Below are 107,500 nucleotides of genomic sequence, written 5' to 3'. Positions count from 1 at the left end.
AACCCTAACCCTAACCCTAACCCTAACCCTAACCCTAACCCTAACCCTAACCCTAACCCTAACCCTAACCCTAACCCTAACCCTAACCCTAACCCTAACCCTAACCCTAACCCTAACCCTAACCCTAACCCTAACCCTAACCCTAACCCTAACCCTAACCCTAACCCTAACCCTAACCCTAACCCTAACCCTAACCCTAACCCTAACCCTAACCCTAACCCTAACCCTAACCCTAACCCTAACCCTAACCCTAACCCTAACCCTAACCCTAACCCTAACCCTAACCCTAACCCTAACCCTAACCCTAACCCTAACCCTAACCCTAACCCTAACCCTAACCCTAACCCTAACCCTAACCCTAACCCTAACCCTAACCCTAACCCTAACCCTAACCCTAACCCTAACCCTAACCCTAACCCTAACCCTAACCCTAACCCTAACCCTAACCCTAACCCTAACCCTAACCCTAACCCTAACCCTAACCCTAACCCTAACCCTAACCCTAACCCTAACCCTAACCCTAACCCTAACCCTAACCCTAACCCTAACCCTAACCCTAACCCTAACCCTAACCCTAACCCTAACCCTAACCCTAACCCTAACCCTAACCCTAACCCTAACCCTAACCCTAACCCTAACCCTAACCCTAACCCTAACCCTAACCCTAACCCTAACCCTAACCCTAACCCTAACCCTAACCCTAACCCTAACCCTAACCCTAACCCTAACCCTAACCCTAACCCTAACCCTAACCCTAACCCTAACCCTAACCCTAACCCTAACCCTAACCCTAACCCTAACCCTAACCCTAACCCTAACCCTAACCCTAACCCTAACCCTAACCCTAACCCTAACCCTAACCCTAACCCTAACCCTAACCCTAACCCTAACCCTAACCCTAACCCTAACCCTAACCCTAACCCTAACCCTAACCCTAACCCTAACCCTAACCCTAACCCTAACCCTAACCCTAACCCTAACCCTAACCCTAACCCTAACCCTAACCCTAACCCTAACCCTAACCCTAACCCTAACCCTAACCCTAACCCTAACCCTAACCCTAACCCTAACCCTAACCCTAACCCTAACCCTAACCCTAACCCTAACCCTAACCCTAACCCTAACCCTAACCCTAACCCTAACCCTAACCCTAACCCTAACCCTAACCCTAACCCTAACCCTAACCCTAACCCTAACCCTAACCCTAACCCTAACCCTAACCCTAACCCTAACCCTAACCCTAACCCTAACCCTAACCCTAACCCTAACCCTAACCCTAACCCTAACCCTAACCCTAACCCTAACCCTAACCCTAACCCTAACCCTAACCCTAACCCTAACCCTAACCCTAACCCTAACCCTAACCCTAACCCTAACCCTAACCCTAACCCTAACCCTAACCCTAACCCTAACCCTAACCCTAACCCTAACCCTAACCCTAACCCTAACCCTAACCCTAACCCTAACCCTAACCCTAACCCTAACCCTAACCCTAACCCTAACCCTAACCCTAACCCTAACCCTAACCCTAACCCTAACCCTAACCCTAACCCTAACCCTAACCCTAACCCTAACCCTAACCCTAACCCTAACCCTAACCCTAACCCTAACCCTAACCCTAACCCTAACCCTAACCCTAACCCTAACCCTAACCCTAACCCTAACCCTAACCCTAACCCTAACCCTAACCCTAACCCTAACCCTAACCCTAACCCTAACCCTAACCCTAACCCTAACCCTAACCCTAACCCTAACCCTAACCCTAACCCTAACCCTAACCCTAACCCTAACCCTAACCCTAACCCTAACCCTAACCCTAACCCTAACCCTAACCCTAACCCTAACCCTAACCCTAACCCTAACCCTAACCCTAACCCTAACCCTAACCCTAACCCTAACCCTAACCCTAACCCTAACCCTAACCCTAACCCTAACCCTAACCCTAACCCTAACCCTAACCCTAACCCTAACCCTAACCCTAACCCTAACCCTAACCCTAACCCTAACCCTAACCCTAACCCTAACCCTAACCCTAACCCTAACCCTAACCCTAACCCTAACCCTAACCCTAACCCTAACCCTAACCCTAACCCTAACCCTAACCCTAACCCTAACCCTAACCCTAACCCTAACCCTAACCCTAACCCTAACCCTAACCCTAACCCTAACCCTAACCCTAACCCTAACCCTAACCCTAACCCTAACCCTAACCCTAACCCTAACCCTAACCCTAACCCTAACCCTAACCCTAACCCTAACCCTAACCCTAACCCTAACCCTAACCCTAACCCTAACCCTAACCCTAACCCTAACCCTAACCCTAACCCTAACCCTAACCCTAACCCTAACCCTAACCCTAACCCTAACCCTAACCCTAACCCTAACCCTAACCCTAACCCTAACCCTAACCCTAACCCTAACCCTAACCCTAACCCTAACCCTAACCCTAACCCTAACCCTAACCCTAACCCTAACCCTAACCCTAACCCTAACCCTAACCCTAACCCTAACCCTAACCCTAACCCTAACCCTAACCTAACCCTAACCCTAACCCTAACCCTAACCCTAACCCTAACCCTAACCCTAACCCTAACCTAACCCTAACCCTAACCCTAACCCTAACCCTAACCCTAACCTAACCCTAACCCTAACCCTAACCCTAACCCTAACCCTAACCCTAACCCTAACCCTAACCCTAACCTAACCCTAACCCTAACCCTAACCCTAACCCTAACCCTAACCCTAACCCTAACCCTAACCCTAACCCTAACCCTAACCCTAACCCTAACCCTAACCCTAACCCTAACCCTAACCCTAACCCTAACCCTAACCCTAACCCTAACCCTAACCCTAACCCTAACCCTAACCCTAACCCTAACCCTAACCCTAACCCTAACCCTAACCCTAACCCTAACCCTAACCCTAACCCTAACCCTAACCCTAACCCTAACCCTAACCCTAACCCTAACCCTAACCCTAACCCTAACCCTAACCCTAACCCTAACCCTAACCCTAACCCTAACCCTAACCCTAACCCTAACCCTAACCCTAACCCTAACCCTAACCCTAACCCTAACCCTAACCCTAACCCTAACCCTAACCCTAACCCTAACCCTAACCCTAACCCTAACCCTAACCCTAACCTAAACCTAACCCTAACCTAACCCTAACCCTAACCCTAACCCTAACCCTAAACCTAACCCTAAACCCTAACCCTAACCCTAACCCTAACCCTAACCCTAACCCTAACCCTAACCCTAACCCTAACCCTAACCCTAACCCTAACCCTAACCCTAACCCTAACCCTAACCCTAACCCTAACCCTAACCCTAACCCTAACCCTAACCCTAACCCTAACCCTAACCCTAACCCTAACCCTAACCCTAACCCTAACCCTAACCCTAACCCTAACCCTAACCCTAACCCTAACCCTAACCCTAACCCTAACCCTAACCCTAACCCTAACCCTAACCCTAACCCTAACCCTAACCCTAACCCTAACCCTAACCCTAACCCTAACCCTAACCCTAACCCTAACCCTAACCCTAACCCTAACCCTAACCCTAACCCTAACCCTAACCCTAACCCTAACCTAACCCTAACCCTAACCCTAACCCTAACCCTAACCCTAACCCTAACCCTAACCCTAACCCTAACCCTAACCCTAACCCTAACCCTAACCCTAACCCTAACCCTAACCCTAACCTAACCCTAACCCTAACCCTAACCTAACCCTAACCCTAACCCTAACCCTAACCCTAACCCTAACCCTAACCCTAACCCTAACCCTAACCCTAACCCTAACCCTAACCCTAACCCTAACCCTAACCCTAACCCTAACCCTAACCCTAACCCTAACCCTAACCCTAACCCTAACCCTAACCCTAACCCTAACCCTAACCCTAACCCTAAACCTACCCATCACTGACCTGATGAATCAGTGGCTTATACCTAAACCTACCCGTCACTGACCTGATGAATCAGTGGCTTATACCTAAACCTACCCATCACTGACCTGATGAATCAGTGGCTTATACCTAAACCTACCCGTCACAGGGGTAATGAGCAGTGACTTGGTTTTTGAGGATCTATCCCCATACCGATCCCTGCCTAAACCTACCCGTCACAGACCTGTGGTATTAGTGGGGGCTGATACCTAACCCTACCCATCACAGACCTGGGGTATGAGTTTAATAATCTACCTAACCCTACCCATCACAGACCGGGGGCATGGTTTGAACCCTAGCCGGTACAGCCCGGATGGATCGAATGGGGCTAGAGCATAACCCTACTGGTCACAGCCCTAAGGATGGGTTGATTTTGGAGGAGGTCTATCCCCATATCGATCCGTGTTTCACCGCTCTATGGAGTATTGTCAGGTTTATATTTCTCAGGATTCTTGATACCCTTGCCGGGTAGCCCTACTCATTGCAGCCCCGAGGGGGGGATGTTTGGGTTATCGTAAAGCTTACCCAGTAGCTTAACTGTTTAGTTCGGAGCGGTCTATGAAGCCGTGTCGTGGGGTTTTGTGTTTGGGGTGGGTGCGTGCGGTGGGTGGGGATTCGTTGGGGGGTTAGGTTTAGAGTTTGGGGAGATGCGTGGCCTAGCCCGGTCTAGCGTTTCCCCCGGGGGGGAGGTTTTTTTGTTCGTGGGTACCCAATGCCAAGTCGGCAGTCCCAAGAAAACAGGGACGACAGCAGAGTCTAACAAGCGTCGGCCAGTGCACTTCCTCAGTCTCCCTTCCGGCCTGGCCGAAGGCTAGGTTCGGGAGGGAGCTGTTGTAATTTCATAAACCTAACCCAGCCAGAGCCATCGGACCTGACCTGCTGTACAGACCCAATTAGGGGTCGGAAATGGGTTATGGGGATTAGCTTAGCTCGTCTAGCATCGGTAAGCCTTGATAATGAGTTAAGGGGTTGTGATTGTTAATTACTCGCTGGTGGAATGTGATGCCGGGCCAGGATTATCCGACCTTGGCCTTCGGGTCGGGGTTTGGGTTCGCTGGTCCGGAGCTCGTCCAGTCGGGACCTCGCATCTCCACCCGCAAATAGGGGTCTTGAGGATCTCGATGAGGAGGATAGGGTGGATTGTTTTAATTAAATAGGTAAATGTGCACCGGGGATGGCGGGTGGCTGGGGGGGTCAGAGGCTCCCTCCCGCGTCTCTTTCGGCCTTTGGCCGGGGGAGACGCGGGAAGGGAGTGCGAACTAGGCCCAGACAGGCCCTTGTGAAGTGTGTGGCCCATACAGGTCTAGCACTTCTTAGTTCGTCTCTGAATGGGGGGGTGTTGGGGGTTAGTAATAGGATTCAGTTAGTTTGGGGGTGGGTACTAATTTTATGTTTCTGTCTTGGACAGAGCGGATTGGGAAGCAAGTCCAATGGCGGAGGAAGTGAATTTTAGGCTGGCAGTCAGGACCTTGTACAGGTTCCTAAAGGCATTCCACCACTCAAGGGTGATGCGGGGCCCGGAGGAAGCAGGGACCCAGCCGGCAAGAATGAGCCGCTTGGCCAAACGCATGGCCGGGATTGCCAGACCGGCATTCCCTACGGCCAAAGCAGAGTGGCTGGGCTTTGGTAACGCAAAGAATTGGTTGTATACAGGGACAGTGATCCTGGAGAACCACTATGAGGAAGCGTTAAGGGAGGCGAGAGAGTTAGTGAGAGTGTTACCCAGAGACCGGTGGGAGGAAGCATGGGAGGTGGCATGCAAGTGGGCAAGAAAAAACCTTAAGACTATTGGGCCACTCACAATGAGACTGGCCAAACAAGAGGCCAGGCAACTGCTATCAGGAGCAGGGGGCACAGAACAGGGGATGGAAGTACAGGAGGGGAGGACGAGCCCTCGTCCAGGCCCGACTGCTCCAGGTGTCGGTGCGCAACAGGGGCAGCCACCGGTTGGGGAAACCCCTCAGCTGGCTCCTTTACCCCAAAGGGAGAAGAGGGTTAGGAGTAGGCCAACAGCAGGAAGGGATGAACAGGTCCAAGGGACCTTGGCACGTGCTTCATTTGGGTTGGGGGCCGAAGGACCACAACAGGAACCACAGGCTGGTGCGGAACAAGACGAAGGGTCTTGGTCAGACCTGGGGAGTAGCCCATTATGGTTTTTGGAAGTGGAAGAAGGAGGGGAGGGGGGACAATTAGAACAGGGGGTGGTTAAAGGAGGAGTGGAAAAACTGGCTGGGATTCAACCAGTGGAACAGGAGGGAACTACCTCAGCAGGGGCTACAGGGGGACAGGAGGTGCTCCCGCCTGCTCCCTCGAGAGACTTGAATCAGAGTATTCATATCCGCCACGACAGCAAGGGGGACAAGTGTAAGAACTGGGTGCTGGCCCCCACCAGAAGGGTATTGATCATGGGGGACTCCAACATGTCCAGGCTCCCCACAGTGGACCGAGGGGACGTGGAGGTCGATACGTTCCCGGGAGCCAACTTGGCACAGGCCCGGTATGTTTTAAAACATAAAACTAAGGTCTGCAATGTGGTCAGGCAAGTTGTTCTGTCATTTGGCCTTAATGACCGCCATCAGAGAGACATAGAACTGGTCAGAAGGAATTTAGAGGGCCTTAGGGAGGTGGCAATTCGGACCTTCCCAAGGGCGGAGGTCTATGTCCCGATGATTAACGCCAGCCGGGAATTGCCCAAGACAGAGTTGGACAATTTGGGAGCCATGAATAGAGTAATTCGGGGCTTCAGCCGTTGCATTCCCTTATTGCCGGACGAAAAATTTAGGACTGTTAAGGACAAGATCCATTGGACCCTGCCAACTGGGGTGGCCATGTTCACCCACTGGTTGGGATACCTAAAAGCGTAAAGGTCCGTAATAAAGAAGTGTCCTTGGTTTGTTTTTCAAGAGGGGACTAAGTTGGGTGGGCTTTAATGGAATATTTTGGTTTAAATAAAATGTTAAACAAAATTACTGTAGAGATTCATTAATTAATGGGGGGGGAAAAAAGAAGGAAAAAAAAGGAAAAAAAGCAAAAAAAAGCAAAAAAAGTACAAAATCCCTTAAAAAAAACAAAAAAATTACAAAAAAATAACAAAAATTACAAAAAAATCAAATAATATATAAAAAAAAAAAAAAAAAAAAAATACAAAAAAAGTCATTTGTTCCTTTAATAAAATAAAAAAATTAAAATAAATAAAAAATATTATCCAAAATTGGACTTGGAAAAAGAATGGCGGTGATGACTTGAGGAAAGGAGGGGACAGCTGTCCCAAACTATTGCCTCGATCTGAGCTATTCTGGACCCAGTTATGGGATCCATTGAAATCAGTGGTAGGCGACCGTGAGAATCCGAATAATAAAGGGAAAAGATCCCTACATAATACAGATCGGGTTAGGAAGCGATCGCCTGATTTCAAAGGAAACCGGGGAGCAATTAGCACATCTGAAACCTTTAGTTAGAGGTGAGTACTGAATGTAGGGATTGCCAGTGAGATCTTTAAGCTACTGCTGGATAACATACACCGTCAAGAAATAGTTTGATGATATTTAGCCAGTTTGGGAGGCTAGAATGGAATATTGGATTAATATCGGACAGAATTTCGATATATTCAGTTAATTGGGGACGGCCAGCTGCTTAACAGCATCGGGGGGCTTTTTGATCAATTAAGGCAAAAGTGGGGTTTTGGCTTCAGAGTTAACTAGGACATATACCGAAATTGCTTCGGTAATGGTCTAAACTTAGGGATGGATGATCAATTGGCTTTAATAGGGGAGTTAATGAACTTGAGGAATGGATAACCCAATTTTGGGGCTAAGACGGTTTTTATTTTACCAAAATATTCAACCGGGAAAGGTTTTTTGCCTTAAAATTGTGTTATATTGGTATAAACTGGGATTTTTTCAGTAAGACAGCGAATTTGAAAACGTTGAGAAAAGTCACCACGACTGAGGTATGCAGCCCCATATTAGGGGCATTTTGGTCTTGGCGGGTGGGTTTAGGGATTTCGAGCGCCCGACAATTGTTCAGGTAAGAACAATTTTTGTTGGGTGTGATTGAATCCCGCTAGGGAAAACGACTGGTAGAAGCTTGATGTACAGCAATGTGCATCCGCCAGTCTGGGTAGTAACCTGGATACCTTGCGGTGTTAACGAAGGGTTGCTGGTTGGTCGGTTCGGTATGGGAATTCCCAGGAGGAAAGGGCTGGTAGAAGCTTGGTGTGCAGCAATGTGCATCCGCCAGTCTGGAACTCCAGCCTTGGTGGGTCTTTTCGGGCAGCCTGGATACCTTGCGGTGTTAACGAGGGCTTGCTTGGGGGACTTTTCAGGGTGGTGTATTTCCCAGAGGGAAAAGGCTGGTAGAAGCTTGATGTACAGCAATGTGCATCCGCCAGTCTGGAACCTCGACCCAATATTTTTGGGTTTTTGGGAGGTCTGCCTCTGTCCCGGGGCAGTTTCTTCCATGTCAAGTCGGCAGAAAACTTTCTCCGACATGGGGCCCAGATGGCAGACGTTTCCCTCTAGCTCTTTTCGGGCAACCTGGGATACCTTGCGGTGTTAACGAAGGGTTGTTTGGGGGAGCGGTAAGTATCCAGCCGCCCTGGGTCCACTTGGACAGCACGCAGGAACGGTGGTCTGGGGCTAACAGGCCTTAATTGGAGCCCAGTCTTCTATGGGTGATTAGCACCCCCCATGCAACGGCACATTTTTTGCACCAACATGCAACGCACTGATCGTAGTATTTTTAATTTAAGAGTAATTTTGTAAACCAGTAACTTTTAGGTTTTAGTTTTAGTCATTAAATTCCACCAGACGCAACGCATGGCTTTGCAGAGCTGGGTTAGTGGTAGCTTAGGTTAGCAATTGGCTATAGGACACTGGTCTTGGTCTGATCATCCAAGGCGGGCCGCCAGAGAGGAGGGTGTCTAGTGTGTAAGAGCCGAAACACCCGATGAGACTCTGGTACACTACTGATGACAGTGTCTGAAAATCATTTTCCTCACCAAACTGTTGGGGAATTAAGGATGTTAATGGGGTCTTGATGTTCAAGCCTCTTATTTCATTTCTAAATAATTTACCCTCTCGTAGTTTTGGTAAATCTTGGCAAATTGTCCAAAACCTTATGGCCTAGCAATTTTTATAATATTGGCAGTTCATTTACCTGTATTAACTGGTGTAGGGAAGTAACCTTACATTACCCATCTTAACCTCCCTCTCACAACCTTGATGGTCTTGTGAAGGGTTTGCGTCGTAATAATGTACACTATCGTAGTTTGATAAATCTTGGCAAATTGTCCTAAAGTCTTTTTCGACCTAACCGGTTGATAATATTGGCAGTCCATTTACCTTAATTAATTGTCACAGTCCTAACGGATTGATGATTGGTATGGGGAACTAACCTTGTATTACCCGTCTTCATTTCCCTCTCACAACCTTAGGGGTCTTGTGGGGTATCTTGTGATCGATTTTACGCCGTAATTAACTATCACGGTCCTAACGGACTGATGATTAGGGTTGGGAATACCCGCACAGTATCTATTTTAACCTCACTCACAACCGTAGTAGATTTGTGGGTTTTTTACACCTTAATTAATCATCACGGTCCTAATGGACGGATGATTGGTGTTGGGATTAACCCTTACATACCCGCCATAACTTCCCTCTCACAACCTTAATGGCCTTGTGGGATATCTGGTGATCGGTTTATGCCTTAATTAACTATCACAGTCCTAACAGACTGATGATGGGTCTTGGGATTTACCCTTATATTACCCGTTTTAACTTCCCTCTCACAACCTTAATGGTCTTGTGGGATATAGGCTGATCGATTTACGCCGTAATTAACTATCACGGTCCTAACGGACTGATGATTAGGGTTGGGAATACCCACACAGTATCCGTTTTAAACTCACTCACAACCGTAGTAGATTTGTGGGTTTTTACACCTTAATTAATCATCACAGTCCTAATGGACGGTTGATTGATGTTGGGATTGACCCTTACATACCCGCCATAACTTCCCTCTCATAACCTTAGTGGTCTTGGGGGGTATCTTGTGATCAATTTACGCCGTAATTAACTATCACGGTCCTAACGGACTGATGATTAGTGTTGGGAACACCCACACAGTAACTGTTTTAAACTCACTCATAACCGTAGTAGATTTGGGGTTTTTTTACACCTTAATTAATCATCACAGTCCTAATGGACTGATGATTGGTGTTGGGATTGACCCTTACATACCCGCCATAACTTCCCTCTCACAACCTTAGTGGTCTTTTGGGATATCGGGTGATCGGTTTATGCCTTAATTAACTATCACAGTCCTAACAGACGGATGATGGGTCTTGGGATTTACCCTTACATTACCCGTTTAACTTCCCTCTCACAACCTTAATGGTCTTGTGGGATATAGGCTGATCGATTTACGCCGTAATTAACTATCACGTTCCTAACGGACTGATGATTAGTGTTGGGAACACCCACACAGTATTGGTCACAGTTCTAACAGACTGAGGATTGGTCTGGGGATTACCCGCACACTATCCGTCTTAACTTCACTCTCACAACCTTAGTGGACGTGTGGGTTTCTTGTGATTGGCGGATGTCGGAATCATACCTAAGCCTACCCGTCATTGACGAATGAGTGCCTTATACCTAAACCTACCCGTCACTGACCGGAGGAATCAGGGGTTTATACCTAAACCTACCCGTCACTGACCGGACGAATCAGTGGCTTATACCTAAACCTACCCATCACTGACCTGATGAATCAGTGGCTTATACCTAAACCTACCCGTCACTGACCTGATGAATCAGTGGCTTATACCTAAACCTACCCATCACTGACCTGATGAATCAGTGGCTTATACCTAAACCTACCCGTCACAGGGGTAATGAGCAGTGACTTGGTTTTTGAGGATCTATCCCCATACCGATCCCTGCCTAAACCTACCCGTCACAGACCTGTGGTATTAGTGGGGGCTGATACCTAACCCTACCCATCACAGACCTGGGGTATGAGTTTAATAATCTACCTAACCCTACCCATCACAGACCGGGGGCATGGTTTGAACCCTAGCCGGTACAGCCCGGATGGATCGAATGGGGCTAGAGCATAACCCTACTGGTCACAGCCCTAAGGATGGGTTGATTTTGGAGGAGGTCTATCCCCATATCGATCCGTGTTTCACCGCTCTATGGAGTATTGTCAGGTTTATATTTCTCAGGATTCTTGATACCCTTGCCGGGTAGCCCTACTCATTGCAGCCCCGAGGGGGGGATGTTTGGGTTATCGTAAAGCTTACCCAGTAGCTTAACTGTTTAGTTCGGAGCGGTCTATGAAGCCGTGTCGTGGGGTTTTGTGTTTGGGGTGGGTGCGTGCGGTGGGTGGGGATTCGTTGGGGGGTTAGGTTTAGAGTTTGGGGAGATGCGTGGCCTAGCCCGGTCTAGCGTTTCCCCCGGGGGGGAGGTTTTTTTGTTCGTGGGTACCCAATGCCAAGTCGGCAGTCCCAAGAAAACAGGGACGACAGCAGAGTCTAACAAGCGTCGGCCAGTGCACTTCCTCAGTCTCCCTTCCGGCCTGGCCGAAGGCTAGGTTCGGGAGGGAGCTGTTGTAATTTCATAAACCTAACCCAGCCAGAGCCATCGGACCTGACCTGCTGTACAGACCCAATTAGGGGTCGGAAATGGGTTATGGGGATTAGCTTAGCTCGTCTAGCATCGGTAAGCCTTGATAATGAGTTAAGGGGTTGTGATTGTTAATTACTCGCTGGTGGAATGTGATGCCGGGCCAGGATTATCCGACCTTGGCCTTCGGGTCGGGGTTTGGGTTCGCTGGTCCGGAGCTCGTCCAGTCGGGACCTCGCATCTCCACCCGCAAATAGGGGTCTTGAGGATCTCGATGAGGAGGATAGGGTGGATTGTTTTAATTAAATAGGTAAATGTGCACCGGGGATGGCGGGTGGCTGGGGGGGTCAGAGGCTCCCTCCCGCGTCTCTTTCGGCCTTTGGCCGGGGGAGACGCGGGAAGGGAGTGCGAACTAGGCCCAGACAGGCCCTTGTGAAGTGTGTGGCCCATACAGGTCTAGCACTTCTTAGTTCGTCTCTGAATGGGGGGGTGTTGGGGGTTAGTAATAGGATTCAGTTAGTTTGGGGGTGGGTACTAATTTTATGTTTCTGTCTTGGACAGAGCGGATTGGGAAGCAAGTCCAATGGCGGAGGAAGTGAATTTTAGGCTGGCAGTCAGGACCTTGTACAGGTTCCTAAAGGCATTCCACCACTCAAGGGTGATGCGGGGCCCGGAGGAAGCAGGGACCCAGCCGGCAAGAATGAGCCGCTTGGCCAAACGCATGGCCGGGATTGCCAGACCGGCATTCCCTACGGCCAAAGCAGAGTGGCTGGGCTTTGGTAACGCAAAGAATTGGTTGTATACAGGGACAGTGATCCTGGAGAACCACTATGAGGAAGCGTTAAGGGAGGCGAGAGAGTTAGTGAGAGTGTTACCCAGAGACCGGTGGGAGGAAGCATGGGAGGTGGCATGCAAGTGGGCAAGAAAAAACCTTAAGACTATTGGGCCACTCACAATGAGACTGGCCAAACAAGAGGCCAGGCAACTGCTATCAGGAGCAGGGGGCACAGAACAGGGGATGGAAGTACAGGAGGGGAGGACGAGCCCTCGTCCAGGCCCGACTGCTCCAGGTGTCGGTGCGCAACAGGGGCAGCCACCGGTTGGGGAAACCCCTCAGCTGGCTCCTTTACCCCAAAGGGAGAAGAGGGTTAGGAGTAGGCCAACAGCAGGAAGGGATGAACAGGTCCAAGGGACCTTGGCACGTGCTTCATTTGGGTTGGGGGCCGAAGGACCACAACAGGAACCACAGGCTGGTGCGGAACAAGACGAAGGGTCTTGGTCAGACCTGGGGAGTAGCCCATTATGGTTTTTGGAAGTGGAAGAAGGAGGGGAGGGGGGACAATTAGAACAGGGGGTGGTTAAAGGAGGAGTGGAAAAACTGGCTGGGATTCAACCAGTGGAACAGGAGGGAACTACCTCCGCAGGGGCTACAGGGGGACAGGAGGTGCTCCCGCCTGCTCCCTCGAGAGACTTGAATCAGAGTATTCATATCCGCCACGACAGCAAGGGGGACAAGTGTAAGAACTGGGTGCTGGCCCCCACCAGAAGGGTATTGATCATGGGGGACTCCAACATGTCCAGGCTCCCCACAGTGGACCGAGGGGACGTGGAGGTCGATACGTTCCCGGGAGCCAACTTGGCACAGGCCCGGTATGTTTTAAAACATAAAACTAAGGTCTGCAATGTGGTCAGGCAAGTTGTTCTGTCATTTGGCCTTAATGACCGCCATCAGAGAGACATAGAACTGGTCAGAAGGAATTTAGAGGGCCTTAGGGAGGTGGCAATTCGGACCTTCCCAAGGGCGGAGGTCTATGTCCCGATGATTAACGCCAGCCGGGAATTGCCCAAGACAGAGTTGGACAATTTGGGAGCCATGAATAGAGTAATTCGGGGCTTCAGCCGTTGCATTCCCTTATTGCCGGACGAAAAATTTAGGACTGTTAAGGACAAGATCCATTGGACCCTGCCAACTGGGGTGGCCATGTTCACCCACTGGTTGGGATACCTAAAAGCGTAAAGGTCCGTAATAAAGAAGTGTCCTTGGTTTGTTTTTCAAGAGGGGACTAAGTTGGGTGGGCTTTAATGGAATATTTTGGTTTAAATAAAATGTTAAACAAAATTACTGTAGAGATTCATTAATTAATGGGGGGGGAAAAAAGAAAGAAAAAAAAGGAAAAAAAGCAAAAAAAAGCAAAAAAAGTACAAAATCCCTTAAAAAAAACAAAAAAATTACAAAAAAATAACAAAAATTACAAAAAAATCAAATAATATATAAAAAAAATACAAAAAAAGTCATTTGTTCCTTTAATAAAATAAAAAAATTAAAATAAATAAAAAATATTATCCAAAATTGGACTTGGAAAAAGAATGGCGGTGATGACTTGAGGAAAGGAGGGGACAGCTGTCCCAAACTATTGCCTCGATCTGAGCTATTCTGGACCCAGTTATGGGATCCATTGAAATCAGTGGTAGGCGACCGTGAGAATCCGAATAATAAAGGGAAAAGATCCCTACATAATACAGATCGGGTTAGGAAGCGATCGCCTGATTTCAAAGGAAACCGGGGAGCAATTAGCACATCTGAAACCTTTAGTTAGAGGTGAGTACTGAATGTAGGGATTGCCAGTGAGATCTTTAAGCTACTGCTGGATAACATACACCGTCAAGAAATAGTTTGATGATATTTAGCCAGTTTGGGAGGCTAGAATGGAATATTGGATTAATATCGGACAGAATTTCGATATATTCAGTTAATTGGGGACGGCCAGCTGCTTAACAGCATCGGGGGGCTTTTTGATCAATTAAGGCAAAAGTGGGGTTTTGGCTTCAGAGTTAACTAGGACATATACCGAAATTGCTTCGGTAATGGTCTAAACTTAGGGATGGATGATCAATTGGCTTTAATAGGTGAGTTAATGAACTTGAGGAATGGATAACCCAATTTTGGGGCTAAGACGGTTTTTATTTTACCAAAATATTCAACCGGGAAAGGTTTTTTGCCTTAAAATTGTGTTATATTGGTATAAACTGGGATTTTTTCAGTAAGACAGCGAATTTGAAAACGTTGAGAAAAGTCACCACGACTGAGGTATGCAGCCCCATATTAGGGGCATTTTGGTCTTGGCGGGTGGGTTTAGGGATTTCGAGCGCCCGACAATTGTTCAGGTAAGAACAATTTTTGTTGGGTGTGATTGAATCCCGCTAGGGAAAACGACTGGTAGAAGCTTGATGTACAGCAATGTGCATCCGCCAGTCTGGGTAGTAACCTGGATACCTTGCGGTGTTAACGAAGGGTTGCTGGTTGGTCGGTTCGGTATGGGAATTCCCAGGAGGAAAGGGCTGGTAGAAGCTTGGTGTGCAGCAATGTGCATCCGCCAGTCTGGAACTCCAGCCTTGGTGGGTCTTTTCGGGCAGCCTGGATACCTTGCGGTGTTAACGAGGGCTTGCTTGGGGGACTTTTCAGGGTGGTGTATTTCCCAGAGGGAAAAGGCTGGTAGAAGCTTGATGTACAGCAATGTGCATCCGCCAGTCTGGAACCTCGACCCAATATTTTTGGGTTTTTGGGAGGTCTGCCTCTGTCCCGGGGCAGTTTCTTCCATGTCAAGTCGGCAGAAAACTTTCTCCGACATGGGGCCCAGATGGCAGACGTTTCCCTCTAGCTCTTTTCGGGCAACCTGGGATACCTTGCGGTGTTAACGAAGGGTTGTTTGGGGGAGCGGTAAGTATCCAGCCGCCCTGGGTCCACTTGGACAGCACGCAGGAACGGTGGTCTGGGGCTAACAGGCCTTAATTGGAGCCCAGTCTTCTATGGGTGATTAGCACCCCCCATGCAACGGCACATTTTTTGCACCAACATGCAACGCACTGATCGTAGTATTTTTAATTTAAGAGTAATTTTGTAAACCAGTAACTTTTAGGTTTTAGTTTTAGTCATTAAATTCCACCAGACGCAACGCATGGCTTTGCAGAGCTGGGTTAGTGGTAGCTTAGGTTAGCAATTGGCTATAGGACACTGGTCTTGGTCTGATCATCCAAGGCGGGCCGCCAGAGAGGAGGGTGTCTAGTGTGTAAGAGCCGAAACACCCGATGAGACTCTGGTACACTACTGATGACAGTGTCTGAAAATCATTTTCCTCACCAAACTGTTGGGGAATTAAGGATGTTAATGGGGTCTTGATGTTCAAGCCTCTTATTTCATTTCTAAATAATTTACCCTCTCGTAGTTTTGGTAAATCTTGGCAAATTGTCCAAAACCTTATGGCCTAGCAATTTTTATAATATTGGCAGTTCATTTACCTGTATTAACTGGTGTAGGGAAGTAACCTTACATTACCCATCTTAACCTCCCTCTCACAACCTTGATGGTCTTGTGAAGGGTTTGCGTCGTAATAATGTACACTATCGTAGTTTGATAAATCTTGGCGAATTGTCCTAAAGTCTTTTTCGACCTAACCGGTTGATAATATTGGCAGTCCATTTACCTTAATTAATTGTCACAGTCCTAACGGATTGATGATTGGTATGGGGAACTAACCTTGTATTACCCGTCTTCATTTCCCTCTCACAACCTTAGGGGTCTTGTGGGGTATCTTGTGATCGATTTTACGCCGTAATTAACTATCACGGTCCTAACGGACTGATGATTAGGGTTGGGAATACCCGCACAGTATCTATTTTAACCTCACTCACAACCGTAGTAGATTTGTGGGTTTTTTACACCTTAATTAATCATCACGGTCCTAATGGACGGATGATTGGTGTTGGGATTAACCCTTACATACCCGCCATAACTTCCCTCTCACAACCTTAATGGCCTTGTGGGATATCTGGTGATCGGTTTATGCCTTAATTAACTATCACAGTCCTAACAGACTGATGATGGGTCTTGGGATTTACCCTTATATTACCCGTTTTAACTTCCCTCTCACAACCTTAATGGTCTTGTGGGATATAGGCTGATCGATTTACGCCGTAATTAACTATCACGGTCCTAACGGACTGATGATTAGGGTTGGGAATACCCACACAGTATCCGTTTTAAACTCACTCACAACCGTAGTAGATTTGTGGGTTTTTACACCTTAATTAATCATCACAGTCCTAATGGACGGTTGATTGATGTTGGGATTGACCCTTACATACCCGCCATAACTTCCCTCTCATAACCTTAGTGGTCTTGGGGGGTATCTTGTGATCAATTTACGCCGTAATTAACTATCACGGTCCTAACGGACTGATGATTAGTGTTGGGAACACCCACACAGTAACTGTTTTAAACTCACTCATAACCGTAGTAGATTTGGGGTTTTTTTACACCTTAATTAATCATCACAGTCCTAATGGACTGATGATTGGTGTTGGGATTGACCCTTACATACCCGCCATAACTTCCCTCTCACAACCTTAGTGGTCTTTTGGGATATCGGGTGATCGGTTTATGCCTTAATTAACTATCACAGTCCTAACAGACGGATGATGGGTCTTGGGATTTACCCTTACATTACCCGTTTAACTTCCCTCTCACAACCTTAATGGTCTTGTGGGATATAGGCTGATCGATTTACGCCGTAATTAACTATCACGTTCCTAACGGACTGATGATTAGTGTTGGGAACACCCACACAGTATTGGTCACAGTTCTAACAGACTGAGGATTGGTCTGGGGATTACCCGCACACTATCCGTCTTAACTTCACTCTCACAACCTTAGTGGACGTGTGGGTTTCTTGTGATTGGCGGATGTCGGAATCATACCTAAGCCTACCCGTCATTGACGAATGAGTGCCTTATACCTAAACCTACCCGTCACTGACCGGAGGAATCAGGGGTTTATACCTAAACCTACCCGTCACTGACCGGACGAATCAGTGGCTTATACCTAAACCTACCCATCACTGACCTGATGAATCAGTGGCTTATACCTAAACCTACCCGTCACTGACCTGATGAATCAGTGGCTTATACCTAAACCTACCCATCACTGACCTGATGAATCAGTGGCTTATACCTAAACCTACCCGTCACAGGGGTAATGAGCAGTGACTTGGTTTTTGAGGATCTATCCCCATACCGATCCCTGCCTAAACCTACCCGTCACAGACCTGTGGTATTAGTGGGGGCTGATACCTAACCCTACCCATCACAGACCTGGGGTATGAGTTTAATAATCTACCTAACCCTACCCATCACAGACCGGGGGCATGGTTTGAACCCTAGCCGGTACAGCCCGGATGGATCGAATGGGGCTAGAGCATAACCCTACTGGTCACAGCCCTAAGGATGGGTTGATTTTGGAGGAGGTCTATCCCCATATCGATCCGTGTTTCACCGCTCTATGGAGTATTGTCAGGTTTATATTTCTCAGGATTCTTGATACCCTTGCCGGGTAGCCCTACTCATTGCAGCCCCGAGGGGGGGATGTTTGGGTTATCGTAAAGCTTACCCAGTAGCTTAACTGTTTAGTTCGGAGCGGTCTATGAAGCCGTGTCGTGGGGTTTTGTGTTTGGGGTGGGTGCGTGCGGTGGGTGGGGATTCGTTGGGGGGTTAGGTTTAGAGTTTGGGGAGATGCGTGGCCTAGCCCGGTCTAGCGTTTCCCCCGGGGGGGAGGTTTTTTTGTTCGTGGGTACCCAATGCCAAGTCGGCAGTCCCAAGAAAACAGGGACGACAGCAGAGTCTAACAAGCGTCGGCCAGTGCACTTCCTCAGTCTCCCTTCCGGCCTGGCCGAAGGCTAGGTTCGGGAGGGAGCTGTTGTAATTTCATAAACCTAACCCTAACCCTAACCCTAACCCTAACCCTAACCCTAACCCTAACCCTAACCCTAACCCTAACCCAAACCCTAACCCTAACCCTAACCCTAACCCTAACCCTAACCTAACCCTAACCCTAACCCTAACCCTAACCCTAACCCTAACCCTAACCCTAACCTAACCCTAACCCTAACCCTAACCCTAACCTAACCCTAACCCTAACCCTAACCCTAACCAAAAAAATCCCAAAAGCAAACTCCTAATTCAACCCATACAACTAATATTATCTAGGACAGGGTGACTAACAAACCACACACAAACTCCACCCACAAACCCAATTCTTGACCAAGATTTTAACCCTTAAAGCCAGACAGGAAGTTGTCGTATTTCATTAACGAAAGATATTACCGTATCGGGACAAAGACCAAAAGTACCGTCCTAATCACCACTCCTGACCACCCCAAACCCAATCAACTCGGACCTTTCCTTCAAAGTATGCGTCCGTTTTTATAAAAGCACTTTTTCTATTAAAACGCCTATATCTCGGAAAAGAAAGCACGCACCAAGGCCAAACTCAACCTCATAACATCTCTCTGTAATACCTGTCACACCATAAAACCCTGAACTTCAGGGACCTTTCCTTACTAAATGCACCATTTCCTATCAAGCCACACATCGCGGCCTAAGGGGGCGCTAGAGTCTCACACGGGGGCACGTTCAATAGGCGCTATCCTCACCCTTCTTTGACACGAATATCAACACTATAGCCCAACTCAACACAGAGATATAGTCCATCTAAGTTGACACCTCGATAATCACCCTTTCAATCATTTAATCACCTTTTACGTAGACTTCAAATTCCCTGACCTGTTACATAGACTTCAAATTCCCTGACCTTTTACCACATACCAAAATACTCCACCTATGGGAGGATTGCAATGCTGGATCAGGATTATCAGGCTTCGGCTTGGTTCGCTGGTCCAGAGCAAGTTCAGATTGGAAACTTTGCAATTCCTAAAAACCAGGAAAGGAAACAAGAACAATCACTTTCATCAGTAAAACTTACCCATCAGACTAACCAAACCGAAAAGAACGGATTATAACAAACTTTACCCCAGTGTTCATAATTGATGGAAACATAAAGACAGAAGTTTCTTAAAACAACAAAACCAAAAGATAAAATAAGCTACTCACCTTGCCCATAAGCCAAAAAAGGCATTGCTCCTAGACGGGAGCCAATCACAGGCGACACAGTATAGTCTGACAGGCGTCGGCCAGTGCCCCTCCTCATTCTCCCTACTTCAAACCTTTCCAGACGAGTTCTGGCTTGGGGGGAGATGTTGTAATTTTCCCTAACCTAACCCAATATCATATCTCGGCACCTGGTGGCGCTAGAGGAACGGGACCAAGCCCAATCGACTGGGCGTGGCCCAATTAGTATATACACCAATTTTGTTCCACCTAGCACAAAAGGAAGCAAAATGGACCGGGGGTGCAATACCATATCTCGGCACCTGGTGGCGCTAGAGGTATGGGACCAAGCCCAATCGACTGGGCGTGGCCCAATTAGTATATACACCAATTTTGTTCCACCTAGCACAAAAGGAAGCAAAATGCACCGGGGGGTGCAAGATCACAAAAGGTGCAATACCATATATCGGCACCTGGTGGCGCTAGAGGCATGGGACCAAGCCCAATCGACTGGGCGTGGCCTAATTAGTAAATGGGCGAAGGTTGCTCCCCCTAGAACCAAAGGGGGTGGAGTTAAAGTGGGGGTGCACTTATGGGGGTGCAAAACCATATCTCGAAAAGGGGAGGAGCTAGAGGGATGGGACCACGCCCAATCGACAGGGCGTGGCCTAATTAGTATAAGGGCGAAGTTTCTGCCCCCTAGGACCAAAGGGGGCGGAGTTAAGGGGGGGTGCACTTCAAGGGGGTGCACTTTTCGTTTTTATCCCTATAACCTAACCCTAACCCTAACCCTAACCCTAACCCTAACCCTAACCCTAACCCTAACCCTAACCCTAACCCTAACCCTAACCCTAACCCTAACCCTAACCCTAACCCTAACCCTAACCCTAACCCTAACCCTAACCCTAACCCTAACCCTAACCCAAACCCTAACCCTAACCCTAACCCTAACCCTAACCCTAACCTAACCCTAACCCTAACCCTAACCCTAACCCTAACCCTAACCCTAACCCTAACCTAACCCTAACCCTAACCCTAACCCTAACCTAACCCTAACCCTAACCCTAACCCTAACCAAAAAAATCCCAAAAGCAAACTCCTAATTCAACCCATACAACTAATATTATCTAGGACAGGGTGACTAACAAACCACACACAAACTCCACCCACAAACCCAATTCTTGACCAAGATTTTAACCCTTAAAGCCAGACAGGAAGTTGTCGTATTTCATTAACGAAAGATATTACCGTATCGGGACAAAGACCAAAAGTACCGTCCTAATCACCACTCCTGACCACCCCAAACCCAATCAACTCGGACCTTTCCTTCAAAGTATGCGTCCGTTTTTATAAAAGCACTTTTTCTATTAAAACGCCTATATCTCGGAAAAGAAAGCACGCACCAAGGCCAAACTCAACCTCATAACATCTCTCTGTAATACCTGTCACACCATAAAACCCTGAACTTCAGGGACCTTTCCTTACTAAATGCACCATTTCCTATCAAGCCACACATCGCGGCCTAAGGGGGCGCTAGAGTCTCACACGGGGGCACGTTCAATAGGCGCTATCCTCACCCTTCTTTGACACGAATATCAACACTATAGCCCAACTCAACACAGAGATATAGTCCATCTAAGTTGACACCTCGATAATCACCCTTTCAATCATTTAATCACCTTTTACGTAGACTTCAAATTCCCTGACCTGTTACATAGACTTCAAATTCCCTGACCTTTTACCACATACCAAAATACTCCACCTATGGGAGGATTGCAATGCTGGATCAGGATTATCAGGCTTCGGCTTGGTTCGCTGGTCCAGAGCAAGTTCAGATTGGAAACTTTGCAATTCCTAAAAACCAGGAAAGGAAACAAGAACAATCACTTTCATCAGTAAAACTTACCCATCAGACTAACCAAACCGAAAAGAACGGATTATAACAAACTTTACCCCAGTGTTCATAATTGATGGAAACATAAAGACAGAAGTTTCTTAAAACAACAAAACCAAAAGATAAAATAAGCTACTCACCTTGCCCATAAGCCAAAAAAGGCATTGCTCCTAGACGGGAGCCAATCACAGGCGACACAGTATAGTCTGACAGGCGTCGGCCAGTGCCCCTCCTCATTCTCCCTACTTCAAACCTTTCCAGACGAGTTCTGGCTTGGGGGGAGATGTTGTAATTTTCCCTAACCTAACCCAATATCATATCTCGGCACCTGGTGGCGCTAGAGGAACGGGACCAAGCCCAATCGACTGGGCGTGGCCCAATTAGTATATACACCAATTTTGTTCCACCTAGCACAAAAGGAAGCAAAATGGACCGGGGGTGCAATACCATATCTCGGCACCTGGTGGCGCTAGAGGTATGGGACCAAGCCCAATCGACTGGGCGTGGCCCAATTAGTATATACACCAATTTTGTTCCACCTAGCACAAAAGGAAGCAAAATGCACCGGGGGGTGCAAGATCACAAAAGGTGCAATACCATATATCGGCACCTGGTGGCGCTAGAGGCATGGGACCAAGCCCAATCGACTGGGCGTGGCCTAATTAGTAAATGGGCGAAGGTTGCTCCCCCTAGAACCAAAGGGGGTGGAGTTAAAGTGGGGGTGCACTTATGGGGGTGCAAAACCATATCTCGAAAAGGGGAGGAGCTAGAGGGATGGGACCACGCCCAATCGACAGGGCGTGGCCTAATTAGTATAAGGGCGAAGTTTCTGCCCCCTAGGACCAAAGGGGGCGGAGTTAAGGGGGGGTGCACTTCAAGGGGGTGCACTTTTCGTTTTTATCCCTATAACCTAACCCTAACCCTAACCCTAACCCTAACCCTAACCCTAACCCTAACCCTAACCCTAACCCTAACCCTAACCCTAACCCTAACCCTAACCCTAACCCTAACCCTAACCTAACCCTAACCCTAACCCTAACCCTAACCCTAACCCTAACCCTAACCCTAACCCTAACCCTAACCCTAACCCTAACCTAACCCTAACCCTAACCCTAACCCTAACCCTAACCCTAACCCTAACCCTAACCCTAACCCTAACCCTAACCCTAACCCTAACCCTAACCCTAACCCTAACCCTAACCCTAACCCTAACCCTAACCCTAACCCCTAACCCTAACCCTAACCCTAACCCTAACCTAACCCTAACCCTAACCCTAACCTAACCCTAACCCTAACCCTAACCCTAACCCTAACCTAACCCTAACCCTAACCCTAACCCTAACCCTAACCTACCCCTCGTACCCCTCGTACCCCTCGTACCCCTCGTACCCCTCGTACCCCTCGTACCCCTCGTACCCCTCGTACCCCTCGTACCCTCGTACCCTCGTACCCTCGTACCCCTCGTACCCCTCGTACCCCTCGTACCCCTCGTACCCCTCGTACCCCTCGTACCCCTCGTACCCCTCGTACCCCTCGTACCCCTCGTACCCCTCGTACCCCTCGTACCCCTCGTACCCCTCGTACCCCTCGTACCCCTCGTACCCCTCGTACCCCTCGTACCCCTCGTACCCCTCGTACCCCTCGTACCCCTCGTACCCCTCGTACCCCTCGTACCCCTCGTACCCCTCGTACCCCTCGTACCCCTCGTACCCCTCGTACCCCTCGTACCCCTCGTACCCCTCGTACCCCTCGTACCCCTCGTACCCCTCGTACCCCTCGTACCCCTCGTACCCCTCGTACCCCTCGTACCCCTCGTACCCCTCGTACCCCTCGTACCCCTCGTACCCCTCGTACCCCTCGTACCCCTCGTACCCCTCGGCCTTCAAAAAAAAATAATAATAATTTTAAATAAACCATTTACAAATTTATATTTTTATTTATTTCCAGAACAAATGCTTAGATACAATCACACATGCATAAATTAACAGCATAAAAACAAAAATGCAGTGAAGACTTGGTTGGTAGACATGTGGGAGAACCGACTGCATTGGAGCCAGAGTGCAGGAAACAAGAAATCAGAGGTAGAACTGGCATGACAGGCAAATCACATGCCTATGAAGGACTGACTGTCTTTGGCAAAGGGAGTGGGTGAGGGAAGCTGTGTAGAAACCACTGATGACCTAAAGCTGGGCATAAACCAGTGGGAATGCAGGAGATTAGGAGCTGGGCAGAACAAGTGGTGATTCAGTCACTGAGCCATTAGTTTGACAGTCATAAATGCAGAGTATAAAAGGAAATAGAAAAAATGTAAATACACAAAGTAAAATAAGTCCACAGATGAAAACAAAGGGTACATAGGAAATTTGAAAGGGTTATAAGTTTAGGTTTAATCAGTCACAGTAAAGGAAACAAATGTAAAAGTAGAATAACTAAAAGGGACAAGGCACAAATATTAAGTTTGCTGACAGGTTTAACAGCATATTTTAAAGCATATACTCACAAGAGTCTAGCCACAGGAGGTCACACACCAGTGTACCTTTTGTGCCAGTCCTAAGCCCGGATAAATAGAGAGGATTGTGTCAGGAAGAGTATCTGACGTAAAAATTTTGCCAAATTCATTATACGAATCACGAATATGACTTCCATACCGGATCGGTTGGCTCCGGAGTTAACAACAAACGCCAGTGTCGTTGACCTACAGGGCACTGGTGGAACTTGGGCTACTGTTAATCAAAGAAGGAAAGAAGGAACGTGTGTTAGAGGAGGAAGGTGTATCAGTAGGCAGAGAGAGAAGAGGAAAGGCAGCTGTTTAGGACTGAAAGTAAGGACATTGAATGTTGGTACAATGACAGGTAAAGACAGAGAACTGGTAGATATGATGCAAAGGAGGAAAGTTGACATTCTGTGTGTCCAGGAGACCAGGTGGAAAAGGAGCAAGGCTAGAAGCATTGGAGCAGTGTTAAAACTGTTTTATAATGGTGTGGACAGGCAGAAAAATGGAGTTGGAGTGATCTTGAAGGAGGAGTTTGTGAAGAATGATCTAGAGGTAAAGAGAGTGTCAGATAGGTAGAATGAGTCTGAAGCTGGATATTGAAGGTGTGATGTTGAATGTTGTTAGTGCCTATGCTCCACAAGTAAGTTGTTAGCAAGATGAGAGAGACAGATTCTGGAGTGACTTGGAGGAAGTGATGCAGACTGTTCCCAGAGATAAGAGGGTAGTGATAGGGGCAGATTTGAATAGACATGTGGGGGAAGGGAATAGTGGGGATGAGGAAGAGATGGGCAGGTTTGGTCTTTAGGAAAGGAACCCAGAATGACAGAGGTTGGTAGACTTTGCTAAAACTATGGAGATGGCTGTGGTGAATACTTACTTTCAAAAGAGGCAGGAACACAGGGTGACATATAGTCCACTTGTGTGCATCATGCCACCACTCTATTTTATATAGATGCTGTAATTTGATGAAAATTAGCGATTGTAAAGTAGTGGTAGGTGAGAGCGTAGCTAGACAGCATAGGATGGTGGTGTGTAAGATGACTCTGGTGGTGAGGAAGATGAAGAGAGTAAAGGCAGAGCAGAAGACAAAGTGGTGGAAGTTGGAAAAGGAAGAGTGCTGTCTGGTTTTCAGGGAGGAATTGCGACAAGCTTTAGTTGGTCACGAAAGGTTTCCAGAGGACTGGACCTCTGCAGCCACAGTGATCAGGGAGACTGGTAGAAAGGTGCCAGGTGTGTCATCTGGATGGAGGAAAGAAAACAAGGAGACTTGGTGTTGGAATGAGAAAGTCCAGGAATCCAGAGGAAGAGGTTGGCTAGGAAGAAGTGGGAAAGTGACAGGACGGAGGAAAGTAGACAGGGTGATGCAGCATGAGGTTAAGCTAGAGGTGGCAAAGGCCAAACAGAAAGCTTAAGAGGACATGTATGCGAGGTTAGACAGTAAAGAAGGTGATAGGGATGTGTATCATTTGGTGAGGCAGAAGGATAGAGATGGAAAGAATGTGCAGCAGGTTAGAGTGATTAAAGATTGAGATGGAAATGTGTTGACAGGGGACAGGAGGATGGGGGAAAGATGGAAGGAGTACTTTGAGGAACTGATGCATGAGGAAAATGACAGAGAGAAGAGTTGTAAAGGCAAATATTGTTGACCAGGAAATATAAAGTATTAGCAAGGGTGAAGTTAGGAGAGCTTTGAAGAGGATGAAGAGAGCAATGCTAAGGGGAGAAGTGGACATTTGCGACCAGCAGTATGGTTTCATGCCAAGAAAGAGCACTACAGATGCATTATTTGCTATGAGAATGTTAATGGCAGTAATGTAAGTACAGAGAGCGTCAGAAAGAGCTCCATTGTGTCTTTGTAGATTTAGAGAAAGCATATGAAAGAGTGCCAAGAGAGGAGCTGTGATATTGTATGAGGAGATCTGGAGTGGCAGAGAAGTATGTTAGAGTGGTCCAGGATATGTATGAGAGCAGTAGGACAGGGGTAAGGTGTGCCGTAGGGGAGACAGAGGACTTCACGGTGAAGGTGCGATTGCATTAAGGATCGGCTCTGAGCCCCTTCTTGTTTGCGGAGGTGACGGACAGGCTGACAGAAGAGGACAGACAGGAATCTCCATGGACTATGATGTTTGTGGATGTCATTGTGATCTGTAGTGGGAGCAGGGAGCATGTGGAGGAAAGTCTAGAGAGGTGGAGGTTTGCTCTGGAGAGAAGAGGAACGAAGGTTAGTCACAGCAAGACAGAATATATGTGTGTGAATGAGAGAGAGCCAAGTGGAACAGTGAGGTTTCAGAGAGAAGAGGTAAAGAAGGTGCAGGATTTTAAGTACTTAGAGTCAACAGTCCAGAGCAATGGAGAATGTGGGGGGAAAAAAGGTGAAGAAGCGTGTGCAGGCAGGTTGGAATGGGTGGAGAAAAGTGTCAGGTCTGTTGTGTGATAAAAGAGTACCAGCAAGAATGAAAGGAAAGGTGTACAGGACAGTAGTGAGACCAGCGATGTTGTATGGTTTGGAGACTGTTGCACTGAGGAAAAGGCAGGAGGAAGAGCTAGAGGTAGCAGAGCTGAAGATGCTGAGGTTCTCTTTGGGAGTGACGAGGATGGATAGGATCAGGAATGAGTACATCAGAGGGACAGCACATGTGAGATGTTTTGGAGAAAAAGTTAGAGAGGCCAGGTTGAGATGGTTTGGACATGTTCAGATGAGGGAGAGTGAATATATTGGTAAAAGGATGCTGAGGTTAGAGCTGCCAGGCAGAAGATCGAGAGGAAGACCAAAGAGGAGGTTTATGGATACAGTGAAGGAGGACATGAAGGTAGTCGGTCTCAGAGAAGAGGATACAGAGGCAGATTATTCGCTGTGGTGACCCCTGAAGGGAACAGCCGAAAGAAGAAGAAAGCATATCCTCACTAACTAAAACAGAAAGTCTCAGACACAAGAAAGCACAGCTGGAAGGCAGAAAGCATTTGTAAACCCTGAAAAATGCTTGGGTGAACCATCATAATCATCAACCACAACCATGTTCAACCATCATAAACCTGCAAAAACATAAAGGGCAACAAACAAACAAAACACCTAGAACATTAGCCCCTTTAACACAGACAACCTTTACTGGTAAATTACTGGAAACAGATCATGTGTCAACAGGACCTTTTCAAAAATACAGGTAAACTGGCTCTGACTATTTACCAGTAAGAGAAGTTGTAAAATTACTAGTAAATTTCTGGTATGTGCTCTTTGTGAACATGGAATGAAGATTATGGGTATTGGAAGAATTCTGCCTTGGACCAATCATAAGTTATGGAAATTATGCCGCACTGTTTACAGTAACCTTTTTAATTTGTAAAGCTGTGAGTGAGGGGCATAATGGAGGAAGACAACAGTGTGGCGTTTAAAGATCATGTCTGATGAATGATATCACAAACATTACCAGTATTTTGCTGCTGTTGTGTAAATGGTATCTTACGGTAAAAAGCCAGAAAGCTGTTGTTTGTGGTAACAACATAAGTATATTTACTGGTAAAGTCATTCTAGTAATGTAATGCTGAGTGAAAATGCCTCTTTTTATATTTTGTACATTTAATAACCAATGTAAATACAATAAGTAGTAAGAAACTCAAGAGTAAAAAGGTAAACTCTAATAGAAAGGACCATGAAAAGACAGCCATCATAAAGTGTTCATAAATCAAATGAGTATAAAAGGCATAATAAAAAGTCTAAATTGCAAAATATACAATATACATAAAGACTAAGGGCACAAGAGTATAAATAAATTAAACAAACCATTTAAAAAAAGTTGCAATGAAAAAAGCAAGGCAAAAATCATGACAAGCTTTAAAAAAAAAGTCTAATGGTGCATACAAGAGGACACAAGGGCATAAAAACAAAAAAAGGGGCACAGGAGCACAAAAACAAGTAGATAATAGTTGCAGAAATGTATAGAAAAGAGCCTCATTACAAAGGTAAATTAACCCACTTTGAAACCATTTTGAGAAGTACCATGCAACCATCCCTAAAGCTTCAGTACACACATTGATAAATACATCTCTGCTCCCCAATTCTCCCCGAGTGCGGGATACCCCTATATATTGGAGCTGAAGTGGCGTTGGATATGCACCGGCAGATGAATGACTACACCCGGTTCTGCTGTTATAGTAGAATAACTCACATTGGGTTAACCAGAGGCGGCATTGAAGGATGGCCAAACTCTCCACCATAAAGCTGTTGCTGAACATTGCTCAACAAGTAAAGAAACAATTTGCACAAATGAGTTAAATCGGTTGACTTCACATTTCCAGAAGGTCAAAGCAAATAAATTAAGTTCCCAATTAACACAACTGGCCAAGTAAAACATCAGATACAAATAAAAAAATGGGCAAAAAGCCATAGAAAATGAAGCAGAAACAAAAGAGCACACAATACAAGTCATTACAAACAAAAATACAAAAGGCAGTCAGAGAGAAAGAAAAGTGCATAAAAAGGGAATTACAGCATAAGGACAGAAATAGTTCATAAAAATAATAATAATAATAATAATATATACAGCCAAGACCAGTAAGTTCATACAGTACTTTAAAGCAAATGCTTAACAGTAAAAATAGGAAGGGGCTAAAATAGTAAAGTCAATGAAGACAGGATCAAGAAAAAATAAAATAAAATAGCGTATTTGCTCAAATGCAAGGAGCATAAGTAAAGGACATCAAATCAAATTACAAATGGGGTAAAAAAAAAAAGAAAGTCTTGGGGAAAAATATATATATATTGGCAGACAAATAAAATGCAAAAAAAGAAAAAAAAAATCAGAAAATACAACAACAACGTAAACCAAGTCTTAATGGATACCAGAGATGAAGACAAATACAGAAAGCAACCCTTTCATAGGGACGGTGTTAAGACTAATTAATGAATACAGTCAAAGATATGTTTTTAAAGCTGTATGGGAAGGAACATCGCCATGTTTGTACAGACTCCCTCTCAACAGTTACGCTGGAACAAGTGTGTTGAGGTGGAGATACGGTTCTGAACGCCAGTGTCAAGGCATTCATTCATTCTGCTAATAACTGACCCAGTCAAATAACATCAGGTGTGATAAAGAGGTGAGATTTTGGCAGATTGAAGAAGACACTTCTATGTTCAAGAATCATCTTCAGTGTTTTAGTGGCACTAGCTAGAAGGCCAGCCATTAAGACATTTAAACTTCAGATGTAATGCACAGGGGAATAAGGGCACAAAGAGGGATAATAACGAGAAAGGACATAAAAGCCAAATACATGTGGGATAAAAGCATAAAATGGTGTAAACGCAAAAAAGACATAAGCACAATACATAAATACAAAAATGGACAAAGCCTGAAACACAATGACAAAGGGAATCCACAAGGCAACAAAAAACACATTTACACAGAGACTTAGAAAGAGATTTTACACAAATTGCCAAAATGGCTTCCAATTGACCTTTTTGGGGGTGACCTAACTCTGTCATTAATTCCTCTCCCTCATGTCATTCCAAACCCACATTCTAAATTAAACCTCAGGTAAAAAACAGCTCAAAGCATAACGGATATCCACTGGAGGAGAGTTGCAGAACCCAAGTGCAGTCTAATTTTAAATATGAACTCATACAAAACAAAGGAAAACTTGAACCATGAAGAGACACTCACCTACAGCAGATCACATCTAACAACACTAGACCAGGGCTTAAAGAGGGCTTAAATACACAAGGACTAATGACTAAACCAGACACACCTGTGAACAATGAACAAAACAATCAACCAATGAGAACGCAGAGCACAAGAGATAGGGAAGCACATGACATGATCACATGAGGCCATGGGAACCATAGACATAACATACGTAGACGCCTTATTATTATTTAAAGGCCTAAAGTAAACGTCATAACTCCAGCATCTTACATTACCCTGTCAGGCTTGCACCTGGGACTGGGGAGCTAAAATCCTTTCAAAAGAACAGTTTTGCACAGCTTCTTGCGTATGCTTGCACTCTGTAACTCCAGGGTAGTTAATTTTGCTTGATCTTATCTTTGGTTCATCATTTTATTATTTTTACTTCTCTTTACAACTGTATATTTATATTTCTTATACATCTGTTGATTATAACTTTTGGTTAGGGCTGTCTGACTGGAAGAGATTGGAAAAGGAGAGCAGTGTGCTTCGCTTCTTTCTGCCTGTGGTAGCAGAGAGAGTAAAGAAGCGGACTCAAGAAAGGGGAGGCCCTGCGGGGCATCGGTAACGTCCCCTACAGGAGCCCGTCTTGGACCGATTTGTAAGGTCCAGGAGCAGTGTTGTGCAAGTTACTTCCAAACTGTAATATATTATAGATTACTTATTACTGCAGTTTAAAAGTAATTCTTTACATTACAATATTACTGTCTCAGAATTGTAATGGGTTAGGGTTAGGGTACTTGCATTACATTACATTACTCCTGTATTACTTTTGAGTTACTTTCACCAAAATAACTACAGAAGTAGCTCTTAACATTCTAAGATGTAGGCTACCAGAGAGCATTTTACATCCAGTAGAAGGAAATATGATGAACCATAATGACTGTGGGGTATCAGGCTAACAATAGAGAATTGGCAAAGTGAATGCTGAATGTGAATTCTCCCTTTTTTTTAAACAACATAGAACACAAATGCAAACAAAGAGAAAAATCCAACTTTTCATTTAAGTACATTACTTTGGTGGTAAAAAAATCACACATTTAGGAGAAAAAAAAAACTTGAAAAATGGTTCAGCAGTCACAAGCTCAAGGTCCTCCCATGGATCTTAAACAGGGGTGCCAATAACTGTGGAGGGCACTGTAAGTATTGTAGAAGTAAAGTGATTATCTGGCAATAGCTTAGGTCTGTTCATAGACGCAACTGAACTGTGGAAACTCTAAGTTATGACAATATGCGCATTTGTTCTTTTCTTATTGTTGCGACATTGATTTTCATTCGTTAATGTGCCGCTGTTTTTTTTTCCTTTTCCGTTTTCTTTTGTGTGTGTGTGGGGCGGGGGGGGGGGGGGGGGGGGTACCCAAGCTGAAAATGTTTTACTGAAAATGTGCCGAGTAAAATATTACTCAAAATTCATTAGTAATGACTTACACTACTGCGTTACAGCAAAAAGTAATAAGTTACTGTAATGTATTACTTTTGTAATGCGTTGATCCCAACACTGTCCAGGAGACGTTGTGAACCTGCTCCATCTTTTCCATCTCAGATAGGAGTACCTGAAGTTAGAATCAGGCAGAGAGGGATCGACTGGAACCGACTGGAGCCCGTGTTTCTTTTCTTTTTCTCCCTCCCTATTGCAGACTGTTGCAGCCATAAAAACAGCTCAGCTTTGTTTTTAATGTCAGATTACTAATATTACGTTTAGTTTCTTTAATAAGTTAACTTAGAAAAAAGTTTAGAGCAATTTTTGTTTGTTAAATTGAAGTTTTTGTTTTTTAAAGTGTCCAAGCGTCCAGCAGCCAACAGTGAGTTCACCTCATCTTTGATCAGTTTAGTCTCTCAAATCAACACTTGACTCGTCTTGCCTATAATAAAATCAGTAGATATAAAACACTTCAAGTATATCTTAATGTTAGTTTAAATGTTTACTATCACCACCACAGTAAAAGGGCATTTCTGACCAGCTGAGGCAGACTCGCAACGGCGCTCGCAAACAAAACGGGCGATACAATCTACTAATAAACAAAATAAAAATAAAAACCACGCAGGTTGTCTTACTGTACACCTCTCCGCAAAATGAATATAAATCCCATCTCTTTAGGTCAGAGTTCATGTGACGTGTGCCTAGTGTACTTCAGTGTACTTCACTATCTAGTGTTCTTCAGTGTACTTCATTATCTAGTGTACTTCAGTATACTTCAATGTCTAGTTAACTTCATTAGTGTACTTTAATGTCTAGTGTACATTACATTCAAGTGTACACCATCCAGTGTAGTGTTCACTACCTAGTGTACTTCACCTAGTGTGCACTACCTAGTGTGCACTACCTAGTGTACTTCACCTAGTGTACATCACCTAGTGTACTACACTTAGTGTACTTCACATAGTGTACACTACCTAGTGTGCACTACCTAGTGTACTTCACCTAGTGTGTACTTCACCTAGTGTGCACTACCCAGTGTGCACTACCTAGTGTACTTCACCTAGTGTGCACTACCTAGTGTACTTCACCTAGTGTACTTCACCCAGTGTGCACTACCTAGTGTACTTCACCTAGTGTACTACACCTAGTGTACTACACCTAGTGTGCACTACCTAGTGTACTTCACCTAGTGTACTTCACCTAGTGTACTACACCTAGTGTACTACACCTAGTGTACACTACCTAGTGTGCACTACCTAGTGTTCTTCACCTAGTGTGCACTACCTAGTGTGTACTTCACCCAGTGTGCACTACCTAGTGTGCACTACCTAGTGTACTACACCTAGTGTACTTCACATAGTGTACACTACCTAGTGTGCACTACCTAGTGTACTTCACCAAGTGTACACTACCTAGTTAGCACTATCTAGTGTACTTCACCTAGTGTACACTACCTAGTGTGCACTACCTAGTGTACACTACCTAGTGTGCACTACCTAGTGTACTTCACATAGTGTACACTACCTAGTGTGCACTACCTAGTGTACTTCACATAGTGTACACTACCTAGTGTGCTCTACCTAGTTAGCACTATCTAGTGTACTTCACCTAGTGTACACTACCTAGTGTACACTACCTAGTGTGCACTACCTAGTGTACACTACCTAGTGTGCACTACCTAGTGTACTTCACCTAGTGTGCACAGCCTAGTGTACTTCATCTAGTGTACACTACCTAGTGTGCTCTACCTAGTTAGCACTATCTAGTGTACTTCACCTAGTGTACACTACCTAGTGTGCACTACCTAGTGTACACTACCTAGTGTGCACTACCTAGTGTACTTCACATAGTGTACACTACCTAGTGTGCTCTACCTAGTTAGCACTATCTAGTGTACTTCACCTAGTGTACACTACCTAGTGTGCACTACCTAGTGTACACTACCTAGTGTGCACTACCTAGTGTACACTACCTAGTGTGCACTACCTAGTGTACTTCACCTAGTGTGCACAGCCTAGTGTACTTCATCTAGTGTACACTACCTAGTGTGCTCTACCTAGTTAGCACTACCTAGTGTACACTACCTAGTGTGCACTACCTAGTGTACTTCACCTAGTGTGCACTACCTAGTGTACTTCATCTAGTGTGCACTGCCTAGTGTACTTCATCTAGTGTGCACTGCCTAGTGTACTTCACCTAGTGTGCACTGCATAGTGTGCACTACCTAGTATGCACTACTAGTGTACACTACCTAGTATACTTCACCATCTAGTGTAATCTAATATCTGTGCAAGAGTAAAAGCTACTCGGGATGTCGATATATACCGGTATTGACGATAACCGTGATATTCAAAACACGAAATATCGACATTGTGTTAATTTAGGGTGTGGCGATATACCAGTATGGGCATTAACCACAATATTTAAATGTCCCATTCTTCGCGATTCCATCTTTCAGACTTTAGTTAGTGTGTAATGTTGCTGTTAGAGCATAAATAATACCTGTAAAATTATAAAGCTCAAAGTTCCCTTTCAGGGAACAGAGGGAACAGAAGTTCCCTTTCAAAGCCGACAGCGAGCGGCCGGTTTGGACTACAGCAGGAAGTGCAGGTAATGACGTCACTACAGCTGTTTGTTGACTAACCCTCCGCCCACAAGAACACGCAAAATAGGGGGCGTGGTCTCGTTGCTCTCCCACGTGGAGAAGAGCGCACATTCGGTGCTTGCATCTCCCCGTTATGGTAAGAGGCGGGACCTTTCCGGGCAAAGTGCGCTAAAGTGTGTTTCTGAAGGAGGGACTTCATAGAACAAGGAAATCATCAGGCCGTTTTTAGGACAGAGGAAACAGCGCTGTACAGATCAGTCAACTGTGTGGAAAATACTGTGTTTTTTACACGCAAAACATGAACTCATCTTAATTTGCACACTGTAAACATAATCAAAGCTTCAAAAACACGCGAAGGACGGGACCTTTAAAATGATTAGGACTCTTATGATAACATGACACGTCAATACTGCAGTGGCCCGAGTCCGACTGGAGCCCGTGTTTCTTTTCTTTTTCTATAAATAAATAAATAAATAAATAAATAAATAAATAAATAAATAAATAAATAAATAAATAAATATAGATCCGATCTCTTTAGGTCAGAGTTCATGTGACGTGCGCCTAGTGTACTTCAGTGTACTTCACTATCTAGTCTACTTCAGTATACTTCAATGTCTAGTTTACTTCACTATCTAGTGTACTTTAATGTCTAGTGTAAATTACTTTCAAGTGCACTCCATCCAGTGTACTTCACTATCTAGTGTACTTCAGTATTCTTCAATGTCTAGCTAACTTCATTAGCTAGTGTGCACTACCACTATTGTACTTTACTCTCTTGTGCACTTTAATGTCTAGTGTACATTACTTTCAAGTGCACTCCATCCAGTGTACTTCACTTTCTAGTGTGCACTACCTAGTGTACTTCATCATCTAGTGTGCAATACCTAGTTTACTTCACCTAGTGTACACTACCTTGTGTACTTCATCTTGTGTGCACTACCTAGTGTGCACTACCTAGTGTACTTCACCTAGTGTACACTACCTAATGTAATTCACCATCTAGTGTACACTACCTAGTGTACGTCACCCAATGTGCACTACCTAGTGTACTTCACCCTATAGTGTGCACTACCTAGTGTACTTCACCCTATAGTGTGCACTACCTAGTGTACTTCACCTAGTGTGCACTACCAGTGTACATCACCCAGTGTGCACTACCTAATGTATTCACCTAGTGTAGACTGCCTAGTGTACTTCACTATCTAGAGATAGTATCTAGAGATACTATCTGGTGTACTTTGATATCTTGTGTACTTCACTATGTAGAGAACTTCACTACAAGTGTACTTCCCTATCTGGTGTACTTCACTATCTAGAGAACTTCACTACTAGTGTACTTCCCTATCTGGTGTACTTCACTATCTAGAGAACTTCACTACTAGTGTACTTCCCTATCTGGTGTACTTCACTATCTAGTGTACTTCACTACTAGTGTACTTCCCTATCTGGAGTACTTCACTATCTAGAGAACTTCACTACTTTATTTACTTCCCTATCTGGTGTACTTAGCTATCTAGAGAACTTCATTACCTAGTGGACTTCACTGTCTGGTGTAATTCAATATCGGGTGTATTTCACTCTCTACAGAACTTCATAATCTAATGTACTTCATTACCTAGAATACTTCACTATCTAGTGTACATCGGTGTACTTCTCTATCTTGTGTACTTCAATGTACTTCACTATCTAGTGTACTTCACTATCTGGTGTACTTCACTATCTAGAGAACTTCATTACCTAGTGTACTTCACTTTATACAGCACTTCATTACCTAGAGTACTTCACTATCTAGTGTACATCAGTATACTTCACTACCTAGTGTACTTCAGTGTACTTTACTATCTAATGTACTTCACTATCTAGTGTACTTCCCTATCTAGTATACACTACCTAGTGTACTTCCCTATCTAGTGTACACTATCTAGTGTGCGTCAATCTAATGTTCTTCAATCTAGTGTGGGGTTAGGGTTAGTTAGGGTTCCATGTCTATCGGTGTGTTGTGGTGTGTGTTGTTTCCATGTCTATCGGTGTGTTGTGGTGTGTGTTGTTTCCATGTCTATCGGTGTGTTGTGGTGTGTGTCGTTTCCATGTCTATCGGTGTTGTGGTGTGTGTTGTTTCCATGTCTATCTGTGTTGTGGTGTGTGTTGTTTCCATGTCTATCGGTGTGTTTTGGTGTGTGTTGTTTCCATGTCTATCGGTGTTGTGGTGTGTGTTGTTTCCATGTCTATCGGTGTGTTGTGGTGTGTGTTGTTTCCATGTCTATCGGTGTTGTGGTGTGTGTTGTTTCCATGTCTATCGGTGTGTTGTGGTGTGTGTTGTTTTCATGTCTATCATGTTGTGGTGTGTGTTGTTTTCATGTCTATCGGTGTTGTGGTGTGTGTTGTTTCCATGTCTATCGGTGTTGTGGTGTGTGTTGTTTTCATGTCTATCGGTGTGTTGTGGTGTGTGTTGTTTTCATGTCTATCATGTTGTGGTGTGTGTTGTTTTCATGTCTATCGGTGTGTTGTGGTGTGTGTTGTTTTCATGTCTATCATGTTGTGGTGTGTGTTGTTTTCATGTCTATCGGTGTGTTGTGGTGTGTGTTGTTTTCATGTCTATCGGTGTGTTGTGGTGTGTGTTGTTTTCATGTCTATCGGTGTGTTGTGGTGTGTGTTGTTTTCATGTCTATCGGTGTGTTGTGGTGTGTGTTGTTTCCATGTCTATCGGTGTGTTGTGGTGTGTGTTGTTTCCATGTCTATCGGTGTTGTGGTGTGTGTTGTTTCCATGTCTATCGGTGTGTTGTGGTGTGTGTTGTTTCCATGTCTATCGGTGTGTTGTGGTGTATGTTGTTTCCATGTCTATCGGTGTGTTGTGGTGTGTGTTGTTTCCATGTCTATCGGTGTGTTGTGGTGTGTGTTGTTTTCATGTCTATCGGTGTGTTGTGGTGTGTGTTGTTTTCATGTCTATCGGTATTGTGGTGTGTGTTGTTTCCATGTCTATCGGTGTGTTGTGGTGTGTGTTGTTTCCATGTCTATCGGTGTTTTGGTGTGTGTTGTTTCCATGTCTATCTGTGTGTTGTGGTGTGTGTTGTTTCCATGTCTATCGGTGTGTTGTGGTGTGTGTTGTTTCCATGTCTATCGGTGTGTTGTGGTGTGTGTTGTTTCCATGTCTATCGGTGTGTTGTGGTGTGTGTCGTTTCCATGTCTATTGGTGTATTGTGGTGTGTGTTGTTTCCATGTCTATCGGTGTATTGTGGTGTGTGTTGTTTCCATGTCTATCGGTGTATTGTGGTGTGTGTTGTTTCCATGTCTATCGGTGTGTTGTGGTGTGTGTTGTTTTCATGTCTATCGGTGTGTTGTGGTGTGTGTTGTTTCCATGTCTGTCGGTGTGTTGTGGTGTGTGTTGTTTCCATGTCTATCAGTGTTGTGGTGTGTGTTGTTTCCATGTCTATCGGTGTGTTGTGGTGTGTGTTGTTTCCATGTCTATCGGTGTTGTGGTGTGTGTTGTTTCCATGTCTATCAGTGTTGTGGTGTGTGTTGTTTCCATGTCTATCGGTGTGTTGTGGTGTGTGTTGTTTCCATGTCTATCGGTGTGTTGTGGTGTGTGTTGTTTCCATGTCGATCGGTGTGTTATGGTGTGTGTTGTTTCCATGTCTATCGGTGTGTTGTGGTGTGTGTCGTTTCCATGTCTATTGGTTTGTTGTGGTGTGTGTTGTTTCCATGTCTATCTGTGTGTTGTGGTGTGTGTTGTTTCCATGTCGATCGGTGTGTTATGGTGTGTGTTGTTTCCATGTCGATCGGTGTGTTGTGGTGTGTGTTGTTTCCATGTCGATCGGTGTGTTGTGGTGTGTGTTGTTTCCATGTCGATCGGTGTGTTGTGGTGTGTCGATCGGTGTGTTGTGGTGTGTGTTGTTTCCATGTCGATCGGTGTGTTGTGGTGTGTGTTGTTTCCATGTCGATCGGTGTGTTGTGGTGTGTGTTGTTTCCATGTCGATCGGTGTGTTGTGGTGTGTGTTGTTTCCATGTCGATCGGTGTGTTGTGGTGTGTGTTGTTTCCATGTCGATCGGTGTGTTGTGGTGTGTGTTGTTTCCATGTCGATCGGTGTGTTGTGGTGTGTGTTGTTTCCATGTCGATCGGTGTGTTGTGGTGTGTGTTGTTTCCATGTCGATCGGTGTGTTGTGGTGTGTGTTGTTTCCATGTCTATTGGTTTTGTGGTGTGTTGTTGTATGAAATTTGTTTCCACCGCTGAATAAAAATGAAAAAGGTAATAGAAAAGAAAAAAAAATTTAAATGAGGTTTTAATTTCTCTGAATGGCGTGATGTATAAAGTTTATAAAACGTTCATATTGAAAATATTTCTTCTAAAAAGAAAAGGTTCGGTGAGCGTTGTGTTATCCAGTGCCATAGGCGGAACCATCAGCGGGTGTTGGCTCGGCGTCGGAAGGAATTGGAGGTTGCGCTCTACACATACATGGAAACGGAGACGAGGTGAGAGTGAATTATGCTCGTGTTCGCGTTCATTAATATTTTTTATCTTTGTGTTCTGAGCGGCTTTTAATGTAATTTGTGTATGCGTGCCGGTTTTGTTCGGCTTTAATAAACTGAACAATAAAAAGCCGTTTAACGGACCGCGAGTCCTTAGTTTGATGTCGAGTTCACATTAACTGAGATATTAATAATCATAAACTGTAAAATATACCGTTTCTACAGTCTACGGTCTGATTCTGCTAATGAAGTAAAGACTTATGTGTTGATTTCTGTCAGACATTGACTCTGTGTTGATCTTCAGCTGATTTGCAGGATGTCATCAGTGATTTGTCATGGATTTCAGAGCAGTAAACAGGACTTCCGGTTCGGCCCCTGGACGGTCAGCGCGGTCAAGACCCACATCATGAAGTCCAAAGACATAGAGAGGTGAGGATGGAGAAACCCTTAACGGGTTAGGGTTAGCCTAACATTTACCACTCCTAACCCTTTACTGCGCTTAACCTGCACGAGTTTCTTTCTTCCGATGAACACAGTGGAAGGGGTTAGAAGAAGGAGCACCATTCCCTTACGAAAGGAAAATATATTTACCAATATATTTTCTTGAAATATATTTTAATATATGGAATAATATATTGATGGTATTATAAAATATATTATCTATTCATGCAATATATTGCAAAATATACAAATGATTGCCGCTTTCAATATATTGCAATATATTGGAAAATATAGACATTAAATCCCATATATGTGAAAATATTGCATGATATTTTCAAATATATTGCAATATATTTTTGTTTCGTAAAGGTTGATTAACCATAGTAGGAACAAATACTGTTTGGTTACAAATATTCTTCAAAATATCATCTTTTGTGTTCAGCAGAACAAGGCCAAATATAAATTGATTTGTATTAAATCTACTAAAGTTATTGAGTGAGTGATTTTGTTTTAGTTGAACATTAATGACAGACAGCTGCAGGTTGTGCTTTATTAGATCGAATGCATGGATTTAAATAATGACACGCGTCCGATTTCTTTCCCAACCGTTTATTCTCTTTAGACGGATTGTCTTTATACTAGCATGATGGACGTTTTGACACATTTTTGTGTATATTCGAGTGTTTAGGTATGAAACCCCGAGCATCCATTGCTCGTCCGCGCCGTCTCACACACAGAAAGCGTGTGGGATCAGAGTCTGTCACAGTTTAATGTGCTTTAATAACTCTTTTTTTAAATAAAGCATGTCTCGCAGTAACACAGTCATGTCACATGATTTGGATGTTAAGTTTTGGCTTTAAAGGAAAGGAACGGCATCCATCACAATTATAATTTTATCTTGATTATCATGTTTTCATAATTATTAGCCGTAGCTTATGTTTGTTTCATCACACAGCCCTACTGCTGTTGGATAGTTGAAGACACATGATATAATCTGGCCAATCACAGCCATGAACCCTTATAATCCGATCATAACCGGACTTTAGCACAACCAGAAAAACAGTCAGTCGGAATGAATTGGCCAGATCTGATTAATTTCATTGGGAGTGTAAGGGGTGGTTTATTCCTTTTGCAATCCGGATTGAAAACTGAAACTGGAGACGATTGCACACATGCAATGACGTAGAAATAGTGTAATGACTTATGACCCGCGGAACGAGCCGTTCTTCCTGTTGGATGAAGTGCCATAAGGGAGTGTCCTGTCGTTCTGAAACTCTCCACCCACCCATCGTCTGTGAGGTTAGGGTAAGGGTTAACCGGGGTTAGGGTTAGGAGGTCCAGCTCAGATCTTATGTTGGGGTTAAGTTTGAACATAACCCACGAGCACTGGTGCCAGACTCCCATCCACTGACGACGGGTGCGGGAATGCTTTTATCAGCATAAGCAGCACAGCATCACTGTTCATGTGCTCGTCGTCTCCTAATTAAGACCCGGAATAGAAAAATATTAAGTCTGCTTCTTAAAACAAAGTAAAGGAGGATGGTTAGAATGCATCAGCAGCGGGAGCCTACATTCATGAAGTGTGTGCATGCCAACAGATTAAATCCCATCAGAAGCTTGTGATATAAACATGCACACCAAGCCCATCACGTTTAACCTTCCTGTAAGTACACTGCGGTCGGATTCATCAATCGGAATGAATTAATTCAGACTGAAGCAAAAAGTGTCCATGTAAACGTAACTATTGGTGTATTTTTAACAATATTATGAGGACATAAAAGATTACGACCTCTACACTTGAAAAAGTAGATTGTGATCACAATATTAATGTCCAGATCGCATTGATCTGAACTGGCCTGATCTGAGCGGTTGGGTCTGATTCTGTCGCAGGTTGGCAGAGACGATGCACATGCCGGCTCTGCCAGAGATGCTGTTTGGTGATAATGTGTTGCGCATTCAGCACACCGACGGTTTTGGAATTGAATTCAATGCAATCGACGCTCTCAAACGTGTCAACAACATGCAGGACTCTGTGAAAGTGGCTTGTGCCCAGGAGTGGCAGGAAAGCAGGTATAGTTTTGTGTTCTTCAGTATAGTCTGGAAAGATGCTTTGACTCAGGAGGAATCTGTGCTGTATCTGCAGGGCCGAGGCGGAGCATGCAAAGGACGTGGTGAAGCGCTACGATTGGACTTACACTACCGATTACAGAGGGACTTTACTGGGAGAGCACATGCAGATCAAGGTATTCTGTGCTTCAACTCTTAAACTAGCTGAATGTGGAGTCTTACTCACACAGAGCTTGTGAACAGGTGACGCCGACCACCGATCGGATAGACATGGAGAAGCTGAAAGCGCGAGAACAGATCAAGTTTTTCGAGGACGTGCTGCTGTTCGAGGACGAGCTGCATGATCACGGCGTGTCTATGATCAGTGCGAAAATTGTGAGTTCCACCGGCTTCATCTACAGATTTGCAGCATTAATGGTCGGCATATGAAAGCTGATGTCTGGTTTCAGAGAGTGATGCCCACCAGCTTCTTTCTTCTGCTGCGGTTCTTCTTGCGAGTGGACGGAGTGCTGATCCGGATAAACGACACGCGTCTTTATCACGAGGCAAGTCAGCTTATCAACAACACAGAATACCAAAGGCTTAGTTTTCGAATATGATTTAGTGTTTTTTTTAAACTTCATTGTTCTGCAGGCTGGAAAAAACCACATGCTTCGAGAATTCAGCACGCGTGAAAGTCAAATGTCAGACCTCCAGGTCAGTACTGCTTATTCAACAAATCATTTACCCAAAGATTACCTAAAAATTCACTCTGGGCCAATAAATAATGTCTGTCATTAGCCACTGTGTGTGTTAGAGGCTAGGTATAAGTTTAGCATGGCTATATTTCCACTGGCAGAACACCTAAAGCTTGAGAGTTTCGCTCTCCGTCAAGTGATCCGTCTATTTCAGCTCATCTAAGTTAGGGCACAGTTTTATTTACTTTATTTATTTCTTTGTTTGTTTTTTTATTCAGCTGCAACTAAATATTTAGCAAAAAGACAGAATAAATGTTTGATATCTAAATGTTTGACTTTTTTTTTTTTTTTTTTTTTTTACACATTAAAATTTTAACTGTGAATAGATCAGAATCAGAATCGATACGCGGAATCTATAAAATTCTAACGATACCGAGCCAGCGTTACCTCAACATCAAAGGTTTGTATTTACAGTGTTTTCACTGTAGCCAATCAGAATCACATCTGCTGAGTGTGTGATCGCAGTGGCCAATCAGAGAAGCGCATCAGTCAGTCTGCTTAACATAGCTGGAAATGCACAAGATTTGGTTTTGTTCAACACAAGCCATTATTATAACCACCAATGTGTAACTATTACTTTGTTCACACTTTGTTGTTATAATAAACACTGGAAGAGGTCACATGGCAAAAGCAGCAAGAACCACCCCATCGTTTACAGGTGTGCAGAAGGAGCTTTGCTGTATATTAGTATTTGTGTTTATTGTAATTGTTTTCTCCATAACCTTAATTTCACTTGAATGGCCTGGGGGTGAGTAATCTAGGAAACGTTCATTTTTTTGGGTGAGTTATTATTTTAACCCTCGATCTGTCCTAACCCTGTCTGTGTGCCACGTGAGAGCTTGGTCAGCGGTTCAGGTGTGTTTGATTGGGTTAGAGCTGGACAAAGGGAAGGCCATGAAGTGATTAAGCTGCTCATGTGTGTGATTTGGAGAGCCGGTGCTTCATGATCTTGGGTAAATGTGGACTCTGACGTGTTTGTATCTCTGTGCTTGACTTTGCAGCATGTTCCTCCAGCGATTTACACAGACCCCAATGAGATCGCACAGTATTTACCACTGAAACTCACCGAGTGTGAGAAACTAGAGCTTCCAGAGCGAGAGACGGCACAGGAAACCTCACAGTCTCCACAGTGGCGGGAATGAACATCGGAGAGAAGCTAAAGACTCTAAACCTGAGCTGACACACGTCCATCACCACATCTGATACTGTTGTGTAACGTCTTGTGTAATTTTTGTCAAGCTGCAGAATGTCTGCTTTGTAAAGTAATGCTTGTTTGATCTGTATGTGCATTGAAGAATATTTTATTAAATGCTTTAAATGATTTCACTGGATTGAGAAAATATGTTTAGATATTATGAAAATGAATCCTGAAATGAAAAATGACTTAAAGCTTGTATTAATGAGGAACTCCTAATGCTGTTCTGAAACCTGTTGCTTGATATCAATAATCAATCACTTTAAGAAGTCCTGATTACTGTCAGAAACAAGTACACCAGGTTTACTCTTGCCTATTTCTTGGAAAATCTTAAGGCTAACTGTATTGTAGATATTTAATTTTGAATAAAATGTAGCGTCCCATTTACTGACAACTATATAAACATTCACCACACAATATATTTCAGATGATTCTCGCTATCAAAATGATGAGTTCCAGTAGTAAATATGAATTGAGAGGCTGTTTGTTCCGACTAGGACATTCCTTCCATCAATCTGATAGTGAAAATAGCTGATCTAGATCGTGTGGTGAATGTTTATATGGTTGTCAGTGAATGGACGCTACATTTTATTCAAAAATATCTACAATATGTTTTGGCTTTACAGTTTTTTAGAAGGGTTACACGCTAAAGTGGGACTTGATACACAGTAGGCAGACCAAATCTGCACATTATCTACTTTACACTCAGTTTGCATGTAAAATGCACTTTTTGCTAAATATACATACAGTGTGTGAGTGCTATAACAAACTCGTGCTCTGAACGAGCAAAAGACACGACCTGTTACAGTTAAGGTTTTATATGTCGTGTGTATGGCTTATCTCGTCCTCCATGATTCCTGGTCTTTAAGACAAAACACGAACGCGACAAGCTCGTAATAACGACTTGTTATTGAAGTGAAGTGTGACATTTCTGTTAGCGCTTGAAATCAGCGTGATAAAAACACATGTTACTATGATTGTGGTTGCTACGTCAAAATCCAGGGGCCTGTACCATGATGGCAGTTTAACAAACTCAGGGTTAAAGGATTAGTTTCGAGTTGACAAAACCAAACCATTGTATTAAGGCTTTGTTGGTCCCATGATGCTGATCATCAGCTTTCTTTGTCAACTCAGGCTTTGATCCTGACTTCAGGAGTTTAGCTGTGACATCAGCAGTGAACAGCCAATCACACGCTGTGGAACTGAGATTCACTTCTCGCGAGACAATCAGTGAGATTAATTTCTCTCTTCTGCAGAATATTGCATGATTGAAAAATATTAAGAATAAAAAATAAAAAAAAATACACAGCAAGAAGAAAAGCTGTCTATGAAAGAGGACAACTTTAAGAAAAAATTGTATACGTCAATGCAAGTAAACGTTATGAAGTTAGTTTAGTTGATATAGAGAAAATTAAACATTTAAGCTCAGTGAGCATCTTTTTTTTTTATAGGCTATTTTTATTTATTGATTTTAAAACTTTGTCCATATGACTTTATGCAGGTGATGTTATTTATATGACTTATGTATTAACTTAAAGTGCCTATTAATGATTGATTAACTAAAATGATAAATGTGTAATTGATTTAATATAATAATTACATAAATTATAACTAAATCATTCAAAATTAATATTATTATAAATAAGCATTGTTAAAAGCAAGACGCTTTAGTCTTTAAAAACCATTTGCTATGTAATGACCTTTAATTTGGAGCAGAAACAGGGGGAGTGGCTTTACTGCATCAGAGGTGTGTCACTTTACTCACAGCTGATTGGCCCAATTTCAGTTTGAGATCTTTAATCCAGAACATAACCTGCCCTGGAGCAGGTTAGCCGTGGAGCATAAGTTACTATGGCGATGAACACAGCTAAAAGCCAAACCACTTTAATGGTACCTAAAACCCAGGATTGGCACAAACTAAGCTTAAACAAATCAGGCTAGCCAGCTAAACCAGCTTCATGGTACAGGCCCCAGGTCAGGGACGGTTTTGTTTCCACCCGGAGCGTTTGGGATGTGACACGCGAGTCTGTGCACGTGCGCCAGAACGCCGCTGTCAGTGAGTAACTTTAGACTCAATGTCTCTGTGTGTTTGATCTAATGTTTGTCTGTGTGTGTTTGATCTAATGTTTGTCTGTGTGTTTGATCTAATGTTTGTCTGTGTGTTTGATCTAATGTTTGTCTGTGTGTGTTTGATCTAATGTTTGTCTGTGTGTCTGATCTAACGTTAATGTTTGTCTGTGTGTCTGATCTAATGTTTGTCTGTGTGTTTGATCTAATGTTTGTCTGTGTGTTTGATCTAATGTTTGTCTGTGTGTTTGATCTAATGTTTGTCTGTGTGTCTGATCTAATGTGTGTCTGTGTTTGATCTAATGTTTGTCTGTGTGTTTGATCTAATGTTTGTCTGTGTGTGTTTGATCTAATGTTTGTCTGTGTGTTTGATCTAATGTTTGTCTGTGTGTTTGATCTAATGTTTGTCTGTGTGTGTTTGATCTAATGTTTGTCTGTGTGTCTGATCTAACGTTAATGTTTGTCTGTGTGTCTGATCTAATGTTTGTCTGTGTGTTTGATCTAATGTTTGTCTGTGTGTTTGATCTAATGTTTGTCTGTGTGTTTGATCTAATGTTTGTCTGTGTGTCTGATCTAATGTGTGTCTGTGTTTGATCTAATGTTTGTCTGTGTGTTTGATCTAATGTTTGTCTGTGTGTTTGATCTAATGTTTGTCTGTGTGTCTGATCTAATGTTTGTCTGTGTCTGATCTAATGTTTGTCTGTGTGTCTGATCTAATGTTTGTCTGTGTGTGTGTGTCTGATCTAATGTTTGTCTGTGTGTGTGTCTGATCTAATGTTTGTCTGTGTGTCTGATCTAATGTTTGTCTGTGTGTGTTTGATCTAATGTTTGTCTGTGTGTCTGATCTAATGTTTGTCTGTGTGTTTGATCTAATGTTTGTCTGTGTGTGTTTGATCTAATGTTTGTCTGTGTGTTTGATCTAATGTTTGTCTGTGTGTCTGATCTAATGTTTGTCTGTGTGTCTGATCTAATGTTTGTCTGTGTGTCTGATCTAATGTTTGTCTGTGTGTCTGATCTAATGTTTGTCTGTGTGTCTGATCTAATGTTTGTCTGTGTGTGTTTGATCTAATGTTTGTCTGTGTGTGTTTGATCTAATGTTTGTCTGTGTGTGTTTGATCTAATGTTTGTCTGTGTGTTTGATCTAATGTTTGTCTGTGTGTGTTTGATCTAATGTTTGTCTGTGTGTTTGATCTAATGTTTGTCTGTGTGTCTGATCTAATGTTTGTCTGTGTGTCTGATCTAATGTTTGTCTGTGTGTTTGATCTAATGTTTGTCTGTGTGTTTGATCTAATGTTTGTCTGTGTGTCTGATCTAATGTTTGTCTGTGTGTTTGATCTAATGTTTGTCTGTGTGTTTGATCTAATGTTTGTCTGTGTGTGTCTGATCTAATGTTTGTCTGTGTGTCTGATCTAATGTTTGTCTGTGTGTTTGATCTAATGTTTGTCTGTGTGTGTTTGATCTAATGTTTGTCTGTGTGTCTGATCTAATGTTTGTCTGTGTGTCTGATCTAATGTTTGTCTGTGTGTTTGATCTAATGTTTGTTTGTCTTTGTGTGTTTGATCTAATGTTTGTCTGTGTGTGTTTGATCTAATGTTTGTCTGTGTGTCTGATCTAATGTTTGTCTGTGTGTCTGATCTAATGTTTGTCTGTGTGTCTGATCTAATGTTTGTCTGTGTGTGTCTGATCTAATGTTTGTCTGTGTGTGTTTGATCTAATGTTTGTCTGTGTGTGTTTGATCTAATGTTTGTCTGTGTGTTTGATCTAATGTTTGTCTGTGTGTTTGATCTAATGTTTGTCTGTGTGTGTTTGATCTAATGTTTGTCTGTGTGTTTGATCTAATGTTTGTCTGTGTGTCTGATCTAATGTTTGTCTGTGTGTCTGATCTAATGTTTGTCTGTGTGTTTGATCTAATGTTTGTCTGTGTGTTTGATCTAATGTTTGTCTGTGTGTCTGATCTAATGTTTGTCTGTGTGTTTGATCTAATGTTTGTCTGTGTGTTTGATCTAATGTTTGTCTGTGTGTGTCTGATCTAATGTTTGTCTGTGTGTCTGATCTAATGTTTGTCTGTGTGTTTGATCTAATGTTTGTCTGTGTGTGTTTGATCTAATGTTTGTCTGTGTGTCTGATCTAATGTTTGTCTGTGTGTCTGATCTAATGTTTGTCTGTGTGTTTGATCTAATGTTTGTTTGTCTGTGTGTGTTTGATCTAATGTTTGTCTGTGTGTGTTTGATCTAATGTTTGTCTGTGTGTCTGATCTAATGTTTGTCTGTGTGTCTGATCTAATGTTTGTCTGTGTGTCTGATCTAATGTTTGTCTGTGTGTGTTTGATCTAATGTTTGTCTGTGTGTGTTTGATCTAATGTTTGTCTGTGTGTGTTTGATCTAATGTTTGTCTGTGTGTCTGATCTAATGTTTGTCTGTGTGTTTGATCTAATGTTTGTCTGTGTGTGTTTGATCTAATGTTTGTCTGTGTGTGTTTGATCTAATGTTTGTCTGTGTGTCTGATCTAATGTTTGCCTGTGTGTTTGATCTAATGTTTGTCTGTGTGTCTGATCTAATGTTTGTCTGTGTGTCTGATCTAATGTTTGTCTGTGTGTTTGATCTAATGTTTGTCTGTGTGTCTGATCTAATGTTTGTCTGTGTGTCTGATCTAATGTTTGTCTGTGTGTCTGATCTAATGTTTGTCTGTGTGTCTGATCTAATGTTTGCCTGTGTGTCTGATCTAATGTTTGCCTGTGTGTCTGATCTAATGTTTGTCTGTGTGTCTGATCTAATGTTTGTCTGTGTGTCTGATCTAATGTTTGTCTGTGTGTCTGATCTAATGTTTGTCTGTGTGTTTGATCTAATGTTTGTCTGTGTGTCTGATCTAATCTTTGTCTGTGTGTTTGATCTAATGTTTGTCTGTGTGTCTGATCTAATGTTTGTCTGTGTATGTTTGTCTGTGTGTTTGATCTAATGTTTGTGTGTGTCTGATCTAATGTTTGTCTGTGTGTTTGATCTAATGTTTGTCTGTGTGTCTGATCTAATGTTTGTCTGTGTGTCTGATCTAATGTTTGTCTGTGTGTGTTTGATCTAATGTTTGTCTGTGTGTGTTTGATCTAATGTTTGTCTGTGTGTCTGATCTAATGTTTGTCTGTGTATGTTTGTCTGTGTGTTTGATCTAATGTTTGTGTGTGTCTGATCTAATGTTTGTCTGTGTGTTTGATCTAATGTTTGTCTGTGTGTCTGATCTAATGTTTGTCTGTGTGTCTGATCTAATGTTTGTCTGTGTGTGTTTGATCTAATGTTTGTCTGTGTGTGTTTGATCTAATGTTTGTCTGTGTGTCTGATCTAATGTTTGTCTGTGTGTCTGATCTAATGTTTGTCTGTGTGTTTGATCTAATGTTTGTCTGTGTGTCTGATCTAATGTTTGTCTGTGTGTCTGATCTAATGTTTGTCTGTGTGTTTGATCTAATGTTTGTCTGTGTGTCTGATCTAATGTTTGTCTGTGTGTCTGATCTAATGTTTGTCTGTGCGTCTGATCTAATGTTTGTCTGTGCGTTTGATCTAATGTTTGTCTGTGCGTCTGATCTAATGTTTGTCTGTGTGTGTTTGATCTAATGTTTGTCTGTGTGTTTGATCTAATGTTTGTCTGTGTGTCTGATCTAATGTTTGTCTGTGTGTCTGATCTAATGTTTGTCTGTGTGTCTGATCTAATGTTTGTCTGTGTGTTTGATCTAATGTTTGTCTGTGTGTTTGATCTAATGTTTGTCTGTGTGTTTGATCTAATGTTTGTCTGTGTGTCTGATCTAATGTTTGTCTGTGTGTCTGATCTAATGTTTGTCTGTGTGTCTGATCTAATGTTTGTCTGTGTGTCTGATCTAATGTTTGTCTGTGTGTCTGATCTAATGTTTGTCTGTGTGTCTGATCTAATGTTTGTCTGTGTGTCTGATCTAATGTTTGTCTGTGTGTTTGATCTAATGTTTGTCTGTGTGTTTGATCTAATGTTTGTCTGTGTGTTTGATCTAATGTTTGTCTGTGTGTCTGATCTAATGTTTGTCTGTGTGTCTGATCTAATGTTTGTCTGTGTGTCTGATCTAATGTTTGTCTGTGTGTCTGATCTAATGTTTGTCTGTGTGTCTGATCTAATGTTTGTCTGTGTGTCTGATCTAATGTTTGTCTGTGTGTCTGATCTAATGTTTGTCTGTGTGTCTGATCTAATGTTTGTCTGTGTGTCTGATCTAATGTTTGTGTGTGTCTGATCTAATATTTGTCTGTGTGTTTGATCTAATGTTTGTCTGTGTGTCTGATCTAATGTTTGTCTGTGTGTCTGATCTAATGTTTGTCTGTGTGTGTTTGATCTAATGTTTGTCTGTGTGTGTTTGATCTAATGTTTGTCTGTGTGTCTGATCTAATGTTTGTCTGTGTATGTTTGATCTAATGTTTGTGTGTGTCTGATCTAATGTTTGTCTGTGTGTTTGATCTAATGTTTGTCTGTGTGTCTGATCTAATGTTTGTCTGTGTGTCTGATCTAATGTTTGTCTGTGTGTGTTTGATCTAATGTTTGTCTGTGTGTGTTTGATCTAATGTTTGTCTGTGTGTCTGATCTAATGTGTGTCTGTGTGTCTGATCTAATGTTTGTCTGTGTGTTTGATCTAATGTTTGTCTGTGTGTCTGATCTAATGTTTGTCTGTGTGTCTGATCTAATGTTTGTCTGTGTGTTTGATCTAATGTTTGTCTGTGTGTCTGATCTAATGTTTGTCTGTGTGTCTGATCTAATGTTTGTCTGTGCGTCTGATCTAATGTTTGTCTGTGCGTTTGATCTAATGTTTGTCTGTGCGTCTGATCTAATGTTTGTCTGTGTGTGTTTGATCTAATGTTTGTCTGTGTGTTTGATCTAATGTTTGTCTGTGTGTCTGATCTAATGTTTGTCTGTGTGTCTGATCTAATGTTTGTCTGTGTGTTTGATCTAATGTTTGTCTGTGTGTCTGATCTAATGTTTGTCTGTGTGTCTGATCTAATGTTTGTCTGTGTGTCTGATCTAATGTTTGTCTGTGTGTCTGATCTAATGTTTGTCTGTGTGTCTGATCTAATGTTTGTCTGTGTGTCTGATCTAATGTTTGTCTGTGTGTCTGATCTAATGTTTGTCTGTGTGTCTGATCTAATGTTTGTCTGTGTGTCTGATCTAATGTTTGTCTGTGTGTTTGATCTAATGTTTGTCTGTGTGTCTGATCTAATGTTTGTCTGTGTGTTTGATCTAATGTTTGTCTGTGTGTCTGATCTAATGTTTGTCTGTGTGTCTGATCTAATGTTTGTCTGTGTGTCTGATCTAATGTTTGTCTGTGTGTCTGATCTAATGTTTGTCTGTGTGTCTGATCTAATGTTTGTCTGTGTGTCTGATCTAATGTTTGTCTGTGTGTTTGATCTAATGTGTGTCTGATCTAATGTTTGTCTGTGTGTCTGATCTAATGTTTGTCTGTGTGTCTGATCTAATGTTTGTCTGTGTGTCTGATCTAATGTTTGTCTGTGTGTTTGATCTAATGTTTGTCTGTGTGTCTGATCTAATGTTTGTCTGTGTGTTTGATCTAATGTTTGTCTGTGTGTCTGATCTAATGTTTGTCTGTGTGTTTGATCTAATGTTTGTCTGTGTGTTTGATCTAATGTTTGTCTGTGTGTTTGATCTAATGTTTGTCTGTGTGTCTAATCTAATGTTTGTCTGTGTGTGTTTGATCTAATGTTTGTCTGTGTGTCTGATCTAATGTTTGTCTGTGTGTTTGATCTAATGTTTGTCTGTGTGTCTGATCTAATGTTTGTCTGTGTGTCTGATCTAATGTTTGTCTGTGTGTTTGATCTAATGTTTGTCTGTGTGTCTGATCTAATGTTTGTCTGTGTGTCTGATCTAATGTTTGTCTGTGTGTTTGATCTAATGTTTGTCTGTGTGTCTGATCTAATGTTTGTCTGTGTGTTTGATCTAATGTTTGTCTGTGTGTCTGATCTAATGTTTGTCTGTGTGTCTGATCTAATGTTTGTCTGTGTGTCTGATCTAATGTTTGTCTGTGTGTTTGATCTAATGTTTGTCTGTGTGTCTGATCTAATGTTTGTCTGTGTGTTTGATCTAATGTTTTCTGTGTGTTTGATCTAATGTTTGTCTGTGTGTCTGATCTAATGTTTGTCTGTGTGTCTGATCTAATGTTTGTCTGTGTGTTTGATCTAATGTTTGTCTGTGTGTCTGATCTAATGTTTGTCTGTGTGTCTGATCTAATGTTTGTCTGTGTGTCTAATCTAATGTTTGTCTGTGTGTGTTTGATCTAATGTTTGTCTGTGTGTTTGATCTAATGTTTGTCTGTGTGTCTAATCTAATGTTTGTCTGTGTGTGTTTGATCTAATGTTTGTCTGTGTGTTTGATCTAATGTTTGTCTGTGTGTCTAATCTAATGTTTGTCTGTGTGTTTGATCTAATGTTTGTCTGTGTGTCTGATCTAATGTTTGTCTGTGTCTGATCTAATGTTTGTCTGTGTGTCTGATCTAATGTTTGTCTGTGTGTCGACTGTTAAACGAGTTATTTTCTGATAGTATGACTCAATTGGATATGCTTAAATAACTTGCTCCACTTTTATTTAGGAAATTGTGGAAATGTTAAACATGTCTGGTTGTCGTCTTAGGTTTTGAAAGTGAACAAAATATATTTAAAAAAAAATATGAAAATAAAACAATAATTGTAAGCTTGTCACTATTATTGCATTAGCTATTTATTTGAATTGCATTTGGCTCTTAATGAGATTGCAGATCAGGTTTAGGGTCAAATCACCAACTGCACTTTGTAATTTAAAGGGGTCAAATAATGCTATAAGTTTATTTGATTTTTTTAGTGTCTAAGTGAAAACTTTGTAATATACTTTAATTAAAAATTCTCATTAGTATTGTAAAAAAAAACACTAATTTTACCTGGTCAAAAACAGCTCTGTTTTCACCAAGCTATTTCAGGCCCCGTCCACACGAAGCCAGAGCTTTCCCAATCCGATCATTTTTTTCTCCTCATTTCAAGAAATATCTGCGTCCACACGAGAGCAAAGAAACCAACTCAAAACGATGTAGTATGTATGCCAGCCCAGTGTGTGGCGCTGTAATTCTGCCATAGAAATACACTAAAGACGGAGAAGAAGAGTTGTGGCTAGAAGGAGGTACAGGGTGCTTCCCAATTCTTATTTGTGCATCCTCGTTTCCTTTCCTTCCTTTCCGCATGCCCTAGCTCCAGCTCTTCAGGATGCGAGGGAATGAAGTGAAATGATCAAGTGAAATGATATATCCTCACTCGCTTTAACGTCAATTAATGATTACTCTGCACCGCTGGATTTAGTCAGATTCTTGAACATTAGAGATAACTTTTTATATTGTGAGCTTCAGCCTCCACAAAATAACACATTTGTCCATATTTTAATTAATAATACCAGTTATTATTAACAACGAATTCCAGTGATTTAACTGCGTTTTATTCCTTGTATAGTATTAGTTTCTGTTTCTTTCATTTTCTTGTGCTTTTATATATTTCTGCAACTGTCAGGTGTTGTTATTTGACAAACATTTGTGTCTTGTACATATAAACATATTAATAATAATTAAAAACTGGCATGATGTGAAGTGGGAGGAGAATTAATGTGTGTGTCACGTTTAGTCGATAAAACACTTCCTCAAAGGATCCACCTGTGTATCCTCACTCACGACACCTCAGGAAGCTCCTCACTCCTCCATCCTCGCCTCCTTGCGGTGCAATTAGAGAATTGAGATCTCCTACGAGATGGCTGAGCTCCATCAGTGTCCGGGTCATAGGATGGAGGAGTGAGGAAACGAGGAGGGATATTGAGAAGCACCCATAGCAGTGGTAGGAGGGGAGGCAAAATCTCACAATAAAATAACAATAAATACTTCTGCTACATAAGATATGTTTTATTAACGCCTACACCTACCCTTATAATAATGTACATACGGTAATTAAATGAGGCGATATTGATGTGCGCATGCCCAGTGCCCGTAGTTGTATCCCTTCACTCTTTCACCGTGCTGGACGTAGTGTGATGACATCACCGTTTCGCAAAATATACGGATTGGCTGTTCACATGAAAACGTACGATTGTCGTGTTCAGATTTATCCGCCCAGTTTCTATGGAAGCAAAAAAGACTCATGAAAAATTCACGTAAAAAACACAATGCACACGTGTAAAAAATTTCACATTCATTAAACCAAATCATGCACAAAAAAACTATTCACGTGCGAAAGATAAAATGATATATTCATAAAATACATTTCACAAATGCAAAACACAATTCGTAGATTTACAACTGCGCATATAAACTTTTGAATGTTTAAAATTTGTCCTTGAATGTGAACGTGTAAATCGTCTTGGATTTGTGTGTGTGTGTGTGTGTTTTTGAGACTCCTGGCACCGCTCTCCTCCCACCCGGAGCGGTCGTATTCTTTAGCCAATCAGATTTAGGCTTATCAATCGGCCAATCATAATCAAACTTCATAGTTTCACTAAACAGAAATTAACAGATCAAATTGTGCATACCTCTGCTTAGCCATAATGATGAACTGTGGGCAAAGGCTGATGACGTAACACCAGGTGGGCCCGCCCTCACGCGATAATGATTGGCCAATCGATAAGCCTAAATCTGATTGGCTAAAGAATATGACTGCTCCGGGTGGGAGGTGAGCGCTGCCAGGAGAGTCTCAAAAATACACACACAAATCCAAGACGATTCACAGTCGTTGCCTTTGACAACAGTAGAGGCGAAAGAATGGCAACAGGAGTCTCTGAGGACAGATCTGTGCAACTTCATCAATTTGAACCGGAGTCGGACCGGGACAAGATGACGGCACCAACGAAATTCGACAATTAAGGCTAAACAGGACGTTTCTGACTGGTTGGCTAATGTAATGTCACTTTGATCATGGGCGTCGGAACCGTTGTGTGTGTGTGGGACAAGACCCACCCAGTTTTTAAGACCAATGATATTGAACCCACTCACTTTTATCGTCTCTAATTCAGCACGTCTGCTTACATTGACTACCGCTTAACCGAGAAACTTATTAAGAAACTTATTATTAAACACAGGTTAAACGCTTTATTTCCCCTTTTCTAATATTTTCAATTTTTTTTGTTGAAAATAAATACCTTTCCGATCTGATATGTGATGGGGAAAGGGAGTAGAGCGAGTGTGGCAAAAGGCGGATTCGAACCTCTGCTCGCGATATGCGTCAACTTGATGCCATGCGTCTCTAACCCTACTCTATAGCCACGGTAACTCTTACTCTACAGCCACGGTCAATAATTCAGTGATTTCTGTAATTTTGTCTGGCCCAATCAATTCTGTCTGGACACGGAGCATAAAAAACATGCAACTTGTTTATTTTTAATTATCATTATCATTCATTATCATTTCTTTTTTGGTATAGGCAAGGGAAATGGCCTAAAACGCACCATAATGCAGGAAATCACATCTATGAAATCATTTTTTCTAGGGGAGAACCCCCAGACCATCCACAAAACAATTTCCCCACCTATCATATTTTGTCCTAGCCGCTACTGATCCCCACACTTTTTATTTGCTTCCGACGCCCATGACTTTGATCTATCTTTATGTACTGGCAGGGTAATGTTAGCGTAGTGAGACACAAATGCTCTGTGTTTACTTATGTATATGTTAGTTCATTGACAGACTGATGTTACACCTAATGCCAATAAAAACTTATTTTTTCTGGCCTGATTAGCCAGAGCCACATCAAGATGTTTGGTCTGGAAACTCTCCATTGACGGCTCAATCCGAGGGGCGGATAAACGGTTGTCTTTTAAACTCCCTCTGCACGCGATAGGATAGCGCTACAACCAACCAGAGCAATGTGAAGCAGAGCTAGTAGATAAAACTTTCGCCGTATCCGGTCGGCTAAACCCCGAACACATCTTCCCTTTTTAAAAATGACTTCAGTGCCGTTCTTTTCTCAGAGAAAAGCTTAACTCCAGTCTTCCAGAGTCGCAGTCAAAGCTGATTCGACAGACTGCCGTTCGCCAGCCGTGTTTACTAGTAGCACGCAATCGCAAATCGGTCATCATTATGTTAAGCCCCGCCCACCGACTCTATACACGATGTGATTGGCCTGACCAGAGTTTGGTTTTTAAAGCTCAGACGTGTACTGAGAGTTGCAAGACGACACTCACGGCAGATTAGATTTGCTGCTGCTAGGGTGCGTCTAGATTTCTAGGCTAGGTTTGTCAGTGATGCGTAACGTTATCTATGCAGTGTAATAACTGTTACAACTAGGGCTGTCAAACTATTAAAGTATTTAATCATGATTAATCGCATGATTGCCATGCGTTAACTCGTGATTAATCGCAATTTAATTGCATATTTTTATATGTTGTAAATGTATCTTAAATTAAGCTTGAATTAAGTTTTTAATACTCTAATCAACATGGGTATATGGACAAATATGCAAGTGTACGTTTATTATTAGTGAAAGCATACTTATTCAATAATAATCAATAATACAGCATTAAGACTAGATATATATCAAAGGTCACAGAGGTTTATCAAAGAACTTGTTCATGTCTCATAAGCCTAAGCTTAAAAATTCAGAATAAGCAGGGATTTCTCTCATTTTAAGAATATAAAAAAAGGGAGTATTACTGGCAGTTTAGTTCAGAGCAGGGCACAGTTTGTATGAAAAACTGGTAAGGTCCATATTCCACCAGTACCACACCATACTGGAGGAGGTCCATATTCCACCAGTACCACACCATACTGGAGGAGGTCCATATTCCACCAGTACCACACCATACTGGAGGAGGTCCATATTCCACCAGTACCACACCATACTGGAGGAGGTCCTTATTCCACCAGTACCACACCATACTGGAGGAGGTCCATATTCCACCAGTACCACACCATACTGGAGGAGGTCCATATTCCACCAGTACCACACCATACTGGAGGAGGTCCATATTCCACCAGTACCACACCATACTGGAGGAGGTCCATATTCCACCAGTACCACACCATACTGGAGGAGGTCCATATTCCACGAGTAGGAATATAGTGCGGCCCCTTTAAGAGATGCGCGCTCCCTGTTGAACTGCCAGTATTTTGCGTGTGCGTGCCGAACTGTTCCACAATTCACGTAAACAGTGCAAGATTCGGGAGTGCTCCTGTTCAGAAAAGTAACCTGTGCATTCGTTTTTGACGATTGTAATGCATGTAGTTCAATTTAACACATGTACTGTAAGTGGTGATGTGTACACGATTTACCTCAGACATTAGCGAGAGTGAGCTTCAGTGTATTCACGCATCGCGCTCCGACTGCAGAGAATGTGCTCAGTGTAAACAGACTTTTCTTTCGACCTGGTGTCTAATATGGCTAAACAGAAAATGTGCGCTGCGTTAACGCACGTTAATACATTTAGTGCCGTTAAAATGAATTTGCGTTAACACGTTATTAACGCATTAACTTTGACAGCTCTAGTTACAAGACAAATTTTTTTACAGTAAAAGACACCGTTATAAACCATCTATTTGAATAAGCTTATTGTTTCCATGTTAACTTTAAAAGCAGCGTACACAGTTTGTAATAACACAATAACGATAACGCGTTGTTCATTATAGACGTGGGATTATGAATTATATTAAGAACATCATACATAGAAAGTATGCCGTAATTTAACCTACCCACTTTAGCCGCATTCATCGTGAAGCATTTTAAACTACAGTCAGCTCTTCAGGAGGGGCAGCTGGAACAAGAAGAGCTGGTACAGATCCTTTATTCAGGAGCAGCTTCTCAGCAAAACCTGCTTTATACTGACCATCAGTTATAAAGCAGTCTGGTGAGAAATTCTTCGCGGTTTGTGCAAACATAAAAACATTGACAAAAACAACTCAGTCTTCAGCGGTTCAGATTTAGGAGCATCAGAAGGACTGCTGTGTTCATTATTACACCCAAGAACAGAACACCACAATCGCTGAGACGCCATTCTGCTCCAGCGTATCAACAATGGCGGACTGTGAGCGCACTCAGGGCGGGTCTGAGGTGAATACCTGAGGACATAAGGAGATTTTTTTTTAAACAGTTGATGGATTTTCATTACAGGATGGTTGTGTACAGGCACTGCCAAAGCACTTTTCCATACAATCAGCTTGTAAAAGTACATGTACCATTATATGACCCCTTTAATTTGACGATATTTATATTTTAATTAAAATAAAAAGCAAAACACTCAAATATATTTTTCGTTTTTGCACATTAATTCTCCCTCATACTTTCACGTGTTGACACTGACTAAATGATTGGTCATTTCCTTATGACGGTGATTAACACGTGAACTGAAAGAATGATTAAATGGACTCATCTTAGCAATTATGATAGGCTGGACGTTCATTATGAACATTAATTCACACTCCAGCTTCTCCACAGAGGCAAGAATAAATTGACATTAATGCTGCCATCGCATGCTGTTGGAATTACGAGTTTCCCAGTCGGAAGTTGGACATGAATGCCCTTTCGAATCGTGTTTAGTACTGGGAAACTCAGAGATAATTTTGATGGCCGAGTTTGGCGTGTCATAAACTTAAATCATGTCGAAGGGGAGAGACCTTGACTTGATGTATATTTACATTTATGATAATCCTTTGAAACATATTGTATGTTTTATTCACAGTAAAAATAAAATGTATTTAACCCAAATTCCAGAATCGTCGACAAGCTGATATAGTGCAGTGAATGTTATGAAGAGCATATTTTTATATGATATGTACTTATACCGCAGAGATGCCAAAGAAAGGCAGAAGAGTGAAGAAGTGTGATGAGGAGGAGGAGAAAGATGTGCCTGTGAAGCAGATGAAGATGGAGAAGCAGATGGAGATGGCGAACGTCTCCGGCTCTCCGCTGTGCTTTGACTCTCCGCAGGATTTGTTCCAGAGTCTGATCCGTCCGGTCGGGCTGGACCAGTTCTTCCAGCATTACTGGGAGCAGAAGCCTCTGGTGCTGCAGCGTTCTGACCCGGCTCTGGCCTCATATTACAGCTCTCTGTTCCAGCTGTCGGACCTCCAGCATCTCTGCACTCGCGGCCTGAGGTACGCCTCCGACCTCAACGTCTGCCGCTGCATACACGGCAAGAAGAAGGTGCTCAACAAAACAGGAAAGGTCAAGTTCAGCCAGCTGAAGAAGGACATGGAGGACAGGAAGGCCACCATCCAGCTCCACCAGCCGCAGAGGTTTAAGGTAAGCACCACCACAGCCTGCCCTGTATACGGCACAGCTCTGTCAGAGGTCAGAGGTTAAAGGTCAGGTGTGTTCGCAGGACGAGCTGTGGCGTGTTCAGGAGCAGCTGGAGAGTTTCTTCGGGTCTCTGGTCGGGTCAAACGTTTACATCACACCTCGTGGCTCTCAGGGTCTCCCACCGCACTACGACGACGTCGAGGTGTGTGTGTGTGTGTGTGTGTGTGTGTGTGTGCAGGTGCTGATCCTCCAGCTGGAGGGACAGAAACACTGAGGTGTATGTGTGTGTGTGCAGGTGCTCATCCTGCAGTTGGAGGGACAGAAACATTGGAGGCTTTATCAGCCCACCGTCCCTCTGGCCCGTGAGTACAGCCTCGAGCCAGAGGACCGCATTGGCCCCCCCACACACGACTTCATCCTGCAGGTCAGTGACATCACTGACATCACGGGTTAAAGGTCAATCGGCAGGCTGGATGAATACATGACTGTTCTGTGTTTGTTCTAGGCTGGTGACTTGCTGTATTTCCCCCGAGGAACCATCCATCAGGCAGACACTCCGTCAGACGTGGAACGATCCACACACCTCACACTCAGCACCTTCCAGAACATGTGAGTCTGATCATACGTGTGCTTCTGATCACACTCAGCACCTTCCAGAACATGTGAGTCTGATCATACTTGTGCTTCTGATCACACTCAGCACCTTCCAGAACATGTGAGTCTGATCATACGTGTGCTTCTGATCACACTCAGCACCTTCCAGAACATGTGAGTCTGATCATACGTGTGCTTCTGATCACACTCAACACTTTCCAGAACATGTGAGTCTGATCATACGTGTGCTTCTGATCACGCTCGACACCTTCCGGAACATGTGCGTTCGATCATACGTGTGCTTCTGATCACGCTCAGCACCTTCCAGAACATGTGCAACCGATCATACGTGTGCTTCTGATCACGCTCGGCACCTTCCGGAACATGTGCGTCCGATCATACGTGTGCTTCTGATCACGTTCAACACTTCCCGGAACATGTGCGTCCGATCATACGTGTGCTTCTGTTCACGCTCAGCACCTTCCGGAACATGTGCGTCCGATCATGCGTGTGCTTCTGATCACGTTCAACACTTCCCGGAACATGTGCGTCCGATCATACGTGTGCTTCTGTTCACGCTCAGCACCTTCCGGAACATGTGCGTCCGATCATGCGTGTGCTTCTGATCACGTTCAACACTTTCCGGAACATGTGCGTCCGATCATACGTGTGCTTCTGTTCACGCTCAGCACCTTCCAGAACATGTGCAACCGATCATACGTGTGCTTCTGATCACGCTCGGCACCTTCCGGAACATGTGCGTCCGATCATACGTGTGCTTCTGATCACACTCAGCACCTTCCAGAACATGTGAGTCTGATCATACTTGTGCTTCTGATCACACTCAGCACCTTCCAGAACATGTGAGTCTGATCATACTTGTGCTTCTGATCACACTCAGCACCTTCCAGAACATGTGAGTCTGATCATACGTGTGCTTCTGATCACGCTCGACACCTTCCGGAACATGTGCGTCCGATCATACGTGTGCTTCTGATCACGCTCAGCACCTTCCAGAACATGTGCAACCGATCATGCGTGTGCTTCTGATCACCTTCAACACTTTCCGGAACATGTGCGTCCGATCATACGTGTGCTTCTGATCACGCTCGGCACCTTCCAGAACATGTGCAACCAATCATACGTGTGCTTCTGATCACGCTCGGCACCTTCCGGAACATGTGCGTCCGATCATACGTGTGCTTCTGATCACGCTCAGCACCTTCCGGAACATGTGCGTCCGATCATACGTGTGCTTCTGATCACGCTCGGCACCTTCCGGAATGTGTGTCCGATCATACGTGTGCTTCTGTTCACGCTACGCACCTTCCGTAACGTGTGTCCGATCATACGTTTGCTTCTGATGACACTCAGCACCTTCCGGAAACATGTGCGTCCGATCATACGTGTGCTTCTGAACACGCTCGGCACCTTCCGGAACGTGTGTCCGATCATACGTTTGCTTCTGATCACGCTCAGCACCTTCCGGACCATGTGCAACCGATCATACGTGTGCTTCTGATCACGCTCGGCACCTTCCGGAACATGTGCGTCCGATCATACGTGTGCTTCTGATCACACTCAGCACCTTCCAGAACATGTGAGTCTGATCATACTTGTGCTTCTGATCACACTCAGCACCTTCCAGAACATGTGAGTCTGATCATACGTGTGCTTCTGATCACACTCAACACTTTCCGGAACATGTGAGTCTGATCATACGTGTGCTTCTGATCACGCTCGACACCTTCCGGAACATGTGCGTCCGATCATACGTGTGCTTCTGATCACGCTCAGCACCTTCCAGAACATGTGCAACCGATCATGCGTGTGCTTCTGATCACCTTCAACACTTTCCGGAACATGTGCGTCCGATCATACGTGTGCTTCTGATCACGCTCGGCACCTTCCAGAACATGTGCAACCAATCATACGTGTGCTTCTGATCACGCTCGGCACCTTCCGGAACATGTGCGTCCGATCATACGTGTGCTTCTGATCACGCTCAGCACCTTCCGGAACATGTGCGTCCGATCATACGTGTGCTTCTGATCACGCTCGGCACCTTCCGGAATGTGTGTCCGATCATACGTGTGCTTCTGTTCACGCTACGCACCTTCCGTAACGTGTGTCCGATCATACGTTTGCTTCTGATGACACTCAGCACCTTCCGGAAACATGTGCGTCCGATCATACGTGTGCTTCTGATCACGCTCGGCCCCTTCCGGAACGTGTGTCCGATCATACGTGTGCTTCTGTTCACGCTACGCACCTCCCGTAACGTGTGTCCGATCATACGTTTGCTTCTGATCACGCTCGGCACCTTCCGGAACATGTGCGTCCGATCATACGTGTGCTTCTGATCACGCTCGGCACCTTCCGGAATGTGTGTCCGATCATACGTGTGCTTCTGTTCACGCTACGCACCTCCCGTAACGTGTGTCCGATCATACGTTTGCTTCTGATGACACTCAGCACCTTCCGGAACATGTGCGTCCGATCATACGTGTGCTTCTGATCACGCTTGGCACCTTCCGGAACGTGTGTCCGATCATACGTGTGCTTCTGATCACACTCAGCACCTTCCGGAACATGTGCATCTGATCATACGTGTGCTTCTGATCACGCTCAGCATCGTCCAGAACATGTGCAACCGATCATACGTGTGCTTCTGATCACGCTCGGATCCTTCCGGAACATGTGCATCCGATCATGCGTGTGCTTCTGATCACGCTCAGCACCATCCAGAACATGTGCAACCGATCATACGTGTGCTTCTGATCACACTCAGCACCTTCCGGAACATGTGCGTCCGATCATACGTGTGCTTCTGATCACACTCAGCACCTTCCGCAACGTGTGCGTCCGATCATACGTGTGCTTCTGATCACACTCAGCACCTTCCGGAACATGTGCGTCCGATCAGGATCAGGGTTAGGGTTATGTTGGGACATCCGCTTGTCAAAATGAGCCACATTATTATAATAGCTGTGATAAATTTTAAACGCACTAACTTTACATGCATGTTAATGACTCTAAATGAGAAGTCACAAAATATTGGAAAAAACAGGTGAAGCAATAATATAATAATATAAGCAGTGCGGTTGAGATAGGAATGTGTGTGTGTTTCAGGTCATGGGGCGACTTCATGCTGGACGTGATTCCCGGCTGTGTGTTCGACTGCATGAGACGCGAGCGCACAATGCGATGCGGTTTGCCTCGTAACCTCCTCACGGTGAGCCTCACACACACACACACACACACACACACACACAAACACACTCACACTTGTCACACACACACTCATCACACACTCGCCTCACACACACAAACACTCGTCCTCTCTCGCACACACACTTGTCTTAAAGGACAACTCCGGTGAGAAATGAACCTAGGGATAATTAACAGATGGTTACAGAGTAGATCGTTCTCTGGGATGCGTTTTCATGAAAATTGAATGTAAAGAGTTTTATCTTTAAAAACAGATTAGCTTATAGCGCTTGTCTATGGGGCACAGAGTAGTGAAATTAAATCGCTAGTTAATACCACTAACAAGGCTAAAAATAGCCTCACACTAACACAGTAGCACAATGAGGGTCCCAACATGCAAACCGAAGCATTGAGAACTTTGTAAGAGTACAAACAGTTTAATAATAAGACACTTAATAAACATAGTGCAGTACGCGTTCACGGACAGGCGCCATCTTGGAAAACAGTCTCGACTCATCGAGCGACGAGAGCTCTGCTAAGTGATGAACTGTGACTTGGAATCTCATATGGTCCGTTGTTTCCGGAAGAAAACACTGAACACAACAGAGAAAATAAATAAATAAAAATAAAAATGTCCATGTTATTACATTTTACAAACTTAATTCCTATCGACCAGCTCACTTAGAACAGCGCTCGTAGATCGAATCATCGAGACTGTTTTTCGAGATGGCGCCTGTCCGTGAACGTGTAAGGCACTATGTTTACAACGTATCTTCTTATTAAACTGTTTGTACTCTTACAAAGTTCTCAATGCCTCGGTTTGCATGTAGAGACCCTCATCATGCTACCGTGTTAGTGTGAGGCTATTTTGAGCCTTGTTAGTGGTATTAACTAGCGATTTAATTTTACCACCCTGTGTCTACCCTGTGCCCCATAGACAAGCGCTATAAGCTAATCTGTTTTTAGAGATAAAAATCTTTACATTCGATTTTCAAGAAAACGCATCCCAGAGAACGATCTACTCGGTAACCATCTGTTAATTACCCCTAGGTTCATTTCTCACCGGAGTTGTCCTTTAATACTTAACGCACACTCGTCCTCTCTCGCACACTCGACTTAACGCACTCTTGTCCTCTCTCACACACACACTTGTCATAATACACATTCGTTCTCTCTCTCACACTCGACTTAACGCACACTTGCCCTCTCTCGCTCACACACTTGTCTTAATACACATTCGTCCTCTCTCGCACACTCGACTTAACGCACACTCGTCCTCTCTTGCACACACACTTGTCTTAATACACACTCGTCCTCTATCGCACACTCGATTTAACGCCCACTCGTCCTCTCTCTCGCACGCCCGTCCTCCCTCTCGCGGGCGCGCCCGTCCTCCCTCTCGCACACTCGTCACGCACTCTGACCCGTAACAGTGGCTTTAACAGTGTTTGTGTTCTGGCTTTGGGTGTGTCAGTCTCCCAGCGCCGCTCCAGATGTTAATAAGCAGCTGTGTGCGTTCTTGCGGCATTTGGCTGATGATGTAGAGCGGGAGAATCCAGAGCTGCGCTCCACGGCTATGAAGAGAGACTTCATCTGCAACAGACTGCCACCGTACCTGCTGGACCCGGCTGGCGCTGATCCTGGTGAGTCTCAGGCTCGTTGAGTCTCGGGCTCGTTGAGTCTCGGTCTCGTTGAGTCTCGGTGAGTCTCGGGCTCGTTGAGTCTCATTGAATCTCGGGCTCGTTGAGTCTCGGGCTCGTTGAGTCTCGGTGAGTCTCGGTCTCGTTGAGTCTCGGTGAGTCTCGGGCTCGTTGAGTCTCATTGAATCTCGGGCTCGTTGAGTCTCGGGCTCGTTGAGTCTCGGTGAGTCTCGGTCTCGTTGAGTCTCGGTGAGTCTCGGGCTCGTTGAGTCTCGGGCTCGTTGAGTCTCGGGCTCGTTGAGTCTCGGTGAGTCTCGGTCTCGTTGAGTCTCGGTGAGTCTCGGGCTCGTTGAGTCTCGGGCTCGTTGAGTCTCGGGCTCGTTGAGTCTCGGTGAGTCTCGGTCTCGTTGAGTCTCGGTGAGTCTCGGGCTCGTTGAGTCTCGGGCTCGTTGAGTCTCGGTGAGTCTCGGGCTCGTTGAGTCTCGGGCTCGGTGAGTCTCGTTGAGTCTCGGGTTTGTCGAGTCTTGGTGAGTCTCGGGCTCGTTGAGGCTCGTTGAGTCTCGGGCTCGGTGAGTCATTAGCATGTTTGACGACATACTGCTGATGTCTGTGCTGAACATGTTTCTTTTCCAGTTGGGAACCCGCCGTCGCTCGAGGACACTGTATACATGCGGTTTAAAGAGCATCTTCTTCTAACGGTGGAGCCCAGTCAAGAGAACACTGTAAGCGAGAAACAGACTCACACACACACACACACACACACACACACACACACAGAGCAAAACCTTACTGCTTCCGTCTCTCTGCGATCAGGACGAGGCCACGGAGCTGGTCGTGTTTGTGTTACATTCTCTAAAGAACAAGAGAGAAACGCACATGATGGGAGCATCTGATGATGATGATGATGATGATGATGATGATGATGATGATGATGATGATGATGTCGTCTCACAGGTTCGTCAGCCCACGTCACACTAGCAATGTTCCTGTGTGCACATGTCCGTTCTCACACTGGGTTGGGTTTGGGTGTTTTGCAGTGTGTAGATGGATTGGGTTTGGGTTTTTTGCAGTGTGTAGATGGATTGGGTTTGGGTGTTTTGCAGTGTGTAGATGGATTGGGTTTGGGTTTTTTGCAGTGTTAGATGGGTTAGGGTTTGGGTGTTTTGCAGTGTGTAGATGGATTGGGTTTGGGTTTTTTGCAGTGTGTAGATGGATTGGGTTTGGGTGTTTTGCAGTGTGTAGATGGATTGGGTTTGGGTTTTTTGCAGTGTTAGATGGGTTAGGGTTTGGGTGTTTTGCAGTGTTAGATGGGTTTGGATTTTTTGCAGTGTGTAGATGGATTGTGTTTGGGCTTTTTGCAGTGTTAGATGGGCTAAGGTTAGGGTTTGGGTGTTTTGCAGTGTTAGATGGGCTAAGGTTAGGGTTTGGGTGTTTTGCAGTTTGTAGATGGGTTAGGGTTTGGGGTTTTTGCAGTGTTAGATGGGTTAGGGTTTGGGGTTTTTGCAGTGTTAGATGGGTTAGGGTTTGGGGTTTTTGCAGTGTTAGATGGGTTAGGGTTTGGGTGTTTTGCAGTGTTAGATGGGTTTGGGTTTGGGTGTTTTGCAGTGTTAGATGGGTTAGGGTTTGGGTGTTTTGCAGTGTTAGATGGATTAGGGTTTGGGTTTTTTGCAGTGTTAGATGGGTTAGGGTTTGGGGTTTTTGCAGTGTTAGATGGGTTAGGGTTTGGGGTTTTTGCAGTGTTAGATGGGTTAGGGTTTGGGTGTTTTGCAGTGTTAGATGGGTTTGGGTTTGGGTGTTTTGCAGTGTTAGATGGGTTAGGGTTTGGGTGTTTTGCAGTGTTAGATGGATTAGGGTTTGGGTGTTTTGCAGTGTTAGATGGATTAGGGTTAGGGTTTTTTGCAGTGTGTAGATGTGTGTTCTGATGCAGGGCTTATGTTTCAGGGTCTGCGGTTCCCCCTGACTCACATGTCTGCGCTAAAGCAACTGCTGAGCTTCGAACGCGTCCCGGCTGCGCAGCTGCAGCTCCTGCAGGATGAGGATAAACTTGGGCTGATGCTGGGACTCTGGAGCGAAGGGCTGCTGTGCATCTGCCCAACATCGCAATGAGACATCGCTTCATGTCTATATCTGAACAACTGACACTGTCAGCTGACCCTTCTGTCTGTGTGTTTGTGTGTAAACAGCCTCCGTGGTCATCAGAAATGGTCAGAACTGGAAGTTGTGACGATTTGTAGCTGAATAAAATGTTGTGTGTCATTTTCAAATCCTGTGTGAAATACTGTGAAACAAACTGCAGTTTAGACTATTCAGCCAAACATTCATACAAATACATTTTACAACTTATATTTATTGTTCAGATTCATACTTATTAAAACTGCTGATTATGAACATCACTGTACACATTATATATTTGTGGTTCAGCGTTCCTCTGAAATCTGACTATACACACATTAGTGTTGCTGAAGGACTCCAGTGAAATGACTGACTTTACGGCGGACCATCTGAACACTTTCACTACAGCTGACAAAACAAGTGTTCATTATCCAGGCGGATTAAAGGGAGAATCCTGCAGGACTTCACCTGAAGTGTTTCTGGTAGTGCAAATGTGCTTCACAAGATTAAAACAAACACACGAGCCGCTTCGCTCGGGTTCCTCCACTTTCACAGTGCACTCTAAACAGGACTAATGGCCCAGAATTAGTTATTGGCTTGTGGGCGAGGAGTTTAAAAGTTCTTAATTATTGGCTTTGATCTCAGTTTGACTTGTCCAGGCTTCAGTCCCTGATCTCATGTTTTCATCTTCTCAGTGATGGCGTCCGTCTCACAGCACGTCCATGTGCCAGGTTTGAGCGCCGTGGGCACGAAGCGGACTCAGAATCAGCTGGTCTCGGTCAGCTCCAAGTCCACCTGAGACAGACAGACACAAGACAGGTTCAGAACAAACACACTGGACTTCAACTGGACACTGATGGGAAAGAGACTCTTACCTCGGAGGTCCAGCACGAGGCTGCGGTTTAAATATGAGCAGATGCTTCCGTCCTCGGTGAGACTCCACCGCTGGTTCACCCGCCCGTGTTCTTCCCATAATGCAACTCTGGCTCCGGCACAGGCCTTGGCACCGATCACGGAGAGACACCCACGCAGCGCCTGCACACACACACACACGTCACTGAATCACTGCTGACCACAACCGTTGACTGAGTGTCTCTAAAATACAGCATTCCAACATCACATGGCAATGAAAACATGGAACAATGACATTTTAAAACAAGAATGAACATGAGAGGAACCAACTAACTCTCCTACTAACACCCAAACAGACGGTTTGTGAAGTTCAGCTCATACTTAATGTCCACATTTCAGGTTCAGAAGACATTCAGAAGAATATGTTTCTCTAAAAGGCTCGAGATTCTCTCTCATGTGAAGAGTTTTCGACTGACCGTGTTCTTCAGAAGGCCGTCTGTGAAGATCCAGCGCTGTGTGTCCAGAGAGCGATCAGCCGAACACAGGAAGAGTTTCGCTGGGAAGGAGCCATCTTTGCCCTCAGTGGTCAGAACTGAACCCAGAGCTCGACTCCGCACATGAACGAACACTTTCGGCTGAGGAGAAAAGATTGACTTTAAACTTTAAAAGAGTGACGGGAAAAGACATGACAACATTTATTGTGACTTAACACACTGACCAAACGAAACAGAAACACGAGAATCATCTGCAGACTAATAATGACTTGCATAAGAACACCGACGCAACGCTCCTTAAATCTGAAACTCTTTAGGGCAAAAATCCTAATTGCTCATTTTCATTGATTCATACAATTGATTTTAAAATACTTTTAGTGCAGTGAACTGCATGACAGTTCTACACTACAAACCCTAACCCAGCTGATAATGAGTTAGATTAAACCACGTAAATCTAAACCGTGTCCAACTTCACATTCCTCCTCTTTCTGCATGAAATCTAAACGACTCAAACTGGGATTACATACTAGTGATGGGAAGTTCGGTTCTTTTCCGCGAACTGGTTCTTTCACGTCTTTACGTAATGACGTCATTTCTATCATCCCGGCGGATGAAAATACATTCAAACACATCCATATAAAGTATTTGTAATCAAAACTTAGTATAGTAATAATTATTATTGACATCATCATCTTGGAAACATTTTTTCATTTATGTTTTGCAACAGCACTCAATACACCAAATCGAACTGAATCGATTGTTACAACATCTACTTCAAGATATTAGTTTTATTTCTAGTTTGAGAGACTGTCATGGTCATTGTCGTGCAAACACTGATGTTTTACACGGATTAAATAAACTTACATTGACATAATACTTACACAAATCCTCAGTGTTCACCCGTGCTCATGTATTATCAGCAGCTGTCCCAGTCCGAGAGAAACAGTTCGGTTACGACGCTCTCACGCATGCTCAGTCTCTCCGCTCACCGGTCCTCGGAATCGAACATGTCCGAAAGATCGAACGTGTCCGATAGAAACGGTTCTCGATTCTGTACTGATGATCCGTTGCAACCCGGTCGATCTGACTCGAGAATCGCTGTATCAGAGTGTGTGTGTATGTGTGTGTGTGTGTGTGTGTGTGTGTGTGTGTGTGTGCTGAGCTGCGAACTGCTGCAAGCTGAATAGTCTATATCAAACCTACTGTTTTGATTACATTTTAAAATGGGTTCACTATAAAGATCCGGTTAAAAAGAACGATTCGTTCGCGAACCGGACATCACTATTACATACAGAAAGTGAGAAAAGAGCAGGAGCTGGAGTGTGTGATATGACAATATAATATCATGAAGATTGATGTCGTCTCCACGATCTGCTTGTGAAAACAGATTATTAGTATCAAGGGACAGTTGCAGTTCTGTGGCTGTTTTTGATTATTGCGATCGCAGTTATGCTCAAGATAAAGTTTATTATTTTAAAGCCTCCCCAGTTTAAACTAAATGTACTAAAGACAATAAAACATACTGAACTAAGTTTGCTTTCATGTCTTATTACATTTTAACTGGCAAACACAGTCGGTTTTGTCTTAAGTGAACATAAAGTTGCAAAAGAAAACACGTGTCATATTAAATTAATTTACTCTTAAAAGTGACAGCAGCCTAATAAACCTGCTGCTGTCTGTCATTAATGTTAATCAATCAATAAAAGACTGAATCACTCGCCAAAGAGCAACAACTTTTACTGCTTTAATAATAAATGTATATTGAATTCATACAGTGAAGATTATGCAGTTTTACATTTGATTATTCGATTTCTGACTTAACAGCTACTCTTAAATAGACATTTGATTATTCGATTTCTGACTTAACAGCTACTCTTAAATAGACATTGTTCCTGAAAATTCCTAACTCATTATATTATTTCATTATAAAATAATCAAATAAGATTTTGGTCATACCGATCACAACTAATATTAGTCTAAATGGTCTCTCATCTTTGCGTAAACATACACGCCACTTTCTAAAGGCAAGTGGCGTGTTATCTATACGCATTTTGAGCTATCCGCGTGTATGTCCACGCCATGTGAGTCCGTGTATGCCTATGCCTAAACGAAGCATCATCTCCGCGTGTATGTCTACGCCTAAACGAAGCCTCATCTCCGCGTGTATGTCTACGCCTAAACGAAGCCTCATCTCCGCGTGTATGTCTATGCCTAAACGAAGCCTCATCTCCGCGTGTATGTCTACGCCTAAACGAAGCCTCATCTCCGCGTGTATGTCTACGCCTAAACGAAGCCTCATCTCCGCGTGTATGCCTATGCCTAAACGAAGCCTCATCTCCGCGTGTATGTCTACGCCTAAACGAAGCATCATCTCCGCGTGTATGTCTACGCCTAAATGAAGCATCACCTCCGCGTGTATGTCTACGCCTAAACTAAGCATCATCTTCGCGTGTATGTCTACGCCTAAACGAAGCATCACCTCCGCGTGTATGCCTACGCCTAAACGAAACCTCATCTCCGCCTGTATGTCTACGCCTAAACGAAGCCTCATCTCCGCGTGTATGCCTACGCCTAAACGAAGCATCATCTCCGCGTGTATGTCTACGCCTAAACGAAGCATCACCTCCGCGTGTACGCCTACGCCTAAACGAAGCATCATCTCCGCGTGTATGTCTACGCCTAAACGAAGCATCACCTCCGCGTGTACGCCTACGCCTAAACGAAGCATCATCTCTGCGTGTATGTCTACGCCTAAACGAAGCCTCATCTCCGCGTGTACGCCTACGCCTAAACGAAGCATCATCTCCGCGTGTATGTCTACGCCTAAACGAAGCATCACCTCCGCGTGTACGCCTACGCCTAAACGAAGCATCACCTCCGCGTGTATGCCTACGCCTAAACGAAGCCTCACCTCCGCGTGTATGTCTACGCCTAAACAAAGCCTCATCTCCGCGTGTATGCCTACGCCTAAACGAACCATCACCTCCGCGTGTATGTCTACGCCTAAACGAAGCATCACCTCCGCGTGTATGTCTACGCCTAAACGAAGCATCACCTCCGCGTGTATGTCTACGCCTAAACGAAGCATCATCTCCGCGTGTATGTCTACGCCTAAACGAAGCTTCACCTCCGCGTGTATGTCTACGCCTAAACGAAGCCTCACCTCCACATGTATGTCTAGGCCTAAACGAAGCATCATCTCCGCGTGTATGTCTACGCCTAAACGAAGCATCACCTCCGCGTGTATGTCTACGCCTAAACGAAGCATCATCTCCGCGTGTATGTCTACGCCTAAACGAAGCCTCATCTCCGCGTGTATGTCTACGCCTAAACGAAGCCTCACCTCCGCGTGTATGTCTACACCTAAACGAAGCATCATCTCCGCGTGTATGTCTACACCTAAACGAACCATCACCTCCACGTGTATGTCTACGCCTAAACGAAGCATCATCTCCGCGTGTATGCCTACGCCTAAACGAACCATCACCTCCACGTGTATGCCTATGCCTAAACAAACCATCACCTCCACGTGTATGTCTACGCCTAAACGAACCATCACCTCCACGTGTATGTCTACGCCTAAACGAAGCATCACCTCCACGTGTATGTCTACGCCTAAACGAACCATCACCTCCACGTGTCTGTCTACGCCTAAATGAACCATCACCTCCACGTGTATGTCTACGCCTAAACGAACCATCACCTCCACGTGTATGCCTATGCCTAAACGAACCATCACCTCCACGTGTATGTCTACGCCTAAACGAAGCCTCACCTCCGCGTGTATGTCTACGCCTAAACGAAGCCTCATCTCCGCGTGTATGTCTACGCCTAAACGAAGCCTCATCTCCGCGTGTATGTCTACACCTAAACGAAGCATCATCTCCGCGTGTATGTCTACGCCTAAACGAAGCATCATCTCCGCGTGTATGTCTACGCCTAAACGAAGCATCACCTCCGCGTGTATATTTACGCCTAAACGAAGCATCATCTCCGCGTGTATGCCTACACCTAAACGAAGCATCACCTCCACGTGTATGTCTACGCCTAAACGAAGCATCATCTCCGCGTGTATGTCTACGCCTAAACGAAGCATCACCTCCGCGTGTATGTCTATGCCTAAACGAACCATCATCTCCGCGTGTATGTCTACGCCTAAACGAAGCATCACCTCCGCGTGTACGCCTACGCCTAAACGAAGCCTCACCTCCGCGTGTATGTCTACGCCTAAACGAAGCCTCACCTCCGCGTGTATGTCTATGCCTAAACGAAGCCTCATCTCCGCGTGTATGTCTACGCCTAAACGAAGCCTCACCTCCGCGTGTATGTCTACGCCTAAACGAAGCATCACCTCCGCGTGTCTGTCTACGCCTAAACGAAGCATCACCTCCGCGTGTACGCCTACGCCTAAACGAAGCCTCACCTCCGCGTGTATGTCTACGCCTAAACGAAGCCTCACCTCCGCGTGTATGTCTACGCCTAAACGAAGCATCATCTCCGCGTGTATGTCTACGCCTAAACGAAGCCTCATCTCCGCGTGTATGTCTACGCCTAAACGAAGCCTCACCTCCGCGTGTATGTCTACACCTAAACGAAGCATCATCTCCGCGTGTATGTCTACACCTAAACGAACCATCACCTCCACGTGTATGTCTACGCCTAAACGAAGCATCATCTCCGCGTGTATGCCTACGCCTAAACGAACCATCACCTCCACGTGTATGCCTATGCCTAAACAAACCATCACCTCCACGTGTATGTCTACGCCTAAACGAACCATCACCTCCACGTGTATGTCTACGCCTAAACGAAGCATCACCTCCACGTGTATGTCTACGCCTAAACGAACCATCACCTCCACGTGTCTGTCTACGCCTAAATGAACCATCACCTCCACGTGTATGTCTACGCCTAAACGAACCATCACCTCCACGTGTATGCCTATGCCTAAACGAACCATCACCTCCACGTGTATGTCTACGCCTAAACGAAGCCTCACCTCCGCGTGTATGTCTACGCCTAAACGAAGCCTCATCTCCGCGTGTATGTCTACGCCTAAACGAAGCCTCATCTCCGCGTGTATGTCTACACCTAAACGAAGCATCATCTCCGCGTGTATGTCTACGCCTAAACGAAGCATCATCTCCGCGTGTATGTCTACGCCTAAACGAAGCATCACCTCCGCGTGTATATTTACGCCTAAACGAAGCATCATCTCCGCGTGTATGCCTACACCTAAACGAAGCATCACCTCCACGTGTATGTCTACGCCTAAACGAAGCATCATCTCCGCGTGTATGTCTACGCCTAAACGAAGCCTCACCTCCGCGTGTACGCCTACGCCTAAACGAAGCATCACCTCCGCGTGTATATTTACGCCTAAACGAAGCATCATCTCCGCGTGTATGCCTACACCTAAACGAAGCATCACCTCCACGTGTATGTCTACGCCTAAACGAAGCATCATCTCCGCGTGTATGTCTACGCCTAAACGAAGCCTCACCTCCGCGTGTACGCCTACACCTAAACGAAGCATCACCTCCACGTGTATGTCTACGCCTAAACGAAGCATCACCTCCGCGTGTATGTCTATGCCTAAACGAACCATCATCTCCGCGTGTATGTCTACGCCTAAACGAAGCATCACCTCCGCGTGTACGCCTACGCCTAAACGAAGCCTCACCTCCGCGTGTATGTCTACGCCTAAACGAAGCCTCACCTCCGCGTGTATGTCTATGCCTAAACGAAGCCTCATCTCCGCGTGTATGTCTACGCCTAAACGAAGCCTCACCTCCGCGTGTATGTCTACGCCTAAACGAAGCATCACCTCCGCGTGTCTGTCTACGCCTAAACGAAGCATCACCTCCGCGTGTACGCCTACGCCTAAACGAAGCCTCACCTCCGCGTGTATGTCTACGCCTAAACGAAGCCTCACCTCCGCGTGTATGTCTATGCCTAAACGAAGCCTCATCTCCGCGTGTATGTCTACGCCTAAACGAAGCCTCACCTCCGCGTGTACGCCTACGCCTAAACGAAGCCTCACCTCCGCGTGTATGTCTACGCCTAAACGAAGCCTCACCTCCGCGTGTATGTCTATGCCTAAACGAAGCCTCATCTCCGCGTGTATGTCTACGCCTAAACGAAGCCTCACCTCCGCGTGTATGTCTACGCCTAAACGAAGCCTCACCTCCGCGTGTATGTCTACGCCTAAACGAAGCCTCACCTCCGCGTGTATGTCTACATTGTGTGATTCTGCCAACCTGATCTCACAGAATTAATATTTGTAGCCTAATTTTATATTTTGGAGCAACTAACTCCACTCCTACCCTAGACCTACCCACTCTGAACAATATAAAACACGTAACAGGCAAATAAATGTACAGTCACATGTATTTATTGCAAAAACGGATAAAAAACGGATATAAAAGTATTAACTCATGTTGCATTCCAGGTCTTCTGAAGTCATACGATATCTTCATGTAAAGAACAGAGTTGATATTAATGTTTTAGTCGTTGAAATGATGATCGCGCCCCTTTGTAAACAGAACACACACGCACTCGTTAATATTTCTGAGTCAAATGATACACGAGACGACAAGTTTAGAATGATGCGATCGGTCACGAGACACACGAGAGCCAATGGCATTTTACAATCAAAGCTCAAAGCTAACGTAATGACGCAATTGGTCACGAGACACACGACAGCCAATGCTATCAAACCTGACCTGACCTTTCTTCCGGCGGCAATATTTGAAATGTATTATTAATATTTGTCGCATGGACTCGACATTCTGATCGCTTTTGGGGATTTTCTTCACAAAAATCAATCGTTTGGCCTCGGAACACTTGAGTATTTGTACTTTCTGAATAAATTGTGCCTGCAGTCGTATCTGCCTGTTATCCTGTTTTTATAGTACACAAATGGGTTGGTTTAGGGAAGAGTTTGAGTTACGCGTTCAAAATGTGTCTGAATATGTGTGTGTGTCCACAAGGTAAATGGATTTATAAACATACTAAATTATGTTTTTTTGAAAATGTAAAAATGCAGAATGTTTCTTGTGAATGGGTTAGGGGCTGTGTGTGTGTGTGTGTGATGGGTAGGGTTAGGGGCTGTGTGTGTGTGTGTGTGTGTGTGTGTGATGGGTAGGGTTAGGGGCTGTGTGTGTGTGTGTGTGATGGGTAGGGTTAGGGGCTGTGTGTGTGATGGGTAGGTTTACGGGCTGTGTGTGTGTGATGGGTAGGTTTAGGGGCTGTGTGTGTGTGTGTAATGGTTAGGTTTACGGACTGTGTGTGTGTGATGGGTAGGTTTAGGGGCTGTGTGTGTGTGATGGGTAGGTTTAGGGGTAGGGGCAGTTTAGGGGGTAGAATGAAACGGCGTTGATAAACATGCTAAAAAGGGATTATGCGTCTTTATAGCATGCCAAAATGGCATACGAATTGGCGTGTCATTCATAAGCCATTTCATGAGATCAATCTGCATCTTTTATGCTTTATTCCCTATATGGGCTATATTTTTCAAATAAGGAACATTTGTAACAAAAAAATCTTAAAGCCAGTATGAACAAGAATCGTGACGCAATCATATTTAATCATATCACCCACAATCAAGTACAGCCGAGCTCTGCGTTCTCTGAAAAACTCCTGTTCTAATAAAAGCACTGCTAAATTAATCAGGCGTTTACATTTTGATGGTTATGACGAGAGCGTTTGAGTGGATTTCTTCTGTGCCTTTGATTGGCCACTGCATTAACGTCTGAGATTGGTTACACGGTTCAACACTGCAAAAACACAATGGTGTAAACCCAGATCCATACAAAAGCTGTTGATTGGTTAATTGTGGCTATTGTTTGATGATTGTGCAGCTGGGAGCACGAACTGACCTGTTTGAGAGGCTTCAGTGATCTGATCGTCTCCCAGCCGCTGTGTTCAGTCCACACTGGATATTCTCCAGGCTGCACAAGCATCTGACGGCCCTTAAAATGAGCGTATTCATATGCGACCCACCTGCGAGACGACAGTGCCATGTTCGTCACTGATTGTGAGGATCATTTACACAGGAACAGAGAGTGGTGAAGGAGCTCTTACAGGCCGCTGTTGACTCTCACAGACTGGCTGAAGAAGTGGCTCAAGCTCTCTATGTCGGAGAAGGACATTTCTTCCAGGCCCTCAAAACTGCTGAGTGAGAAGAGACTCACGGATGGCTCTGTGAAACTCTGAAAAGAACAGAGAAACACTAACTTGCATACAAATGTCACGAGAAGCACGTTTATTTCTTGCTTCTTCTGAAATAGGCTCTCATCGACTCACGTATGGAATGGGCTTTAAAGACTTGATGGCTGCCGATATACAGCCACAGGAAGTGAGGTCAGGGTAAAGCCCCTCCCCCAGGATATACTGGTTACCAGAATATCCCTCCTCATCGAACAGCAGCCATCTTCCTCGGATCACCCTGAAGGACACAAGGCCTGTAACGGCACAGTCGGGAACGCCGTGCTCAAACTCTCGGCTCTCTCCGGTGTACCGCATCTGGCTGTAGCCGCGCAGCTGCGCTCACAGAGAAACACATTAGCGGCTCACACCGGACTCCCAATGCAGAGGCTGCATCCTTCCAAGGGTGCGCAGGTCCAACCGTGTGTTGGTAAATGAGACAGAGCTTAAACTGGACTGTTCAACAAAACAGGGTTGACAAAAATCTACAAATTGCTCCATTTATATGCCAAATAAAGAGTGTCAACTATATAAAAATCACATTTGAACTGTTGTAAAGTTTTATTTTTTACATTTATATTGGTAAAAGTTGACCCAATGTTTACATTTAAAAGTGTTATCTGGCATTTTCTCTAAAATAATGATCCTGTTGTCACCAGCGCTAGGAATCTTGGGATAGGCTGGATCTATTGTTCTATCCTTCATGGCCTGGGAAACGAAGGAGCCTTCAAAGAATGCAGCCTCTGAATATTGTTAGTAGCACATGAAATGCAAACATACCAAAAACTTTGGTTCCACGATCCGACAAATGTCCTGTGGCAAAAAAGAGATGCATCAATGAAAGTCAGTCCTGTCTACACACACACTCTTGAGTTGAAGCACCGATGTGTGTGTGACTCACCCTGTGAATGGGCCGCAGAGACTGAGCCGAGCTCCGGCCGTCACCCCACTGCAGCTGACCTGAAAACTGGCCTTTCTCCAGAACATACTGCTGTCCAGTGAAGAACCTGCCGCTGTATGCCACCCACCTGAGACACACACACACAACAGAGACTCGCTGCCACACCGAGATCATAATGACACAGAGTAAACACACACACACACCAGAGACTCGCTGCCACACAAGAACGACATAGAGGAATGATATCTCTGGATTCACTTAGAGCCATTGATGAACGATAAAAACATCGCTCAAGTTCTTTAAAAGAGGGTTAGGGTTAGGCCTAACCTTAGGCCTAAGCCTGACCCTTGGCTGTCATTTAAACTTAGAATAAACTGTGTTGCCTGCACTGGTGTCGACGCTGATATAGTTTTTTGTTGCAGTGTAAATAGGCCTTTACTCTCTGTGGCTCTTATAGAATGAGTAGTCTGCGTATATCTGCTGTGCTGTCCGAGGCGAGGCTCATCAATAGGATAAGTAACCAGGCGAGTCTGAGGAGTAGGGATGTGGAAAACTGTCGAGGAACAGAGGTGAGTGAGCCATGTATAGGCCTCCTCTCATGCTAATTGGATAGATCATTTGAACATCCTCCTACCGAACTTTGTTAATACAACATTGTTTATGAAATGCTTCCTTACGCTCCGTTCTTCACACTGATGCTGTCGGCTTCCTGCAGATCTGGGATGTCCAGATGCACGTGGATTTCCTCATCAGAGCTCTTCAGACACACGGCCGGCTCCAGGAAATCCTGAGGGAAAGACTGACATTACTGTCAGCAAACACAAGATGACCTGCTACGGTCGCTCATAGGCATCAGGACACTTCTGATGTGATGATCTTTCCTTATCTACTTTTTCTAATGTTTAAATCCAAAATACTTGGATCTGAATATGATCTTTAGCAAATAATGGTCCTCGGTGGCATTTTTACCTGCTAAAAAAGCGGAAGCATTTACACAAGCACAGGAATGAAGACGACTGATAACATGAAACACACCCAGTTATTCTGCTGTCACCCGTGTATAGGACGGGCGAGAGACAAACAAACTAACCCATAATCTAGCTCATACTCTAACCCATACTCTAACCCATACTCTAGCTCATACTCTAGCTCATACTCTAACCCATACTCTAGCCCATACTCTAGCTCATACTCTAGCCCATACTCTAGCTCATACTCTAGCTCATACTCTAACCCATACTCTAGCCCATACTCTAGCCCATACTCTAGCTCATACTCTAGCTCATACTCTAACCCATACTCTAGCCCATACTCTAGCTCATACTCTAACCCATACTCTAGCCCATACTCTAGCTCATACTCTAGCCCATACTCTAGCTCATACTCTAACCCATACTCTAGCCCATACTCTAGCTCATACTCTAGCCCATACTCTAGCTCATACTCTAACCCATACTCTAGCCCATACTCTAGCTCATACTCTAGCCCATACTCTAACCCATACTCTAGCCCATACTCTAGCCCATACTCTAGCCCATACTCTAGCCCATACTCTAGCCCATACTCTAGCCCATGCTCTAGCCCATGCTCTAGCCCATGCTCTAGCCCATACTCTAGCCCATACTCTAACCCATACTCTAGCCCATACTCTAGCCCATACTCTAGCCCATACTCTAGCCCATACTCTAACCCATACTCTAGCCCATACTCTAGCCCATACTCTAACCCATACTCTAGCCCATACTCTAGCCCATACTCTAGCCCATACTCTAGCCCATACTCTAGCCCATACTCTAGCCCATACTCTAACCCATACTCTAGCCCATACTCTAGCCCATACTCTAGCCCATACTCTAGCTCATACTCTAGCCCATACTCTAGCCCATACTCTAGCTCATACTCTAGCTCATACTCTAGCCCATACTCTAGCTCATACTCTAACCCATACTCTAACCCATACTCTAGCCCATACTCTAGCCCATACTCTAGCCCATACTCTAGCCCATACTCTAGCCCATACTCTAACCCATACTCTAGCCCATACTCTAGCTCATACTCTAACCCATACTCTAGCTCATACTCTAGCTCATACTCTAACCCATACTCTAGCCCATACTCTAGCCCATACTCTAACCCATACTCTAGCCCATACTCTAGCCCATACTCTAGCCCATACTCTAGCCCATACTCTAACCCATACTCTAGCCCATACTCTAGCCCATACTCTAGCCCATACTCTAGCCCATACTCTAGCCCATACTCTAGCCCATACTCTAGCTCATACTCTAGCTCATACTCTAGCCCATACTCTAACCCATACTCTAGCCCATACTCTAGCCCATACTCTAACCCATACTCTAGCCCATACTCTAACCCATACTCTAGCCCATACTCTAGCCCATACTCTAGCCCATACTCTAGCCCATACTCTAGCTCATACTCTAGCTCATACTCTAGCTCATACTCTAGCTCATACTCTAACCCATACTCTAGCCCATACTCTAACCCATACTCTAGCCCATACTCTAGCCCATACTCTAGCCCATACTCTAGCCCATACTCTAGCCCATACTCTAGCTCATACTCTAACCCATACTCTAACCCATACTCTAGCCCATACTCTAGCCCATACTCTAGCTCATACTCTAACCCATACTCTAGCCCATACTCTAGCTCATACTCTAGCTCATACTCTAGCTCATACTCTAACCCATACTCTAGCCCGTACTCTAGCCCGTACTCTAGCCCGTACTCTAGCCCGTACTCTAGCCCGTACTCTAGCTCGTACTCTAGCCCGTACTCTAGCTCGTACTCTAACCCGTACTCTAACCCGTACTCTAACCCGTACTCTAACCCGTACTCTAGCCCGTACTCTAGCTCGTACTCTAACCCGTACTCTAACCCGTACTCTAACCCGTACTCTAACCCGTACTCTAACCCGTATTCTAGCCCGTACTCTAGCCCGTACTCTAACCCGTACTCTAGCCCGTACTCTAGCTCGTACTCTAGCTCGTACTCTAGCTCGTACTCTAACCCGTACTCTAACCCGTACTCTAACCCGTACTCTAACCCGTACTCTAACCCGTACTCTAACCCGTACTCTAACCCGTACTCTAACCCGTACTCTAACCCGTACTCTAACCCGTACTCTAACCCGTACTCTAACCCGTACTCTAGCCCGTACTCTAGCCCGTACTCTAACCCGTACTCTAACCCGTACTCTAACCCGTACTCTAGCTCGTACTCTAACCCGTACTCTAGCCCGTACTCCAACCCGTACTCTAACCCATACTCTAGCTCATACTCTAGCTCATACTCTAGCTCATACTCTAACCCATACTCTATCTCATACTCTAGCTCATACTCTAACCCATACTCTAACCCATACTCTAACCCATACTCTAGCTCATACTCTAGCTCATACTCTAGCTCATACTCTAACCCATACTCTAGCTCATACTCTATCTCATATTCTAGCTCATACTCTAGCTCATACTTTAGTATGGGCTACTCTAGCTCATACTCTAACTCATACTCTAGCTCATACTCTAGCTCATACTCTAGCCCATACTCTAGCCCATACTCTAGCTCATACTCTAGCTCATACTCTAGCTCATACTCTAGCCCATACTCTAGCTCATACTCTAGCCCATACTCTAGCTCATACTCTAGCCCATACTCTAGCTCATACTCTAGCTCATACTCTAGCTCATACTCTAGCCCATACTCTAGCTCATACTCTAGCTCATACTCTAGCTCATACTCTAGCCCATACTCTAGCTCATACTCTACCTCATACTCTAGCTTATACTCTAACCCATACTCTAGCTCATACTCTAACCCATACTCTAACCCATACTCTAACCCATACTCTAGCTCATACTCTAGCTCATACTCTAGCCCATACTCTAGCTCATACTCTAGCTCATACTCTAACCCATACTCTAGCTCATACTCTAGCTCATACTCTAGCTCATACTCTAGCTTATACTCTAACCCATACTCTAGCTCATACTCTAGCTCATACTCTAGCTCATACTCTAACCCATACTCTAGCTCATACTCTAGCTCATACTCTAGCTCATACTCTAACCCATACTCTAGCTCATACTCTAGCTCATACTCTAGCTCATACTCTAACCCATACTCTAACCCATACTCTAGCTCATACTGTAGCTTATACTCTAACCCATACTCTAGCTCATACTCTAGCTCATACTCTAGCTTATACTCTAGCTTATACTCTAGCCCATACTCTAGCTCATACTCTAGCTTATACTCTAACCCATACTCTAGCTCATACTCTAGCTCATACTCTAACCCATACTCTAACCCATACTCTAGCTCATACTCTAGCTCATACTCTAGCCCATACTCTAGCTCATACTCTAGCTCATACTCTAACCCATACTCTAGCTCATACTCTAGCTCATACTCTAGCTCATACTCTAGCTCATACTCTAGCTCATACTCTAGCTCATACTCTAGCTCATACTCTAGCTCATACTCTAGCTCATACTCTAGCTCATACTCTAACCCATACTCTAATTCTAACCCATAACTGATATTCTAACCCATACTCTAGCTCATACTCTAACCCATACTCTAACTACAATCCATACTCTAACTCATACTATAACCCATACTCTAACTCTAACCCATAGTCTTAACTCTAACTCATACTATAACTCTAACCCATACTGTAACTGTAACCCATACTCACAGTCTGAATGTAGCGCAGCGACTGAATCGACAGCTCTGTCCCACTGAACAGTCGCGTACAGTCACCGTATTCACCCTCCTCCAGCACACACTGATGACCTCTGAACCCTTCACTGGAGAAGCCCACCCATCTAACACATACACACACACACACACGTGGTAATGTGACTGATGGAACTGCTGTGTAAAGGAGAAACACACTGGACGAGAAGCGTCCACATTTACACTGTCGTCTGTACAGAGGCTGGTAAAAATGCCACATGATTCACATATTTTTCCTTTAAATTCTATGTTCCAATATACAGTGGGTACGGAAAGTATTTAGACCCCTTACATTTTTCCCTCCTTGTTATATTGCAGCCATTTGCTAAAATCATTTAAGTTAAAAAACAAAATTCTCATTAATGTACACACAGCACCCCATATTGACAGAAAAACACAGAATTCTTGACAATTTTGCAGGTTTATTAAAAAAGAAAACTGAAATATCACATGGTCCTCAGTATTCAGACCCTTTGCTGTGACACTCATATATTTAATTCAGGTGCTGTCCATTTCTTCTGATCATCCTTGAAATGGTTCTACACCTTCATTTGAGTCCAGCTGTGTTTGATTATACTGATTGGACTTGATTAGGAAAGCCACACACCTGTCTATATAAGACCTTACAGCTCACAGTGCACGTCAGAGCAAATGAGGATCAGGAGGTCAAAGGAACTGCCTAAAAATGTCTGCTGCATTTAAGGTTCCTAAGAGCACAGTGGCCTCTATAATCCTTAAATGGAAGACATTTGGGACGACCAAAACCCTTCCTAGAGCTGGCCGTCCGGCCAAACTGAGCTAGCGGTGGAGAAGAGCCTTGGTGAGAGAGGTAAAGAAGAACCCAAAGATCACTGTGGCTGAGCTCCAGAGATGCAGAGAGGGGAGAGAGTTGGAGAAAGTCATTCATCACTGCAGCCCTCCACCAGTCGGGGCTTTATGGCAGAGTGGCCGACGGAAGCCTCTCCTCAGAGCAACACACATGAACGTTTGCTAAAAAACACCTAAAGGACTCCAAGATGGTGAGAAATAAGATTATCTGGTCTGATGAGACCAAGATAGAACTTTTTGGCTTTAATTCTAAGCGGTGTGTGGGGAGAAAAATATCACCTGTCCAATACAGTTCCAACAGTGAAGCATGGTGGTGGCAGCATCATGCTGTGGGGTGTTTTTCAGCTGCAGGGACAGGACGACTGGTTGCAATCGAGGGAAAGATGAATTCGGCCAAGTACAGGGATATCCTGGACAAAAACCTTCTCCAGAGTGCTCAGGACCTCAGACTGGGCCGAAGGTTCACCTTCCATCAAGACAATGACCCAAAGCACAGCTAAAATAACGGAGGAGTGGCTTAACAACAACTGTGACTGTTCTTGATTGGCCCAGCCAGAGCCCTGACTTAAACCCAATTGAGCATCTCTGGAGAGACCTGAAAATGGCTGTCCACCAACGTTTACCATCCAACCTGACAGAACTGGAGAGGATCTGCAGGAGGAATGGCAGAAGATCCCAAAATCCAGCTGTGGAAAACTTCCATCTTTCCCAAAAAGACTCATGGCTGGGTTAGATCAAATGGGTGCTTCTGCTAAATACTGAGCAAAGAGTCTGAATACTTAGTATTATGAGATATTTCAGTTTTTCTTTTGTAATAAATCTGTAAAATGTCAACAATTCTGTTTTTTCTGTCAATATGGGGTGCTGTGTGTACATTAATGTGAAAAAAATGAACTTAAATGATTTTAGCAAATGGATGCAATATAACAAAGAAGGGAAAACTTTAAGGGGGTCTGAATACTTTCCGTACCCACCGTACCCACTCTCTCTCTCTCTCTCTCTCTCTCTCTCTCTCTCTCTCTCTCTCTCTCTCTCTCTCTCTCTCTCTCTCTCTCTCTCTCTCTCACACACACACACACACACACACACACACACACACACACACACACTCACACATACACTCTCACACACACTGACACTCACACAGAGGTTTATTAATTTAGCAGGTGTATCTGTCTGAAACATTGACAGCATCACTGGTTTCATGAGACACACACACACACACACACACACATTCCACCCGTGACCCGTAGAGATGTGACGGGCCCCTGGACGTCCCTCAGATGGGGCGTGTGATCCAACAGCTCCCTGCACTGACCCTGGAACTGCGGCTTTTCAAACAACATAATCTACACAGGAGACAGAAACCAGATGCAGAGATGTGAGAACAGCTTGAACATCAGCGTCCATCCGTCTGTCCATCCGCCTCACCTTTGGGTCCAGTGGTTTCGTCACCCGCAGTCCACCCTGCGTCAGAAACAGGAGAAAAACACACCAGATGTTAGTTTGAAAACTCGCCGTGGTCTTCACATCTGAAACTCTGGCATCTGAAAGTAACAAGATGTTTGATGGAGCACAATGTGAACCTGTGAATCTGATGACGTACCATTTTTAATGGCCGAAGACTCTTCACACAGGACAGCAGGGAATCCTGGAGAACAGGCGTGACCCTGCCACCAGTTTCTAGAACCGCAGATGTCCCGCTGAATCCAGGCTGCTCAAACACCAACCAGCTACACACACATTCAAGGAACAAGGACAAAACACATATAACCCACTGTGAGCGCAACATCTGGCTCTTCGCAATGTCGTCTTGTTGAAAATAAATAAATGGTAAAAGCAATCCACGCAGACATGCCTTTCTGTAGTGAGAGAAAGGTTCTACTTGTTTGGCTAAGTATTAATCCATAACCCTTTGGATGTGGGGTCTGAGGACTGACGAAACACTCCCGGTCTCTAACCTCGTGCCAATGCTAGAAACATTTCAAATGAACTGTTTATGATCAAGAAAATTATATTACAAAAAAAAAAAAAATTATATTATATTTTTTCCCCCCAGATCAACTGAGACCAAACTCCCTGTTTTCCCTAAAGCTCAAAAGCACAGGTGTCTGAAGTGATGTCAGGCCTTTCCTACCATCCGGTCCGTACGCAGAGATCCGAGAGGAACACCGGGCCGAGCCGCTCCGTCAGGTCTGTGCCAGAATAAAGACGGACAGTCTGAGGTGAGCTGGGATACAGATGGATCTCTGGAACATTGTCATCCTGCACAAAGAAATATGAATAAAACAGGCTTTAACTCCATCAAAGCTCATGAACACACAGTACAAACCCAGTTCCTGATACATATACAAATAAAATGTATTCATTTGGTCATATTTAATTCTATAAACTACCCAAATTAAACTAGCCAAATTAAATTTTGTTGCAATGTTGTCCTGTTTAACACTGTGAAGCTGCTTTGAAACAATCGTCATTGTAAAAGCGCTATATAAATAAAGTTGATTGATTGATTGATTGATTGATTGATTGATTGATACATGTATGTTAGTTCACTAGAGTCTGCATGAGAAGTTATTTAAAGTGCAAGTGCATGAAAACCAAACTAATGTGTGTGTGTGAACCGGTGCGGGGCGAAAGCTGTGGGAGCGGAGCGGGTCTTCTGCGCGCCACACCGGCCTCGAGTCCCACGGGGAGCTCCAGATGAAAGGACGACTGGGAGTGCGTTCACATGTATGTTCTTAAGTCATTGATGCTTAATAAGCCGACAATGCAAGTGGTCATGTAAACACGGTAACCCCTTCCTTTAATCGGAGTAAACTCATAAATGGCTTAAGCATAAACCGGTCGACACAGGTCGTTTTTGCCTCTTACCCGGATATTGCGCGCCATGTTAAAGCATTGACCTGCTTTCTGTCGGCTTATTGAAGTGCACATTTGCGATACGTGACACGAGCGCATCCTTAGTGAGATTTAAGCACATCCAGACAGAGCAAGCATTTTGCAGGAAAGAAAGAAGGAAATCTCCCAAATGCAGAACATGTGTTCTCATCTCATGCAGCAGAAGTAGAAGAGGTTCAGTCAAAATGCCGCATCTGTAACTGCGCGAGAGGACAACATACGAGCTTCATACGAGCTGAACGAAAGTTCAGGCTTTATTTAACATTCCAACTGACATAACATATGGAATACTCAGAGTCAGATTCGCAAATGATTAAATCGTTTATTAAATGAAATGATTAACGTGGTTTACTTGCATTGTCAGTTTACTGGTGTGGATATAAACGTGCTCAGTGAAGGAGGAGGACCAGGCCTGGGACATTTATGTTGTGTTTTATTATATATAGTGTTTAAATGTAGCAGTCGTCCTTGAGCTACTGCCACTTTACTTTTATTTTTTTGTTTATTTTTATTTTATCATTTTTAAATTTACATTGAACATTCACTGGTTCCCTCCTCCTTTTTCCCTAACCGTTTTTCCATTATTACAGTATGATTTATATTTCTGCCTCCCTCTATCATTTGGATATATTGGATGCCATTTTAAAATATGCAGTGCATCCGGAGAGTATTGACAGCATGTCCAATCAGCTGAACTGACCACAGGTGGACTCCAGTCAAGCTGTAGGAACATCTCAAGGATGATCAGAGGAAACCGGAGCCCCTGAGCTCGGTGTTGAGTGGCATGGTAAAGGCTGGGAATACTTACAGACATGGGATTTGTTTTTTTGTTTTTTTTTCAAATAAATTTGTAAAGAATTCAAACAAAGTTCCTTCACGTCGTCATTATGGGGCATTTTTTTGTAGACTTTTGAGGTAAACATTTTATTAAATCCATTTAGGAATAAGTGTGTAAAATAACAAAATGTGGAAAAAGTGAAGCGCTGTCAATACTTTCCGGATGCACTGTAAAGGCCAATTTAAAACAAAAAAAACAACCAATAATACACTGAACGCCTCATTAAATATTCACATGCTTTGTGCAGTCACAAAAAAAATGTGAATGCGCTGCATGTCTTCAGTTTGGGGTAAAACACTGAAATTTAATATACACATACAGGGTGACTAGATTTGTAAAATCTGCCATGAGGTGGTGCTATAAGCAATTAATTTATATTCCTTTAAGTCTGTTGGTGGGCATTATTGGTCACTCATGAGCTACACTCAAATGAAATATACATTGCCACATGAATGTCAAAATCATGTGTACCATAGATTTATAAAAACATTTCTAGAAATGTTTATTTTGTGCACAGTAAAATAACTATTGACACACCAATAAAACTAAGAGCAGCTCCTGATACCTTGAGCAGTGTCCTGATGGAGCCCACAGACAGCACGGCATCGGGCTGGGTTCTGCCGGACTCCTCCAGGTTCTGATGGACTCTTCCAGGCTGGGTTCTGCCGGGGTCGGTTCTCCCGGGGTCGGTTCTGCCGGACTCCTCCAGGTTCTGATGGACTCTTCCAGGCTGGGTTCTGCCGGGGTCGGTTCTCCCGGGGTCGGTTCTGCCGGACTCCTCCAGGTTCTGATGGACTCTTCCAGGCTGGGTTCTGCCAGGGTCGGTTCTCCCGGGGTCGGTTCTGCCGGACTCCTCCAGGTTCTGATAGACTATTCCGGTGGTCTTCACAGTCTGACCCTCCTCCAGAACAACACATGAGCCGCGGTACCACGCATCCACATACAGCAGCCAACTAAACACACACAATCAGAACAACATCATCTTAAGAAATACACAATAGATTCCTGGTATGTGAAACACACACACAAACACACACACAAACACACAGAGTTTCAAGGACGTTGCTGTGGAGACCAGTAGAGTCTCACACTCTTTGTCTGAAGTGACTGAACAGGAAGTGATTAAACACATAGCATTAAGAAACAAGCAGAAGGAACTGGATGAAATATTCTGAATGATATCAGTCCCCGATCTGACCTGAGACGCTGCCAGAATCATAATCACAGCGCGTTCGTTCATTAGCCAGAGGAGAACTGAGCGACTGAGTCTGGGTTCTCACAAGGCTTTTCCTCCATTCGCTCACTGATTGAGTTTGGGTTCTTGCCTCTATCCTCTGGCCTTCTAAGTCAGGGACATTTAATATTCAACACTATTATTGATCGACTGTATGAGAACTGAACTGAGCTGATGACAACGTCACTGTTTTCTCCACAGAGGCTGAATAGATCAATTCAACTCTGTACACTTTACACAGTGATTGACCTGAACTAGATTTAACACTGACTTCAGCTAAATAATCACGGTTTATTATTGTCTTTTTAGAGCTGCTTCCATCACTGAATTGTCATGTTTATTCCTGAGAAGCTGCTTTAAATCTGTGTTGTATAAAGTGCTATAAAAAATAAAGGTTAAAAAACACAGAACAGGAACACATACACTGAAGAAATATTTAATGTAAAATGTTAGTAATACACTGCATAAAGCTCAAAGAACACCTCAACAATGTGTGCGTGACGCCACTGTTTTATTCATAAACTCTCTGGATCAAATCAGCTTTCTGTTCACTGCACCAGCATATTTTCAAAAGTTTATGAAAAACAAAGTTAAAAACACCCCCATGTGATTTTCCACAGGCATCGGAGTGCTGCTGAATAATGCAGAGCGTCTGTGGGAATGCATTAGCAAGACAACATTGCATGAGCTCTCAGCGCTCTCTTTTAAAACAAGCCAGAAAAATGGAGACACAATCACATCATCTATTAGATATGAGCTGCAGCGCTCTTATACACACACACACACAGTCTCGATCTTAGAGCCAATGGGAGTCCAGTTAGACTCAAAATTATGATATGAGCTCAGTTCTCGTGCAGCAGTAAATCTGGACTGTTACAGCTCCCATCCATTAAACAAATCATTGTCAACTCGTCTCAGACTCAGCCAGGAAGGTAACTGACAGGCAGCTGTGTGTGTGTGTGTGTGTGTGTGTGTGTGTGTGTGTGTGTGTGTGTGTGAGAGAGAGAGAGAGAGAGAGAGAGAGAGAGAGAGAGAGAGAGATAGGGGTTGCACAGACTAGTTAACTTTAATGCTCTGCCATGATGCTTTAAAGCAGTGGTTCTCAAACCTGTCCTGGAGGACCACCAGTCCTGCACATTTTGCATGTCTCCATTATATATCTGACACACCCATTTCAGGTCTTGCAGTCTCTACTAATGAGCTCATGAATTGAATCAAGTGTGTTAGATGAGAGAGACATGCAAAATGTGTAAGGCTGGTGGTCCTCCAGGACAGGTTTGAGAACCACTGCTTTAAAGTAACCCTATTATGCTATTTTTACTAGATGTAAAATAAGTCTCTGATGTGTGTATGTGAAGGTTTAGCTCAGAAAACCCTACAGATAACTTTTTATAGCCTGTTAAAATTGCCACTTTTTGGGGTGCGCAAAAACACACCGTTCTTGTGTATGTCCCTTTAAATGCAAATTAACTGCTGCTCCCTGCCTGTTCTTTCAAGAAGAGGGCGGAGCTTCAAGAGCTTGTGCAAGAACAACAGAACATGTCAGAAACTAGCGGTGCTCAGTTCGAACCGGACTCGGACAATAATGCCCACAGAGCCACAGTATATCTGCGGCATGGAGACAGAGCAGGGATAGTTCAGTTTAATTACGGTTATAGCGTATGTTGCCATCTTGCTTTTATCCACTATTAAATAAACTGGTACTGACCCACGCGTTTTCAGCAAAATTATGTTTGAGGGCATCAAGTTGTTCGCAGGCGGAAAACATACAGCATAGGTGGAAATTATACAAATGTCTTTTCTAGTGACGTAGAAATACAAGCAACTTGTATAGGCATTTCAGAGACGATTCCTTCTTTTGGGAGACAATAACTTTATGTTGTACTTTTAACTTTGCAGAACATTTACATTCACATACAGCTGTATTACCACATGAACGGGAGTATTTGAGAAACCATAAAAGGCACTTAAAGCTTGATGTCGACTGGCCTATAGAGGGGGCAACAGGACAATACATCTTTTCAGGAAAACGAACAGGATCTTTTAGGCTCCGTTTCCAAACAGTTTTGATTATCCGATCTGGATGCTCAATACTGATTGGGTGAATGCATATTTTAATCAGCATATTGTACATGTCAGTTAATCGCCATCCTGAACAAATGCGCTACTGCATTGTAATGCACACTTGTAATGAGTGTGTGTTTGTTTTTGTGGTTAGTGTTTGTGTTTGTGTTTGTGTGTGTGTGTGTGTGTGTGTGTGTGTGTGTGTGTGTGTGTGTGTGTGTGTGTGTGTGTGTGTGTGTGTGTGTGTGTTTGTGTGTGTGTGTGTGTGTGTGTGTGTGTGTTTGTGTGTGTGTGTGTGTGTGTGTGTGTGTGTGTGTGTGTGTGTGTGTGTGTGTGTGTGTGTGTGTGTGTGTGTGTGTGTGTGTGTGTGTGTGTGTGCGTGCGTGTGTGCGTGTGTGTAAGCATTTTAGTGAGCTGGATTATCAGATGAAAGTAAATATATCACCATCCTCTCAGCGCGTGAAACGTGGCTCTGTGAGCAAACAGATCCTTTCCAGCGTCCTCCACATCTTCGCAGATTTCTCTTCTCTCGCAGCTGAGCGACTGACCCTCATAGATGAGCATCTGTGTTTGCAACAGAACATCAGCAATGGGGACCAAAAGACCCTTGAGCACACATGGGTTAATACAGCTGAAAATGCAAAAAGCTGTTCAAAGTCTCAGGCGCTCAGACTAAACACCATAAGATGCCTAATGAAGGACAGTCATTGAAAAGAACTTACTGGTGTCGGCCTAGGGTTGATCTTTCCAAACCCTCTGTTCTCCTCCTGTAAGGATAAAGAGGAATTAAAGCAGCTCTTTTACACATATATTTAAGCATACACTCACCTAAAGGATTATTAGAAACAACTGTTCAATTTCTAATGAATGCAATTATCTAATCAACCAATCACATGGCAGATGCTTCAATGCATTTAAGGCAAGGCAATTTATTTGTATAGTACATTTCATACCTAAATGCCAATTCAAAGTGCTTTTTTTAGGGGTGTGGTCCTGGTCAAGACAATCTCCTGAACTCCAAACTGAATGTCAGAATGGGAAAGAAAGGCAATTTAAGCAATTTTGAGCGTGGCATGGTTGTTGGTGCCAGACGGGCCGGTCTGAGTATTTCACAATCTGCTCAGTTACTGGGATTTACACACAACCATTTCTAGGGTTTACAAAGAATGGTGTGAAAAGGGAAGAGCATCCAGTGTGCAGCAGTCCTGTGGGAGAAAATGCCTTGCTGATGCTCGAGGTCAGAGGAGAATGGGCCGACTGATTCACGCTGATAGAAGAGCAACTTTGACTGAAATAACCACTCATTACAACCGAGGTATGCAGCAAAGCATTTGTGAAGCCACAACACACACAACCTTGAGGCGGATGGGCTAATGAAAAATGTTGCCTGGTCTGATGAGTCTCGATTTCTGTTGAGACATTCAGATGGTGGAGTCAGAATTTGGCGTAAACAGAATGAGAACATGGATCCATCATGCCTTGTTCCCACTGTGCAGGCTGGAGGTGGTGGTGTAATGGTGTGGGGGATGTTTTCTTGGCACACTTTAGGCCCCTTAGTGCCAATTGGGCATCGTTTAAATGCCACGGCCTACCTGAGCATTGTGTCTGACCATGTCCATCCCTTTATGACCACCATGTGCCCATCCTCTGATGGCTACTTCCAGCAGGATAATGCACCATGTCACAAAGCTCCAATCATTTCAAATTGGTTTCTTGAACATGCCAATGAGTTGACTGAACTAAAATGGCCGCCACAGTCCTCAGATCTCAACCCAATAGAGCATCTTTGGGATGTGGTGGAGCGGGAGCTTCGTGCCCTGGATGTGCATCCCACAAATCTCCATCAACTGCAAGATGCTCTCCTATCAATATGGGCCAACATTTCTAAAGAATGCTTTCAGCAGCTTGTTGATCAATGCCACGGAGAATTAAGGCAGTTCTGAAGGCGAAAGTGGGTCACAGTATTAGTATGGTGTTGCTAATAATCATATCGGTGAGTGTATATTAAGACTGAAATCAGACTCTGCTTACCATAACAAATGCATTGCAATCACTAGGACACACAATGCCTTTAGCGTCTTCAGGTTCTTCCTCACCTGATGGCATTAGTCTGGTTTTCAAGTACTGATAGAAAGGAGTACTGGCATTCTCTCCAATATTACCCAGAGTGTCATCCCAGTCTTGCTCTTCCTCTGTTATATCCAGAGCATCATTAACAGTCCCATCATTATTTGAGTTGAGCTCATGCTCCGGTTTGGCCCCGGTGAGCTGGCAGCTCAGCAGATTACTGGAGTCCTCTTCCTCTTCCTCACTGTGGTGTCTGTGGGAGTAGCTCAGCAGATTACTGGAGTCCTCTTCCTCTTCCTCACTGTGGTGTCTGTGGGAGTAGCTCAGCAGATTACTGGAGTCCTCTTCCTCTTCCTCACTGTGGTGTCTGTGGGAGTAGCTCAGCAGATCCTCATTTGAGCTGCAGATCACACTGGACTGAAGTCTCTCACTGACCGACTGCAGGAGGGACAGGATGGACGAGGCCGGCTGTTCTACGCTCCTCTGCTCCTCTTCTGGTCCTGGGGGAAACTGCAGCCTCTCCGCCTCCTCTCGTCCGGACTCCTCCTCGTAGATCGGGGATAAGGAGAAAGGGTAAGTTCTGGCTCGCCGCGTGCTGGGACTGTGCATGGGCCCGGTGTCGTTCACGAACACCATGTCACTCTCTTCCTCCTCGCTGATGATGGCGAAGCCTCCATCTACCTGGTGGAGGTCGAGATCGTGAAATCTGGAATGATGGGGAACAACAGCCGCAGTTCTGCTGGAACTGTCCACAGGGTCGAGGTGAATTCGCCGACTTGAAACAGATCCAGCTGATTTACCTGAATCTGCTAGATTCACAGTGAGCTCTGGCTTCAAATGCTCCTCCAGCGGGCTCAGGCTCAGGTCATGAGCGGACTGGACCGAGACCCAATGAGAAGGATGATAATGGACCTCAGTCACGGACGGTTGGACACTCGACTCTGTCCCAGCGTTAGAGATCTGTTCCTGCTCACTGCAGCCTGGATAAGCTGCCTCAGTCTCCTCAGGTATGGCTGGTGGCTGCTGGGAGATTTCTGACATCATATCCGAATCCGCCGTGTTCGAGGCAAGACTGAGGCTAAATGGATCACTGAGAGTTACACTGAGAGTTAGGTTGTGTTGAAGACTCTCCTGATGAACTGCTGAAGCAGGAGAGATGATAGAGGGGTCACAGGAGCTGTGGGTCAGGGCTCTACAGTTATTGCTCATTGCATTGTCTTTGGCTGCCTCCTGAGGTCTCTTTCCCCCTTTTTCTCCACCTGCGGAGACTTCACCTGTGTGTTGCTCTTGCGAGAGAGACTCTTCTGACAAAGCAGGTATGAAGAGCTTGATGTCTGTTTTATGAACAACATCCCTATGGCTATGGAGATTTTGGGATAATGGCTCATCATCAGCAGACCTGTTCCTACCGATGCTCTTACGGGAACCAGTTACATCCACATTTTTTTCCTCAAGAATGGTTGAATATTCAAGAATGGCCTGATTCTCATTTTGAGAGCTGATTGGAGCACTGGTAGTGGTGAGGTCAGAGTTCATTCCCAGAAAGCACCTGATGTCCGTGTCTGAGCCGGCGATGGACTCGTACCCTGAGGAGGGCGGAGACCTGATGTCCATGTGGCCAGCCAGATCTTCCCCCAGAGCAGCAGACAGTGTCTGGTCCGAAAGTATACCATGAAACACATGCTCTGCGTCTGTGCCTCCATCTCTACGCCTATCTAACCCTTCAAACAGCCCTGCCTCTGAGCCTTCGTTAAACTCAGATACTTCCATCTTCTGCAGGGCAGCAAGTGCATTTGTCAGGATGCTGTCCACCATCTTTTTAGACTCTGATCGTAGGACTTCATCATCTAGTACCGAATCCACTTCATCTAGTCCCTTGGGCTCCTCTGGACACTGGTGTGACTGAGAATCCAGGGCTGGATCATCTGTCCAGTTCACAATTACTGATGGCTTTGGTTGCTCTGAGCTCTGTTCTGGAATAGGGAGTGTGTTGTGATGGTCTGTGTTAGGGTTTGATAGTGTTAGATCATTGGTGTCCCCTGATAACGTCTCTAACGTAACACTCTGGGCAAGATGCTTCTGTCTGCTGTTAACCAGACCATTCAATGGGCTTGGTTCTGCAGCTTGAGGAATTTTGTAGACCTCTATGCAGGTAAGACACTGCTCAGAGTCTGCAACATGAGACGGCTGGTGGGCGGGAGTTGGTCCAGATTCAACAGTGGGAACCTCATCTAATAAGTCCCTCTGGGTCAATGCGTCCTCAAGCTGTTGTGTCTGCGAAGGGGATGTCGGATAGTCCTGACAGTCAGAGTTCATCGTGTTTACAGAGGAAGAGGAGATCTCATTGTCCTCATGGCTGTCAGGTTGTGTAGCCTCTTCTCCCTCAGAGATGGGCGAATGAAGCTCAACGTGATGCTTCTTCTTTGGTTTCCTGACTTCCCTCAGTCCACGGTATGTGCCATAAGTCACCACAGGAGGACAGGCTAGATCCTGACGTCTCTTCTCCTCCAAATACTCTTTGGCATCGATGTTCAAGCCATCACTTCTGTCTTCCTCGGTCTGTTCCTGAGATCTGTTGAACGGAAACAGAAGACACTAGTAAAACTTTCCCCGCACAATTCCACATACAACGAATGGAGACATAAATAGGACAGACAACCAAACATTCAAGCTCTATTAAAGCACAAACTCATGATATTTGTAGTGCTCTCTGTGTCATATTGCTGTTATGTAAAAGCAGAAAGTAAAACAACCTTTTCGATAAATATGCATTTATCGATTCTCACTAAAATGCTCTAATTTTCCCATTATTATGCATAATTTAGCTGGAGTTAACTAGAGATTCTGGTGGATGGTGTGGTACTTTGTCGGATGAGAGAACTGGATAAAACTCATTTACACAGCAACTGGAATTTTAAGCTGATGAAAAAGGCTCAGTAAACTGTTGGACAGATGCAATACTCTCAGGGTTGTGCACACAACATACACTATATAGAGCTCCGGAGGTCACGGGACCCAATCTGTTTACAACGCCATTTTGGCAGGCAGGAACAGCCGGCGCCAGCATGAGTTTCAAGGCAACAGAGTTCACTGCACACTTTAATTCAAAAGATATAGACTTGTCCATGGCAAAACTTAATAGATAAAACATAACAGATCTCTATAAATCATCCGGGGTGCTTTTCATGTGTATCGATAAAGAAGCGGTGTGGCGGGGTAGTCGAGTGGAGCGAGAGACATGGAGGCAGCGAGTGAGATTGAGAATGAGCGTCACCTGCGAGGCACAGCGGTCTCGAGCCTTATCATGAGGGAGCTCGGAGGCAATGCCAGTAAAGGACGAGAGGACCCAGGCCTGGACTTTATGTTACGTTTTGTTTATGTGGCCGTCTGTGAGGAGCTGCTCGCGTTACTTTTATTTTGTTTATTTATTTGATGAATGTTTTTTTAAATGTTCACCGCTAAAATTTTAAGAGAGAAAACATGTGAATAGATTAACATTATATGTTAGCAGTTAACGCAAACCCGTCCAAAACGGCGAGCCATAGGTGTTCCATAGGTCTGTTTTGGTGCATGCCAAATAAAATCAGTCATAACAATAAATGTAATTCAGTATTTTTCAGTATTTATTTAATGATTCTTAATTTAGTTTCAAATAGCCTTTCTGGATGTTATTTATATATAAAAGCACATGTTTTTTTCACTATTAAGTAGCCTATCGTATTTAATTGGAACTTATTTTTATCATTAGTTATGTGAGGCAAAAGTAGTTTCTCTCATTTGCTTTCCCCGTCTGTTCTGACATCGTGGCACACATCAGCTGTCCATCATGTTTAAATAATAAGGTTTAAACAGTCTGGTTTTAAATTATTTTATAGATACCAATGCTACAGCCGCTTCGATTGCCTGCCAAAATGGCGGTGTTTAGGCTGCGTGACGTCAACCTCCAGAGCTCTATACACACATTAGTGAAGGAATGGGTCGCTCTCAGGCGTGGTACCATGATAGGTTTCCCCTGACCCGACCCAATGCTGAACATCTCCAGCTCATTCTCCAGCCATAAGAATCATGAGAGACTCACTCAGCAGAATATTTCACAGCAGGCTCTGACTACACACTCGAATCTCAAGCCAACTGTGATATAAATAGGATTTAAAATAAGAAGTGTCACCTTAAGAAAATGAAACAACCAAGGTGTTACTATTCTTGGACTTGGAGAGTGTTTTATCAGCTCGGCTTCCTGTCGAGCATGAAAGAACAGTGGACAAGCTTGCTTTGTGTGTGTGTGTGTGTGTGTGTGTGTGTGTGTGTGTGTGTGTGTGTCTGTGAGACAGCTTACAGCATTTGTTCTGGGCTACATGGAGAGAAACCTATGCCAACAGCCTCTCATCAGCACACCGTCAGCAAACACACGATACAGATGTGAGGCTCCTCAGAGGTTGGTTTGTTACTCCACTCACACTCACACACTCACTCACACACTCACTCACACACTCACTCACTCACTCACTCACTCACTCAGACTCACTCATACACATTCACTCACACACTCACACACTCACTCACTCACTCACTCACTCACTCACTCACTCACTCACACACTCATACACACTCACACACTCACACACTCACACACTCACACACTCACACACTCACACACTCACTCACTCACTCACTCACACACTCACTCACTCACTCACTCACTCACTCACACACACACACTCACTCACTCACTCACTCACTCACTCACTCACTCACTCACACTCACTCACTCACTCACTCACACACTCACACACTCACTTACACACTCACTCACACACTCACTCATAGACTCACAGACTCACTCAAACACTCACTCACACACACACTAACTAACACACTCACTCATAGACTCACAGACTCACTCACACACACACTCACTCACTCACTCACTCACTCACTCACTCACTCACTCACTCACTCACTCACACACACACTCACTCACTCACTCACTCACTCACTCACTCACTCACTCACTCACTCACTCACTCACTCACTCACTCACTCACTCACTCACTCACTCACTCGCTCACTCGCTCAGTCACAGACTCACAGACTCACAGACTCACTCACACACTAACTCACACACTCACTCACAGACTCACAGGCTCACTCACACACTCACTCACACACTCACTCATAGACTCACAGACTCACAGACTCACTCACACACTAACTCACACACTCACTCACAGACTCACAGGCTCACTCACACACTCACTAACTCACACACTCACTCATAGACTCACAGACTCACTCAAACACTCACTCACACACTCACTAACTCACACACTCACTCATAGACTCACACACTCACTCATAGACTCACAGACTCACTCAAACACTCACTCACACACTCACTAACTCACACACTCACTCATAGACTCACAGACTCACTCACTCAATCACACACACACTCACTCAAAGACTCACTTACTCACTCACACACTCACTCAAAGACTCACTCACTCACAGACTCACTCACTCACAGACTCACACACTCACTCACACACTCATAGACTCACAGACTCACACACTCACTCAAAGACTCACTCACTCACAGACTCACTCACTCACAGACTCACTCACTCACAGACTCACTCACACACTCACTCACACACTCACTCACTCATAGACTCACAGACTCACAGACTCACTCACACACACTCACAGACTCACTCACAGACTCACTCACACACTCACTCACACACTCACACACTCACTCACACACTCACTCACACACTCACTCACACACTCACTCACACACTCACTCACACACTCACTCACTCACACACTCACTCATAGACTCACAGACTCACTCACACACACACTCTCACAGACTCACTCACTCACAGACTCACACACTCACTCACTCACACACTCACTCACACACACACTCATAGACTCACAGACTCACAGACTCACTCACACACTCACTCACAGACTCACTCACACACTAACTCACACAATAACTCACTCACTCACACACTCATAGACTCACAGACTCACAGACTCACTCACACACTCACTCACAGACTCACACACTCACTCACACACTCACTCATAGACTCACAGACTCACTCACACACACACTCACTCACAGACTCACTCACTCACAGACTCACAGACTCACTCACTCACTCACACACTCACACACTCACTCACAGACTCACTCACACACTAACTCACACAATAACTCACTCACTCACACACTCATAGACTCAGACTCACAGACTCACTCACAGACTCACTCACACACTCACTCACACACTCACTCACACACTCACTCACTCACACACTCACTCACACACTCACTCACTCACACACTCACTCACACACTCATAGACTCATAGACTCACAGACTCACAGACTCACTCACACACTCACTCACACACTCACTCACACACTCACTCACACACTCACTCACACACTCACTCATAGACTCACAGACTCACTCACACACACACTCACTCACAGACTCACTCACTCACAGACTCACACACTCACTCACTCACTCACAGACTCACTCACACACTAACTCACACAATAACTCACTCACTCACACACTCACTCACACACTCATAGACTCACAGACTCACAGACTCACTCACACACTCACTCACAGACTCACTCACACACTAACTCACACAATAACTCACTCACTCACACACTCACTCACACACTCATAGACTCACAGACTCATAGACTCACTCACTCACAGACTCACTCACACACTAACTCACACAATAACTCACTCACTCACACACTCACTCACACACTCATAGACTCACAGACTCACAGACTCACTCACACACTCACTCACAGACTCACTCACACACTCACTCACACACTCACTCATAGACTCACAGACTCACTCACACACACACTCACTCACAGACTCACTCACTCACAGACTCACACACTCACAGACTCACACACTCACAGACTCACACACTCACTCACTCACTCACACACTCACTCACAGACTCACTCACACACTAACTCACACAATAACTCACTCACTCACACACACACACATACACACACACACACACACACACACACACACACACACACACTCTGAAGCACTGAAGCTCAGATGGGGTAGCCGAGAAGAACGCATTAATGGAATCATGATATGGAGATGCTCAGAGTGTGTGTGTGTGTGTGTGTGTGTGTGTGTGTGTGTGTGTGTGTGTGTGTGTGTGTGTGTGTGTGTGTGTGTGTGTGTGTGTGTGTGTGTGTGTGTGTGTGTGTGTGTGTGTGTGTGTGTGTGTGTGCCCTGCAGATCTCTGCAGTGTCTTTCTGCTGATTAACTGTCTGTCAGGCTTGTCTGAACTAGTGCCTCTACAGATCGTCTGTCTGTAGGACTGTAAAGCTTCTGCTTCAATAAAGACACTTCATTACAGAAATCCTCTGAACACTTCCCTAAAACCCAAACCCCAAAACATGTTCTTCTTGATTATCTGTCGCTGTACTCACACATCTTCACCACCTTTATTCACACAAAACATCACTTATTTATCCATCTCAAATTATATTTATCGCTATGGCACTTTTTACAATACACGTTTACAAAGAATCTTTACAGGAAGTCACACTGTCGATAATGCCGTAGTGCTTCAGTGCCAGGCAATGTGATTATAGACACAGATGACTGTGTGTGTGTGTGTGTGTGTGTGTGTGTGTGTGTGTGTGTGTGTGTGTGTGTGTGTGTATCAGAGCTGCAATGACTCAAACAGGAGTCATTAAGACAATTAAGAGATTTAAATGTTGGTCATTAGGGTTAGGGTTCAAAAGCGCTATACAAATGCAACAAATGTAATTACTGTTATTATAATGCATTAATGAAGATATGTCTGGTATATTCGCAAATAACTAATTTATTGATTTTACAATTGAAAATGTAACCACTCTACAAATTTCCAAAGTTTAATCAAATAAACACACACTCACACAACCCTGTGTGAAATATCACTGTGACAGGCATGAATGCGTCACACACACGAGTGAGAAACAGCCGCAGTCGTTTACAGCTCAATAAAGTGCAGATATGATCCATAATTATCAGCGTCAGATCTGGTAATACGTCACATCAACAGCTTCTGTGTGTGAGACACCACGACGGATAACAGAAAAAACACACACTCACTCACTCACTCACTGAAACACACTCACTCACAGACTCACTCACTCACTCACACACTCACTCACTCACTCACTCACAGACTCACTCACTCACTCACTCACCCACAGACTCACTCACTCACTCACTGAAACACACTCACTCACACACTCACTCACACTCACTCACTCACTCACTCACTCACTCACTCACTCACACACTCACTCACACACTCACTCACAGACTCACTCACAGACTCACTCACACACTCACTCACAGACTCACTCACTCACAGACTCACTCACTCACTCACTCACTCACTCACAGACTCACAGACTCACTCACTCACACACTCACTCACACTCACTCACTCACTCACTCACTCACTCACACACTCACTCACACACTCACTCACACACTCACTCACAGACTCACTCACACACTCACTCACAGACTCACTCACTCACTCACTCACAGACTCACTCACTCACAGACTCACTCACTCACAGACTCACAGACTCACTCACTCACTCACAGACTCACTCACTCCCTCACTCACAGACTCACTCACTCCCAGACTCACTCACACACTCACTCACTCACTCACTCACATTTTACATTAAAAAAAAACAATTTAGTATGTTTATGAATTTATTTACATTGTGTGGACCGCTAGCTGGCGATCTCAGGTTTATATTAAACTGTAATAAGTGTTACACAAGGTAATATAAGCAAGTACACTCTCTCTCTCTCTCTCTCTCTCTCTCTCTCTCTCTCACACACACACACACGCACTCTTTCACGCACTTTCACAAACACACTCTCTTTCTCTCTCTCTCTCTCTATCTCTCTCACACACACACTCACACATAAACACACACACACACACTCTCTCACACACTCAGTCTCTCTAACGTTGACTTACTGTGTGTGTGTGGGCTCTGAATGACATACAGAAGGCTCCACCGGCTCCTCCCTTCCTCCGCTGCTGTGTGTGTGTGTCTCTCTCTCTGCTGTCACACACTCTGTGCCGCTGCTGTGTGTGTGTGTGTCTCTCTCTGCTGTCACACACTCTGTGCCGCTGCGGTGTGTGTGTGTGTCGGCCTGTATCTGTCTCTGCTCTCTCCGGCTGAACTGGAAAAGGCGTCTGAGGAATCCGTCAGCAGGAGCTGTGGAGCCGCGGTCCTCCGTCTGTGACGCACTGCTGCCGTCACACAGCTGCGACTCCTGGGGGGGGGGGGGGGGGGGGGGGAGTGAGAGGGGGAGAGAGAGAGGGGGGGAGCGGGAGAGGGAGAGAGAGGAAGAGAGAGAGCGGGAGAGGGAGAGGGGGGGGGAGTGAGAGAGAGAGAGAGAGAGAGAGGAGCCTTCAGTAGCAGCAGTCTCTCTCTCTCTCTCACACATCCCTCCCCAAGTACATCCCAGCCTAAGCCTTAACCCCTTCAGTGCTGAACCACCACAAAACAGAAGAGTAAAAAGAAATAAAGAAATTTCTTAGCTCATTATTCTGTAATTTCTCTCTTATTTAACACACTTGTCCTCTCTTTTAAAACGTCCGAATTGAGCGTAGTTAGTATGAAAATCTCATATTACCTTCTACCCACAGAGTAGTATGACAGTAGTATGAGAGTAGAATGAGAGTAGAATGACGGTAGTATGAGGGTAGTATGACGGTAGTATGAGGGTAGTATGACGGTAGTATGAGGGTAGTATGAGAGTAGAATGAGAGTAGAATGACGGTAGTATGAGGGTAGTATGACGGTAGTATGAGGGTAGTATGACGGTAGTATGAGGGTAGTATGACGGTAGTATGACGGTAGTATGACGGTAGTATGAGGGTAGTATGACGGTAGTATGACGGTAGTATGAGGGTAGTATGAGGGTAGTATGAGGGTAGTATGACGGTAGTATGACGGTAGTATGAGGGTAGTATGACGGTAATATGAGGGTAGTATGACGGTAGTATGACGGTAGTATGACGGTAGTATGACGGTAGTATGACGGTAGTATGACGGTAGTACGACGGTAGTACGAGGGTAGTACGACGGTAGTATGAGGGTAGTACGACGGTAGTATGAGGGTAGTATGACGGTAGTATGAGGGTAGTATGAGGGTAGTATGACGGTAGTATGAGGGTAGTATGAGGGTAGTATGACGGTAGTATGAGGGTAGTATGAGGGTAGTATGACGGTAGTATGACGGTAGTATGAGGGTAGTATGAGGGTAGTATGACGGTAGTATGAGGGTAGTATGAGGGTAGTATGACGGTAGTATGAGGGTAGTATGACGGTAGTATGAGGGTAGTATGAGGGTAGTATGACGGTAGTATGACGGTAGTATGAGGGTAGTATGAGGGTAGTATGATGGTAGTATGACAGTAGTATGAGAGTAGTATGAGAGTAGTATGAGAGTAGTATGACAGTAGTATGAGAGTAGTATGACAGTAGTATGACAGTAATATGACAGCAGTATGAGAGTAGTATGATAGTAGTATGACAGTAGTATGACAGTAGTATGAGAGTAGTATGACAGTAGTATGACAGTAGTATGACAGTAGTATGACAGTAGTATGAGAGTAGTATGACAGTAGTATGAGAGTAGTATGACAGTAGTATGACAGTAGTATGAGAGTAGTATGACAGTAGTATGACAGTAGTATGACAGTAGTATGACAGTAGTATGAGAGTAGTATGACAGTAGTATGACAGTAGTATGACAGAAGTATGAGAGTAGTATGACAGTAGTATGACAGTAGTATGAGAGTAGTATGACAGTAGTATGACAGTAGTATGAGAGTAGTATGACAGTAGTATGACAGTAGTATGAGAGTAGTATGAGAGTAGTATGACAGTAGTATGAGAGTAGTATGAGAGTAGTATGAGAGTAGTATGAGAGTAGTATGACAGTAGTATGACAGTAGCATGAAGTAGCATGAGAGTAGTATGAGTAGTATGAGAGTAGTATGACAGTCGCATGAGAGTAGTATGAGAGTAGTATGACAGTAGTATGACAGTAGTATGAGAGTAGTATGAGAGTAGTATGAGAGTAGTATGAGAGTAGTATGAGAGTAGTATGGCAGTAGTATGACAGTAGTATGACAGTAGTATGACAGTAGTATGACAGTAGCATGACAGTAGCATGACAGTAGTATGAGAGTAGTATGACAGTAGTATGAGAGTAGCATGACAGTAGTATGAGAGTAGTATGAGAGTAGTATGAGAGTAGTATGAGAGTAGTATGAGAGTAGTATGGCAGTAGTATGAGAGTAGTATGACAGTAGTATGACAGTAGCATGACAGTAGTATGAGAGAGTAGTATGAGAGTAGTATGAGAGTAGTATGACAGTAGTATGACAGTAGTATGACAGTAGTATGAGAGAGTAGTATGAGAGTAGTATGACAGTAGTATGACAGTAGTATGACAGTAGTATGACAGTAGCATGACATTAGTATGAGAGTAGTATGAGAGTAGTATGACAGTAGAATGACATTAGTATGAGAGTAGTATGAGAGTTGTATGACAGTAGTATGACAGTAGCATGACAGTAGCATGAGAGTAGTATGAGAGTAGTATGAGAGTAGTATGACAGTAGTATGACAGTAGTATGACAGTAGCATGACAGTAGCATGACAGTAGTATGAGAGTAGTATGACAGTAGTATGACAGTAGTATGACAGTAGCATGACAGTAGCATGAGAGTAGTATGACAGTAGCATGAGAGTAGTATGAGAGTAGTATGAGAGTAGTATGGCAGTAGTATGAGAGTTGTATGAGAGTTGTATGACAGTAGTATGACAGTAGTATGAGAGAGTAGTATGAGAGTAGTATGACAGTAGTATGACAGTAGTATGACAGTAGCATGACATTAGTATGAGAGTAGTATGACAGTAGTATGACATTAGTATGAGAGTAGTATGAGAGTTGTATGACAGTAGTATGACAGTAGCATGACAGTAGCATGAGAGTAGCATGAGAGTAGTATGACAGTAGCATGACAGTAGTATGACAGTAGTATGACAGTAGTATGACGGTTAGGGTTAGGGTTAACAATCGGCATTGTAAAAAGTGCTATATAAATAAACGTTACTTGACTTGTGCTGCCATTGACCCAGTTTAACAGAGAAGAACAAGAACATAGCATGTTCGATTAAGGTGTGTGTGTTAAATTAAAAATTAAATTAAAGGTGTGAAACCTTGGCTGGACCAAACAGATGAAATTTGGTCAGACGAAAAGAGGTCGCCTCGGTCCGGATCAAACTGATCAAAGGTTTGGTTGATTTCTAGTGTGAACGCATTTTCTGTATGGTTCAGAGATTCAGAGTATTGACAGGAAGAGGGTTCCTGCGGTTCCTGCGTTCATTGGTCTCTCTCCAAATGGAGGTGCCAGGGCTCGCAGGATTGCTTGCAATCTCTCCTCCTTCCTGCCGGCAATGCTAAAAATGTTCGCACCACGAGGACGGTTATTTGGCGAGTTTGAACTAGCCTCGAGTATAGTTGGTGCTGCAGGTAGTAATGCCAAAATAATAACAGTATAGTGCAGCGATATGCATCTGTTCATTCATTATCGTCAAAGTTATACCCACCGATTCGACAACACGTTGACGTCAGACACACACCCTTTTACAAGCCAATCAATGTCAAAATGCACACACAGACGATGACAACAGGAGGCAGTGATCTAGAGTTCTTTAGTGCGCTCGCATGATAACGAGGTGAAACCAAACCAAAACTAACCCAATGGATAACATTTATCCAAGCATGAACTTTGGTTTAGACTTTCAGGTGTGAAAACGCCCTCAGACACTCACACACACACTCACACACATATCCTCACTCAGACCCACACACACAAACACACAGACAGGCACACGCACACAGACAGACACACACACACACACTCAGACAGACCCACACACACAAACACACAGACACAGACAGGCACACGCACACAGACAGACACACACACACTCAGACAGACCCACACACAGACAGGCACACTCACACACACACTCACACACATATCCTCACTCAGACCCACACACACAAACACACAGACAGGCACACGCACACAGACAGACACACACACACACTCAGACAGACCCACACACACACAGACACAGACAGGCACACTCACACAGACAGACACACACACACACACACACTCAGACAGACCCACACACACAAACACACAGACACAGACAGGCACACGCACACAGACAGACACACACACACTCAGACAGACCCACACACACAAACACACAGACACAGACAGGCACACTCACACAGACAGACACACACACACTCAGACAGACCCACACACACAAACACACAGACACAGACAGGCACACTCACACAGACAGACACACACACACACACACTCAGACAGACCCACACACACAAACACACAGACACAGACAGGCACACTCACACAGACAGACACACAAACACACACACACTCAGACAGACCCACACACACAAACACACAGACACAGACAGGCACACTCACACAGACAGACACACACACACACACACACACTCAGACAGACCCACACACACAAACACACAGACACAGACAGGCACACTCACACAGACAGACACACAAACACACACACACTCAGACAGACCCACACACACAAACACAGACAGACACACACACACATACACACACTCAGACAGACACACACACACACACTCAGACAGACCCACACACACAAACACACAGACAGGCACACACACACACACACAGACAGACACCCACACACACAAACACACACACAGACAGACACACACACACACACACACTCAGACAGACCCACACACACAAACACACAGACAGGCACACACACACACACACACAGACAGACACAAACACACAGACAGACACACACACACTCAGAAAGACCCACACACACATTCAGACAGACCCACACACACAAACACTCACACAGACACACACACACACACACACACAATCAGAAAGACCCACACACACATTCAGACAGACCCACACACACAAACACACAGACACAGACAAACATACACACACTCAGAAAGACCCAAACACACAAACAAACAGACAGGCACACGCACACAGACACACACACACTCAGACAGGCCCACACACACATACAGAGAGACCGACACACACACACTCACAGACAGACAGACAAACAGACAAACACACACACACACACACTCAGACAGACACACACACACATACAGAGAGACAGACACACACACACTGACAGACAGACAGACACACAGAGAGAGAGAGAGAGAGAGAGAGAGAGAGAGAGAGAGAGAGAGAGAGAGAGAGAGAGAGAGAGAGAGAGAGAGAGAGAGAGAGAGAGCACTCACACACACTCTCTCTCACACACACACCTGAGCTGGTGCTTCTGTGTTCAGGTGCTGCTCAGGTGTTTGGTCTTGATCAGCGTCTCTGCTCTCACTGAGAGAAATAAACAAATCAGAGGAACATGCAAAGCATTAATACTGAGCTACAGCCAGAAACCGCCTTCAGCTCCAACTGATATCAGATTCTCTCCAGAGACACACACACAGAGAGAGAGAGAGAGAGAGAGAGAGGGGGGGGGGGGGGGAAGAGAGAGAGAGAGAGAGAGAGAGGGGGGGGGGAGAGAGAGAGAGAGAGAGAGAGAGAGAGAGAGAGAGAGAGAGAGAGAGAGAGAGAGAGGGGGGGGGGGGGGGAGAGAGAGAGAGAGAGGGGGGGGGAAGAGAGAGAGAGAGAGAGAGAGAGAGAGAGAGAGAGAGAGAGAGAGAGAGAGAGAGAGAGAGAGAGAGAGAGAGAGAGACACACCCTGAGCTATTAAATGACTCTTTTCTTTTACATTTTTCCAGCCCGTTTGACAGGAGAAATAAAATCATCTGCAGTAAAGACACTTTAACTGCAGAAGAACAGAAACTATGTGATCGTTTAATTCTGGCACAGAAAAACTCAAAACAAACTCAAAGACGACAGAAACACAAACACACACACACACACGGGCCTCGACTTCACTCGTTTAACAGCTAAAAATAGAAGGAAGGAAGAAAAACTGAGACGAACCTTTCTTCCCCCTCCGCGTCCACAGATTTACTCCTGGAAAAGAATCTGGAAATGTTTTTGGCGAAATCCTCGTGCCAGGACATCTGCCTCTTCACGTCGGACATCATGAGGACCCCCCCACACACACACACACTACCACCCGAGAGTCAAACACACCGAGCCGACCCTTCTCTCCATGGGCTCGGGTTAGCAGAGACCGAGGAGTTTGAGGAAGTTTGTTTGGGAGGAGTCAGAGTCAATCATCAACTCGTGGAGGAACAGAAGAGTTTGGTCTCCATAACATCCGCTAAACCGCGCGTGGAGTAAATAAACCCTGACTGCAGATTAATAAACAGTTATTAACAGTTATAAACAGCGCGCAGTGATGACAAAAGAGCGCCTGGAGCGGGTAAACTGTGTCACTGATAACAGCGTGTGATGCTCATCGCATCCTGAGATTAATAAACATAATCATCCTGAGATTAATAAACATAATCATCATGAGATTAATAAACATAATCATCATGAGATTAATAAACATAATCATCATGACGTAGCCTACAGTCATTTCTTTAGCGGATTAAAGAACTTTGTCTCAGCACAGATAGAAATAAAAGCAGCCTTGACTTTATTATTAATTCTGAAAGTGTTCACTGAAGAAGAGATTAATGTGGATTATCGTAGGACATTACGTCTGATGGTGATCGATGAACTGATCGATGATTCCGGAGATGTGTGTATGATTTCTACGGCAGTGGCGCCATCGCGTGTCCAGTCAATGAAACGCGTGTGCGTGTGCGTGCGTGTGCGTGTGCGTGCGTGTGTGTGTGTGTGTGTGTGTGTAAGACGGAGACACTTTAGTACATTTCATTTTCTATTCAAATAAAATCGTTTTGATTGTTTTTTTATGGGATAATCTGTCCTAATTCTCCCGCTATGTCTTCAAAAACACTTGGGAACCAAACAGATATTTCTCCAAATATCATCTTTTGTGTCCACATTAGAAAGAAGTCAAGTCATCTTTATTGATATCGCTCTTCTCCAACGCCGACTGTGTCAGAGCAGCGTCAGTGTTAAACAGGACAATACTGCAGCAGGGTTAGATCTGGCTGTACATGTTGATGAAAGTTGTAGAGTAAAGGATGACAGCGATAACTTCTGTTCTCTTAGCATCACTAAAACCTGAAGCAGCTTTGATGATCACACTCGCTTTTTCATTATTCATAACCACATGAAAGGTGCACAAGATATTTTAATAAATACTAATGAAAAACAAACTAAACCAACATCAGTTTTACAGCGATACACAAATAAACAACACAATTTCAGTGAAAGTGTGAAGTGAGGCGTTATGAGTACAGTCACTCAAACACACACACACACACACACACACACAAACACACACACACACAGTACTCACAAACACACACACACCCACGTTGTGTTTTTGTGAATTATCGGGAATTTCCATAGGCGTAATGGATTTTACACCTATGGAAAAACCTGCCCTAAACCTACCCATCACACACACACACACACACACACACACACACACACACACACACACACACACACACACACACAGCCCCTGCCCTAAACCTACCCATCACACACACACACACACACACACACACACACACAGCCCCTGCCCTAAACTTACCCATCATACACACACACACACACACACACACACACACACACAGTACTCACAAACACACACACACACAGCCCCTGCCCTAAACTTACCCATCATACACACACACACACACACACACACACACA

General features: G+C 44.4%; 3 protein-coding genes across 7 annotated transcripts; 2 read left to right on the top strand and 1 right to left on the bottom strand.

Moving 5' to 3' along the window:
• The first annotated feature begins 37,958 nt into the window (after positions 1 to 37,958).
• tiprl (TIP41, TOR signaling pathway regulator-like (S. cerevisiae)) lies at positions 37,959 to 42,629 on the top strand. The gene is made up of 8 exons (XM_067433101.1): positions 37,959 to 38,066; positions 38,368 to 38,492; positions 40,395 to 40,574; positions 40,648 to 40,747; positions 40,815 to 40,946; positions 41,021 to 41,116; positions 41,205 to 41,267; positions 42,310 to 42,629. The coding sequence occupies exons 2-8, from the start codon at positions 38,380 to 38,382 to the stop codon at positions 42,448 to 42,450; spliced, it is 825 nt and encodes a 274-aa protein (XP_067289202.1). The 5' UTR covers positions 37,959 to 38,066; positions 38,368 to 38,379; the 3' UTR covers positions 42,451 to 42,629.
• Positions 42,630 to 44,479: 1,850 nt separating this feature from the next.
• Positions 44,480 to 65,519, top strand: riox2 (ribosomal oxygenase 2). Of its 4 annotated transcripts, none has more exons than XM_067434131.1 (10): positions 44,480 to 44,559; positions 57,360 to 57,814; positions 57,894 to 58,013; positions 58,107 to 58,235; positions 58,317 to 58,420; positions 61,538 to 61,640; positions 63,090 to 63,258; positions 63,889 to 63,977; positions 64,069 to 64,209; positions 65,197 to 65,519. In XM_067434131.1, exons 2-10 carry the CDS (start codon positions 57,362 to 57,364, stop codon positions 65,359 to 65,361), a joined length of 1,473 nt encoding a protein of 490 aa, XP_067290232.1. In that variant the 5' UTR covers positions 44,480 to 44,559; positions 57,360 to 57,361; the 3' UTR covers positions 65,362 to 65,519. The 4 variants fall into 4 exon arrangements, with proteins under 4 accessions (XP_067290232.1, XP_067290234.1, XP_067290233.1 ...); XM_067434133.1 differs by lacking the exon at positions 44,480 to 44,559 and adding an exon at positions 55,288 to 55,627; XM_067434132.1 differs by lacking the exon at positions 44,480 to 44,559 and adding an exon at positions 55,444 to 55,760.
• Positions 65,520 to 65,584: 65 nt separating this feature from the next.
• LOC137063088 (beta/gamma crystallin domain-containing protein 2) lies at positions 65,585 to 105,962 on the bottom strand. 2 transcript variants are annotated; one of them, XM_067434128.1, is made up of 21 exons: positions 105,740 to 105,957; positions 105,058 to 105,124; positions 99,605 to 99,906; positions 90,483 to 93,090; positions 89,174 to 89,218; positions 88,897 to 89,015; positions 85,719 to 86,106; positions 83,552 to 83,679; positions 83,021 to 83,147; positions 82,846 to 82,881; positions 82,648 to 82,763; positions 80,546 to 80,675; positions 76,500 to 76,609; positions 75,823 to 75,949; positions 75,702 to 75,734; positions 75,021 to 75,257; positions 74,799 to 74,926; positions 74,594 to 74,717; positions 66,696 to 66,854; positions 66,243 to 66,402; positions 65,585 to 66,162 (listed from the first exon to the last, which is right to left on the bottom strand). In XM_067434128.1, exons 1-21 carry the CDS (start codon positions 105,844 to 105,846, stop codon positions 66,077 to 66,079), a joined length of 5,337 nt encoding a protein of 1,778 aa, XP_067290229.1. In that variant the 5' UTR covers positions 105,847 to 105,957; the 3' UTR covers positions 65,585 to 66,076. The 2 variants fall into 2 exon arrangements, with proteins under 2 accessions (XP_067290229.1, XP_067290230.1); XM_067434129.1 differs by lacking the exons at positions 65,585 to 66,162; positions 66,243 to 66,402; positions 66,696 to 66,854; ... (2 more) ...; positions 75,021 to 75,257; positions 75,702 to 75,734 and having other exon boundaries at positions 75,897 to 76,035; positions 105,740 to 105,962.
• Positions 105,963 to 107,500: the final 1,538 nt, after the last annotated feature.

Source organism: Pseudorasbora parva, chromosome 23 (genome assembly GCF_024679245.1).
Source record: "Pseudorasbora parva isolate DD20220531a chromosome 23, ASM2467924v1, whole genome shotgun sequence".
Classification (NCBI taxonomy): Eukaryota; Metazoa; Chordata; class Actinopteri; order Cypriniformes; family Gobionidae; genus Pseudorasbora; species Pseudorasbora parva.
The sequence above is the reverse complement of the archived record's forward strand: the minus strand, read 5'-3'. Positions and strand labels throughout refer to the sequence as shown.

What these genes read in the sequence shown, in the direction of transcription:
- LOC137063088 (XM_067434128.1), bottom strand. Translation starts at nt 105,846, where the DNA reads ATGATGTCCGACGTGAAGAGGCAGATGTCCTGGCACGAGGATTTCGCC. An exon ending in ACACAGAAGCACCAGCTCAG is followed by an intron (nt 99,907 to 105,057) that starts GTGTGTGTGTGA and finishes CCCCCCCCCCAG; the next exon opens with GAGTCGCAGCTGTGTGACGG. An exon ending in ATTGCAATGCATTTGTTATG is followed by an intron (nt 89,219 to 90,482) that starts GTAAGCAGAGTC and finishes TTATCCTTACAG; the next exon opens with GAGGAGAACAGAGGGTTTGG.
- tiprl (XM_067433101.1), top strand. Translation starts at nt 38,380, where the DNA reads ATGTCATCAGTGATTTGTCATGGATTTCAGAGCAGTAAACAGGACTTC. An exon ending in CTATGATCAGTGCGAAAATT is followed by an intron (nt 40,947 to 41,020) that starts GTGAGTTCCACC and finishes GTCTGGTTTCAG; the next exon opens with AGAGTGATGCCCACCAGCTT. An exon ending in ACACGCGTCTTTATCACGAG is followed by an intron (nt 41,117 to 41,204) that starts GCAAGTCAGCTT and finishes ATTGTTCTGCAG; the next exon opens with GCTGGAAAAAACCACATGCT.
- riox2 (XM_067434130.1), top strand. Translation starts at nt 57,338, where the DNA reads ATGATATGTACTTATACCGCAGAGATGCCAAAGAAAGGCAGAAGAGTG. An exon ending in CTCAGCACCTTCCAGAACAT is followed by an intron (nt 58,421 to 61,537) that starts GTGAGTCTGATC and finishes TGTGTGTTTCAG; the next exon opens with GTCATGGGGCGACTTCATGC. An exon ending in CCCGGCTGGCGCTGATCCTG is followed by an intron (nt 63,259 to 63,888) that starts GTGAGTCTCAGG and finishes TTTCTTTTCCAG; the next exon opens with TTGGGAACCCGCCGTCGCTC.